General features: G+C 41.4%; 1 protein-coding gene across 5 annotated transcripts; it reads left to right on the top strand.

Annotated features, from left to right (window-relative positions):
• Window positions 1-29,876: 29,876 nt before the first annotated feature.
• ABHD5 (abhydrolase domain containing 5, lysophosphatidic acid acyltransferase) lies at window positions 29,877-96,491 on the top strand. Of its 5 annotated transcripts, none has more exons than XM_064274705.1 (8): window positions 29,880-29,989; window positions 39,193-39,278; window positions 42,116-42,488; window positions 66,258-66,412; window positions 68,857-68,968; window positions 79,254-79,444; window positions 80,212-80,317; window positions 92,990-96,491. In XM_064274705.1, exons 1-7 carry the CDS (start codon window positions 29,937-29,939, stop codon window positions 80,286-80,288), a joined length of 1,047 nt encoding a protein of 348 aa, XP_064130775.1. In that variant the 5' UTR covers window positions 29,880-29,936; the 3' UTR covers window positions 80,289-80,317; window positions 92,990-96,491. The 5 variants fall into 5 exon arrangements, with proteins under 5 accessions (XP_064130777.1, XP_064130775.1, XP_064130773.1 ...); XM_064274703.1 differs by having other exon boundaries at window positions 79,254-79,440; window positions 92,990-96,476; XM_064274707.1 differs by lacking the exon at window positions 92,990-96,491 and having other exon boundaries at window positions 29,877-29,989; window positions 79,254-79,440; window positions 80,212-83,594.
• The last annotated feature ends 47,688 nt before the right edge of the window (window positions 96,492-144,179 follow it).

Here is a 144,179-nt window from a genome sequence, read left to right as displayed (position 1 = left end):
CAGTTCATTCCACATCCACTCCCGATCAGCAGGTAACCTTTCCTTCCAGGCCTCTGCTCAGGAGTTTATGCAGAGTGGGTACCTATCCCTGGCACCAAAAAGACTCTGGAAGTCTCACTTCCAATATTCCCATTTACTTACCATGCAACAGAAGGTGAATTCACACACATCCAAAATAAAATAGTGAATGGTTTTCTTGAACTTTCTATTAAACAGAACTCTTTTAAAACATACTTTTCCATTGCTACATTATTCTGATAATTAATGTTCCTAATAATAACCTTGAAGGTCTGTCAGACTCTGAGGAACCTAATGAATAATTACAGGAATGAAATGGTGTTCAATAGGATTTCATGCTTAGTGCATTTTGAATCCTAACACTTTTGACAGATGGCCACAGTTCATTGACCAATTCCCCAGTCATTCAAGTAAACAGATAAGTTACCGTGTTTCAATGGTACCACCATGGGAAGTTACCTAAGAGCATATTAAACCAAAATCTGACCTTTACTATAAACCCCCAGCATACCCTCGCAAAGCCAGGCAGGCTGCACATAAGTTGCAGTCACGGGGAGGTGTGGATAGTTGGAACCTCTCAGAACCCACCCTTTCCCTAATAGATAGAAAAAAAAAAGTCAGAATTAAGGATAATTATAAAGAAAATCATATTCCAGAATGCTGTTCTTATAATTGAGGAACCACTTGCTGCCCTTACCCATTTTTGACATGTTTAAAGGATTTGACACAGGATTGATGCCAAAAACTTGTCTGGGTTGGGGGTGCCTTTCCTACTCCACATGCCCCTCAAGCCTTACTCTTGTCTCTGTCTTGCTGCTCTTTGTCTTGTTGTTGGCAGACACATGCCCTACTTAGAGAACGTTCAAAATCACAGTTAACAGTGGAAGAAAATAAAATCCAACCCCTACATTGGGCAGTTGAAAAACTAAGATCCCAAAAGGCTATCACCTTGCCCAAAGCTACACAGCAAGTTACAGAGCCCAGTGAGAGCCCACGTTTCCCAATTCCCAAGGAAAGACCTTACTGAGTGCACCATCCCTTGCCTCATCAAAAGCAGTAATTGACAGGAAAAGCTCTCCACCTGTCATAGTCAGAGAAACTGAAAAAGCATTGGAAAATGGTATTTCAATAAATGCACTTGACTAATAAGGTTGAAGTACCATGTGTTCTATTTTAAAATATCAGAATTGAAAGGATTTAAGTAGCTTTAAGCAGAAAATTTGCATTGGGCAAATCTGCTACAAAAAAAAAAACCTCTTTAAAGTGTTGAAAAGCAAAGATGTCACTTTGAGGACTGAGGTGCACCTGACCCAAGGCATGGTATTTTCAATTGCCTCATATGCATGAGAACGCTGGACAATGAATAAGGAAGATGAAGAAGAACTGATGCCTTTGAGATATGGCATTAGCAAAGAATACTGAAGATACCATGGACTGTTGAAGAATAAACAAGTCTATCTTGGAAGAAGTACAGCCAGAATGCTCCTTGGAAGCCAGGATGGTAAGACTTCGTCTCATGTACTTTGGACATGTTATCAGGACAGATGAATCCCTGGAGAAGGATATCATGCTTGGTAAGACAGAGGGTGGGCAAAGAAGAGGAAGACCCTCAACGAGATGGACTGACACAGTGGCTGCAACAATGGGCTCAAACACAGCAACGATTGTGAGGATGGTGCAGGATTGGACAGTGTTTTGTTCTGTTGTACGTAGGGTTGCTACGAGTTGGAACTATCTCAACAGCACCTAACGACAACAAGAAGCAGAAAATGGGGAGCCCTGGTGATGCAGTGGTTATAGTACTCAGCTGCTAACCAAAAGGTCAGTGGTCTAAACCCACCAGCCACTCTGTGGGAGATGTGGTAGTATGCTTCTGTTAAGATTACACCCTCGGAAATCCTACAGGGTAGTCCTACTCTGTCTTATAGGGTCACTATGAGTGGGAATTGACTCAACTTCAATGGGTTTGGTTTTGTTTAAGCAGAAAACTAGAGCACACATAGAATTTTCTATCTTTAGCATCTCTGAGCCTCAAGGACATAAAATTTACTAATTTAGATCATCTCATGAGTGTTCCTCTTACATTCAAAGCTTTGGACTTCCTCAGAATGGACGACGAGAATGCTACCACTGATCTACCACCCATCTGATGTTTAGGGCTGTCCGTTTTTAAGAGCTCTTTGTGTACCAGGGGAACTTGCCCTCTTCTGTGAGGTAACTTGCAAGTGTGCTCCCTCAGTTTGTCATCTGTCTTTTGGTTTTGCTTATGGTGTTTTTGTTTGTTTTGTATTGTTGGTAGTAAAGTTTATCAATCTTTTCCCTTCATTATTCATGAATTTTGAAAGGCTTTTCCAACTTTTAGGTTATAAAGTAATTCGCCTATGCAATTCTTCTCTGGTTTCATGTTTTACACTTGGCTCTCCAGTTCATTTGGAGCTTAGTTTGGTGTGAGGTATAGATGCATTAAGAGGTCTGGTGGTACAGTGGTTAAAGCACTTGGCTGCTTATCTAAAGACCTTTCAGTTAGCAGCCAAGCACTTAACCACTTCATCGCCAGGGCTCCTTAGGCAGCACACAGACACTAAACACCCGAGGAGAAATGAGATCAAAGAATAGACATTTGTACTCTACTGTGGAATAGAACCAGTCTCTCACTATTTGGAATACAAAGGAATTATGCACACAGCAGTGTATATGCATTGTCCTCCATTGGCCCCTCCAGATCCATTCTCTGCCCTCTGTGCCAGGAGGCTGATCTCTGTGGACAGCATCACTCAGCAGACTTGCCCCAGCTTCTGGTTGGGTTCCGTCAATGGAGGGCACTTCCAGGAGATCTAAGCACAGGAGAAGAAAAGTTGGGCATCAGTTTAATAGGGGCTGCATTTGGCTCTCCATAGTCACCACTCCATTGGGTGAGCCCTTCCTTCTCAGCTGCAGCTGTTGTTGGGTCCTGGTGGCCCCTTCTTTCCCCTCGCCCTTTCAGGCCTGGGTGGTTACAACCTTCTGTTGGTGCTGACTTGAGTGCTTCCTCAATCCCACCCACGCTGCTGTAAAGAGCCCTCCTAAATCCTTTTAAGTTATGCCCTTTGACCATGCCATCCATGTCCTGCCAGGTTTTGATTTATACAAACAGCATCACAGATACATACAAATCTATCAGTGATAAAGGTTTAGGGTGTGGCTCCCTTCCACCATCCCCATGTTAGAAAATTTACCAAGCAAAGCCAAAAACCAGTCAATGAGATCATACCTCATTTAGAAACCCAGAGTGATAGTATTCATCTTGATTAGCTTCCTTGTTCATTACACAGCACTCTGGTCTGATTTGTGGTTACTTTCAGAAATGAAGCCCATCCTCAAAGATTTGAGGTTGAACCCTATCATTAAAGATAGCTTCCCCAGCCTCTACAGACAATTGCACTCATAGCACTTTGAGCTCATGTTCTCTCCAGGGTGATGGCTTTGAAGTCAGACATGAGCATGTTCAAGCTCTGGTATGTTTGCTTAAAAAAAAAAAAGGCCATTCCCATGACATATAGTCAAGCCCCTAGCTACTCCCCCGTTAACTTTAACTTTCTTTACTCTGGTATCTTTTTAAAAAAGCTTTAGCAAAGTAAATTAAGTGTGCTTGCCTCTTACTAGTTGCATCTCTGTCAGTGGGAAACTTCTGTGGGAAGTTTATTCTTATACTGCTGAGTCACACTCAAATTGGGGAGGAGGTGGCCCTACTGAGGCAGAAGCCATGTGGGTTTGTTTCTTGGGTTCAGCAACTGGTGACATTGTGTAAATAACTGTGAGGCTTAAATTAGTTACCTCGCAGTAAGTAGTCTGTGAGATAAGCAACATTATCCCAATATTACAGAAGAAGAAAAGTCGAACTCAAAGCTATGCTGGAACAAAGGTTTTTGTACACTATTGAAATTAAGTTGGTATTAATACAAACCAGATTGTTTTAAGTTAAGATGCCAGCTGTAATTCCTAGAAAATAACTAAGAAAATAAAATTATAATGAAAGAAACAACAAGGGAGTTAAAATAGTGTACTAGAAAACACCTATTTAACATAAAGGAAGGAAGCAACAAAGGAACAGAGGAACGAAAAAGACATAAGACATACGGAAAATAAATAGCAAAATGGCAGACATAAATTTTATCTTATCAATAATTACATTAAATTTGAATGGACTAAACACTCCAATTAAAAGGCTCAGATTGGCAGTATAGATACAAAAACATCACCCAAGTATATGCAGACTAAAAGAAACCCACTTTAGTTTCAAAGACACAAATAGGTTGAAAGCAAAATGATAGAAAAATATATACCATGCCTCTCCACTGGGTCAACCCTTCCCAACACCAAAAAGAGAGCTAGAGTGGCTATACTAATATCAGACAAAATAGATTTTAAGCTAAGAATTGTTGCTAATGAAAAAGAAGGGCATTTTATAATGATGTTCCTGTTGTTAGGTACCACTGAGTTGGTTACAACTCAGACCCTGTGTACAACAGAAAGAAACACTGCCTGGTCCTGTGCCACCCTCACAATCCTTGCTATACCTGAGCCCATTGTTGCGGTCACTGCGCCATTCCATCTCGTAAAGTGTCTTTCTCTTTTTCCTCGACCATCTACTATGACCTTGACTATATCCCACCAGAATTTAGAGACCATCTGAAGAATAGATTTGACACATTGAATGCTAGTAACCGAAGATCAGATGAGTTGTGGAATGACATCAAGGACATCATCCATGAAGAAAGCCAGAAGTCATTGAAAAGACAGGAAAGAAAGAAAAGACCAAGATGGATGTCAGAGGAGACTCTGAAACTTGCTCTCAAACGTCAAGTAGCTAAAGCAAAAGGAAGAATTGATGAAGTGAAAGAACTGAAGATTTCAAAGGGTGGCTCGAGAAGATGAAGTGAAGTTTTATACTGACATGTGCAAAGAGCTGGAAAAGGAAAACCAAAAGGGAAGAACACACTCAGCACTTCTCAAGCTGAAAGAACTAAAGAAAAAATTCAAGCCTCGAGTTGCAATAGTGAAGGATTCCATGGGGAAAATATTAAATGACACAGGACGCAGCAAAAGAAGATGGAAGGAATACAAAGAGTCATTGTACCAAAAAGAATTCGTCTATGTTCAACAATTTCAAGAGGTGGCATACCCCAAGAAGATAAAATACTTAGGAATAAATCTTACCAAAGATGTAAAAGACCTATACAAAGAAAACTACAAAATACTAGTGCAAGAGACTAAAAACGACCTACTTAAGTGGAAAAACATACCTTGCTCATGGATAGGAAGACTTAACGTAGTAAAAACGTCTATTCTACCAAAAGCCATCTATACATACAATGCACTTCCGATCCAAATTCCAATGACATTTTTTAATGTGATGGAGAACCAAATCACCAAGTTCATATGGAAGGGAAAGAAGCCCCAGATAAGTAAACATTACTGAAAAAGAAGAAGAAAGTGGGAGGCCTCACTCTACCTGATTTTAGAACCTATTATACAGCCACAGTAGTCAAAACAGCCTGGTACTGGTACAACAACAGGCACAGAGACCAATGGAACAGAACTGAGAACCCAGATATAAATCCATCCACATATGAGCAGCTGATATTTGACAAAGGCCCAGTGTCAGTTAATTGGGGAAAAGATAGTCTTTTTTAACAAATGGTGCTGGCATAACTGGATATCCATTTGCAAAAAAATGAAACAAGACCCATACCTCACACCATACACAAAAACTAACTCCATGTGGATCAAAGACCTAAACATAAAGACCAAAACGATAAAGATCATGGAAGAAAAAATAGGGACAACGTTAGGAGCCCCAATACAAGGCATAAACAGAATACAAAATATTACCAAAAATGAGGAAGAGAAACCAGATAACTGGGAGCTCCTAAAAATCAAACACCAATGCTCATATAAAGACTTCACCAAAAGAGTAAAAAGACCACCTACAGACTGGGAAGGAATTTTCAGCTATGACATCTCCGACCAGCGCCTGATCTCTAAAATCTATATGATTCTGTTAAAACTCAACCACAAAAAGACATACAACCCAATCAAGAAGTGGGCAAAGGATATGAACACGCACTTCACTAAAGAAGATATTCAGGCAGCTAACAGATACATGAGAAAATGCTCTCCATCATTAGCCATTAGAGAAATGCAAATTAAAACTAAGATGAGATTCCATCTCACTCCAGCAAGGCTGGCATTAATCCAAAAAACACAAAATAATAAATGTTGGAGAGGCTGCAGAGAGATTGGAACTCTTATACACTGCTGCTAGGAATGTAAAATGGTACAACCACTTTGGAAATCTATCTGGCGTTTTCTTAAAAAGTTAGAAATAGAACTACCATACAACCCAGAAATCCCACTCCTCGGAATATACCCTAGAGAAGTAAGAGCCTTCACACGAACAGATATATGCACACCCGTGTTTATTGCAGCACTGTTTACAATAGCAAAAAGCTGGAAGCAACCAAGGTGTCCATCAACGGATGAATGGTTAAATAAATTGTGGTATATTCACACAGTGGAATACTACGCATCGATAAAGAACAGTGACGAATCTGTGAAACATTTCATAACATGGAGGAAACTGGAAGGCATTATGCTGAGTGAAATTAGTCAGAGGCAAAAGGACCACTATTGTATAAGACCACTGTTATAAGATCTTGAGAAATAGTATAAACTGAGAAGAACACATTCTTTTGTGGTTACAAGAGAGGGGAGGGAGGGAGGGAGGGTGGGAGAGGGTTATTTACTGATTAGTCAGTAGATAAGAACTACTTTAGGTGAAGGGAAGGACAATACTCAATACAGGGAAGGTCAGCTCAACTGGGCTGGACCAAAAGCAAAGAAGTTTCCAGGATAAACTGAACGCTTCGAAGGTCAGCAAAGCAAGGGCAGGGGTTTGGGGACTATGGCTTAAGGGGACTTCTAAGTCAATTGGCAAAATAATTCTATTATGAAAACATTCTGCATCCCACTTTGAAGTGTGGTATCTGGGGTCTTAAATGCTAACGAGCGGCCATCTAAGATGCATCAATTGGTCTCAACCCACCTAGATCAAAGGAGAATGAAGAACACCAAGGTCACACGATAACTATGAGCCCAAGAGACAGAAAGGGCCACATGAACTAGAGACTTACGTCAGCCTGAGACCAGAAGAACTATATGGTGCCTGGCCACAACAGATGACTGCCCTGACAGGGAACACAACAGAGAACCCCTGAGGGAGCAGGAGAACAGTGGGATGCAGACCCCAAATTCTCATAAAAAGACCAGACTTAATGGTCTGACTGAGACTAGAGGAATCCCAGCGGTCATGGTCCCCAAACCTTCTGTTGGCCCAGGACAGGAACCATTCCCAAAGACAACTCATCAGACATGGAAGGGACTGGACAATGGGTTGGAGAGAGATGCTGATGAAGAGTGAGCTACTTGTGTCAGGTGGATACTTGAGACTGTGTTGGCATCTCCTGTCTGGAGGGGAGATGGGTGGGTAGAGAGGGTTAGAAACTGGCGAAACGATCACGAAAGGAGAGACTGGAAGAAGGGAGCAGGCTGACTCATTAGGGGGAGAGTAAATGGGAGTATGTAGTAAGGTGTATATAAGCTTATATGTGAGAGACTGACTTGATTTGTAAACTTTCACTTCAAGCACAATAAATATTACTAAAAAGAAAAAAAAAAGGGTGCAGCAGTATATCGACAGGGAACTGCCAGAAATTCAGGCCAGTTTCAGGAGAGGACATGGAACCAGGGACATCACTGCTGATGTCAGATGGATTCTGGCTGAAAGCAGAGAATACCAGAAGGATGTTTACTTGTGTTTTATTGACTATGCAAAGGCATTCGACTGTGTGGATCATAACAAATTATGGATAACATTGCGAAGAATGAGAATTCCAGAACACTTAATTGTGCTCATGAGGAACTTTTACATAGATCAAGAGGCAGTTGTTCAGACAGAACAAGGGGATGCTGATTGGTTTAAAGTCAGAAAAGGTGTGCGTCAGGGCTGTATCCTTTCACCATACCTGTTTAATCTGTATGCCGAGCAAATAATCCGAGAAGCTGGACTATATGAGGAAGAACAGGGCATCAGGATTGGAGGAAGACTCGTTAACAACCTGCGTTATGCATATGACACAACCTTGCTTGCTGAAAGTGAAGAGGATTTGAAGCACTTACTAATGAATGTCAAAAACCACAGCCTTCAGTATGGATTACACCTTAACATAAAGAAAACAAGAATCCTCACAACTGGACTAATGAGCAACATCATGATAAACGGAGAAAAGATTGAAGTTGTTAAGGATTTCATTTTACTTGGATCCACGATCAACAGCCATGGAAGCAGCAGTCAAGAAATCAAAAGACGCGTTGCATTGGGTAAATCTGCTGCAAAGGACCTCTTTAAAGTGTTGAAGAGCAAAGATGTCACCTTGAAGACTAAGGTGCGGTTGACCCAAGCCATGGTATTTTCAATTGCATCATATGCATGTGAAAGCTGGACAATGAATAAGGAAGACCCAAGAAGAATCGACGCCTTTGAATTGTGGTGTCGGAGAAAAATATTGAATATACCATGGACTGCCAAAAGAACAAACGGATCTGTCTTGGAAGAAGTACAACCAGAATGCTCCTTAGAAGCAAGGATGGCAAGACTGCATCTTACATACTTTGGATACGTTGTCAGGAGGGATGAGTCCCTGAAGAAGGACATCATGCTTGGCAGAGTACACGGTCAGTGGAAAAGAGGAAGACCCTCCATGAGGTGGATTGACACAGTGGCTGCAACAATGAGCTCAAGCATAACAACAGTTATAAGGATGGCTCAGGACCAGGCAATGTTTCATTCTGTTGTGCACAGGGTCACTATGAGTAAGACTCAACTCAACGGCACCTAGCAACAACAACACCTACTACTTTACCAATCATAATGTCCTTCTCCAAGGATTGGTTCCTTCTAATAATTACTGGTAATTGGAATGTAAAAGTTGGAATTCTGTTGTGCATAGGGTCACTATGAGTCAGACTCAACTCGACGGCACCTAACAACAACAACACCTACTACTTTACCAATCATAATGTCCTTCTCCAAGGATTGGTTCCTCCTAATAATTACTGGTAATTGGAATGTAAAAGTTGGAAACAAAGAGGAAGGATAAGTAGGTGGAAAATACAGCCTTGGTGACAGAAACAATGCTGGAGATCACATGATAGACTTTTTTTAAGATCAACAACTTATTCATCAGAAATACCTTTTTTCGACAACATAAATGACAATTATACACATGGGCCTCGCTGGATGGAATATAAACTGACTACATCTGTGCAAAGAGACAATGGAGAAGCTCAATATCATTAGTTAGAACAAGGCTGGGGCACACTGTGGAACAGACCATCAACTGCTCACACGCAAGTTCAAGCTGATGCTAAAGAAAAAAATTATATAACCTAGATAAAATGGATAACTTCCTAGAAAGGCAAGAACTATCAAAATTAACTCAAGGAGAAACAGAAAATCTGATCAGACCTATAACAAGAAATTGAATTTGTGGTCAAAAAACTTCCCACAAAGAAAAGCCCAAGATCAGAGTGCTTCCCTGCTAATTCTACTGAACATTCAAAGAAGAATTAATACCAATTCTTCACAAACTCTTTCAAAAATAGAAAAGAAACACCTTCCAACTCAGTATATGAGGCCAGAATTACTGGGATAAAAAAATGAGACAAAGACACCACAAGAAAAGAAACTAGACCCATGTCCCTTATGAATATAGATGTAAAAGCTTCCAACAAAATACTAGCAAACTGAACGCAGCAACATAAAAAGGACTACATATCATGGCCAAATGGGATTTATTCCGGAAATACAAAGTTGGTTTAACATAAGAAAGTAAAATCAATGTAATACACCATATTAATAGACCAAGGACAAAACAGAAAAAGCATTTGACAAAAGTCAACGCACTTTCCTAATAAAAACACTCAACAATCTAGGAATACAAAAGACCTTCCTCAATCTGATAAAGGGCACCTATGAAAAACGCACAGCTTAAGGGTAAAAGATTGGATGCGTTCCCCTGTTAGATCAGGAACAAGACAAGGAAGTCCATTCTTGTCACTTCTGTTCAACGTTGACTGCAAATTCTATCCGGGGCAATTAGACAAGAAAAAGAATAACAGTCATCTAGATTGGGAAGGAAGAAGTAAAACTATGTCTCTTCAGAGATGGTATGAACTTGTATAAAGAAAATTCTAAAGAATCCAAAATAAAAACTAGTAGATATAATAAATTAGTTCATCAAGGCTGCAGGATATAAGAACAATATATAAAAGCCAATTGTATATTTTTAGCAGTAAACAAATAAAAAATGAAATTAAGAAAAACAATTCTATATGCAATTGTATATTCCAGAATGCTCCTTAGAAGCAAGGATGGCAAGACTACGTCTCACATACTTTGGACATATTATCAGGAGGGATCAGTCCCTGGAGAAGGACATCAGGCTTGGTAAAGTAGAGGGTCAGTGAAAAAGAGGAAGACTGTCTATGAGATGAACTGACACAGTGGCTGCAACAATGGACTGAAGCATAACAATGATTGTGAGGATGGTGCAGGACCAGGCAGTGTTTTGTTCATAGGGTTGCTGTGAGCTGGATCCAACTTGACAGCACCTAATAACAGCAACAACAATTCTATATACAAAATCATTTTTAAAAAATTAGCAGTGAATTTAATAAAAGAAGTTCAAAACTTGTATATTGAAAACTACAAAATGTCACTGAAATTAAAGAAGACCTAAATAAATGGAAAGACAGCTTATGTTTGCAAATTGAAAGACATAACATTGGTATACACATTTAAATACAATCCCTATCAAAATTCCAGGGGCCTTTTTTTCACGGAAATTGACAAGTCAATCCTAAAATTCACATGGAAATTCAAGGGACTCAGAATAGCCAAAGTTATCTTGAAAAAGAACAAAGTTGAAGGACTCACACTTCCTGATTTCAAAACTTACTACAAAGCTACAGTAATCCAGACTAAGTGGTATTAGCACAAGAATAGACATATAAATCAATGGAATATATTTGAGAGTCATAAATAAACCCTTACATTTATGGTCAATTGATCTTTGATGAGGGTGCCAATAGCGGAAAGAATAGTCTTTTAAACAAACGGTGCTGGGACAACTGGATATTTTCATGCAAAAGGGTATATAGTATATGTATCATACACTTATATAAAATATCTAGAATAGGCATATGCATAGAGATCAAAGTTTATTAGAAGTTGCCAGGGGCAGGTCGGAGGGGAAATGGGAAGTTATTGCTTAAAAGACACCAAGTTTCCGTTAAGGATGACGAAAGCATTTGGAAATGGATAGTGGAGATGGTTGCACAACTGATGAATCTAATTAATGTCACTGAATTGTAAACATAAAAATGGGTGAAACAGCAAATTTTTATACATGTATCCTACCACAATAAAATTTTTTAAATTGTGGTATATCCATAGAATGGAATATTATTTGACTATAAAAAGTAATGAGGTACCGACACATGCAAAAACACGGATAAACCTTGAAAACATTAAGTGAAAGACACCAGACATATAAGGCCACATATTGTATGATTCCATTTACATAGTATGTCCAGAATAGGGGAATCCATAAAGACGGAAAGTGGACTAGTGGTTGCCAGGTGCTGAGGAGATGGGGAAATGCGTAGTGACTGCTATTGGGTTTCTTTTTTTTTTTTTTTAGTTTCGTTTATTTATTCATTTATTTAAATTGTGCCTTAAGTGAAAGTTTACAAATCAAGTCAGTCTCTCATACAAAAACGTATTACACCTATAGGGTCGCTATGAGTTGGAATCGACTCGATAGCAACGGGATTTTTTTCGGGTTATGTACTCCTAGTTGCTCTCCCTCTAATGAGACAGCACACTCCTTCTCTCTACCCTGTATTCCCCATGTCCATTTGGCCAGCTTCTGTCCCCCTCTGTCTTCTCATCTCCCCTCCAGACAGGAGCTGCCCGCATAGTCTCATGTATCTACTTGAGCCAAGAAGCTCACTCCTCACCAATATCACTTTCTATTCCATAGTCCAGTCCAATCCCTGTCTGAAGAGTTGGCTTCAGGAAGGTTCCAGTCTTGGGCTAACAGAAGGTCTGGGTATGACGACCTCTGATGTCCTTCTAGTCTTAGTCAGACCATTAAGTCTGGTCTTTTTAAGAGAATTTGAGGTCTGCATCCCACTGATCACCTGCTCCATTAGGGATTCTCTGTTGTGTTCCCTGTCGGGGCAGTCATCGGTTGTAGCTGGGCACCATCTAGTTCTTCTGGTCTGAGGCTGATTTAGTCTCTGGTTCACGTGGCCCTTTCTGTCTCTTGGGCTCATAATTACCTTGCGTCTCTGGCGTTCTTCATTCTCCTTTGCTCCAGGTGGGTTGAGACCAACTGATGCATCTTAGATGGCCGCTTGCTAGTGTTTAAGGCTAATGGGTTTCTTTTTGGGATGGTGAAAATGTTATGAAATTAGTGGTGACAGATTCAAAAGTCTGTGAATACACTAAAAACCATTGAATTGTATGCTTTTGAAGGGTAAACACTTAAAGTGTTAAATGTGAAACATATATCAATAAATTTGGTAAAAATGCGTAATCCATATCAAAGTATTCAATGTTGATGTCTTCCTAAAAGAACAGTCACTCTGCCCACTCCACTTTGCACATTTTCTGTAAATTTTGTGACCTAGTCATGAACCCTCTATGTGTTGTACACACACATACCCTGAAAGGCCCCCTCACCCACATAGATACATACCATTCTGTGACTGACCCACATACACCCACATGAGGATAGACGCTGTCACAAGGGTAGTGGAGTTGACAAGTAAGAGGACACAGAACTCACCAGGTATGATGGAATTTGGGCAGGAGAAAGAATCTGTTAGGAATGTTTCAGGTAGGTGAAAGAACATTTATGGGTGCAAAGTAAGGAAAATAACAGGTAGTTGAATGAAAACCTAGAAAAACCATAGAGTTACTGAGCAAAATCGGCAAGGATATCAAGTCTGATGTCCTTTATGGGTGGTTAGAAAAAGAAAAAGGAGGGAATCAAACGTCGGGGAAAAAAATGTGTAGTACCTTGATTTTTTTTTTTTTAGTAAATCATAAAGGATCACTGAAAAAAAAGCAATCAGAAATTATTTTGCAGAACTTAAAAAACAACTTCAATAAAAAGCAAGACTCATAAAAGGATTTCTGGGTAGGGATTAGAGCAAGGCTTAGGGAAAAGCACACAATGCAGGAATTGTAGCACTGTCTGTTTTCAGCATTTAGGCTGTTTTCAGCATTTCCCCACAGCCCTAAATTATTATCTTAAGCCAGCTGCTGTGTTCTGACAGTTTGTGTTAATTCAGCTTCCTTTATTTCCCGTCTGGTGAGTCATAGGCTATATTAACATTAATGAAATAAATGGGCAATTTACTATCTCTGACCAAAGTCAACAGCCTCAAACACACTTGTGGAAGTTTTATTTACAATAACAAACACCTGTGTTAATTTCCTTTCATGAGGCACACAATAGCATCCTCCTCAAGGAAGTACCTTTTGATAAAGTGAACAATAAAGTGTTCATCATATCATTTTTTTCCCTTGTCTCTCATGCACCAGCAAGCATACATTTCTTTCAATTAATATTCTTTTACTTGCACAAAAGCCATTTGCCAATAAAGGTTATACTTTTGGAGTGCAGTGAAATAATGGAGGGGACATTTGCATGAAGTTTAGGATAAAAACAATACTCATAACACCCTCAAAAGATTTTATTCAATTCATTTCAATCCAACTCCACAAATAATTAATAAATACCTACTGTGTGTCCTACAGAGGTACCTTGGTGGTGTGAGCAGTTTGTGATTGACTGCTAGCCTAAAGATTGGTGGTTTGAACTCACCCAGCCATGCCATGGAAGAAAGGCCTGGCAATCTGCTTCCATACAGTAAAGAAAATCCTATAGAGCAATTCTACCTGTGACACATGGGGTTGCCATGAGTCAGAATCAACTCGATGGGAACTGGTACTGGTTTACGTGTCCCACAGGTCCCTAGGCAGTACTGTCCTCACTTTCACAGAGCTTATAATCTTGTACGTAAAGCAAGCCTACACAAAATGATTAAAAGAACAAGATAAAAAGATGTATAACCTCGAACCATAAAGACATGCTATAAAACTTTACAAAACTCTTTCTCTAAGAACAGGTGCTATGCTCAATTGTGTAGTGCATGTCTATACCACATTTAAAGGGTTCCATGAAAGTACTGCCTTGAGAAAAGAGGGAGCACCTTTTCAAATTAGCACAGAAATGCCACAGGAGATAGTGGCAGCCTTGGTGATCATTTGGGTGCAGGCAAGATAATGAATTTCATGACAGCAGAGGTTGTCTTCATCAGCTTTGTGCAAACAAGTTTATTGAAGAATCATAACTTGCTGAGTTACAAAGGTAAAAACATTTTTTCCCCAGTCACGCCTTCAACCATTCCATTTTGAATCATTCTTGTCTGGCCCTTAGTAACACTGGGGAAAGATTCTATCTTTTTCCGACTCCTTTTAGTGGTCAATATTTAGTACAATCCAGTTCAAAATTTAGTGTCACATCAGATTAAAATCACCTCTTCTTCCCTTGTCCAGCAGAGCGTAGCATAGAGCTGCTGCTTCAATGCCACCTCCCATCCTCCTTCTGATTCTACTCCTCTGAGGTTGGAAAGGAGCTGGAAGGAATGATAAGGGAGGTGGCATTTCTGACAAAACATGCTCCCTTCTTAAAGAAGATCCAAATTAATGAAAAGATATTCCATGTTCATGGATCAGAGGATTCAATATTGTTAGGAACAACAAGAAGATGGCAGTACTCCCCAAAATGATCTACAGATTCATTGCAATCACTATCAAAATTCCAGCTGTCTTTATCAGTTGGAATTGAAATCTGACTATAAAATTCCTGTGAAATGCAAGGGATCCAAAATAAGCAAAATCATCTTGAAAAAAGAACAAAGTCAGAGGGCTCACACTTCCTGATTTCCAAACTTATGACAAAGGTACAGTAATCAAGACAAGGTGGCACTGGCATAAGGATAGACATACAGATACACAGATCAATGGAATGGGACTGAGGGTCCAGAAACAAACCCTTAAATTTATGCTCAATTGATTTTTGACAAGTGTGCCAAGACAATCCAGTGGGGAGAAAACAGTCTTTTCAAAAATGATGCTTAGACAATTTGATATCTACATGCAAAAGAATGGAGTTGGACACCTACCGCATGCCATATACAAACATTAACTCAAAATGGATCATAGATTTAAATGTCATCTTTTGGACGTGATAAAAATATTCTAAATTTAGGTAGTGGTGATGACTTACAACTCTGTGAATAAACTAAAAAACATTGGATTGTGTACTTTTAATGAGTAAATTTTACAGTGTGTGTGTTATAGCTCAATAAAGCAGTTTAGAAAAAAGGATTTAAGTGAGTTACTAGAAGAAATTCTAGGTAAATATTTATGTAATCTAGAGGCAAAGAAAGCCTTTCTAAGTATGATATGAAGGCAAAAAATAACAAAAAATGATGTCTATATTTCACTACAATTAAAAAAAAATTCTATATAAAAAATACTATTGACAAAATTTCACATATATACCCCAGTCTTAGTAATATCCTTAACATATAAAGAGTCATTAAAATCAGTGAAAAAAATTATCAATACCCTAACAGAAAAATGGGTAAAGAACATGAACAATTCATAAAATAAAAAACAGAATGGCTAATAAACATGTATAAAAATATTCCAATTCATTGATAGTCAAAATAATGCTAATTAAAACACAAACGAAATGCCTCTTTCACCCGTTAGATTGGTAAAGATTCAAAAGAAGTAGAATATCCATGGCTGGTGAGCATGTGGGAAAATAGGGTTCTCATATACTTCTGGTGGGAATGTAATTTTGAATAACTGTGCTGAAGGCAATTAAAAAATATAAATTAAATGGCTAAAAATTTGTAAATACTTGGTCTAAGTAATTCTTTCTGGAATAGGTATTCAAAAGAACATGTGCAAGGCTATATATTCTTATGAATATTCATGAAAAATTAGAAACAACCAAAGTGTCTAACAATAGATTAGAAAAATAAACCTAAACAATAAAACACAATAGCCATTAAACTTACTTGGTGGCATACTGAAGTGGCCATTGCTGGTTGTCTACTTAGCATCTATTCTGTCTTCATTCCTAGAATCCCATAAAGCCTCTGGATTCAGGGAGAGCTGCACCCCCCACCGCCGTCATCCCCAAAGACAAAGGTAACCTGAATGGTTTGTTTCATGGATAAGCATGGAATTCAATACAGGTAAACGAGATACAAAAAAAAACAGTGACAAAGCATTGAGCTGGATATTTTTTTGTGTACTTTTCGGTATACGTATTTAAGGCAGGAACAGTTTAAAAAACGAGAAAAAAAGGCAACATCTTTTTTTGTTTGGTTTGATTTTGAAGATAAAGCTCGGCCTCCTAGCATGGTGATTCTTAAGGCAGCTTATTACAGAGAAGTCAATCAGTTTCTCTTCATTTATCTTTCTATTGCCTCCCTTTTCATTTTCCTTCTCCTTTCTCTGTCAAGGCCTCTCTAAAAACATATTGCTTCTGCTCAAGAATATTATGAGTAACTAGGAAAACCCTCAGGACTTATTGATTGGCTATAGCTCCAATTCAGAATTCAGTCAATTCGCTGAAAAGTGTTTCTATTACTCAAAGCTTTGTTTATGAGTAAAGTTGGGTAATGCTTACATAATATGCAACATGGGGAACCAATGGCTGCTAAAAATGCTTACTTGATTTCCCAAATTGAGGATGTTTGATTATGCAATTGTAAAGAAGTTCTAGCATGTATTTTTGGTGTTACATATTAGTTTTCGGCTTTCAATGTATTTTTCTTCCAATAGCTCCAAAGCAGCAGAAGCACGCACAGATGATAAGAAATTATATTAACGTAATTTACATGTCAAGGAACATTTTAATTTAAATTATTATATTTCGGTCATTGATTCAGGGTTGTTAATTCAACCCCTGATTTTTATACTATTCAAAGTGTAGACATTGGTCTTGGAAGTAAACTTATAAATCAAGTAATAAAGAATAATCCAAAAGGAAGTGTTTAATATCGCTTTGTTTTATTTTTCTCAAGAGAAAAAAGTTTCCCACTTGAATAAAGGCTAAATTACAGTGATAACTCAAACAATTGGAAAACAGAGAAGAGATTAAGAATTGCAGTTATATGAAGAAAGAGACGTCTCATTATGGATTTTACTAGGAATTAAATTGGTAACAACAAAATCTGACAATTTTTCTGTAACTGGTTAAAATAATTAAAGATTCAGATAAAAATAAAAAACCAAACCCGCTGCTGTTGAGTTGATTCTGTTTGAGAACTGTCCCATAGGGTTTTCAAGGCTGTAATCTTTACAGAAGCAGACTGCCACGTCTTTCTCCTGCAGAAAGGCTGGTGGGTTTGAACCGCCTACCTTCCAGTTAGCTATTAACTACTGCACCACCAGGGCTACTAAATATTCAGATAAAAGACCTAAATTCTCTCCTGTTCTGGAATTCAACCAGTATTCTATATATTTTGTGTAGAGTAATAATTGCTTTCTATTTATTTGTTTTTAACCAAATACAGGAAATTACAAATACTCTGACAAGGTACTCAAGAGGGGAAAGAAGAGAGGCTGTATCTATATATTCTATATATGTATTTATACATTTATATATCTATCCATATCTGTTATAATAAGAATATATAGTTGATTTATTTTAATTGAAATCCTATGCCCTGAATCTGGAGGTCATTCCTAATTTCCTAATACTGGGAATACTGGGAAATTTATTCTTAAGGGCCTTAATTTTTTAGTAGACCTTGGTAGTAGTTTTTACACAGTGTTTATATGACTTGGACCAAGTTGATTGCCAAGTTTCAAATTAAGGTAAAAAATAATTCATGTGATCTGATCCTCAGGTTAAGAGCAACAACCAGGCAAAAATAGTGGATTTGGCATTCTTGTACCCAAAAGGCCCCACTGCATAACTGATTTACCAATTTAGTTGATAGCTGAGGTCTCAGTTGCTCTAATTCCGTGTTACGGCATTACCTGGGTGGAAGATGGGCAATGGGAATAGAGCCTAGGGCCCAGTGATAGTTGCATTATGGCTCTAAAGTAGATCTTTGGCTGATAGCTCAGAGGTTATTGTTCCACACTAAGAGAGCTAACAAAACTAGTCTCATTAGGTTTACTCTGTTCCACGTTCATAGGCAGTCACATCATTACCTCTTTTCAGGCACCCTGTCACAGCTGCGCATCCATCACCGCTGCTAGAAACACAACTCCAGGCAAGTGCCTTAGCAGTGGGGGTGTGTGGCACGACTGCATTTTATCAACCTATCACCACCTCCTGGGGCTGCCACCGCCACCATGCTGGGATGTGTGATACACTAAATCAAAGAGACAGAGAAAAGTCCTCTTAGCCCTTGCTACCATCTTTCTGGGTAATTGTTGGTAACTAATAGAACCTCTCTATTATCCCTCTTCTCTCATTTATACAATGGAAAAAACAACATTAACTGTTAAGAACGATATAAAGATAAACTGGCTTAGTAGGGTAGCATTTTGAATTCTTTGCAGGTGTTATTTAAACCTCAGCTGTAATTCAGTTAATAAAAAGGGTTTATTTGGTTGCCATAGTATGTGGATTAGAATACAGTTCTAAGAACTTCTGGAAATTATAAAGAAACTAGAGGACACATTTCTATTTTCAAGGACTTATTATATTTCAGGTGAGATAGGACCAACCCAGTGAAAACTGGCAAGCACACTAATGAAAATATAACCAATTACAGCTGCAAACAAAGACTCAGATGTTCTTTAATGATCCACCCAGCTTCAGACATGGTTAACTGAAAGCTCTGCTGAACACAAAGGGAAAAAACTAGACATAAGGTGGGTTCATTACTGAGGGTTTAATTATTTTCGTACATCATTGTAGCATAATCTCATGCTACTATGCATTTTTTGTATTAAAAGTCTTATTGTACTGAAAAACTAATTTTTTATATTAAAAATGAGATTCGATTTAGTATAACTACATAGGTTAATTATCACTATAATTATGACTTTTGTTTACACTTAACTTTCCCCCAAGGAAAGACTGCAAATATGTATATAAATGGTGGTTTAAATGTCTAGTTTTAAGAAACTGAGGAGTTAATAATACAAAAGTAACACATAGCAATATACATACTGAATATGCTACTGAACCTGAAAAAAAAAGAAAGCTATATAATAACAGCCCACTTTCCCCACCTGCAGCTAAAGAAATGACATTAAATCAGACTCCACTAAGAAGAGCGGAGCGTAGCTAAGCAACGCTGCCAAATTTCAAAGGAAAAGACTTATGAAAAAAAAACCCCAACTATGTCTTAAGGGGACTTCTAAGTCAATTGGCAAAATAAATTCTATTATGAAAATATTCTGCACCCCACTTTGAAGTGTGGCGTCTGGGGTCTTAAATGCTAACAAGCGGCCATCTAAGATGCATCAATTGGTCTCAACCCACCTGGATCAAAGGAGAATGAAGAACACCAAGGTCACATGATAACTATGAGCCCAAGAGACAGAAAGGGCCACATGAACTAGAGACTCACATCAGCCTGAGACCAGAAGAGCTAGATGGTGCCTGGCTACAACCGATGACTGCCCTGACAGGGAACACAACAGAGAACCCCTGAGGGAGCAAGAGATCAGTGGGATGCAGACCCCAAATTCTCATAAAAAGACCAGACTTAATGGTCTGACTGAGACTAGAAGAATCCCAGCGGTCATGGTCCCCAAACCTTCTGTTGGCCCAGGACAGGAACCATTCCCAAAGACAACTCATCAGACATGGAAGGGACTGGACAATGGGTTGGAGAGAGATGCTGATGAAGAGTGAGCTACTTGTGTCAGGTGGACACTTGAGACTGTGTTGGCATCTCCTGTTTGGAGGGGAGATGGGAGAGTAGAGAGGGTTACAAACTGGCAACACCGGCACGAAAGGAGAGACTGGAAGGAGGGAGCGGGCTGACTCATTAGGGGGAGAGTAAATGGGAGTATGTAGTAAGGTGTATATAAGCTTATACGTGACAGACTGACTTGATTTGCAAACTTTCACTTAAAGCACAATAAAAATTATTTAAAAAAAACCAAAACTCAACCTAGCTATTAAACGTGTATTCATCAGTGCAGCTAAAAAAGCCTTCATAAAATGATTTTCAACACTTAATAAAAAAATAAAAATAAATGTCAGAAGCCAGAGCGGGGCATACTGTACAAATGAAATTCTTGAGGCTGAACTATCTCTTCTGGGCTGCAGGTCCTGTCTCTGGTCACATGTCTGCCTGGATTGCCTGCTCCATTACTTTCCCCCTCTCCTTCAAAACTTTCTTAACAACCTGGATGGTGCGTACGTGGGTGTGTTCACTTGGTGATAATCATTAAACTACTCACTTATGATTTGTGCTGGATACTTCAACTAAAAAGAAAACAAGCCATATCTGAGACTGTCGCCATGAGCTGGAATCAGCTTGACGCAACTGGTTTTTTATGAGTCGTTACCACACTTGCTTGTACTAATAACCAAGTCTCAACTCAAGTGCTTCAATATGCTTATCTACATATGTGTACCTTTACTGAAAGCTATTATACCTTCGTCATCCATTTCTTTGTATATTTTTAGCTTACTTGTGTTCATTCGCTTTTTCCCATGAAACCTCAAGCTCTTTGTTTGCCATCTCTTTTGTAACTCTCCCACACTGAGGGTTAAGTAGGTAGGAGTATGTTGGTAAACTGGCTCTCCAAAAAAAGAAAGCCCTGATTTGAAGCCAGTGCTAATTTCTGTAGTGCAAATACTCCAACTATGACAAATTTTCGAAGTTTCAAGGTTTAACAACCCAACCAAAACTAAACCCAATGCTTTTGAGTCAATTCCGACTCATAGTGACCCTATAGGACAGAGTAGAACTGCCCCCTAGGGTTTCCAAGGAGTGGCTAGTGGATTTGAACTGCCAACATTTTGGTTAGCAGCCGAGCTCCTAACCACTGTGCCAGCAGGCTCTGACAAAATTCCTGAATACTTAACAATAGGCTCTCATTAGCCGGCCTGAGCCAGCTCCAGCCACACAGGTAAGCGATAAGTTCATTGCTAGTTTTACTCCAACTTAGAACAGCATTTTCACTAACTGCTCACTTACTCATATCACCACAAAGCTTTTCCGGCTGTGGGCACAGACATCATAACATATTTCATGTAGAATCAATGATGGGTAAAAATTGTTCTCTCTGTGCATCCTTGTGGAGCTAAAGCTAAATAAGCCAATTTGCTGAATTCCTTAGAACCAAGTATGTATTTCATCACAAAGAGATATTTCCCACTTGTCAGGAAATGTAATAGAGCCAAGATACCAATTGCTGTTTGTTTTCTGCCACAAGTGCAGACTAAGCAAAATGGTTATTCAATAAGCCATATTAAACTGAAGGATGCATTTTCAAAATGGCGAGGGGGCAAATAAACAGGGCAGCATTAATGTCTGAGGGAATTATGGATATGAACATTTTCTTTCTCCCACTGTGTAAACCTGCCCCTGCTACAAATGTTCAGTGGCATAAATAATGATCGCATAGACAGGTTTTGCTCTTGGAAGCTCAAATACAGAAAACTCAAAACCAAACCAAACCCAATGCTGTTAAGTCGACTCCAACTCATAAGGACCTTATAGGACAGAGTAGAACTGCCCCATAGGGTTTCCATGGAATGGCTGGTAGATTTGAACTACTGGTCTTTTGAGTAGAAACCTTAGCACTTAACCACTACACCACCAGGGCTCCAGATACAGAAAGGCAACTGACATTTTCAATGTCAACATTTTGGAGGAAAACATTTTTCTTGATTTATGAGGAGGCCTATTATTTCAGCATGGACTGATCAGAAAAGAACAATCACAGGAGAAATAAAAAAAGATCTGAAATATGGTGGAAACACCCTTTAAAAAACCACTGATTCTGCTGAAAATAAGAATCTAGAGCTCTTCTGTTGTGCTAAACGAGATAAAAGGTGGAGGGAAGGAGCACTGTCAAAATTCTCTCCCCACATCATCATCACTTCAAGTTTCCTGGGGCCAGAAGACATGACTGGAATTGAATGCTAGCTCTTTTGGCCTCTCCCTTTCTTCTCTCTCTTCCCTGCCCTATCTCCCACCTCCAGTGGCATCAGAACTTGAAATTGGACAATCATTTCTATGGCTTCCTTCTCAATCTAAGCCAGGTTTCCTAAGGAGTCATGAAAAGTGTCAGAAGGACACAGAGTGGGAGCTGGTACAAGCTTGGGGATTATTTCAAGGGTCATGACTTACCTGATTTTTTAACTACAATTTGATGGGGATTTGGCCCTTCTGTATTTATGGATATTCACCCACATATCTATCTTCCTTGTGTGAAAGCCTCTATAAATCACGGTGACAGAGCTGGGGACAGCACCATGTAACTCTCACTCTACTTCAGTTGTGATTTTTCTCTTTTCCTACATACATGCCTGTAGTAATCCTACCATCCACATTGGCTCTTTGCCTACCTTTCGGTTTAATTTCCCTCTTTTGCAGTGGTGTGTTATAAGAGCAGACCTTCTGTCAGAAGTTTTCCTGAGGTGACTGACTCCTGTACCAATAGTGTACAAACCATCAAGTTATAACTCTGTCATCATTCTCAATACTTAGGCCAAATTTCATGTTATCATTAAATACAATGGAAATAAGGGTTACAGTTGGATTCTCCAGGAAGCAGTCTCTGAAACAGGGTTTAACATTCAGGGAGTGCCCTTGAGATCAATAGCTGTGGAAAGAAGGGGAAAAGTGAGGTTGGGCAAAGGGACAAGTGGAACAGTGATGCAGGCTTAACGGCCTCAGTTACAGGGAGTTGTGGAGCAGAAATGGCTGATCAGAGTTGTCCCACTTTGGGTTGAAATGGCTGGGCCTTTATACCCCTGCACCATGAGTCCTTAGATGTGGGCCTCCTCCAGAAGGGCATGACCTTGGGTGAGGCAACTCTATGCAGCTGAAGCATTCTCCAAGGGACTTAAAGCTGGAAGCTGTTTGCCTGAAAGACTCACAGCAGCTGGAACACGAAGTCCTTCCCTGGAGGGAGATTTAAGTACCACATCTCCATGTCCACCACAACTTTTCTTTCTTCTGAAAACTATCCATTGTCTTCACACATCTTCTATTCTTTTACATTCTTTATAACAGCATAATAGTCTACTTAGCAGTAAGTTAAAAACTATTTATGATTTCAACAAATGGTGATGGAGCAATTGGGCATCCATAAGCCAAAAAACAAGCAAAAAATCTCAACTTAAACCCGACACTTTACACAAAAATGAACTCAAAATGGATCATGGGCTTTAATATAAAATGTAAAACTAAAACTTTTTGAAAAAGACATAATAGAAAAAATTTAAGTTCTAAAACTAGGCAAAGTTCTTAGACTTGACACCAAAAGCACAATCCATAATAGGAAAAATCAATAAATTGGACTTCATTAAATTAAGAACTTTTGCTCTGTAAAAGCCCGTATGAAGAGGATGAAGAGATAAGCTACCGATGGGAGAAAATAGCTGCAAACCACATATCTAAAAAAAGACTAGTATCTAGAATATATAAAGGACTGTTAAAAGTCAAGAATAGAGAACTGACAAATTATTCCATTATATATTTTTACCACAATAAAAAGTCAACAGTAAAGAACAAAATGACACAGTTAGGGGAAAACAAATAAACAAACCGGTATTTCCCTGAAAAGGTTATACGGGTGGCAAATAAGCACATGAAAAGATGTTCAATATCACTAGCCATCAAAGAAATGCAAATTAAACCCACAATGAGACATCACTACATACCTATCAGGATGGCTAAAATAAAAATATTGATAACACCAAATGCTGGAGGACGTAGAGAAACTGGATCAACCATACATTGCTGGTGGGAATGTAAAATGATACAGCCACTCGGGAAAACAGTCTGGCATTTTCTTAGCAAACTAAACACACAGCTACCATATGATCCAGCAGTTGCACTCCTAGACATTTATCCCAGAGAAAACAAAATGTTCACATAAAAACCTATACACAAATGTTTATGGCAACCTTAGTTGTAATACTCTTAAACTGGAAACAACTCAGATGTCCTTCAACGGGTGAATGGTTAAAAAAAAAAAAACATTTGTACATCCAATCATGGAATACCACCAAGCAACAAAAAGGAATGAGTTATTGATATATGCAGCAACCTCAATGAATCTCCAGGGAATTATGTGGAGTGAAAAAAAAAAAAAATCTCAAAAGCTTACATACTGTATGATTCCATTTATATAACTTTCTCGAAATGACAAAACTGTAGAAATGGAGAATAGATTAGTGATTCCCAAGGGTTAAGGGCTAGAAGCAGGTGAGAGGTGGGCAGGAGGAAAGTGGTTGTTGTTCTTAGGTGCCATCAAATCGGTTCCGACACCTAGCGACTCTATGCACAACAGAACGAAACACTGCCTGGTCCTGAGCCCTTACAATTGTTATGCTTGAGTTCACTGTTGCAGCCACTGTGTCAATCCACCTCGTTGAGCATCTTCCTCTTTTCCGCTGACCCTGTACTCTGCCAAGCATGATGTCCTTCTCCAGGGACTGATCCCCCCTGATAATATGTCCAAAGTACGTAAGACGCAGTCTCGTCATCCTTGTCTCTAAGGAGCATTCTGGCTGTACTTCTTCTAAGACAGATTTGTTCGTTCTTCTGGCAGTTCACGGTATATTCAATATTCTTTGCCAACACCACAATTCAAGGTGTCAATTCTTCTTCGGTCTTCCGTATTCTTTGTCCAGCTTTCACATGCATATGATGTGATTGAAAATACCATGACTTGGGTCAGGTGCACCTTAGTCTTCAAGGTGACATCTTTGCTTTTCAACACTTTAAAGAGGTCCTTTGCAGCGGATTTACCCAATGCAATGCGTCTTTTGATTTCTTGACTGCTGCTTCCATGGCTGTTGATTGTGGACCCAAGTGAAATGAAATCCTTGACAACTTCAATCTTTTCTCTGTTTATCATGATGTTGCTCGTTGGCCCAGTTGTGAGGATTCTTGTTTTCTTTATGTTGAGGTGCAATCCATACTGAAGGCTGTGGTCTTTGATCTTGATCAGTAAATGCTTCAAGTGAGTATGGCTAAAAAAGGATAAGATCCCTGTAAAGAAGGAAACATTCTGTATCTTGATTGTACCAATGTGAACATCCTGGCTGTGATACTGGACTACAGTTTTGCAAGATGTTACCACAAGGAGAAGCTGGGTAAAGACCATATGGAATCTCTCTGTATTCTTACAACTGTATCTGACTTTGCAATTGTCTGAAAATAAAGTAAAAAAAAAAAACTACGAAAAATCATGAGCTCAATAAATTAACTATGTAATTTAGTGTATGAAGTGGAAGACATAAATTGGTGGGGAAAAGGATTATCAGTACGTGGTATAAGAGTGATTTGATTAGCTATTCCTAGATAACTACCTCAAAATATAGTGGCTTAAAATGATCACCATTTTATTTTCTCACAATTCTGTGGGTCAGGAATCCAAGCAGACTCATCTGGGCAGATCTTTTAATTGATATGGTATCAGTTGGGGTCATTCATTTGGCTGCATTCAGGTGGTGAGTGGGTGGGCTGGAAGTTCTAAGAAAGCTTCACTCTCAAGTCTGGTACCTCAATGCTCCTCACGTGGCCTCTCCATCCACATGGCTAGCAAAGGCTTCCTCCCAGCACAACGGTCTCAGGGTGGTAGGACTACTGCTATAACGGCTGAGTTTCAAAAGGGAGTGCGTGAGTTGAAAAGGTTGAAGCTGCAGATCTCTTAAGTTCCAGCCTTGGAAATTATGCAGCATCACTTTTACCACATTTTATTAGTCAGAACAAGTCACAGAGCTCAGACTCAAGAGGAGGGAAAATAGACTCCAACTCTTGAAGTGAGGAGTAGCAAAGAATTCATGTTCATCTTTACTCCACCATAAACCAAAAACCAAACCTGTCGCTGTTGAGTAGATTCCAACTCATAGCAGCCCTATAGGACAGGGTAGAACTCCCCCACAAAGTTTTCAAGGCTGTAATGTTTAAGGAAAGAGACTGCCACATCTTTTTCCTGCAGAAAATACGGGGGCGGCGGGGGGGGGGCCTGGTTGGCAAACAAATGTAGAAAGCATGTTATTTGCATAAAAATATGGTATTCACTTTAATTCTCTATAACTGGTTGAGATTTGTTTTATGGCCCAGCATAGAGTTTAGTTTGGGTAAATGTTATATGTTCAATATGATAATAAATTTATCTATTTTTCATCTTAGTTCATTTTGTGATTTATACATTTTGAAGCTGTTATTAAATTCATAAAAATTTAAATTGCATTTTTCTGTTGTCTTGTTCTCTTTATCATTTGTTATCTCTTGGAACACTTGTTCTATTCAAGTCTATTTGTGTGAAGTTAGTATAGCTACATCAGCTTTCTTTTGGTTATGTATGAAACAGAAAAAGATAATATACTTTTCTCACATATTGAGAAGTTCAGAGGTGGGAAGTCCGGGGATTCTAGCTTTTTAGTTGAACATAGTTATATCCTGAATAAAATTGGGATGCTGTTAGTAGGAAAGTGGCAGCTAGTTATGTTTGCTGTATCATTTGTGAGGAAATGTGGAAAAGATTCTATGTTTGGCTGGGAAGTTGGCACAGATTTTAAGATGTTACCCAATACTCTATTTCTATACTGTACCGAGTTTCAGCATAGCCTTACTGATCAACAAGATAAGAGACCATGGCAAATACATTCTCCTTCATGGCCCATCTCATTTGTCAGGGAATTGATCATGCTAGGGGTCAGATCTTCAGTTCTGCATGGGAGTCCCAAATTATAACAATTATAATGATAGTGTATTAATTAGGATTCCTTGGATTGCAAATGACAGAAACCCAAACTAAACTAGCATCTTCCTGAAGTTTGCATGCAAATTAGAGTCTAGAAGCCCTAATCATATGATTTTTTTTCCAAAGTCACAGAGCTGATTGGTGTCTAGGCACTTCCTTTGGCTCTTTCCCCTTCCATCCTGTGCCCTTTCTATTATCTCCCTGCCACGCTTGCTTTCTAAGTGATTACATGACTTCTTTATAACCATTTCTCGGGCAGCCAGCCCATCAAGGCCCTCAGAAAACTTTCTTCTTCATGCCCTCATCCTCATTCTGGTTTGAAAGTGCTTACTTGGCAAACTTGTGATAAAGGCTCAAGCTCCTGTGACGGCTGCAGTGTTGCTCACCATTTTCCCTGGGGAGTCATTGTTGGGGGCTGGAAACTAAAGCCAGTCCTGAAACCAGTGGGGCACCAGTCAATAACCTATATGTTACACTCGGTCTTGGTGGGACAGTGGCAGCATTCAGTTCTTTGGGCTCCATAGCTCTGGGGCAGAGCATATAGAGCAGGCTATGAACTCACCTTGGTGAGGTTCACACCTGACCATCTGATTGGAGAATTGAAAGTAGGCACCAGTGATCTCCCAATGTGAGTACTGCTCAACCAAGGTAAGGGGTGAATAGGTCTCCAAAAGGAAGTAGATTTGGAGATAGGGTACCAGGTTGGCCTAAAACTCTGGGACGCTTGCTTTCAGGAAGCCACCAAAGTGCAGGGAGGCAGTGGCAGAAGAAAAGATCTTGCCAAGTAGTAGTTGAGGTTGGTGTAGGTGAGGCCCCTTGAGGTTCAGGTTATAGGGACCAATGTTGTAACTGGCCTCATTGTCTCCCAGGAGAACACAGGAGGCTCCAGGGCAGTGTAGTAGTCAGGGTAGACCTATAGAGCTGCACCACTGTCGGCGACATCTCGGGGCTGGGCAGATGGTCTATTCCAGCTTGGGCTTCTTGCCATAGTCAAGAACGGCTCTTCCATCCTAGCAAGGTAAACTCTGGGCCAGGGAGAAGACCAGAAGTCCCACAGCCCTATGCACTCTCTGTCAGTTTCTGGATAAACTCAAGCCTTGGGCAATGATCTCTTTTTTTATTGTGCAGTGGCCACAGGCCTAATTATCAGCAGATCTTCCTTGTCAGAGATTAACTATTTGGGGTAGAACAGCTCATCTATGAGAGCAAGACCCAGGTTCACAGAGACCTCCAGGGATGCACGCTTGCCAACCCAACTTTGTGAAGGTGTTATAGCCACGGCCCAGGGTTTTGTCACTGGACTTATTACTACTGGGCTGGATATCGTTCTCCAGGCAGTGGAGTACGCAATAACTGGCCTGGCCAATATGGACAGTGGTGCCCCCAACATAGATGTGCTCTGAGAGGTAGAGATTGTAGAGGTTCCATTTCAGATGCATTACAAGCCACTGGCAACACCGTGAATTCCTAGAAAAGTGTTTCTCTATGTCCTTGTGCTCCTTATGATATTTTATAAGTTGGATCACATACAATAATAATACTTATTAGATACTAGATAACCATTTATTAGATACCCAAGGGATCATGAGTGGCTTAAAAAAACAATCACGCAAGATACCATCCTTATCCTCAAGGAACTTCTGGTGTAGTTGGAAGGATACTCAAGAATGTCCTTTAAAATACCATAAAAATTATGCAACACTGATAATCTGTGTACTAGATGGGTGATAGTGGCAGCCAGAGTTACAGGGGCTCAGAGGACAGAAAGAGGCTGCAGTGAAAGATGAGAGTCGGAAAAGGAGACCAATGGACTATATGACAGAGCAGAGCTACCCTATAGGGCTTCCTAGGTTCTAATCTTTATGAGAGCAGGTCCGCCAGGTCTTTTCGCCCTACGTAGCTCCTGAGTGGGTCTGAATTACTAACCTTTCGGTTCGTAGCCTAGTGCTTAACCACTGCACCACCAGGGCTCCTTAAAACATGAGTTTAGGCTCCATAAAGGCAGGTGCTCTATTTTAATCCAGTTTCTTAGAGCAGAGTGGCACGTAGTATGCACACAGTAAACACGAACTAATGAATGGTAAGGAAGTGTATAATTACCAGGTTGTAGGTTGAATCTGATGGATAAAAAGCTTCAGAACAGGTCAAGAAATATAACATTAGTGATTCCCTCTCAAGAAACCAAAGCGCCACAACACCGACTCTTTTCACTCTTCCCACCTACACGGTGGGGAACGGGCTTTGCTGGTTTTGGTCACTAATGTAACTCCGGCGTCTAGAATAGTGCCCATCAGGTCAGAAAACATTGACTGAAGGGCTCTGTGAGTTGCCCTTTCGCCTTCGCCACCTACCCATAGCAGGAGGCCAAAGAGCACCTGGATTCCAGCACTTCACCGGCCCTGCCAGCATACACCAGCTATGATCATGGCTCTTCCAGGGCGGAGTTGCACCTCAGTCCCCAGGGTACTACCAGGTGCCTGCCCAGCGCCTAGTACCTGACAGTCAATACCAGACGGATGATGCATTAATACACTCATTGAAGTACTACCCGACTCTGCCGGATAAACTGCACCAGGCGCTACAGGCCAATCGCCCAGCTCAGCGCCCAAGTCCGCCGGGACGACGCAAGCGCGCTCCACGGGCGGGGGTGGGGGCGGCCGTGCCGCGGGGCGGCGCGAGGGGCGGACAACGCATGCGCGCGCTGAGGGCCTTAAGAGCGGCGGCGGCGCCGGGAGGCCCAGTCGGCCTGTCAGCCGGCTTCCAAAAACGGCCCGGCGCTTGCGCAGCCATGGCGACCACGGCGGCGGAGGAGCCGTTGGACTCCGCGGACCCGGGCGACAGGTGAGTGCCGCCGCAGGCTGCGGGGGCTCGGCGCGCGCCTTCCGCGCGGCCGGGGTGCGGGCCCGGCGGGCGGCACCGGGGACTCCTAACCCGCTTGACGGCCGCCGGCTGCTCCCTCGTGTGGTCCCGGGGCGAGTTCGCTCGGCGTCCCGAGGAGTCTCGGCCCCGCTCTGCCCCCGGCGGTCACCGGTCGGAGCCGGGCCCGGGAGGTGTCTGTGTCTGACCCGGGCAGCGCCGGGAGGCCGCCTGGACCCCCGCGCGGAGGGGCCGCCCCGTTGTTGTGTAAGTGGCTCCGCGGGGCGGGCGTCGGCGGCACGGTGACCCGGGCGCCCCGGTGACCCGGGCGCCCCGACCAGGGTCGCCTTTGGGGCAGGGGCAGCTTCGGCCCCGGGCCTGCCCAGTGCGGCCGGCGGGTGATGCCTGGCCTGCCCTGCACCTGATTTGGAGTCACGGGAAACGGCCGAGTCACTGTCCACTTTCAAGCGCGGCTTTGGTCTCCAGGTACGGGCTGCGCTTGGGCCATCTTGGGTAAGACCCCAAGTCCCTCCGGAGCCCGGCCTTCCCAAAGACAGGAGGAAGGGGCGGTGCATCTTGGCGGAGTAAGAGATGACCAAAAACCAAACTCACTGCCGTCGAGTCGACTCCAACTCCTGTGACCCTGTGGAAACCCTGGTAGCGTAGTGGTTAGTACTGTGGCTGCTAACCAAGAGGTCTGCAGTTCGAATTCACCAGGCGCTCCTTGGAAACTCTGTGGGGCAGCTCTGCTCTGTCCTGTAGGGTCGCTATGAGTCAGAATCGACTCGGCGGCAGTGGGGTTTTTGGGATGACCCTGTAGGACAGAGTAGAACTGAGTCATAGGGTTCCCAAAGCAATAATCTTTACGGAAGCAGACTGCCACATCTTTCTCCCGCAGAGCTGCTGGTGAATTCCAACCGAACCGCCGACCTTTCGGTTAGCACCTGAGCGCTTAACCACTGCGCCACCAGGGCTTCTCGGAGAAGGACTTGGAGAGCTCAAATTCACCTAAGAAGCTGCCATGGATAAAGGGGTGTGGAAGGGAGGAAAAGCCCACCCTTGAAGGAAGGGGGGATTGAAGGAGTGGGTTTATGGCTTTGAGTTTCAGAAACTTCTGGCTTACATTACAGAAAGAAGGTTAGCATCTGAGATATGGATAACAAGTTCAAAAGCAATAATCTTTCAAATGGTGATGTTCCTTTACTGCAAGCCCCCCTCCCCCCCTTTATCTTGCCTGTGTCCATGATTAGTTGTGACTTTACTGGAGAAGTGTGTGTGTGTGTGTGTGTGTGTGTGTGTATGCGTGCGGGTACCTCTTTAAATAAGAAGACATAAGTAGGAAGCTTTATGGAAGTTGGAAGACAGATGTCTAATATGTATCTTATTTGATATGCAAATATATTACATTTACATTATTTTTTTACATGTAACTAAATTCATGCACTTGTTAGAGTAATAGTAGTGGAAGAATTAAATTGCTGTGAACAATATTGCCTTATTTCTCAAGGGTAATCTTCTAAATTGGAAACTAAATAGACTCTCTGTACTCCTCCCCTTGTTGTTTGTGTTTAATTTTTTGACACTGATTCTACTTCAGACACCATAAATTTGCATATGAAACATAACCTAAATGATAAAAGATAATATGAAATACTATGAATACAGGGGTATTTGGAAAGACACCTGAGATGGAAAATTGTGAAATACAAGAAGCTAGGTTCTTCCTCTGAGATTTGTTTGTATGATGAATAAATCCACTGTTTTGGTTTGTTGGTAACTGCTCCCAGTGACCTCCAGCCGTCACCCAAAGCCACCATCCCTTTCATGTTTGTGCCCTGGACTTCCAAGCCCCACAACTTCGAGACCAAAGAGTACATTTGAAAGCAGGCTCAGAAGCCATTATGTGACAAATCAGATGAGAACAAGCTGCCAGTGTAGGAATAGACTCCCGTTCTATTGAGGTAGGATGCTGAATGTTACATGGGCACAAGTAAGAAACTGTGTGGTAGGTATTATTGTTTTCATTTTTCAGTTGAAATTGGGACTGGGAAGGCTACTAGCACCCCACCAGCAAGTGGCAGGGCTGGATTGGAGTCCGCAGTGATGTCTGAATTTAGTCTGAGGAACTTTCCCCATAGTTCTCCTGCCTCACTGGGATCAGGACTCGATGTGGGATGTGCTTGGCTCTTGTTTCTTTTGTCCATCTACTGGCACTTCATTATTTAATCCTTCACTGACCCAGACCACTCTTCTCTCCCTCCTGCCCCCCACCCCCCAACCCCCTGCATTTCTTTTTTGCTTTGGTTACTCCACAGTAGAAGTATCCCAGGAACCAAGTGGAAAAAAATCTTGAATCAAGTCCCTATCTTTAAAGATATTTCAAGTTTAGATGGGGAGATGGCATTAACAAAGGAAACAGTTATAAGCTTGTCATCTAAAGGTTTTTTTTGGAGCGTGTTGATTCTGTTGTCTTCCTTTATGACTCTCTTAGTGAAGACAGGTATGCTTAGGAACCATTTTTTGTTTTCAACATCCAACCCTTTTCAATTGCAATACAGCTGAGAAAGCTAAATGAAACAAGAGTAGGCCAGAATTCTGTAAATTACTGCAGGATTGTTCCAGAGAATGAATAGGTATCAGTTGAGCTTAGAGGAAAGCTCTAAGATAATAGGAATTGTTCAGTTGCAGGATAGACTATAAAAGATGTCGCTTGCAGTGTGTTGCGCTGGAGTTGGCTTGCACCACCAAGCTATTGCTAAATTTTCAGGAACTTTGCCAACTGTGGGCAGCTTGAAACCAGCCATGGTGGGAGTGTTTACACCATGGAAATAATCAAATGCTACAAATAAGGGATTTTCTCCCCCCACATCCCCATAGAGTTAGCTTATCAGTACCCCACTAGGTTTACATTAGAATTTGAATATAGTTCATAGAGACCCTATAGGACAGAGTAGAACTGCCCCATAGAGTTTCTAAGGAGCGCCTGGTGGATTCCAACTGCTGACCTTTTGGTTAGCAGCTGTAGCACTTAACCACCACACCACCAGGGTTTCATAAAGATAAGAGAGTGGATTTCTCTGTTTTATTGTTGTTAGGTGTCATTCAGTGATTTTTCAACTTATAATGACCCCATGGGACAACAGAACTGGCCCCATAGGATTTTCTTGGCTATAATCTTACAGAAGGAGATCACCAGGTCTTTCTCCCGCTGAGTGGCTGGTGGTTAGAACCACCAACCTTTTGGTTAGCAGCCAAGCGCTTAATTGTTGTGCCACCAGGGCTCCTATTCTAACCTTTTAAAAGACTGCGCTCCTTCCCCCCAGCAGCTAGGCTTCTGGGAAGCTCCGCATATTCCCCCCTGCTGCTGTGACCTCTTCCCAAGCCTTTGCTACCTGCCTTCTTAAAGCTCGCAGAACTCTTCAATGCCACATTCCCATGGCTGTTTATTTTTCTCGGTACTTACCCTTCTTGGGCCCTTGTCAATGTTTGACACTGTAATGATAGCCCCTCCTCTTTGAAATGCTTGCTTATCCAACATTCTAGCTTTGATGGCAGTTCAGTTCTTTGCCTACCTCAGCCCCATAATCACTATTATTGACTCCTCTTCTTCTTCCCGTTTTCTAAATATAGTCATTTTCCAGGATTCTGACTTCATTGTTGTTTTTCTCTCTTGTCTTGTTTCCTCACACTCCTTGCATGTTACCCTGTTTGTGGAGGGGACTGGATTCTCGTCCTCATTCCAGAGCCCTCTCCTCTAGTCAGGTTTCTATTTGTGTGCCAGACGTTTGCAGCCACTTCCTCAAATGTAGCACGTCCAGACCAGGACCTTATATGCCCCTTCCTACCCCCAACCGAAACAATACAGAATAGCTAGTTCTTTGCCCTTGACTTCCCTATTTCTATTAGGGCAGTTATGTTCTGGATCATCTAGATTCAGAACTGTGGCATTATCTTTTGACTCCTCCTACCCATTTCATTGTCCCTGAATACCACATCTGTTACCAGGTCCAAAACCAAAAAAACCAAACCCGGTGCCATTGAGTCAATTCCGACTCAAAGCGACCCTATAGGACAGAGTAGAACCGCCCAATAGAGTTTCCAAGGAGCGCCTGGCGGATTTGAACTGCTGACCCTTTGGTTCGCAGTCGTAGCACTTAACTACTACACCACCAGGGTTACTAGGTCCAGTAGATTCAAACTCTGTATCTCCCTGCCACTCCCACTGCTGCCTGGGAGCCACATGGCTCAGACCTTCCTTATTCCCTTCCCTGGATTACTGTAGGCTTGATAACACCTTCCTGGGCTCCCAGCGTAGCTCATTTCGTTAGTTACTTTGACCTTCTCAAGAGCCACAGTCTTGTTTGTAGCACAGCCACACACAGTGGCTTTATTATGTGTCCTCTGTCTGCCTTCAAAGTCCTCTGCGGGCAGTGTAGTTCAGCCTAGCTTTTGAGTCTTATTTCCTTCCTCTACACTGGGCTCTAGCCAAGCTGTATCTTCCATTGTTTCCTAAACACGTTCCTTGCTCATCCCTCATTTCCCATGTCTTGGTTCATGTTATTTTTTCTGACCCAAAACAGATTGTGATCTCCTTTCTTTAAAGGTCCAGTGTATATGTCTAAACTTTCTTTCTGACATTTTTATTATGTTCAGTAGTGTAGTTATTTGTATATGTTCTTTGTCAGCTCATTGATGACAAGGCTTTACTCAGTATGTGTTATAGAGCACAAGGGGCTTTATAAGTTGAAAGCTTTAATTAGAAATTTTTGTTGAATTAAACACTTCAACTGTTGTAAATTAATGCTGAAACAAACATTAAGATCAAAGGCCTAGTAGCTGATTAAACATTTTGCAGCTATGTGATTTAAATATTTTAATCAGAAGATATTCAGGGAAGTCTAAATTTTAGTACGATAGCAATAAGGATCATGAACTTAAATTATTTTGGTGAGGTTGGGAATAGGATTCTATTCCTTGACCTTGAATATGTATATTCACACCCCTGATTAATTGGATATTTATAATAAAAATAAAAACCTCATAATTTCTTTAAATGAGATAGAACACTGTCCTTAGAGTAGTTTATAAGCCAGCAATAATAAACTTAAATAATTTTTTTTTCTCTTGATACAACCAGTATAGGGATGGAAGCCATTTAAAACAAAATTATAATATAATGAAATACTCTTTACTTATAACCTAATTAGAAATGTTATTTACGTGGCCAAGAGTGTGTGGAAATTGGCCAGACTGCTGTACATTTTCTTCAGAATACTCTGAAACCTCTTTCACTGTTTCCCAATATTTATAGATTGTGCAATTCAGATTTAGTAATACTATAGAGCATCAAATGCCTTACAGAACAAAACGGAGATTACTAGGAACAAATGTTGATAGTGTGTACAATGTTAATGATAGCTTTTTTTAAAGATTAGTTTTAGGTAGGTAGAAATTTAAGGGGAAAAAAGCCAGTGTCTTAAACTGTGGATACTTAAAATTAGATTCTTACGTAAACTCTATTAATAAGTTCAGCGCAACTTATTTGGCTTTTCTTAGCATCCTCCTGAATCGAAACCTCTAGTGTAGTTTTAAGGAGCCCTGGTAGCAGAGTGGTTAAGCACATGGCTGCTAACTGGGAGGTGAGTGGTTCAAACCCACCAGCTGCTCCACGGTAGAAAGATATGGCAATCTGCTTCCGTAAAGATTTACAGTCTTGGGGACCCTATGGGGCAGCTCTCTGTCCAGTAGGGTTGCTATGAGTTGGAAGAAACTCGACAGCAGTGGGTTTCTGTGAGTTCAGTGGGTCACAAGGAGACAAAATGCAGTGATAAGACAATTCTATCTCTTGAAAGTTTGTTTTGTAATGAGTGGTAAATTGGTACAAAAAAAAAAAAAAAACAAACCCAGTGCCATCGAGTCGATTCCGACTCATAGTGACCCTACTGAATTGGTAGGGTAGGCGTAATTCCTAAGGTACAGGCTGGTGACACTAAGTGCCTTATAAATAGTGAGTATTCGGAGTCTGGGTTGTTTTTTGAATGTAATAGTTTTTTTTTTAAAGAATGAAACAAAGATTGCATTTGTGTTTTCTTTGCCCCAATTTGTCTGTGATGTCATTTGGAGCAATAGTAGATTATAGTTCATTTCACTTTAATTTTTTTTGTACTGGCCTCTGGCAAAGAACTCTGCTGTGATTTGAGGAATATTTAAGAAAATGGATGAGACTGAGTTGTAAGTAGCTTTCTGTTGGTACTAGTTTGTAGTTTTAAGGTCTAACGTGGGCCTTGATGACCATACAAAAGAGCTTCAGCTGAATAATAGTTTACTTTTTAAAAAAAAAAAACACTCTGTAAAGAACATGAGATTCTTTTATTTTAATTTCCTATTAACTACTTTTTTCAACAATTGAAAATTTGAATTGAAAAATTCATTGCTGAAGCCTTGAATCATTTTTCCTTGATAGTTTGTATATATGTTTCTAAGCTTACAGACTAAAGCTAACAATGTTTTCTATCAAGTTTATACCTTGATAATAAATTACATACAACATTTGTGGGGGATGCTGAGAAGTCTTATCTTTTTACCCTGTTAATACAGAACTGGCAGCAGAGAGGAGTATAGTAAGAGAGCCTCACCATAATCCAAGTTATTATGTATTTTCAGACATTCTTTTCTTTAAATAATAGCTCCAGAACATAACGATATGCCATGAAAACCTGACTAAATACATCCACTTCTTGATCTGTTCCTTAATCCCGTTTATGTAGGTATGTAGTTTGTTTATGTGTGTTTGTGCGTGTGTATGATTCTATTGAACTTACCAGGAAGTTCTTATGTCTAAAGACGAAAAGAGACAAGAAGAAAGTTACTAGGTAGATAAAAAGGAATAACTTCTTTTTATGGGGGAAAAAAAGGTGTGCAGCTTAGCTTACTGTGCTTCTGATTGCCTTACTATATTGTTTGTTGAGCTGATTATCCTTTTTCCTGGTTTGCCTCTTGGCATCAACATTTGTTAGTTTTTGTTTTGGGGGAGAGGAGATTCAGGTCCTTGCCCTGTCCTGTCTCCTATTAAGAACCTGTGGTGTTGTGAGTACATTTTGCCTATAGGAGTCAACCCCATCTGCCTTCCACTTCTGAACTGAGCTAAGGGCCTTCAATTCACATTTACAAAGAGTTACCAAGCAGTCTTATGGCCACCAGCCAGTTAGTATGTATGGCAATGGGATATGAGGATGATACTAACATGGGTCAAGCAATGCAGTAGAGCAGATAAAAATGTAAACAAATGTATAAACAAATAACCGCTGCAATGGTAACTGTATCTGTAACAAGGGCCAGATGCCGTTGGCATCAGGGTCAATGACAGTATCTCAGAAGAGGTGAAACAAGACACTCTGGGCAGAGGGAAGAGCTGTGCAAAGTCATAAAATCCTGTGAAGTTTTGGAACCTATGAGGTACTAAAAAAGTGCGAGTGCAAGAAACCAGATGGGAAGGGAGTAGACTGTGGATGGATCGTAGATCGCTTTCTGAAGAGGTCTAAGGAATGTGGATTTTATTCTATAGGTAGGTAATGAGAAACTCTTCAAGTATTTTAAGGAACATAGTTACTGAGGAAAAAGGACTTTGGAGTTATTCAGAATGGAATTCAGATCTTTACTTGCTTCATTTATTTACTAGCTGTGTACACTTGGTTCTGGTGCTTAACATTTCTGAACCTCAGTTTTCACATCAATGAAATGAGGATAACTGGGACTGGAAATACAAAGCTAGAAAAAGCTGGGTGCTGGATTGATCCTTTTAAAACTGAGCATATTACTATCACCTATTCTTTTTTTTATTCTTATTTTCCTGTTTTCTCTATCATTAGTGGCACCTAAGGCAGAAACCTGGAAGCCCTTCTCTGTTATGCCATCCTTACATTCAACCAGTTACCCAATCCAGCTTGTTTTACTTCTTAAATATTCTTTGGCCTCATCTTCTCACCTCCACCCCTGTTGCCCTTGGTTCAGGGTCTTGCCATTCATTTGGAATCTGCAGTAGCTGGCCTCACTTCTTCTAATTCCTTCTCTTTCACCAGAAAGTTCTTATTTTTAAATAATGACAACCATGTGTTGAGCCCTTGCTAATGGTCAGATGGCATGTTGAAGCTATCCATTGTCTCATGTTGTTGTAATGCCCCTGTGGTCTGCTGCTACCTGGATATTAAGCTGCCTCTTCTGAATGGCTTCTGGCAAAGTACATCAACTGTAGCCTCCCAAAGCTTTTCTCCCCCTGTTGCCTCAGGCCTGCTTCCTTGTTCTTTCTGTTCAGCTGACTAATGACAGATGCCCTGGTCATTCTTTTCATCTACTGTTTGTTGGAATCCAAAGCTATATTGCTTTTCCGTTAACAGTTAACCAGTTTGACCTAGGTAGGTAATACTCATACCAGCCCCCTGTATTTGTATGGGGGTGTGTTACTGCAGTTTTCTGTGCGATTTGAAGTCTTTTTTCCCTAAAGTTTTTTCTTTCACCCCGCCCTTCCTCCCCACCCAACCCACCCCACCCCCATACACTGCAGGTATCTTTTTACTATTAAATGAACCTATTCCTGTTCTCTAACTTTTTTTTGCACTTCCACTCTGATAAGAGGTTGTCCTCTTGTAGGGTGGGGGTGGGAAAAATGCCTTTTTTTTTTTTTTTAAACTTTTCTTGTTCTGCCTGTTCTTATCTACTATGTGACTATTTAAAAACTCCCATTGCCGTCGAGTCAATTCCGACTCACAACAACCCTGTAGGACAGAGTAGAACTGCTCCACAGAGTTTCCAAGGACTACCTGGTGGATTCAAACTACCGACCTTTCGGTGAGCAGCGGTAGCGCTTAACCGCGACACCACCAGGATTTCCATCTGACTGTTCCTATGGAGCACACATGGGGTTGCCATGAGTTGGAATGACTCAATGGCAACTAACAACCAACATCCCAGAAGATAGGATGCACTTTGACGTGTAGTTTGTAGATTTCAAGTGTCTGAATCCCACTACTTAGCACAATGCTTTACTCCTCTAAAAGTACACTTTGTCACATATGTCTTCACCATTACACAGGCAGTAAGTTCCCTGTTCTGCTTTTCTTCTCCTTAAATAACCATTGGGAGTTGAGAAGAGCATTGACTCACCTATTTGTGTTTTGTTTTTGATGCTCTAGGTCAGGATGGCTTACTGGTTGGCTTCCCACGTGGTGCCCTACGTCTACATCACACCTTAGAGAAGCTGAAGAGAAAATTTTAAAATGTAAGGTTTTCTTCTTGTAAGTTACCTGAGCTATCTACTAAAATAGGTCTGATATATTGTATTACCCTGAAACTGGAGATAAGATTTTGTGGTGTGTTAGTTGTTGGCAGAGTAAATTTTTCCTCTTCCCATGATATCAGCAAGTACAAAAATGTGTGGGGCAGTGGTTCTCAAACATTTTGGTCTTGGGGCCCTTTATACTCTTAAATTAGTGAGGATGCCAAAGAACTTTGTTTATGGGTTATAGCTATCAGTATTTGCCATATTAGACATTAAAACTGAATATATGAAAAATATTCTAATTTATTCGTTTATTTTTAAAATAACGGTAATCCATTATAGGTTAAAATAAATAAACATATTTATAAAAAATAGCTTTTCCAAATAAAAATCTAGTGAGAAGAATGGTGTTATTTCATGTTTGCAAATCTCTCTAATGTCCGGCTTAATGTATGACAGCTGGATTCTCTAATCTGCTTCTGTATTCAGTCTGTTGGGTAATTACATATGTGGTCTCTGGAAAACTCCACTGTACACACATGAGAGAATGAGAGTGAAAAAGGCAAATAAAGTCTTTGTATTCTTATGAAAACAGCTTTGACCTTTTAGACCTCCTGAAGGGTCCCAGGGGCCCCCAAATGGTCCTGAGACTATACCTTGGTAATAGGTGACCCTCAGTGTTCCAGAGCGGGTTGGTCCTTGCCACGGCGTCCGGTGCTGAAAGAGGCTGTGCCTTGTGTAGTGGAACAAACACTGAACTGGAATGAGGCAACCTGGGCCTAGGCCCAGATCTGCAACCAGGTGGCCACAGGATCTTAGCCAAGTTGCTTTTTTTAGCTGCAGTTTCCTTAACCTGTAAAATGAGGGAGTAGGAGGTTCCCTAGTGGCGCAGAGGTTATGCAATCAGCCATTAACCAAAAGGAGAGTAGTTCAAACCCACCTGTGGCTCTGCGGGAGAGAGACCTGATGATCTGCTTCCATAAAGATTACAGCCTAGAAAACAGTATGGGGTGGTTATACTCTGTCACATGGGATCGCCATGAGTCAGAATTGACTCAACAGCACACAACCACTACAACAACAGCATGATCCTTACTTAGAATTCCTTCCGGTACTGACATTCTAGGATTCCTTAAGTCTACATTTAAAGTGCTGTGGAAACCTTTTTTCATTTCTCAGGAACAGTGGTACCTAAGTGTATTTCCAGGTATTCGTGGATATACTTTAAAGCAGTGGTGTTTATTGTGCAATTTTGTCATGCTGAAACAGTTTAGAGGAGTATATTAAGTAGTGCAGTTCACATACATGATCGTGACGCATGTATATGTTGCAGATGTGTGTCCACTTCTGTTTTCTCCAGCTTTACATGAGGTAATTGAGTTGAGAATTAGATCCATTTGAGATTTTATTCTCTTTACCACAAATGAATTTTTTTATTTGTACATTTGTACAAGTCAGGAGTAAGTTACCTGAACTGGCTATATCCAGTGGAAGGAAAAATTAGCCATCTTACAGGGATTTTTAACATGAAAATGAATTTCTTCTTACTCCATATACTTGGGTAATCCTGTTCTTTACAAAGCTCAGAAAGCTGTTATTGTGGTTTACCCAAATTAAAAAAAAAAAAAATCTTGTGAGGAGATAAAAATGGGTGGTAGATACCCAATTCATATTACTAAGCATGTTGATTCACTACTGAGTAAGAGTATTAACCTGCCAAATTCTGTGGATGCCAGTAGAGTGAGAGTTGGCACCTACTTCAGTATCAGACATGAAAGCCAATTAATGCAGTGGGATAAACTCTCTAGTAAACATTACATATGGTTTTTATGGGAATATGAAGTTCTGTGTTCAAAATACTGAAGTGGCTTGGCTTGACACTAATGCTGGATCACTTCCTTTTCTAAACTGGTGGCATTTCCTCCACTTAGGGGCATGAACTTTGTTAATATTCTGAATGAATGCTGGGTTTCCTCTTTGCTGCCATTATCTGGATCCAAAACCTGAGATTACGTCTTTAGTTAAAGGGCGAAAACTGGCTCTCCTGTGTTTTGTCCATTGCAGATGATATGCGCAGATAATTCGTGGGTACATCTAAAGTGTAGCTATTCAGATGTGATAATTTAATGTAAATTAATTTCAAATTAGTTTCATCTTTAGTCAATTTTATTTTATTTTGAGGAGTTTAAAATATTTAGTCCAACAAAATTGAAGACAGGTAAGAGTTTTTGTCTACAAAATTGTAATCATTTGCAATTTCTGGGGAAATTGTGGGATTTGGAACTTGGGTTACCTGGCGCCTCATGCTGAGGAGTTTCTACCATGTCCTGCCGACATTTTACTGCTAAACTTTGAAGTGACTTAAGATTTCAATTACATGTTTAATACATATACCATTAATCCTTTCCTAAATTCATGATTATTTTTTAGGGAAAAATGTTTCCTTCCAGTCTGATTTCAGTCTTCAGTGTGTAGCCTGTCAAGTGTTCTCCAAATTCAAGGTGTCTATTTTTTATCTGCAAAGCCAGGGGGGACCTTACAGTAATGGATGTAGCAACCGCTAAGTTCCTCTCTAGTTCTTGGCATATATTGCCTCCATTTGATAGGTGTGGAAAGAAGTCCAAGGAGGTACCATGACTTGCCAAAAGACCTTGGCCATAGGAGGTACTTCCCACTGAGATGTATAACATGATGATTAAGAATTACTTTTTAAAATGGCCGATATAAATTAATAAAGGCGATGGTTTCTCGATGATTAATTTTTTATTTCTCTGACAATACTCCACTTCTGAGGAGTAGAGAAGCTAAACAGAATTTCTCTTTTATGTTTTCATTAGGTGTTCCCCGCACATACAAAAAAGAACCTGTTTATATATCTAATGGAAATAAAATATGGACACTGAAATTATCCTGTAATATTCCAAATAAAATACCACTTGTCCTCCTTCATGGTTTTGGAGGAGGACTTGGACTCTGGGCGCTAAATTTTGAAGATCTTTCTACCAATAGGCCCGTCTATGCATTTGACCTGTTGGGCTTTGGACGAAGTAGTAGACCCAGGTTTGACAGTGATGCAGAAGAAGCAGAGAATCAGTTTGTGGAATCCATCGAAGAGTGGAGATGTGCCCTAGGATTGGACAAAGTGATTTTGCTTGGACACAACCTGGGTGGGTTCTTGGCTGCTGCTTACTCACTAAAGTACCCATCAAGGTAAGTGTTGGTGACAGAAAAGAGAGGGATTTTAAATATGGCATCACCTACTAGTCTCTAGTTCCATCTTTGGAGGCTATTGGTGTCTGAGCCTTACAAAACAGACACGGTCTCTTAAAGGACGCTGTAGACCAAATGGCCACAACTGATGGCCAACTTAGTGGCTGAAATAATGACGTTGAATTTTTCTATTACACGTGCTTGGGGAGAAGTTGAGAAAGGACTTCCTATTTTTTAAATTGAGAATATAAAATTTAAACCACAGGTAAAAATTGTAGTGGTGCTATTTATTGTTGTTATTATCATTAAGCTCGTGGATCCAGCAGGCTTCTCCTAACTTTTTCTAAGTTCTAGTAAGCTATTTTGGGAAACAGGGTTAGGAATTAGATGAGCCAGGTGCTGGGGCTGTCCTTGTGACTTAGAGCAAGATTACTCAACCTCTAAGCTTTAGTTTCCTCATCTCTCCAGAAGACATGCCCACTTTGTTGTTGTTAGGTACTGATGAGTCAGTGTTGACTCAAGAGAGACCTTATGTACAACAGACAAAACACTGCCTGGTCCTGTGTCGTCCTCACAGTCGTTGCTATGTTCAAGCTCATTGTTCAGCCACTGTGTCAGTCCATCTCATTGAGGGTCGTCCTCTTTTTCAGTGATCCTCTACTTTACCAAGCATGATATCCTTCTCCAGGGACTGGTCCTTCCCGATAACATGTCCAAAGCAGGTGAAATGAAGTCTCGTCATCCTCCCTTCTGTGGACCATTCTGGCTGTGCTTCTTCCAAGACACATTTGTTCATTCTTGTGGCAGCCCGTGGTATATACAATATTCTTCGTTAACATCATAATTCAAAGGCATCAATTCTTCAGTCTTCCTCATTCATTGTCCAGCTTTCATATGCATATGAGGTGATTGAAAATACCATAGCTTGGGTTAGGTGCACTTTAGTCCTCAAAGTGACATCTTTGCTTTTTAACACTTTAGAGAGGTCTTTTGCAGCAGATTTGCCCAATGCAATGCATCTTTTGATTTCTTGAGTCTTGCTTCCATGGGCGTTGACTGTGGATCCAAGTAAGACGAACTTCTTGAAAACTACAGTATTTTCACCATTTATCATGGTGTTGCATATTGGTCTGGTTGTGAGGATTTTTGCTTTCTTTATGTTCAGGTATAATCCATACTGAAGGCTGTAGTCTTTGATGTTCATCAGTAAGTGCTTCAAGTTCTCTTCACTTTCAGCAAGCAAGGTTGTGTCATCCGCATCACAGGTTGTTAATGAATCTTTCTCCAACCCTGATTCCACATTCTTCTTCATGTAGTCCAGCTTCTTGGGTTATTTGCTCAGCATACAGACTGAATTAAGTATGGTGAAAGGATACAACCCTGACGCACACCTTTCCTGATTTTAGACCACGCAGTTGCCCTTGTTCTGTTCCAGCCATTGCTTCCTGGTCTATGTACAGGTTACATATGAGCACAATTAAGTGCTCTGACATTCCCACTCTTTGCAATGTTATCCATAATTTTTTATGATCCACACAGTCAAATGCCTTTGCGTAGTCGCTAAAACACAGGTAAACATCTTTCTGGTATTCTCTGCTTTCAGTCAACACCCATACGACATCAGCAATGATCCGCCCTTGTTCCGCATCCTTTTCTGAATCTGGCTGGAATTTCTGGCAGTTGCCTGTTCATGCACTGCTGTGCTGCAAACGTTTTTTAATTTTCTTCAGCAAATTTTTACTTTTATGTGATATTAATGATATTGATTGATAATTTTCACATTCTTTTGGATCACCTTTCTTTGGAATAGGCATAAATACAGGTCTCTTCCAGTTGGTTGGCCAGGTAGCTGGGCACCTCCAGCATTGCATCCATTAGTTGAAACATCTCAGTTGGTATTTCGTCAGTTCCTGGAACCTTGTTTTTTGCCAGTGCCTTCACTGCAGCTTGGACTTCTTCCTTCAGTACCATCGGTTCTTGATCATATACTACCTCCTGAAATGGTGGAACCTTGACCAGTTCTTTTTGGTACAGTGACTGTGTATTCCTTCCATCTTACTTTGATGTTTCCTGCGTTGCTTAATATTTTCCCCGTTGTATCCTTTGTCGATAATGCAGCTTGAGGCTTGAATATTTTTTTCCAATTCTTTCAGCCTGAGAAATGCCGAGTGTGTTATTCCCTTTTTGTCTTCTAAATCCAGGTCATTGCACATTTCATTATAACACTTTGTCTTTTCGAGCTGCCCTTTGAAATCTTCTGTTTTACTTTTACTTCATCATTTTTTCCATTCATTTTAGCTACTCTATGTTTAAGAGCAAGTTTCAGAGTCTCTTCTGACATCCATTTGGTCTTTTCCTTCTTTCTCGTCTTTTTAATGACATTTTACTTTCTTTGTGTATGACATCCTTGATGTGACCCCACAACTCATCTGGTCTTCAGTCATTAGTGTTCAGTGCCTCAGATCTATCCTTGAGATGGTCTCTAAATTCAGGTGGGATATACTCAGGGTCATACTTCGGCTCTCGCGGACTGTTTTAATTTTCCTCAGCTTCACTTGAACTTGCATATGACCAGTTGTTGGTCTGTTCCGAAGTCAGCCCCTGGCCTTGTTCTGACTGATGATATCAAGCTTCTCCATCTTCTCTTTCTACAAATGTAGTCGATTTGATTCTTGTGTATTTTGTCTGGTGAGGTCCACGTAAATAGTCACTGTATATTGTTGAAAAAAATGTATTTCCAATGAACAGGTCGCTGGTCTTGCAAAATCTATTGTGATCTCCAGCATCATTTTTATCACCAAAGCCATGTTTTCCAACTAGTGATCCTTCTTTGTTTCCAACAGTCACATTCCAATCACCAGTGATTTATCAGTACATCTTGATTGCATACTTGACCAATTTCAGACTGCAGAAGTTGGTAAAAATCTTCAGTTTATTCATCTTTGGCGTTAGTGGTTGGTTTGTAAATTTGAATGATAGTTGTGTTAACTTGTCTTCTTGTCGGCATGTGAATATTATCTTATCACTAACAGTGTAGTACTTCAGAATAGATCTTCAAGTGTTCTTTTTGACAGTGAATATGACACCATTCCTCTTCAATTTGTCATTCCCAGCATAGTAGAACATATGATTGTCTGGTACAAAATGACAATTCCAGTCCAGGAATTGATGGAATACCATTTGAGGTGTTTCAACAAACAAATGCAGTCCTGGAAGCGCTGACTCATGTATGCTAGAAATTTGGAAGAAAGCTACCTGGCCAAGCGACTAAAAGAGATCCATATTTGTACCTATTTCAAAGAAAGGTGATACAAAAGAATGTGAAAGTTATTGATTAGTATTATCACATGCAAGTAAAATTTTGCTGAGGATAATTAAAAAACATTTGCTGCAGTACATGGACAGAGAACTGCCAGAAATTCGAGCTGGATTCAAAAGAGGAAATGCAACAAGGGTTAATCATTTCTGATGGGTGTTGGCTGAAAGCAGAGAATACCAGAAAGATGTTTACCTGTGTTTTAGTTATTTGCCTGGGTGGATCATAACAAATTATGGATAACATTGCAAAGAATGGGAATTCCAGAACACTTGATTGTGCTCATGAGGACCCTGTACATAGATCAAGAGGCAGTGGCTCGAACAGAACAAGGGGAAACTGTGGTTTAAAATCAGGAAAGGTGTGAGTCAGGGTTATGTCCTTTCACCATACTTAATTCAGTCTGTATGCTGAGCAAATAACCCAAGAAGCTGGACTGTATGAAGAAGAATGCAGCATCAGGATTGGAGGAAGACTCATTAACAACCTGTGATATCAGATGACACAGCCTTGCTTGCTGAAAGTGAAGAGAACTTGAAGCACTTACTGATGAACATCAAAGACTGCACCCCTCAGTATGGATTACATCTGAGCGTAAACAAAAATCCTCACAACTGGACCAATAAGCAACACCATGATAAATGGTGAAAATATTGTAATTTTCAAGGATTTCATCTTACTTGGATCCACAGTCAATGCCCATGGAAGCAAGACTCAAGAAATCAAAAGATGCATTGCATTGGGCAAATCTGCTGCAAAAGACCTCTCTAAAGTGTTAAAAAGCAAAGATGTCACTTTGAGGACAAAGGTGCCCGTGACCCAAGCTATGGTATTTTCAGTTGCTTCATATGCATATGAAAGCTGGACAATGAATGAGGAAGACTGAAGAAGAATTGATGCCTTTGAATTATGATGTTGATGAAGAACATTGTATATACCAAGGAATGGCACAAGAATGAACAAATGTGTCTTGGAAGTACAGCCAGAATGGTCCACAGAAGGGAGGACGATGAGACTTCATTTCACGTACTTTGGACGTGTTATCAGGAGGGACCAGTCCCTGGAGAAGGATATCATGCTTGGTAAAGTAGTTGGTTAGTGAAAAAGTCAAAGTCCTTCAATGGGATAGATTAACACAGTGGCTGCAACAATGGGCTTGAATATAGCAATGATTGTGTGGATGGAGGAGAACCAGGCAATGTTTCTTTCTGTTGTGTATGTGGTTGCTATGAGTTGGAGCTGACTCTATGGCACCTAACAAGAACAAGAGTATGTATAACAGAGTTTCGATTATACTATACCTCCTCTTTATAGAGCTGTTTTCAAAGTTACTGAGTTAATGAGTGTTTGTTTCAGCATCTTTCTCGACAGTATTCTCCTTTCTTTACCTTGTTTTCTTGTGCTCCTTCCTGTAATTTATATTAGTACTCTGAAGGGAGGTCACATTGGAGTGTTAATGCAGAAGAAAAGCTCATCTTTGTTTTATTCATCTTTTGGAAACAAAGAAACAAACAAATATCAATGTTTTTGTGTTGTCAACGCATTTTTCCATTGGATTACTTTTTCAGTCAAAAACTGCAACCGTTGAGGCATGTGAATGAGATAGGATGATGAAGGTCATTTTCACAGTTCATGAATGTATCTCTGAGGCTGCCCCTTGCACAGCTCCAGGTGTGCTGCTGGCACAGAATGTTACATGCTAAGTGGTAGCCCCGTGTTATCTGAAGTTTTCTTCCCCTGGAACAGCCAACTTTTTCACTGTGGTGCTTTATCTAAACTTCAGTGTTTACACCTGGTTTTCTGGAGAGTTCATAGTCCTGTGTGTGGTAGACAGAAGCAGCCTTGTCAACTGGTAGACTTGCTCTTCTCAACAGAAACCCAAATTTTCTTCTCCAAGTCAGCTTTTGGATTGCTTTGTTTTATTGTATCCTGCTGCCAGTGAGAAACTCCTAGCTGTGTTTCTGAGGAAAGAAAGAGAAGGAAGCAGACACTTTCCTCGTACAAGACAACAGGGCTGTTTGTGGGAGTTGGGCCTCCTTTATTTCTTGTTGTTGTTAGCTGCCGTCAAGTTAGCTCCTGACTCATAGTGACCCTGCGTACAATGGAACGAAACAGGGCCTGGTCCTGTGCCCTCCCCATGTTCGATTGTGGATTGGATTGTTGTAATCCCCATAGAGTTTTCACTGGCTGGTTTTTGGCCTTTTTTCCTAGTCCATATTAGTCTAGAAGCTCTGCTGAGACCTACTCAGCATCATAGCAGCATGCAGGCCTCCACCGAGAGACAGGTGTTGGTTGCGCCTGAGGTACCTTGGCCAGGAGTCAAACTGGGGCTCCCTGCATGGAAGGTGAGGATTCCTACCACTGAACCACCACTGCCCTCTCCTTTGTTTCTTATCTGATGTTTTTTTGCCCTCCCTGTTTTGATGTTTTATCTCCCAAAGATATGGCATGAGACTCTCTGAGCTAGACCATGAATCCCTGGTCGTGAGACCTGGTAAGTCTTAGAATCCTCATACTTCATGCTTATCTACCAATTAGGTCATTGGTGAGATTCTCATTTGCACTTGTGAAGTGCTCCAAAGAAAGAGGGTTTCAGAGATTCAGAAGGGAATTACTGCCTTAAAACCATCTGCAACTGATCAAGGAGATGGCTCAGGACTGGGCAGAGTTTCATTCTGTTGCGCATGGGGTCGCCTTGAGTCACAAGCTGACTCAGTGATAGCTAACAACAACTACAGAGAATTGCAGCTTATTTTAATTGACATGTGGACAGAACAAGTATCTAAAGCAAAGCCAATGATCCCTGCATTAGACTACATTTTAGAAAATGATTTGTGAATGTTTGTGCCTAATGCTAGAAATAAAACTAGAGCATAGTGTCAGGACCAAGAACCTCTAAGTATTAGCAGTAGATGAATATAAAAATGCTTGAAATAATTAGCATGTTTAAAATGCCATCAGATATTGAGTGGAACTCTACAGAGTGTTGAGTATTCAAGCCAATATTCTATGTACATAAAACTTATGTTATTAAACACAAGTTAATTACAAAATAATAAGATTTTCTGAATTTTCAGATATCTCAAATCAGAACTGAAGTCTGGTTAGCCAGAACACCAACCCTAGCACGTAGTGGGTGAACAGTAAACATTTCTTGAATAGGTTAATCAGAAAAAGATCATTGTAAGCTAAATTCACCCTTGGCTTTTTATGTGTTCTTTTCTGTTTTCTCTTTTCTTGTTTTGCATAAAAGCATCAAGAAATAGGGTCTGGTCATGTTGTACCTTTTTAATTTCTTTTTTTTAAATAATTTTTATTGTGCTTTAAGTGAGAGTTTACAGATCAAGTCAGTCTATCACATATAGGCTTATATACACCTTACTACATACTCCCATTTACTCTCCCCCTAATGAGTCAGCCCGCTCCCTCCTTCCAGTCTCTCCTTTTGTGACCGTTCTGCCAGTTTCAAACCCTCTCTACCCTCCCATCTCCCCTCCAGACAGGAGATGCCAACACAGTCTCAAGTGTCCACCTGATACAAGTAGCTCACTCTTTATCAGCATCTCTCTCCAACCCATTGTCCAGTCCCTTCCATGTCCGATGAGTTGTCTTCAGGAATGGTTCCTGTCCTGGGCCAACAGAAGGTTTGGGGACCATGACCGCCGGGATTCTTCTAGTCTCAGTCAGACCATTAAGTCTGGTCTTTTTATGAGAATTTGGGGTTTGCATCCCACTGTTCTCCTGCTCCCTCAGGGGTACTCTGTTGTGTTCCCTGTCAGGGCAGTCATCTGTTGTGGCCGGGCACCATCTAGTTCTTCTGGTCTCAGGCTGATGTGAGTCTCTAGTTCATGTGGCCCTTTCTGTCTCTTGGGCTCATAGTTATCATGTGACCTTGGTATTCTTCATTCTCCTTTGATCCAGGTGGGTTGAGACCAATTGATGCATCTTAGATGGACGCTTGTTAGCATATAAGACCCCAGACGCCACACTTCAAAGTGGGATGCAGAATGTTTTCATAATAGAATTTATTTTGCCAATTGACTTAGAAGTCCCCTTAAGCCATAGTCCCCAAACCCCTGCCCTTGCTCCGCTGACCTTCGAAGCATTCAGTTTATCCCGGAAACTTCTTTGCTTTTGGTCCAGTCCAATTGAGCTGACCTTCCCTGTATTGAGTATTGTCCTTCCCTTCACCTAAAGTAGTTCTCATCTACTAACTAATCAGTAAATAACCCTCTCCCACCCTCCCTCCCTGCCCTCTCTCGTAACCACAAAAGTACGCGTTCTTGTCAGTTTATACTGTTTCTCAAGATCTTATAATACTGGTCTTACACAATATTTGACCTTTTGCATCTGACTAATTTCACTCAGCATAATGCCTTCCAGGTTCCTCCATGTTATGAAGTGTTTCACAGATTCCTCACTGTTGTTTATCGATGCATAGTATTCCATTGTGTGAATATACCATAAGTTATTTAACCATTCATCCATTGATGGACACTGTGGTTGCTTCCAGCTTTTTGCTATTGTAAACAGTCCTGCAGTAAACATGGGTGTGCATATATCTGTTCATGTAAAGGCTCTTATTTCTCTAGGGTATATTCCAAGGAGTGGGATTTCTGGGTTGTATGGCAGTTCTATTTCTACCTTTTTAAGAAAAGGCCAGATAGGTTTCCAAAGTGGTTGTACCATTTTACATTCCCACCAGCAGTGTATAAGAGTTCCAATCTCTCCACAGCCTCTCCAACATTTATTATTTTGTGTTTTTTGGATTAATGCCAGCCTTGTTGGAGTGAGATGGAATCTCATCTTAGTTTTAATTTGCATTTCTCTAACGGCTAATGATGGAGAGCATTTTCTCATGTATCTGTTAGCTGCCTGAATATCTTCTTTAGTGAAGTGTGTGTTCATATCCTTTGCCCACTTTTTGATTGGGTTGTTTGTCTTTTTGTGGTTGAGTTTTAACAGAATCATATAGATTTTAGAGAGATCAGGCACTGATCGGAGATGTCATAGCTGAAAATTTTTTCCCAATCTGTAGGTGGTCTTTTTACTCTTTTGGTGAAGTCTTTAGATGAGCATAGGTGTTTGATTTTAGGAGCTCCCTGTTATCTGGTTTCTCTTCGTCATTTTTAGTAATGTTTTGTATTCTGTTTATGCCTTGTATTAGGGCTGCTAACGTTGTCCCTATTTTTTCTTCCGTGATCTTTATCATTTTAGTCTTTATGTTTAGGTCTTTGATCCACTTGGAGTTAGTTTTTATGCATGGTGTGAGGTATGGGTCCTGTTTCATTTTTTTGCAAATGGATATCCAGTTGCGTCAGCACCATTTGTTAAAAAGACTATCTTTTCCCCAATTAACTGACACTGGGCCTTTGTCAAATATCAGCTGCTCATATGTGGATGGATTTATATCTGGGTTCTCAATTCTGTTCCATTGGTCTATGTGCCTGTTGTTGTACCAGTACTAGGCTGTTTTGACTACTGTGGCTGTATAATAGGTTCTAAAATCAGGTAGAGGGAGGCCTCCCGCTTTCTTCTTCTTTTTCAGTAATGCTTTGCTTATCCAGGGCTTCTTTCCCTTCCATATGAACTTGATGATTTGTTTCCCCATCACATTAAAAAATGTCATTGGAATTTGGATCGGAAGTGCATTGTATGTATAGATGGCTTTTGGTAGAATAGACATTTTTACTATGTTAAGTCTTCCTATCCATGAGCAAGGTATGTTTTTCCACTTATGTAGGTCACTTTTAGTTTCCTGCACTAGTACTTTGTAGTTTTCTTTGTATAGGTCTTTTACATCTTTGGTAAGATTTATTCCTAAGTATTTTATCTTCTTGGGGGCTACTGTGAATGGTATTGATTTGGTGATTTCCTCTTCAATGTTCTTTTTGTTGATGTAGAGGAATCCCAGTGATTTTTGTATGTTTATCTTATAACCTGAGACTCTGCCGAACTCTTCTATTAGTTTCAGTAGTTTTCTGGAGGATTCCTTAGGGTTTTTTGTGTATAAGATCATGTCATCTGCAAATAGAGATAATTTTTTACTTCTTCCTTGCCAATCCGAATGCCCTTTATTTCTTTATCTAGCCTAATTGCTCTGGCTAAGACCTCTAGCACAGTATTGAATAAGAGCGGTGATAAAGGGCATCCTTGTCTGGTTCCCGTTCTCAAGGGAAATGCTTTCAGGCTCTCTCCATTTAGAGTGATGTTGGCTGTTGGCTTTGTGTAGATGCCCTTTATTATGTTGAGGAATTTTCCTTCAATTCCTATTTTGCTGAGAGTTTTTATCGTGAATGGGTGTTGGACTTTGTCAAATGCCTTTTCTGCATCAATTGATATGATCATGTGGTTTTTGTCTTTTGTTTCATTTATATTGTGGATTACATTAGTATTATTATTAATATTTCTAATACTAAACCAAAACCATGCATACCTGGTATAAATCCCACTTGGTCGTGGTGGATTATTTTTTTGAAATGTTGTTGAATTCTATTGGCTAGAATTTTGTTGAGGATTTTTACGTCTATGTTCATGAAGGATATAGGTCTGTAATTTTCTCTTTTTGTGGTGTCTTTACCTGGTTTTGGTATCAGGGATATGGTGGCTTCACAGAATGAGTTAGGTAGTATTCCATCATTTTCTATGCTTTGAAGTACCTTTAGTAGTAGTGGTGTTAACTCTTCTCTGAACATTTGGTAGAACTCTGCAGTGAAGCCGTCCTGGCCAGGGCTTTTTTTGTTGGGAGTTTTTGGATTACCTTTTCAATCTCTTTTTTGGTTTTGGGTCTATTTAGTTGTTCTACTTCTGATTGTGTTAGTTTAGGTACGTAGTGTTTTTCTGGGAATTCATCCATTTCTTCTAGGTTTGCAAATTTGTTAGGGTACAATTTTTCGTAATAATCTGATACGATTCTTTTAATTTCAGTTGGGTCTGTTGTGATATGGCCCATCTCGTTTCTTATCCGGGTTATTTGTTTCCTTTCCTGTATTTCTTTAGTCAGTCTGGCCAGTGGTTTATCAATTTTGTTAATTTTTTCAAAGAACCAGCTTTTGGCTTTGTTAATTCTTTCAATTGTTTTTCTGTTCTCTAATTCATTTAGTTCAGCTCTAATTTTTATGATTTGTTTTCTTCTGGTGCCTGATGGATTCTTTTGTTGCTCGCTTTCTATTTGTTCAAGTTGTAGGAACAGTTCTCTGATTTTGGCTCTTTATTCTTTATGTATGTGCGCATTTATCGATACAAATTGACCTCTGGGCACTGCGCTTGCTGTGTCCCAGAGGTTTTGATAGGAAGTGTTTTCATTCTTGTTGTATTCTATGAATTTCTTTATTCCCTCCTTAATGTCTTCTATAACCCAGTCTTTTTTGAGCAGGGTATTGCTCAGTTTCCAAGTATTTGATTTCTTTTCCCTGAGTTTTCTCTTATTGATTTCTACTTTTATGGTCTTGTAGTTTGAGAAGATGCTTTGTAATATTTCGATGTTTTGGATTCTGCAAAGGTTTGTTTTATGACCTAATATGTGGTCTATTCTAGAGAATGTTCCATGTGCACTAGAAAAAAAGTATACTTTGCAGCTGTTTGGTGGAATGTTCTGTATAAGTCTATGAGGTCAAGTTGGTTGATTGTAGCAATTAGGTCTTCCGTGTCTCTATTGAGCTTCTTACTGGAAGTCCTATCCTTCTCCGAAAGTGGCGTGTTGAAGTCCCCTACTATAATTGTGGAGGTGTCTATCTCACTTTTCAGTTCTGTTAAAGTTTGTTTTATGTATCTTGCAGCCCTGTCATTGGTTGCATAAATATTTAGTATGGTTATATCTTCCTGGCCAATTGTCCCTTTAATCATTATGTAGTGTCCTTCTTTATCCTTTGTGGTGGATTTAACTTTAAAGTCTGTTTTGTCAGAAATTAATATTGCTACTCCTGCTCTTTTTTGATTGTTGTTTGCTTGATATATTTTTTTCCATCCTTTGAGTTTTAGTTTGTTTGTGTCTCTAAGTCTAAGGTGTGTCTCTTGTAGGCAGCATATAGACGGATCGTGTTTCTTGTGAGACTCTCTGTCTCTTTATTGGTGCATTTAGTCCATTTACATTCAGCGTTATTATAGATGTGTTTAGTGCTGTCATTTTGATGCCTTTTCATGTGTGTTGTTGACAATTTCATTTTTCCACTTACTTTATTGTGCTGAGACGTTTTTCTTTGTAAATTGTGTATTCCTTATTTTTATAGTAGTTGAATTTATGTTTGCTGAGTTGTTAGGTTTTTTTTTTTTTTTGAGGTATGGAATTGTTATACCTCTTTGTGGTTACCTTAATATTTACCCCTATTTTTCTAAGTAAAAACCTAACTTGTATCGTCCTATATCGCCTTGTTTTCCTCTCCATATGCCTGTTCTAGGCCTCCTGTATTTAGTCCCTCTTTTTTTTTTTTTGATTATTGTGATCTTTTACCTAATGACTTCAATGATTCCCTGTTTTAAGCATTTTTTTCTTTTTAAAATTAATCTTAATTTGTTTTTGTGATTTCCCTATTTGAGTTGATATCAGAATGTTCTGTTCTGTGACCTTCTGTTGTGTTGATATCTGATGTTATTGATTTTCTGACCAATTTCCTTTAGTATTTCTTGTAGCTTTGGTTTTTGCAGATTCTCTAAGATTGTGTTTATCTGTAAATGTTTTAATTTCACCTTCATATTTGAGAGAGAGTTTTGCTGGATATATGATCCTTGGCTGGCAGTTTTTCTCCTTCAGTGCTCTATATATGTCATCCCATTGCCTTCTTGACTGCATGGTTTCTGCTGAGTAGTCTGAACTTATTCTTATTGATTCTCCTTTGTAGGAGACCTTTCTTTTATCCCTGGCTGCTTTTAAAATTTTCTCTTTCTCTTTGGTTTTGGTGAGTTTGATGATAATATGTCTTGGTGATTTTCTTTTTGGATCAATCTTATATGGGGTTCGATGAGCATCTTGGATAGATATCCTTTTGTCTTTCATGATGTCAGGGAAGTTTTCTGCCAACAGATCTTCAACTATTCTCTCTGTATTTTCTGTTATCCCTCCTTGTTCTGGAACTCCAATCACATGCAGGTTATTCTTCTTGATAGAGTCCCACATGATTCTTAGGGTTTCTTCATTTTTTTTTAATTCTTTTATCTGATTTTTCTTCAACTATATTGGTGTCAATTGCTTTATCCTCCAGCTCCCCCTCTCTGCATTCCAGTTGCTCGATTCTGCTCCTCTGACTTCCTATTGAGTTGTCTAATTCTGTAATTTTACTGTTAATCTTTTGGATTTCTGAATGGTGTCTCTCTATGGATTCTTGAAGCTTATTAATTTTTCCACTATGTTCTTGAATAATCTTTTTGATTTCTTCAACTGCTTTATCAGTGTGTTCCTTAGCTTTTTCTGTAGATTGCCTTATTTCGTTTTTGAGGTCATCCCTGATGTCTTGAAGCATTCTGTAAATTATTTTTTTATATTCTTCATCTGGCAATTCCAGGATTGTATCTTCATTTGGGAAAGATTTTGATTCTTTAATTTGGGGAGTTGTAGAAGCAATCACGGTCTGCTTCTTTATGTGGTTCAATATCGACTGCTATCTCCGAGCCATCTATAAGGTATTGTAATGATTTATTTTATATTTGCTCACTGAGTCTTATCTTGTTTTGTTTTCTTTCAATATATGTAGATGGGCTACTAGATTGTGCTGTCTTGATTGTTGTTGCCTTTGAATCACTTATATCCTATTACCACCTGGTTTGGGCTATTACCAGAAATATAAGCCTAAGAGTCCATTCACTATTCCTGAGTAGAATCTGATTTTGGGTGACCAAGTGTGTGGTATAGACTGTCACCTATTCACTTAGAGGAGTAGTGGTGATAGTTGTGTGCACCAGATTCTAGTAGCAGCAGGGGGTCACACTCCGGGGGCGGGGGGAGCAGGATGCTGACAGGCTTCCCCCAAGTGCCAGTGAGGTAGGTGTGTCTCTATTCCTAAAGCACTTTGGTGGGTGGGCTTTGCAGGTGTACCTTAGGCACCCAATGCATGTACCTCTACAGATTGGTAGGTGTCACTATCCTCAGACCCCTATGGCAGGAGGCTAGGTGGTTTGGGTGGAGCTTCAGCCCTCAGTTCCCCGTTGTGGGTCAGTGAGGGCTCTGTTTAATAGGTAGAGATATCAGACCTGGGAAACTTGTCTTTCCAGTAAACAATTACAGTGCATTACAGTCAGATCACTATCAGAATTGCCTTTGCATTATAATAGCCACCTTGTTGCCTGTAGGGATGAAAGCCCAAGACTGTGGATCTCATATGCTTGGCTGGAGCTGGTTCTGTATTTTCAGTCCAATTTCGGGAAGTCAGGGAAGGATGTTTGGTCCCTGGGTTTTTTGTAGCTGCTTCTCTCAGGCCAGGAGAATGGGTTAGGAAAAGACAGAAACAAAAACAACCCGCAGAGGACTTCACTTTCTGGCCCAGGAAATTCCAGTGTTAATGTCGCCACCTGGGAAGTGGGGGGAGGGTTCAGATAGTTAGGAGAGAGTAGCACCCAGGAATATAGACAAAGTTACTTATCTTGCTTGGTGATGACTGTTTTATCTGAGATGCCTGAGGAGGGTCGTGTAGCCCGTGTGCGCTGACTGGGTCGAGATTGACCCCGAGGGTCAGGCCCACGTCCTGTGCTTGTGCTGTCTCAGAAGCTGTGGTCGGTTTCTCCGCTCCCGGTCCAAAGCCCAGCGCCAAGGTTCCCTGGCTGGGACGCTGCACTCCAGGCTCCAAAACCAGTCGCTGCCTCCCGGTGACTTCTCCTCCTGTCAGCTGCATTGCTGCGCTGCCTGCGTGCACTGGGTGGGCTTCCCCCGAGGTCACTTCAGGGGGCTAGGTCTGCGTCCCATGTTTGTACCACCTCAGGATGCTGTGCTCAGCTCCCCCGCACCCAGTCCAAAGCCTGGCACTGAGGTTTTCTGACTGGGACGCTGGCTCCAGGCTCTGAGAACAGTTGCTGCTTCCACGTTGTTGCTTTTTACTCTCGTTAGCGGTATCATCGTGCAGTCTGCTTGCGCTGGCTAAGTCTCTGTCAGTCAGGTCAACTCTTTAGATCTGTGTTTGATGGTCAGGGTTGTAGATTGTCATGTATGCGATCGATTCACTTGTTTTTCTGAGTCTTTGTTGCAAGAGGGATCCGAGGTAGCGTCTACCTAGTCAGCCATCTTGGTCCCGTCCCCCTGTACCTTTTTGATTTCTTTAAGGGAGAAAATAAGTTTCAGTTGTGCAAATATAAACAGGGAAAGATTTCTATCTTATACCTTTTGGACAATTAATTTACATCTTAAGTTAGTGTATCTCATGAAAGCAAGGTACAGTGGAAATGAAGTTGGGTTCATTTTGTATGTGTGTGTGTGTATGTGCATACATGTAATTAAAATATATTACTGAGACTTTCTGCTCACCAAAAAATATATAATTTATTTATATTAATTATGATATAAAATAATGAAATAAAATTAACCTGCTATTTAAACCAGCAACTTCAGAAGTATGTTAAATCTGCAAAATAAGATTTTAACGTTTATTCTTTCCTCTTCTTCCCAGTGCGGCACATGTTATAGGAAGACAGGAGTTAACAATCTCTTGGGCCTCCCCTTCCTTCCAGCTCTTCTTTTGCTTTTCAGAATGATTTCTCTTTTCACAGAGAGGAAAGGGATAAGTGAATAAGACTGGGTTTGTTTTTGTGTCAGGAGTATCGTCCTTTTCCTTTAGTGCACGTCTGCCACACCGCCCACGTTTATTGAGATTAGTATTACTGTTCTCATTTTTGTTGCTTTCTTACCTTAAATCTTTTCTCTGTGACCCTGACTGGACAGATTCCTACAGGCTTGCATAGGTGACCTGATGTTATGATTAATAGAACTGTTCAGTAGACTCACAAATCTAAACAAGTTACTAGATTACTGGAAGTGTATTTACAATTGTAAAAAAAACACAAAAAACCAGCTTCTGTCAAGTCAGCTCTGACTCTTGGCGACCCAGTGTGTGTCAGAGTAGAACTGTACTCCAGAACGTTTTCAGTGGCTGATTTTTCAGAAGTAGACCACCAGGCCTTTCCTCCAAGGCACCTCTGGGCGGCCTCGAACTTCCAACCTTTCAGTTAGCACCCAAGTGTGCTAACCGTTGTACCACCCAGGGATTCTCTTATAATTATAGCAAACCTCATGTTAAGTAAGGTTTAGTGTTTGGTGTTTCTTCAAGTTGGCGCTCTCACCAAGCTGATACGATGATTGTCAGGGCCTCTGTCTGTGTAATCTGGAACATTTTACCTGGTCTAGAGAAGCCTCTTGGTGCCACGCACAAAGTTTCTCGTGTGCAATAAGAGAATAGTCGATTTAATATTAACTAAACAATTACAGAACCGCCACCTCTCAATATCTCCAAGTACCATTTTTGTTATGCTATCAAGAGATTAAAATGAATCTTTGAGTTTCAGAAATTTTTTTTTTTTCAGTGGGGGAGAGTGGGGTGGTCTCATGGAGACCAAGTAAAATTTGGCTAAATTCCTGCATGCCCTTATGCATTTTTTTGTGTGTCTTTTTTTTCCTAATGGACTTTGAGGGTGCAACTTTTTTCTTTGCCTCCTCAGGTATGACAGATACTATCACCTTTTTTTTCCTCTTAAGTAAAACAGCTTATCTAGAGCTCGTCTTGTTTCTGTGTAGGGAGGAGAAAAGAACAAAACAATACTGTCTTATTTGTTGGGACTTACAGTCCCAGTCCATACCTTTCTGTCCTTGTATTTTATGGGCGGCTTCATTCTTTCGTTCTTTATTTATTTTTACAGGACAGTTTGAGGAGAAGAAAGAAAATGCCTAGTCTAATGTGCCTGTTTAGGAAGGATTCTTATGATAGAGAACAAATAAAAACTGATCAATTTTTGCCAAATTTTGGAACGTTAGGCCAGCATAAGTGGCTCATCTCTGTGGTCAGGAGACTGCCTCTGTCCATAAAAGCCATTATGGAGGCTAACTTATGGCAGTGATCCCATCTTCTCCCCAGATTCTTGGTACTGATTTTGAACTGAGGATTGAGCATTCGTAATATTTATGTCAAAGTGCCTGGATTAGTCTACCATTGAAATATTAGTGATGGTTGAAATGCTTTAACATTATATTTCAGCAGCTTGGTTGTATTTAAATAATGTCAAGTGACTTAAGGGGCCCTGGTGATGCAATAGTTAAGCGCTCAGCTACTAACTGAAAGGTTGGCAGTTCGAACCCACCCGGCAGCTCTGGGAGAAAGACCTGGTGACCTGCGTCTGTAGAAGATCACAGCCAGGAAAACCCTATGGGGCAGCTCTGCTCTGTACAATGGGGTCTCTATGAGTCGGAATTGACAGCACCCAACGACAGCAGTAAGAAGCGACTTTGTGTCTTAAGCCATTTCGTTTTCATTCTTCCTCTTTAAAAATAAAATGTCTGAAGAGGTACCTGGGCTCCAGTCACACAATAAACCTCAGCAGTTGTTTTAAGTCTTATCTATCTTTTTAAATTAGATGGTGTTAATCATACCTTACCCTTATGCTTCTGCGTGTCCCTCATTCGTTCGTTCATCCTTCAGATATGTGCTGGGTATGATGCTATGGGCTGGACTTGGTGGAGAGCAATGGGGAACAGCTTACAATGCTTATGGTCCGTGGGAAAAGAGATAGGAATTCAGTAGCCACCCAAGTAACATGAGCACTGTGATGAGTGCTGTGATGAGGTGGGTGGTGCTGTGAGAGCTCTTGATTAGAACCTGACCAAGTCTGAGGATCCAGTAATGGAACTCTGAAGAAGTGCCTCTGGACTGAGGTCTGAACGGGGAGCAGCAGATGGCAGAAAAGCATTCTAAGCAGTGGGAACCAAAATTGCAAAGGCCCTGCACTATGAGGACACCTGGGCCATTCTGGAAAAGCCAGTGGGGCAGGTGGGCAGAGAGGTTATGTGTGGTTAGTAGATGACTCCAAATGGGGACACAGTGCCTCAGTGTTCCTTCTCCCCGCCCCCCCCCCAAAAAAAGAAAAAATTGCCTTAGTTCATCTCTACTGTCTTACCATGATGTGCAATAATCAGCAATGGCATTTGTAATTTCATTTGTAGATTAATGTGCTGGGTCACAAACCAAAGGGCTACTACTGTGTTTTGGGGCTGCCATTCTGTAAAGCCTCCTTCTTCATCGAGCAATGTCTGATCACCTGTAGGTGAGATGAAAGGGGGAGAGTAGAGTAAGCTGGTGATGATAGCCAAAGATGCCATCTCCTTTCTTTTCATCTGTGTGCCCAGTTCTTCCTTTTAATTTTCCTTTCCTTCTAGACCCAGGCACTCAGGACCCCACACAAAGGCTATCTGTGTTTTATAGGGGTTTTTTTTTTCTTTTTTTTTTAATAAACTAAGCACAAAGAGACTATAGGCATTTTTATTAACTTTAGAAAGTGTTTAACAAAAAGAGCCATTCCAAATTACAATAGAGTAGGTTACAACTGGCCTTTATTTCTCTAGTAAGGTTTTCAGATCCTCTTATCTTTTCCCTTTTGACCCCACCTGGTCTGTCTTCTGACTCTGCAGACCTAGGCCGAGCAATCTTTTTTTTTCTTTTTTTCTTGTGCTTTAGATGAAGGTTCACAGAACAGACTAGCTTCTCATCAAACAGTACACACGTTGTTCCATGACACCGGTTAACAACCAACCCCACGACATGTCAGCACTCTCCCTTCTCAACCCTGGGTTCGCTATTACCAGCTTTCCTGTTCCCTCTTGCCTTCCAGTCCCTGCCCCAGGGCTGGTGCGCCCCTTTAGTCTTGTTTTGTTCCATGGCTCTGTTCAATCTTTGGCTGAGGGATGGACCTCAGGAATGACCTCATTACTGAGCTGAAAGGGTGTCCAGGGGCCATACTCTCAGATTTTCTCCAGTCTCTGTCAGGCCAACAAGTCTAGGCTTTCTTTTCGAGTTATAATTTTGTTCTACATTTTTCTCTAGCTCTGTCCGGGACCATCTCTTCTGACCTCTGTCAGAGCAGTCAGTCGTGGTAGCCAGGTAGCATCTAGTTGTACTGGATTCATTCTGGTGGAGGCCGTGGTAGATGTGGTCTATTAGTCCTCTGGACTAATCTTTCCCTTTTATCTTTAGTTTTCTTCATTCTTCGGTGATCCCGAGGGGGTGAGACCAGTAGAGTATCCTAGATGGCTGCTCACAGGCTTTTAAGACCCCAGACGCTGCTCACCAAAGTAGAATGTAGAACATTTTCTTTATAAACTATGTTATGCTAATTAAGCTAGATGTTTCCCGAGACCATGGTCCCCACAGCCTAGGCAGAGCAATTCTTGTTGGCCCCTTTTGAAAGGAAGGCTTTTCTACTTGACCTGAAGTTGGAGGTATTTAATTTGATGTTCTCTGGGCTGCCTTATTCTCCCTCCAGTGGCTTGAACCCAATGGGAAATACCTGGGGCCAACTTTATCTTGCCAATGGCTCCTTCATGTGCCAATTAGAGCCTTTCTGGTGTCTGATATCAGGAAAAAATGTTGTTTTCCTTTCCTTGTTCCATAGATAAGACCTGTAGACTCCCTTCTGGGTTCTAGGTCTGATTGTTCTTGTTGCATAATTTCTGGCAGGTGGCTGACTTTAAATCTCATAAAGGTCAGGTTTATATACCCTAGTTAGCATTTAGACTCAGCCGTCCCAGTGTGTTGGAGCACGTGGTGTTTGCTGCTTTGCCCTTTAGACTCTAATCTGCTCACCATCTTTAACCTCAAGACCTACGCCGATGACTAAGAGAAGAATGCCCTTTCTGTATTAACACTGGTGGGTTCTTCTCTTGTTCGTGCTCTGCTGGTTCTTGTTTTTCCTGTTGATTGGATCAGTCTCTGACCCTTGACAAAGATGTCTCATGGATGACTCACATATGCTGTCTGGCTAGACTTAAACCTATCCTTTACTCTAGATGTGAACTAACAATCCCCTCAGGCTATCCTCTGTGAAATATTAGAGGGTAGGGGCCTGGATTATTATAATACTTTAGATATGCATTAAAACCATGTAACTTCTATCAAGTGAGGAGATGATCTTTTCACCTAGGAGATGAAAAGTTTGACAGGGAACTTGGTCCAGTTCAAGGTTATAATAATCTGTGAGACAAAATCTGTAATCAGGCTTCCTGAAGGATAAAAGTTAAATTACTTGCTGGTCACATGGTTCCAGTCACTCTCTTCCCATGCTTTGTGGAGTAAATTCTGCTCTAGTAGTCTTCCCGGAAACCCTGGTGGTGTAGTGGTTAAGAGCTATGGCCGCTAACCAAAAGGCCAGCAGTTCAAATCCACTAGGCACTCCTTGGAAACTCTATGGGGCAGTTTTGCTCTGTCCTGTAGGGTCTCTATGAGTTGGGATCAACTGGACAGCAACAGGTTTGATCGGTTTTCTTTTTTGTTAGTAGTTCTCGTATTTTTGCTACGATAGCTAGCTAACATTTACTGGGTATTTATGTGGTAACCACCAATCTAAGTGCCTTTCATGGTGTATTTCATTTAAGATCCTCAAAACCAAAAACAAACAATAATTATTTTCTGAGGTCTTTTACATGTAGGCTGAGCAGATGATACACAACTAAAGTTCGGTTTGTTCTAGAGCTTTAAAAGTTATCTTCAAAAATTGTTTTACTATTAACCCTCAGTAGGAATTATATATATAAGCCTGTGGGTATCAGAAACAAAAGTTTTGTGGAATGATACTTGGGTTTCTTATGTGGCATGCTTTTCTGTTCCAAACCATACTATTTTATTAAAACAAAGTAGTACTGATTCCCTCAATGGGTTTCACTACCCACAACCCACCAACAGGGTTAATATAAGAAACAGAAATATATTCTTATGTCATCTGGGGGGCCAGAAATACCCAGACTGGACTAAGTCCTGTGCTTACTCTTTGATTATGCTTTATAAAATTTGCATATCTGTATAGATAAGGAATAATAGACATATTAACTCATTTTCCTTGTAGGCATATGGATATTATCCTATCACTGACAGCATTGCATTTCAACATAGATCTTGAAATGTTCTATGTGATGATGAACGCAATGACATTCCTCTTCAATTTGCAATTTCCAGCACAGTAGACCATGTGATTGCCTGATTCAGAACTGCCAATACCAGTCCGTTTCAGCTCACTAATGCCTAGGATATCGATCTTTATGCATTCCATTTCATTTTTGATGACTTCCAATTTTCCTGGATTCATACTTCATGCATTCCACATTCCTATTATTAATGGGTGTTTGCAGCTGTTTCTTCTCATTTTGAGTCTTGCCACATCAGCAAATGAAGGTATCAAAAGCTTGACTCCATCCACATCATTAAGGTCGACTCTACTTTGAGGAGGCAGCTCTTCTCCAGTCATATTTTGAGTGCCTTCCAACCTGAGGGGTGCATCTTCCAGAACTATGTCATACAATGTTCCACTGCTATTCATAAGGTCAGTTTTTTCAGAAGTAGACTACCAGGTCCTGCTTCCTAGTCTGTCTTCATCTGGAAGCTCTGCTGAAACCTGTCCACCAAGGGTGACCCTTCTGGTATTTGAAATACCGGTGGCAAAGCTTCCAGTACCACAGCAACACACAAGCCACCATAAGGACTAAAGGGAAACATGGGAAAGGATAATACTCCAGATGTTTATGGAGCATCTGCCGTGTGCTAGCCTCCATGCTGTGTGCTGAAGACACAGGACTGAACAACGGTGGGTGCGTTTTCCCCCTTTCAGAAAAAGGGGACATTTGCTCTGGTGTATATACTTTGCATGATTGTTTAAACTGGCATTTTTAACCTAGGAACGATATTTGAAGATACATTTTAAACAAGTCAGGGCAAATGGAGGCAAAAACAAAATAATCGCTTAACTAGGGATAGGTTTGACTCTTCCCTCCTCCGGTTTTCCTTTGTCCATCCTTTTCTTGGGCTAGCAGCTCAGTAAGATCCTGAAACAGACTGGGCAAGATCCCTTTACACATTTCTAACAAAAATTTAACACTCTTTTGGGGTAGGATATGTTTTAATAAAGAGTTCATTTTTCTCTTTAGGAGGTAGGTCAGTAGTGAGTTGTACTGGCTGTTCCCTAACATGAATCTGCTGCTACTAGGTGGCTGTCTCATTAATTCTGCTCACACTCCTGGTGCACATCCTCTGTCCTAAATCTCACTGTGGCTGTAGTAAAGGGAATTTAGAAAGGAATCAGAGCATAAGAGATTGTCTCTGCCATGTAGATACATATACAGGTAGTCCCCAACTTACGATGGGTTTCTCTTCTGACAGTTCCATCCTAAGTCGGTTCTGATGTAAGTCGAATGAATACCTCCTTTGTTTTTTAGTTTTTGTTATTACTGCCTTCTATTATCAATATCTTTATAAACCTGATCTTTGACAGTCTGTGAGTGAACATCTGAGAATGATAGCATCAGCCAATCACGTCCTGCAACATTGTATGTAGTACATATGAAAGATGGTCATAAGTGTGGTGTGTCTGAAACTTGAACATGTTGTAAGTTGGGGACTACCTGTGTGTGTGTGTGTGTGTATGTATTTCTCTCTTTCCATATCTTATTAGCAAATAGTCTTATATAAAGCTTTTAGGCATTAAAACAGCAGTAAGTATATGAAACTCTCACGTTATCACTTGTCTCTACACAGATTCATGGTTATATTCTGTACTTTGGTTAAGTTTTGAGTATGAGATTTGAGAAAGCCTTTAAACAAGTCTTCTCATTGCTGTGAATTTTAGGATATCGTGTTAGATCTAGCCTAGGAGTGATAGAAGTTAAGCTCCACCTTTATTAATATGTTTATCTTATGTTGCTTAGCCTATTCTTAGGAGAGTCCTCTGCCCAGTGGCTTGTTGACGTCTCTTAGAATACTTCAGTCAGGAAATAGGGGCTTTAGCTCTCATTCTTCTTTAACAAGCTGTGTGTCATAGAGCAGGCCGTATAGTGCATCTTGGCCTCCTTCTCATCTGTGATGAAAAATCGAACTGAGTATTCTCCAAGGACCCTGAGAGCTCTGTGCTCTGAAGGTTTGTGTTTCAGAAATACAGTCAGAGGACTTTTTGCTAACTCGTCTTTATCTGTGTCGATGAAAATAATAAGACAGATTTTATATAAGGGATAATAGCTATCTGTGCCCGTGTTCTTCTTTCTTTACTCTTCCATTTCAGTTATGACTTAGGGACTTTGAAGTCATTGCCATTTCATCCTTGGGCGATTTTTGCTGATCTTTGTGCCTGTTTTGGTTGCAGTTGAATATTATATTGTGTCAGAGGACCTTTATGCTTTGTTTAGAATCTTTACTGTGTATGAAACCATGATGCACTTATATGGCAGCAGTGTTGATAGTTCTGGTTCTCCCTTATCATGAAGAAGTTTTACTCCATGGAAAAGTAAGTCCATTAGTGGTGTGAAGCAGTTTTTATATAAGTTGGACTGAGATTTTTTTATCTCTTTGGCCAGGAAAGAAGAAAATTGGGAAAGGATTAGGAACAGAAGCTAATGCCAGTACATCATGATTTGTTAGTTAGGGGAGATGTGTTTCTGTTCACCAAATTTCAGAATCCCCAAACTAGGGGTTATTTTTAGTCTTATTACATTTACGTCATGTTTGTGAAAAGTTCCTTTTGAGCCCACCTAAACCCCTGACTTCCTTAAATTTTAAGAATGATTGATTCATAGGTTGTTGTTGTTAGGTGCTGTCGAATCAATTCCGACTCATAGTGACCCTGTGCACAACAGAACGAAACACTGCCCGTTCCTGAGCCATCCTCACAATTGTTGTTATGCTTGAGCTCACTGTTGCAGCCACTGTGTCAGTCCACCTCGTTGAGGGTCTTCTTCTTTTCCACTGACCCTGTGCTCTGCCAAGCATGATGTCCTTCATATGAGATAATAGTTATTGTTGGGTATCTGAGGCTACTTTATAAGAGTATGATCTGAACCTTTAGTAATTGCTACAGTGTCAAACTCAAAATACATGGAACCTTTGGATTTTTCTGAGGGGTCAAAGTACTGTATCATCTATCAGAGTGTAGCTTAAACACAACAAACACCCTCTTGTCCTGTCTCTCAAGATGAGTCACTCAGTTATCACGTGCCCTTTTGAACATCTCTTTATTATCCAGATTCAGATATATTGAATAGACTCAACAGCAACAGGTTTGGTTTTTTGGTTACCTATATTAAAAATAAATCCTCTTTCTACCATACCTCTCTCAGATCCCACCAAATTGCAGAGGTTTTGCATAGTAAGAACATGATACAACCTGTCCAACCATTACTCTTCTCTTTAATATGAGAGTTTTTAAAGCTGTTCCATTCTACTTTATAAATGTTGTCAGTCCTTATAGTCTTAGGGTGAATTTATCAAATGAACTTAAATTTGTTCTCTCCCCAACAGGGTTACTCATCTCATTTTAGTGGAGCCTTGGGGTTTCCCTGAGAGACCTGATCTTGCTGATCAAGACAGACCAATTCCTGTTTGGATCAGAGCCTTGGGAGCTGCATTGACTCCCTTTAACCCCCTAGCTGGCCTCAGAATCGCAGGACCCTTTGGTGAGTGCTGATGTCTTGGAGAAGCAAAATGTTTGTAGATTACCAGTAGAGAAGTATTCACTAATATCACCTTTGTTCGTCAAAGTCTGAAAAACCAACCAACTAACAAACAAAAAACCAAGCCCTTACTTTCTATTCCTCCTCCAATGATAAGTACCAGGCCATACACAAAAATGAACAAAACAGGCTTTTTCTTCTCAGAGTCTTTATATAGCAAATAAAGCAAGTAATTAGAAAGCAGATAAGGAGGGGAATGGTGAGGATGGGATTAGTCATCTTTGAAGATTCTGAAAAAGCCAAGTGAGCAAAGTCTCAGGAAGTATCTGCTTGCCCAGTGCATGGGGAAAAGAAGTGGAGTTTGTTGACCTGATGGTGAGCATTAAAGAGCAGTTGGCCAGTCTAGCTGATGGGTCACAAAGCCTCGACTGTGGGGGTAACAGGAATCACCACATTCATCAGTCTGTTCTTTGCCCCATAATCTCAAAATGTTAAGAAGATAAAGCCATTCTTTTCCACAAAAAATTTGGGGACTGCTGATTTATATTTCCATTCATGTGTTGAGGTACTTGTGTTTAGTCACTGATTTAAGTTCATCTGTCTCTCAGCCCTTGTGCCTTGGCCCTATAACTATGGGGATTTTTGTACCTTGTTGTCACAGATGCTGATGATCTGGACCTCTACCTTTCCCCCTTATGATTTGTATCAGTTAGGAATGCTTTCAGCTGCAAGTAACTGAATACCTGACTAAGTGGCTTAAACCGTAAAGTCTTTTACTCTTTCCTTAACAAGCAGTCTGGAGGTAGGTGGTTTCAGGGTTGATAGCTAGCTCATCACTGTCAGGGCTCGTCAGGGCTCGTGTCTGTGTCTGTGACTTCCTTGGCCTTTTTCCTCACGGCTGTAAGATGACTGGCATGAAGCATTATCTCACAAAACAGCACCTTAAGCAAGAAGAAAGGAAAGCATGGAAAGCAGTCTCTCTCCATAATGCTCTCCGTTGTCAGTGAGGAAAACCTTCCCTGGAAGGCTCCAGCAGACATCCATCCCTTTATTTCTGCCAACCCTTAGTCCTTCCATCAGCAAAGAAGAATAAATTTCTCTAACTGACCAATCATGATTTATTCCTAGGGGCTGAGGGAGGAGCCTGCTTTCCTGGGCGCATTGCTGCCTAACTGATATTGTATAAAAGTAGGATTCTGTTAGCAAGAAAAGAAGAGAGGCATGGGGCAAGGGGATGGGAGTGTGGGAATAGCTGTAGATTCTGCATAGACAACTGTAGATTCTGCTCCCCTCTGCCCAGCCCCGGCCCCTCCTTGCCTTCCTTGTTTTGGTGCCATCCCTGCAAAGAGACTTTAGCAATTGGGAGAAGCACAGGGTTGAACTGGTGACCATACTCCCTCAGTGCTCTTATAAATGATATCCTTTCCCTGTCCCCAACCTTCTTCCCCCTCCCTAGTAGAGCCACTGCTTCTTAGGTGCTTGGTCCTGTTCCCTTGATGAAATGTTGAAGAGATTCATTTAGTCCATATGGTGCTGAAATAGAAATGGATTTTATCGGATCACAAAGAGCAACTATGGGAAATACGAAGTTTGAAAAGAAATTAGGGGATGGTGATAGGGGAGAAAGGATACCTACGGGAAGACTTTTAAAGCCACATCCTCTGTCTCCCAGGATTGCTTGCACTTGGCTGGGGTAGGGATGATGCAGAATATCAGCTGTATCATAAAAATTCCTGTTGGAGCTCTGTAATTCCTTCAGAGATAGAAAGGTAGGACCAGGAAAGATGTAAAACCTTACTAAAGTAATGGGTCAGTAGCGGTAGCAGAAAGGAAAACTGACCAATCCCTGGGGCCCCCAGAAGAGGAAAGTGACCAGAAGGTGGCTGCGGCTCCTCCTTCTCTTTCCCTTTAGGGTCCTTGCCCCTGTCTGTCCCCTCAGGGCTGGGGCCTGGGAGCCACCATGGATGGCCTTAGCAGGGAGTGCTGCTGGTGTCCCAAGCAGAACCGCTGAGTTTATTTTCCTACAGCAACAATTACATATCCCAGTTCACTTCATTTAGATGCTGATGGGCTGTAGTTATGGAGGAAATACAAAGTAAAAAGTTAATTTTATTTGTGAGCTACTCTACTCATCTGCCATGTTTAAAAGAATTTATTTTCCCACAGAAACAAGTCTTAGAAAACCAACTTACATGGTTGTAAGCTCTTGAAGCACATCTGTGAGTCAGTGTCCACCACTCGTTAATTCTGACCTTACTCTTTCCTTTGGGGAACTTGAGGAGAGCAGCTTTCAGGGCCTATGCTTTTTTCCATCTAAAATGTGTTTGAATACGTGTGTACATGCATACACACGACATTTCATTGCACAGGCAAGCACTAAAACTTTCTTACATCGTCTACTAGTTAATTAGAACTTGAAATATATGTTTTTATTTCATATGAAATAGGTTTAAGTTTAGTGCAACGTTTAAGACCTGATTTCAAGCGGAAGTACTCTTCGATGTTTGAAGATGATACCGTGACAGAATACATCTACCACTGTAATGTACAGACGCCCAGGTAACGTTTACGATTCTAATTTGACGTGTTTGCCTTTTAGACTTTTTGAAACATGTGAGTGGTCCAGAAGACGTTATCATTAAATGATTAAATATAAAAGGACAAATGTCTAGTACTTCTTAATACCCTCACCTATTCAGGGGAGACCTACTGTAACATCGTGCTGGGTTCTGATGGGGCTTACAAAAGTAAGACATGCTTTCTTCTCCCGATGTGCTTATGGATAGGCTGAGGGAACAATGGCCTTGGTTATCTCTAGGAGATGATCTGAGCTGAGGGATAAGCAATAATTTCACATTACGGCCACATTTCCCAAACTGGGTATGAACGTTCAACAGAAAGAGGTTCTGGATTAAACAGAAGTAAATGGTTTTCTGTACTGTGCATCATCTTAGAACCTTTATTTTACCAAAGTGCATTAAATCTCTCAGGTGCGTGGGAGATAGTGTACAGCATTTTCTAAGTTCATTCAGCGATTACAAGTTGCTCTTCCACTGAGCAACTCTTAGTATCTGTAGAAGATGGATATAGAAGGTGAAAAGTGAGCAGGATTGGTGGAGGGAGATAGAAGGAATTCTGCATGTATTTTGACAGTGATTAGGAGAGAAAGAAAAGTAGCCAGATGGAGCAAGAGAGCCAATCAAAACTGTTTATTTTGAGATTATGGGGCAAAGAACAGACTGATGAATGTGGTGATTCCTGTTATCCCCACAGTCAAGGCTTTGTGACCCATCAGTGGAGAATACAGAGCCTGAAGATAGTGGGGAGCTAGGAGGAGGCTGAAAGACCATGGCCATGGAGTTCCTAAGGAGAACATCAGGAACAGAGTGCAAAGATGAGAGCTCCACTTCTCATGGTTTGTTGTGCAGTGAGATATTGGGGAACTTGTGAAAAATGCAGTTCCTGAGTCCTCAGTCTTAGATTCCGACTCGCAGTTCTCGGCTGCATCTTTAACCAGGGCTTCAGATGGCCCCAGTACAGATGGGGCATGGACCACACTTTAAAAACAAGTGATACCTCATCCTTTCCAGGATTAAGACTTGGGTGAAAGGCTGAGAGGCTAGAAGCAGGGACAGCCTCCCTCAGTTGTTGTTTTTTTCCCCCCTCCCTTTTGGCAGACAATATGTTCACCTATGTTATTAAAAGATCGAGGCCAGAGAAGCTACTGAGGTGGAGCTGTAGCTTTTTTGTTTGTTTGTTTTTAAAGTAATTTTTATTGTGATTTAAGTGTAAGTTTACAAATCAAGTCAGTCACACATAAGCCTATATGCACCTTACTACGTACTCCCATTTACTCTCCCCCTAATGAGTCAGCCCGCTCCCTCCCTCCAGTCTCTCCTTTTGAGACCCTTTTGCCAGCTTCTAACCCTCTCTACCCCCGCCCCATCTCCCCTCCAGACAGGAGTTGCCAACACAGTCTCAAGTGTTCACCTGATACAAGTAGCTCACTCTTCATCAGCATCTCTCTCCAACCCATTGTCCAGTCCCTTCCATGTCTGATGAGTTGTCTTCAGGAATGGTTCCTGTCCTGGGCCAACAGGAGGTTTGGGGACCATGACCGCCGGGATTCTTCTAGTATCAGTCAAACCATTAAGTCTGGTCTTTTATGAGAATTTGGGGTCTGCATCCCACTGTTCCCCTGCTCCCTCAGGGATTCTCTGTTGTGCTCCCTGTCAGGGCAGTCATCTGTTGTGGCCAGGCACCATCTAGTTCTTCTGGTCTCAGGATGATGTAAGTCTCTAGTTCATGTGGCCCTTTCTGTCTCGGGGTCATAGTTATCCTGTGACCATGGCGTTCTTCATTCTCCTTTGATCCAGGTGGGTTGAGACCAACTAATGCATCTTAGATGGCCGCTCGTTAGCATTTAAGACCCCAGATGCCACACTTCAGAGTGGGATGCAGAATGTTTTCATAATAGAATTTATTTTGCCCATTGACTTAGAAGTCCCCTTAAGCCATAGTCCCCAAACCCCCGCCCTTGCTTTGCTGACTTTCAAAGCATTCGGTTTATCCCAGAACCTTCTTTGCTTTTGGTCCAGTCCAGTTGAGCTGCCCTTCCCTGTATTGAGTATTGTCCTTCCCTTCACCTAAAGTACTTCTTATCTACTAACTAATCAGTAAATAACCCCCTCCCACCCTTCCTCCCTCCCCCCTCTCATAACCACAAAAGAATGTGTTCTTCTCAGTTTATACTATTTCTCAAGATCTTATAATAGTGGCCTTATACAATATTTGTCCTTTTGCATCTTGACTAATTTCACTGAGCATAACGCCTTCCAGTTTCCTCCATGTTATGAAATGTTTCACAGGTTCCTCACTGTTCTTTATCGATAGGTAGTATTCCATTGTGTGAATATACTATAATTTTTTAACCATTCATCTGTCGATGGGCACCTTGGTTGCTTCCAGCTTTTTGCTGTTGTAAACAGTGCTGCAATAAACATGGGCGTGCATATATCTGTTCGTGTAAAGGCTCTTATTTCTCTAGGGTATATTCCGAGGAGTGGGATTTCTGGGTTGTATGGTAGTTCTATTTCTAACTTTTTAAGAAAATGCCAGATAGGTTTCCAAAGTGGTTGTACCATTTTACATTCCCACCAGCAGTGTATGAGAGTTCCAGTCTCTCCACAGCCTCTCCAACATTTATTATTTTGTGTTTTTGGATTAATGCCAGCCTTGTTGGAGTGAGATGGAATCTCATCTTAGTTTTAATTTGCATTTCTCTAACGGCTAATGATGGAGAGCATTTTCTCATGTATCTGTTGGCTGCCTGAATATCTTCTTTAGTGAAGTGTGTGTTCATATCCTTTGCCCACTTTTTTGCTTGGGTTGTTTGTCTTTTTGTGGTTGAGTTTTAACAGTATCGTATAGATTTTAGAGATCAGACGCTGGTCAGAGATGTCATAGCTGAAAATTTTTTCCCAATCTGTAGGTGGTCTTTTTACTCTTTTGGTGAAGTCTTTAGATGAGCATAGGTGTTTGATTTTTAGGAGCTCTGGTTTCTCTTTGTCATTTTTAGTAATGTTTTGTATTCTGTTTATGCCTTGTATTAGGGCTGCTAACGTTGTCCCTATTTTTTCTTCCATGATCTTTATCGTTTTAGTCTTTATGTTTAGGTATTCGGTCCACTTGGAGTTAGTTTTTGTGCATGGTGTGAGGTATGGGCCCTGTTTAATTTTTTTGCAAATGGATATCCAGTTATGCCAGCACCATTTGTTAAAAAGACTATCTTTTCCCCAATTAACTGACACTGGGCCTTTGTCAAATATCAGCTGCTCATATGTGGATGGATTTATATCTGGGTTCTCAATTCTGTTCCATTGGTCTATGTGCCTATTGTTGTACCGGTACTAGGCTGTTTTGACTACTGTGGCTGTATAATAGGTTCTAAGATCAGGTAGAGTGAGGCCTCCCACTTTCTTCTTCTTTTTCAGCAATGCTTTACTTATCCGGGGCTTCTTTTCCTTCCATATGGAGTTAGTGATTTGTTTCTCCATCACATTAAAAAATGTCATTGGAATTTGGATCGAAGTGCATTCTTTGTATAGATGGCTTTTGGTAGAGTAGACATTTTTACTATGTTAAGTCTTCCTATCCATGAGCAAGGTACGTTTTTCAACTTATGTAGGTCCCTTTTAGTTTCCTGCACTAGTACTTTGTAGTTTTCTTTGTATAGGTCTTTTACATCTTTGGTAAGATTTATTCCTAAGTATTTTATCTTCTTGGGAGCTACTGTGAATGGTATTGATTTGGTGATTTCCTCTTCGATGTTCTTTTTGTTGATGTAGAGGAATCCCAGTGATTTTTCTATGTTTATCTTATAACCTGAGACTCTGCCGAACTCTTCTATTAGTTTCAGTAGTTTTCTGGAGGATTCCTTAGGGTTTTTTGTGTATAAGATCATGTCATCTGCAAATAGAGGTAATTTTACTTCTTCCTTGCCAATCCGGATGCCCTTTATTTCTTTATCTAGCCTAATTGCTCTGGCGAAGACCTCTAGCACAGTGTTGAATAAGAGCGGTGATAAAGGGCATCCTTGTCTGGTTCTCAAGGGAAATGCTTTCAGGCTCTCTCCATTTAGAGTGATGTTGGCTGTTGGCTTTGTGTGGATGCCCTTTATTATGTTGAGGAATTTTCCTTCAATTCCTATTTTGCTGAGAGTTTTTATCGTGAATGGGTGTTGGACTTTGTCAAATGCCTTTTCTGCATCAATTGATATGATCATGTGGTTTTTGTCTTTTGTTTTATTTATATGGTGGATTACATTAATATTATTATTAATATTTCTAATATTAAACCAACCTTGCATGCCTGGTATAAATCCCACTTGGTCGTGGTGGATAATTTTTTTGAAATGTTGTTGAATTCTTTTGGCTAGAATTTTGTTGAGGATTTTTGCGTCTATGTTCATGAGGGATATAGGTCTGTAATATTCTTTTTTTGTGGTGTCTTTACCTGGTTTTGGTATCAGGGATATGGTGGCTTCATAGAATGAGTTAGGTAGTATTCCATCATTTTCTATGCTTTGAAATACCTTTAGTAGTAGTGGTGTTAACTCTTCTCTGAAAGTTTGGTAGAACTCTGCAGTGAAGCCGTCCAGGCCAGGGCTTTTTTTTGTTGGGAGTTTTTGGATTACCTTTTCAATCTCTTTTTTTGTTATGGGTCTATTTAGTTGTTCTACTTCTGATTGTGTTAGTTTAGGTAGGTAGTGTTTTTCTAGGAATTCATCCATTTCTTCTAGGTTTGCAAATTTGTTAGAGTATAATTTTTCGTAATAATCTGATATGATTCTTTTAATTTCAGTTGGGTCTGTTGTGATATGGCCCATCTCGTTTCTTATTCGGGTTATTTGTTTCCTTTCCTGTATTTCTTTAGTCAGTCTAGCCAATGGTTTATCAATTTTGTTAATTTTTTCAAAGAACCAGCTTTTGGCTTTGTTAATTCTTTCAATTGTTTTTCTGTTCTCTAATTCATTTAGTTCAGCTCTAATTTTTATGATTTGTTTTCTTCTGGTGCCTGATGGATTCTTTTGTTGCTCGCTTTCTATTTGTTCAAGTTATAGAGACAGTTCTCTGATTTTGGCTCTTTCTTCTTTATGTATGTGTGCATTTATCGATATAAATTGACCTCTGAGCACTGCTTTTGCTGTGTCCCAGAGGTTTTGATAGGAAGTGTTTTCATTCTTGTTGTATTCTATGAATTTCTTTATTCCCTCCTTAATGTCTTCTATAACCCAGTCTTTTTTGAGCAGGGTATTGCTCAGTTTCCAAGTATTTGATTTCTTTTCCCTGAGTTTTCTCTTATTGATTTCTACTTTTATGGCCTTGTGGTCTGAGAAGATGCTTTGTAATATTTCGATGTTTTGGATTCTGCAAAGGTTTGTTTTATGACCTAATATGTGATCTATTCTAGGGAATGTTCCATGTTCGCTAGAAAAAAAACTATACTTTGCAGCTGTTGGGTGGAGTGTTCTGTATAAGTCTATGAGGTCAAGTTGGTTGATTGTAGCAATTAGGTCTTCCGTGTCCCTATTGAGCTTCTTACTGGAAGTCCTATCCTTCTCTGAAAGTGGCGTGTTGAAGTCTCCTAGTATAATTGTGGAGGTGTCTATCTCACTTTTCAGTTCTGTTAAAGTTTGTTTTATGTATCTTGCAGCCCTGTCATTGGGTGCATAAATATTTAATAGGGTTATATCTTCCTGGCCAATTGTCCCTTTAATCATTATGTAGTGTCCTTCTTTATCCTTTGTGGTGGATTTAACTTTAAAGTCTGTTTTGTCAGAAATTAATATTACTACTCCTGCTCTTTTTTGATTGTTTGCTTGATATATTTTTTTCCATCCTTTGAGTTTTAGTTTGTTTGTGTCTCTAAGTCTAAGGTGTGTCTCTTGTAGGCAGCATAGAGACGGATCGTGTTTCTTTATCCACTGTGAGACTCTCTGTCTCTTTATTGGTGCATTTAGTCCATTTACATTCAGCGTAATTATAGATAAGTATGTGTTTAGCGCTGTCATTTTGATGTCTTTGTGTGTGTGTTGTTGACAATTTCATTTTTCCACTTAGTTTTTTGTGCTGAGACTTTTTTTTGTAAATTGTGGGGTTTTCATGTTCATAGTAGTTGAATTTATGTTTGCTGAGTCATTATGTTTTTCTTGGTTTTTATTTTGAGTTATGTAATTGTTAGACCTCTTTGTGGTTACCTTAATATTTACCCCAGTTTTTCTAAGTAAAAACCTAACTTGTATCGTCCAATATCGCCTTGTTTTCCTCTCCATATGGCTGTTCTAGGCCTCCTGTATTTAGTCCTTCTTTTTGATTATTGTGATCTTTTACCTAATGACTTCAATGATTCCCTGTTTTAAGCATTTTTTTTTCTTTTTAAAATTAATCTTAATTTGTTTTTGCGATTTCCCTAATTGAGTTGATATCAAGATGTTCTGTTCTGTGACCTTGTGTTGTGTTGCTATCTGATATTATTGATTTTCTGACCAAACCATTTCCTTTATTATTTCTTGTAGCTTTGGTTTGGTTTTTGCAAATTCTCTAAGCTTGTGCTTATCTGTAAATGTTCTCATTTCACCTTCGTATTTGAGAGAGAGTTTTGCTGGATATATGATCCTTGGCTGGCAGTTTTTCTCCTTCAGTGCTCTATATATGTCATCCCATTGCCTTCTTGACTGCATGGTTTCTGCTGAGTAGTCTGAACTTACTCTTATTGATTCTCCTTTGTAGGAGACCTTTCTTTTATCCCTGGCTGCTTTTAAAACTTTCTCTTTCTCTTTGGTTTTGGCAAGTTTGATGATAATATGTCTTGGTGATTTTCTTTTTGGATCAATCTTATATGGGGTTCGATGAGCATCCTGGATAGATATCCTTTTGTCTTTCATGATGTCAGGGAAGTTTTCTGCCAACAGATCTTCAACTATTCTCTCTGTATTTTCTGTTATCCCTCCTTGTTCTGGAACTCCAATCACACGCAAGTTATTATTCTTGATAGAGTCCCACATGATTCTTAGGGTTTCTTCATTTTTTTTTAATTCTTTTATCTGATTTTTCTTCAACTATATTGGTGTCAATTGCTTTATCCTCCAACTCCCCCACTCTGCATTCCAGTTGCTCGATTCTGCTCCTCTGACTTCCTATTGAGTTGTCTAATTCTGTAATTTTACTGTTAATCTTTTGGATTTCTGAATGGTGTCTCTCTATGGATTCTTGAAGCTTATTAATTTTTCCACTATGTTCTTGAATAATCTTTTTGATTTCTTCAACTGCTTTATCAGTGTGTTCCTTAGCTTTTTCTGTAGATTGCCTTATTTCATTTTTGAGGTCATCCCTGATGTCTTGAAGCATTCTGTAAATTATTTTTTTATATTCTTCATCTGGCAATTCCAGGATTGTATCTTCATTTGGGAAAGATTTTGATTCTTTGATTTGGGGAGTTGTAGAAGCAATCACGGTCTGCTTCTTTATGTGGTTCAATATCGACTGCTGTCTCCGAGCCATCTATAAGATATTGTAATGATTTATTTTATATTTGCTCACTGAGTCTTATCTTGTTTTGTTTTCTTTCAATATATGTAGATGGGCTACTAGATTGTGCTGTCTTGATTGTTGTTGCCTTTGAATCACTTATATCCTATTACCACCTGGTTTGGGCTATTACCAGAAATATAAGCCTAAGAGTCCATTCACTATTCCTGAGTAGAATCTGATTTTGGGTGACCAAGTGTGTGGTATAGACTGTCACCTATTCACTTAGAGGAGTGGTGGTGATAGTTGTGTGCGCCAGATTCTAGTAGCAGTAGGGAGTCACACTCCAGGGGGGGGCAGGATGTTGATAGGCTTCCCCCAAGTGCCAGTGAGGTAGGTGTGTCTCTATTCCTAAAGCACTTTGGTGGGTGGGTTCTGCAGGTGTACCTTAGGCACCTAATGCATGTACCTCTACAGATTGGTAGGTGTCACTATCCTCAGACCCCTATGGCAGGAGGCTAGGTGGTTTGGGTGGAGCTTCAGCCCTCAGTTCCCTGTTATGGGTCAGTGAGGGCTCTGTTTAATAGGTAGAGATATCAGACCTGGGAAACTTGTCTTTCCAGTAAACAATTACAGTGCATTACAGTCAGATCACTATCAGAATTGCCTTTGCATTATAATAGCCACCTTGTTGCCTGTAGGGATGAAAGCCCAAGACTGTGGATCTCATATGCTTGGCTGGAGCTGGTTCTGTATTTTCAGTCCAATTTCGGGAAGTCAGGGAAGGATGTTTGGTCCCTGGGTTTTTTGTAGCTGCTTCTCTCAGGCCAGGAGAATGGGTTAGGAAAGGCCAAAAAAAAAGAAAAAAGCTGCAGAGGACTTCACTCTCTGGCCCAGGAAATTCCAATGTTAATGAAGCTACCTGGGAAGGGGAGGGGAGGGATCAGATAGATAGGAGAGAGTAGCACCCAGGTATATAGACAAAGTTACTTATCTTGCTTGGTGATGACTGGTTTATCTGAGATTCCCAAGGGATGTGTAGCCTGTGTGCGCTGACTGGGTCGAGATTGTCCCTGAGGGTCAGGCCAGTTTCCTGTGCTTGTGCTGTCTCAGAAGCCGTGGTCGGTTCCTCTGCTCCCAGCCCAAAGCCCAGTGCCAAGGTTCCCTGGCTGGGACGCGCACTCCAGGCTCCAAAACTAGTCGCTGCTTCCCGGTGACTTCTCCTCCTGTCAGCCGCATTGCTGCGCTGCCTGCGTGCACTGGGTGGGCTTTCCCCGAGGTCACTTCTGGGGGCTAGGGCTGCGTCCCATGTTTGCGCCATCTCAGGATGCCATGCTCAGCTCCCCTGCATCCAGTCCAAAGCCCCACGCCGAGGTTTTCTGACTGGGATGCTGGCTCCAGGCTCTGAAAACAGTCGCTGCTTCCCCGTGGTTGCTTGTTCTCTCATTAGCTGCATCAGTGTGCAGCCTGCTTGTGCTGCCTGAGTCTCTACGGAGGTTACCCCAGAGGCTAGGGGTTAGGGCTGTGTCCCATGCCTGCCCTACCTCAGCAAGGCACAATCAGCCCCGCCACTTGGCACCAGGGAACCGTGGGGCTCAAGGCTGTGGCACGGGTCGCCGGTTCCAGAAGCGCTTGCTGCTTCAGAACGCAGCTTTTTGCTCCCCTGTCACTCAGGTCAAGTCTTTAGATCTGTGTTTGATGGTCAGGGTTTGTAGATTGTCATGTATGTGATCGATTTGCTTGTTTTTCCGAGTCTTTGTTGCAAGAGGGATCTGAGGTAGCTTCTACCTAGTCAGCCATCTTGACCCGCCTCCGAGCTGTAGCTTTTTAATAAAATAGGTTAGAGTCTCTCTGCCAAGAGTGAGGAAAGCTGGAGGGCCGGGGCCTTGAGCGATTGATATTTTGTGACTCTCTAGGCACTTGCGTCTGGTCTGTACATTTATTAGCTTGGTCCAACGGTTTTCAGTGGTCTGTTCCGGGAACATCATTCTTTTCCTGCATCATCTTGGTGTTTTATTCTTTACCTGCACACTTTCATGGTGACATGTGCCATGTAGTCCTAGTTTGTTGCCTTTCTTATGGTGGAACTTGAATTCTTCATATAAGGCAATTTATAATTCTGCCTACTACTGCAAGAATAGCAGAAATGACAGCAAAAAGACCTATCCCAGCAATTTGCAAAAATAACTTAGTGCAAGTTTCTTCTTGGTAATGGCTTTGCCATTGCAGTAAGAAGCTGGTACCATGAACCATTGGAAAAGTTACCGTCTGTATCAGTTTGAAATACCTAACTCAGAGTGAAAAAACATATTTTAACTATCTCCACAAGAAGTAATTTAATATTTTCATGATAGAGAGTTGTTGTTGTTAGTTGCCATCAAGCTGATTCTGACTCATGGTGACCCATGTGGAAAGTAGAACTGCTCCTTAGGGTTCTCAAGGCGGTGACCTTTCAGAAGCAAATTGCCAAGCCTGTCTTCTCAGGTTCTTCTGGGCGGGTTCCGGTCATAAACCTTCCAGCCAGCAGTGAAGTGCACCACCCGGAGACTCCATGATAGAGAATTAGCATTCCATGTTTTGGCTTAGCAGAAGAAAACTTTTTAAAATTCCTATAATTCAAAGCAGCCTTGTTTATCTAACAGTGTAATATCTTATGTGGGGTTTGTTCCCTTAACTTTGTAGGAAGTTATTTTCTATTTAAGCTGACATTCTTGGATGAGAGAGAAGCTAAATGTGAGTGTGTTTTAATAGAGATGGGAGTACTGATACATACCTTCCCAAAAGCTGTACATGTGACTTCCTCCTTTCCCTTTAAGTGGCGAGTCAGCTTTCAAAAATATGACTATTCCTTATGGATGGGCAAAAAGGCCAATGCTCCAGCGGATTGGTAAAATGCACACTGACATTCCAGTTTCGGTGATCTACGGCGCCCGATCCTGCATAGACGGCAATTCTGGCACCACCATCCAGTCATTACGCCCACATTCATACGTGAAGACGATAGTAAGTGCGTGGCATGGTTTTGGTGTTCAGTTGTAAATGAAGTCTGTCTTGTTTTCTTTGCCTTAATGAGGCTGCAGAAACCCTGGTGGCGTAGTGGTTAAGTGCTACAGCTGCTAACCAAGAGGTTGGCAGTTCAAATCCTCCAGGTGCTCCTTGGAAACTCTATGGGTCCTGTAGGGACTCTGTCTTATAGGGTCGCTATGAGTCGGAATCGACTTGACGACAAATGGGTTTGGTTTTTTGGTTTAATGAGGCTGCAGGTTGTCCCTGTGATTTCTGAGCTGTACCTACAGCCTCAGTCAGAGACTTGATACCTCATGTGATGGGGGCAAGGTCTGACCTACACTTCCAAACACGAATCTCCTTTCCTAAGGGCTTTTTCTGTCCCTAGAGCCTCCACATCTTAGGGCCGGGAGAGAGGAAGAGGGACTGGTTCGACAGGCCCTCGACCCGCCATGAAGGCAACCAGCTCCCACCTCACTCTGTTCAGTTTCTGTGTTGGTGCTGTCATTAGTGTTCAGTTTAGACAAGAGTGCTGTTTATTTTTGCATATTAACATTTTTTATTAAGCTTCAGTAGATTTTTCTATTTATTCTCAGATCTTTTAATTAATAGAAATAGAGTAGTTCTACAGATCAGTGTTGCTTATTCCTTTATATTATGCTTTATTGAAATGCACTGCTGTCACTGTTATGCCAAGTGTCTGCTTATATCACTGTGTTTTATTGAACGCGTGTGCTCACAGGCTGGCTGACTGTCTTTTCTCACCAGGCCATCCTTGGAGCAGGGCATTATGTGTACGCAGACCAACCGGAAGAGTTCAACCAGAAAGTAAAGGAGATCTGTGACACCGTGGACTGAGCATATGCAAGGCGTGGTAGGAAACCTGGTGACTGATACAATTCCTCAGCAATAATTTATAGTCTGCAATGAAGAGTAAGGCATACAAAGGAAGAACCAGGCAGTCTTCTTGACTGTACTTTGCACATGTTTTCTTAATGAAGTAACTTGCACATTTAAACCAGTTAGTGCCTTCTAGAAAAATGGCTTTCTCTTCTCCCACACAAAATTAAAATTTACGTAAAATACTCAACGGAATCTCCAAGACTAATAGCTTTAAATAAAAGGTTGTTTGTTCCTCCGATGTATTGAAAAATTGTAATTTTTCAACTGGAATGTTTTTTCATTTCTGTGTCACTTCGCTGTGTTGGGTACAGTGGGTACATTTCATATTGCAGTCTCTCTTGCCCATTTAAAGAAATGATTCCTGGGTCTCTTATATTGTATACTGTAAAGATGTACTTTATCTTCTTTGCATGTGTTCATCATGTCTAATAACTGGTGGTTAATCTAAATTCAGTGTGTTTTAATGTGAAAATTTGTCAGTACCTTAGAATGCTTCACTTCATTTTGCAAACTTAGTGACAAGACAGGTTTTCAGTAAAAAGCAGGAGTGTAATCTCTAGCATTACTTTCTCTGGTTTTCCTCATTCTGTATTACATTTTAAAAGTGATCTACCCTGACGTAATCTATGGCAACATAATTCCTTGGAACCATCTATGTGTGATATGATTCTGCTCTATGGAAACCTGACATTAATACTGCACTGATTCAAGTACTGAAGAACCTTGACTAAAAGTCTGTGCTTTTTCTCCCCTTAGTATTATTCTTTTACACGAGCCAAGATGCAACAAACAACAGATTTCCTCACTGAAGAGGTATTAAGACTGTTACTTTCCAGTAAGCCAAGTCATATGATACTTTCATTAACATCTCACTCTTGTAGATGGGTGCTAAAACTGGATTACATTTTTACCACTAAAATATAAAAATAGGTGGCACTAATACGTCTCAATAAAGCAGAGATGAAAGGTCACCTAGTTTTATTTTTAAAGAGTTTGATGTTGACTAAATCATTTACATACTTGAAGTTTTGTTACAAAATTCCATAAGGTATCACACTTGATCAAACTCTTTGCAGTAACTACTATCAAAAATACCACTTTCTTGCTGTTTTAAAACGAGGAAAACTTCCTGGAAACTGTGACAATAAGCTCCACATGGCAACTGGCTGCTGAGAAGGCCCTCCACAAAAGAAAATTGAATAGTACTCCACCAACGAGGCATCTTTGCCTTCTATTTTGCCTAACACTGCTTGTCTAGGAGAAAGCTGATTATGTAAATAAAAACGGTGAACCTAGAACAAATCATACTTTAATAGTTTTGGCTCTTTGGTCAGTTGGGAAATTTGTAGTTGTAGGGAAATGTAGTTCTAAGGAAATGTAAGGTCGTATCACTGTGATTAACTACCAGAAAGACTTACTTTGACGTTATCTCTCCTACGAAAGAATAGGTAGACTATACCAATACACAACGAACAGCTTCCCAATGAACAGTTTTTCTCACTTGTCAGGTTAAATAGGTTAGTGCAAGAAACTGACATGAGAGCCAAGAAGTGTTGTCAGAATTTCTCTACCTTGCAAGCAAAAATAGCCTTCATTTTTTAGTTAGTATCTTGGCTGACCAGATTCAGGCCTATCAGCAGTAGAAATAATTTGGGTGATATGTTTGTATTTTTGTTTGACACAGTCTCTGGTCTTTTTAATTACCCTTGGCTGGCGAATGACGGTTTTCATTTGTGCAGGAAGATTTCTGCACAGGAAACGTGACCCCAGCTCTTGGAGGGGTGTTACTTGGTTCACTTCATAAATGGGGTTTCTGACCACAGATGTGTCAAGTGATCAGGAAAGAAATGTACCCAGATATCCAGTGGAACTTATTTTCCTACCAACCGAATTGTATTTGAAAAAAACGTCGTAACTCTCTTTAAAAGTCACATTTTACTTTCGGCAACAGTGTAATTTTGTGAAGATTGAACCAGCAGAGAAGGTCACAATCTTCCAATTCCTGAAAATATGGCGGGTGCTAAATGTTTTCTATTACAGCATTTCATCTTTGCTAAGTGATGCACAATGTACTTTATTATACAGAATAAACTTTACTGTGATGGTGGTAACAAGATAGCTGTATAGTCTCTTGAGTCCTTAGTATGAGCCAGTCTGTTTATAGTTGTGGTTACAGCACCATGGGACCAGCAAGTGTTCAGTAAACCTCTGTTGGGTTTCTTTGGGAGTGTTGTCACATCCAGACTTGCCTTTAACCTGTGTCCATGCAGCCCCTAAACATCACCCACTTAGTATGATGTCTGATTTATTCCTTGTTCTTCCAGAACTAATTTTCAACAAAAGCTTGCCTGGAGTTGATTTCAGAATGTTATTTAGAAAACGCTTTTGAAACGTCTCCGTTGATATATATTTTTTATATTTAAAAGGTCATACTAATTCCCAATAGAACAAGCAGCTTTTTTTTCTGTATCAAGGTCATTGGAAAGAATAAACAAGAATAGCTCGAAGAACTCTAAAACAGAACAGTGGGGAAGGAGAGCCAACCCTGCTAGATATTTCAACATATTATCAACAGAAGTGACACAGTGGCTGCAACAGTGGGCTCAAACACATCAATAATTGTGAGGATGGCACAGGACCAGGCAACGTTTTGTTGTTATACACAAGGTCTCTGTGAGTTGGAGTGACTTGATGGCAACTAACAATTACAACAGAATAGAGAAATTCAAAGAATTTTGTATATTTAGCATCTCATTACCAAACCCAAATCCACTGCCATCAAGTCAATTCTGACTCATAGTGACCCTATCTATATGGACGAAATAGAACTGCCCCATAGGGTTTCCAAGGAGCAGTTGGTGGATTTGAACTGCTGACTTTTTGGTTAGCAGCCAAATGCTTAACCACTGCGCCACCAGAGCTCCAACATCTCATTGGTGGAGAAAAAAAGACTTCTAAAAAATGATGTCGGGACAAATGCAGTTAACCATGTGGAAAGTAAAATTGAATCCACTTCTCACACTGTACACAAAGATGAAATCCAAATGGATCAGAGACCCAGTTGCAAAGATGAAACCCTCTAGGTACTAGAAGAAAACATACACAAACTCCTTCATAATCTGGGAGAGGGAGAAGGAAGATTTCCTGTGACTAAAAATCCAGAAGCAATAAAAGGAAAAGTTCCTATCTTTGACTAAGTGGAAATAAGAGTTTTGAAAGGCAAGGAAAAAAAAAAAGGCAAAATTAAAGTATAAATAACAAACTGGCAAAAATATTTGAAACTTTTATCACAAAGGGCTAATATAGCCCAAATATATAAAGAATTTCTAAAATTTGAGAAGAACTTGAAAGAAAAACGAGCAAAAGGGTATGGGCAGTTCACGGAAAATAAAATACAAATGATCCTTCAACATATGAGGGGCATGCATAATAAGAGAACTGCAAATGAAAGCTACTCAGATACCATTTCTTACCTGTGAGACTGGGAAGAATCCATGTTTGACAATGTAGTCTGTTACAGGAGAAGCGGGCATTCTGCGAAGTACAGACACTGGTGGATGGAATGTATTACTAACTAGCAAAATTAAATACCCATTAATTCTTCAACCTCACTGTCATTTTTCCTTTTTTTAAATATTTTATTGTGTTTTTGGTGAAAGTTTACACAGCAACTAGGTTCCCATTTGACAATTTCCACACAAATTGTTCTGTGACATTAGTTTCATTTTTCACAATGTGTCAACATTCTCTTTAATTGTGTTCTGGTTGTTGCATTTCCAGTGCTCTAGTTTCCCTGGCCCCTTCTCATCTTTGCTTTAGACTAAATGTTGACCTTTTGGTCTCATACGGGTGGTTTTTTTAGTAGAGCACTGATTTTTCGGATGATATCCTTTATTTTCTGTGCCACTCTGCTATTTTGCTAAAAGGTGATCTCGGGATAGTTTCAGTTCAGCGTTTAAAGAGTTTCTCAGGGCAATAGGCTTAGGGAGTCGTCTGGTCTCAACTGGTCCAGTTAGTCTGGCCTTTTTAAGAATCTGAGTTTTGTTAACACATTTTTCTCCCATTCTATCCTGGACCATCTATTGTGACCCCAGTCAGAACAGCCAGTCTAGCCGGGTAGCATCTAGTTCTTCTGGTCTCAGGATAGATGAGGCCATGGCTCAGGTAGGCTGTCAGCCATGTAGACTTGTTTCTTCTCTGAGATTTTGGTTATCTTCTTAATCTTTTGCCCCGGCGAGGTAGAGACCAATAGCTGAATCTTAGCTGGCCGCTTCCAAGCTTTCAAGATCCCAGATGCTACTCACTTCTCTAGGATGCAAGAGAAGAACTTTGTGAACTATACTATGCCAGTTGACTGAATTGTCCCATGAGACTATGGTTCTATGCTTTCAAACCTAGAAAACCAATCTGAGAAGGCGTTGGGTTGTATCTGAGGCCCATCTGTAGTCTCACAATCCCACTTCTAATGATTTATCTGAGATGCACTGGGGCGAATAATGAAGGCTGTATGTCCAAAGATCTTCATTACAGCTCTATAACAGCTGAGAACTAGAGACCACCCAAATATACACTGATAGGGGATTTATGGAAGAAGCTATGCTGCATCTATACAGTGGAATCCTGCACAGCTGGATAAAGGAATGGGGACTATTTCTGTACACTGCTCTGGAGTGATCTCCAGGATATAGGAAGTGAAAATGTAAAGTGCAGAACAGGATGTATGGTGTACTAACAAATGTGCAAAAGAGACAAATGGAAAAAAATATGCATTTGTTAGTTTTTTTTTTTTTTTTAAGGATATACCAATAACTAGTAACAGTTCCCTGCCAGGGGTGGGGAGGAAATGGAGGAGCTGGGTAGGGATAGCAGCTAGATATGTATCTTGCTTTGTATGTTTTACTTTGGGACCTGTCAGTGTTTTCTGTAACTTTTTTAAAGCATGTCTTAAACTTAGTTATCAAATTGGTGACACAACTACACGTAAAGAATTATTTCAAGTAATTTTAAAGCCCAGCATTTTGTCTGCACTTTACTACTGGAATAATGTCCTACAGACCAAAGAATCAGGAAATCTTCAACTGCTTTCAATCGTTTTATTTTTAACAGTGAATGGTATTGGTGGTGTCAGTTTGAAATGTGTATGTGTGGCAAGGAAAATATTTACTTATGTCAGTGGAATTAAAAACCATGACTTTGAACATAAAAGAGACACAAAGCTAAAATCAAGCAAAAACCCTGTATTTTTATATTTGATTTGGAAATGCAAGTAAAGTCCTGTGATTTATTTTTCCTCTTTCTGAAAAGTGTGTATTACCTTATTTTGTCCACTGAAGAAGGGTAGAAGCAATCAACCCAGTAGTAAGGCCTCCTCCCCTCCATGATCCAGACTGTCCCACTAAAAGGATCCAGGGCTCCTTGGAGAAATGGTTGATTCCAGAACAGGCAAAGGACAAGATGAACCTAGAACACCTTGTGTCAGAAAGCAAGGAAGCAAAGTCAAGTCATGAAGGGGTTCTCATTGGCCACAGATGGGACAATTAGAGCATTAGAAAGAATAATGGATTGAAACGTGAAATGTTTAAAAATTCATGAGGTCATATGATTAAAAAAAATGGTCACCTTTGAAGATTACTAGGCCACCAACCCATTAATTTGAAAACTGCTAAAGGGAAGAATCAGACATTTATCCTGACTTCTTTGTGTATCAGGGTAACCTGATAAGGGGATTTTTTTCACGTAAGAATCATAGCTAAATACCAGAGAAACGATAAAATTAGGAAGTCACGATTTTGCCATTGCAATAAGAGGAGTCCCTGGATGGTGCAAACGGGTAAGGTTATCAGCTGCTAAACGAAAGGTTGGAGGTTTGAGTCCACCAAGAGGTGCTTTGGAAGAAAGACTTGGTGATCTACTTCCAAAAAATCAGCTGTTGAAAAACCTGTGGAACATGTTCTAATCTGACACGCGTGGGGTGGCCATGAGTCAGGGTTGATGCCACAGCCACTGGAATGAAATACTGGATCTAGCTTGCTAAAAGCATTATGTCCATGGGAAATATTTTACTGGATGGCTCAGGCTGATGCATCTGAACCCAGTGATCAATCTTAGCATTACTGAAAAAGGGATAAGCAGATACTACATACCTGTGATGTGTCACAGTACCAAGAACCCAACACCAGCCATGACAAATTATTGCTCCAAAGTAAATAAACAAAAATTAAACCTCAGTTTACTCAAGCCTGGTTTGAAAAAACACAGGGGATTGAAGAACATGTTAAAACAACGTGCTACGTGCAGAATGCGAGAAGTTCCTTAGGAATTCTTCAGACTGAAGGTATAAAATAAAGGTGGTGATGGTGACAGGACTCAAAGATTGGAGAGACTTAAAGGACCTTGAGTAAAATCAACTTAAAAAGACATTATTGAGACAGAGAAAAAACTAAATTAGACTGAGTGTCATGATATTAAGGAATTATTAATTTTGTTGGGTGAAATAATGGTATAGTGACTACGTTTGTTTGTTTTTAAAGCCCTTATCATAGTAAATACATAGTAAAATATTGAAGGTTAAAATTATGACTGGTATTTACCTGAAAATACCCCAGAAGAAAAAAAAAAGGCAGGGGACAGAAATAGGTGAAATAAGAACAGGAGAATTTTGTTCGTTGAAGCTGGGCGATGGATACATGGGGGTGTAATGTAGGAATTTATTGTTCTATTTCCTCTGTTTTTATGCAAGTTTGCAAATTGCCATAATTGGAACTTAAAGGATAAAAGAGAATGTGAAAAGAAAGACAAGTGACTACTGGTAGAGGCAACTTTTCCCAGGAGTTTCCCTGAAAAGAAGGGCAGACAAATCGGGTACTATCTGGAGGAGGAAGCAAGGTCAAGAGCAGCTTTGTTTGCTTGTCTTTTAAGATGGAAGAAATAATCTTACATTTGTAAGCCAGTGAATAACCCAGCAGAGAAAGGGGGAAAATGATGATGCAAGAGAAAATGGTGGAGTGATGTATCACCAAGGTTAAGGGCAAATAGTGGCTGCAACAAAGGGCTCAAAGATAACAACAACTGTGAGGATGGCGAAGGACTGAGCAGTGTTGCGTTCTGTTATACATGGGGTCGCTGTGAGTTAGCACTGACTCAACAGGGAAGACTCCGAGACCTTCCCTTTTTAATCTGCTGGGTGGCTTAGAATTCCACGTAACAGTAAGGGTTATCTGGTTTCTAATGTGTTTTCAGGGAGAGAGGCCGAGCAGCCAAAAGACAGACAGAGATTAAGGGAGAGATTATATCCAGACTGTTCCCTCCTTTCCAGGATTCCCCCTCACTTTGCAGCAGCTAAGGTCCCTATGACTCTTCTGGCCAGCAAGACTGCTGGTTTTCTGCCAGAGTCCTAGACTGTTTCCCACATCACAGCCTTGGGTTGTGGCCTTCCCTCAGGCTAAAAACTGTAAAAGTGCTGTCTTCTATTCCAAGGATCAATACCCTCTCCTGATCTACTTTCTTTTGTTCATTCTCCGGCACTCCAGGTTTGTCGTTCCTTCTATATTGTCCAGTTTATAGTTACCGATGGCGGGTTGAAGAGCCCTGGCGGTGCAGCGTTCAAAGCACTTGGCTGTCAACCGAAAGTTCGGCGGTTCAAACCCACCAGTCTGCTTCTGTAAAGATTTACAGCCTTGGAAACCCTATGGGGCAGTTCTCCCTGTCCTTTAGGGTCATTATGAGTCGGAATCAACTAGACAGCAATGGATTTGATTTTTTTTTTTTTTTTTTAAACAGTGAGTTGACCCCCAGCAGGATCTTACACAGCTGCACCGGAAGCAGATCAAACTTTAGGAATCACTATTTTCTAGTGCTCCTTTTGTAGAAGCCTGAGACTTAGCTAAGAAGAGGCTTGCCTTGCTGAAAGCATGCTTGTGTCTTATTTCTATATTTACTTTGCTTCCCATCAGCCTACAGTGACCACAGATAGCAATCTATAGATGTTCCACTGTATTTCATAACTGTGAGAATTCGCCAATACAGGAAAAGTGGTGTGGTATCTGTACTGCTTTTAGATAATGAGGCCCCAAACTTAGCTGAGATGAAAACCAAATATAGCTTGCAGTCGATAGCTCATCTGGAAACTGCCATTTCTGTCTCATCTATCTAAAGCAGCTTCCTTTTTAATTTCTTCTGTCTTTAGCTTTTGCTGGCCTCACAGGTATTGCTTCCCCTGCACACCATTTTGTTGCAACATTTTGTTGGTTCACTGTCCCTGAGGCCTCTGCTGTCTCTGGGATTGTGTTACTACTAACCCTTCTGGGTAGAGTCATGCTGGTTCATTATCATCTCACTGCCCTAATGCTGTAAATTTTTATTGAGCCAACAAAAGCAAAATAATTAAATTCCTGAAACGTGCCAAATTCTCTTTAACAAGCCAAGAAAATAAGATTCTAACAACTTCAGACAGTGTCCCTGGGTGGTGCAAACGTTAATGCACTTAGCTGCTAACCAAAGGGTCAGGTTTGCGTCCACCCAGAGGCACCTCAGAAGATAGACCTGGCAATCCACTCACAACAAACTAGCCATTGAAAACCCTGTGGAGCACAGTTCTCTGACACACATGTACTCACCATGAGTGGGAGTGGACTTGAAAGGCAACTGGTTTTTTTTAAAAACAACCTCAGAGAGTAAGGTAAAAAAAAAAAAAAAAAGAACTTGAATATTCTACATTACTCAGAACCCCAGGGCACTGACTATAGGATAAGATTGGTGAACAGGTCTGGAAGTCAGCAGAAGTCTTGAGGGATGAATGTTTTAAAACTTCTGCATTGCTAATGTGAACTACTCATGGTTCCCTAAAAGTAGCCCAGAAATAACCCTACAGGGAGATGCTCTGGGTCGCTTCCTCAGCTTCAATTTCCAATGCTGCTAAAGAAGGAATTTGAAAATAATGAAGTGACACTAATAAGGGGTTTACTTACTGGGTAGTAAGTAAACTGAGGAAGTAGACTCTGGAATTCCAAGAATCCCAGTCCTGTGAATGGCTGCTCTGACATCTGCCACATTGCTCATTAATCTTTGGCCTGTGGGGGCAGAAGCCAACCATTAAGTAAGTCAGGTGTCACACACATAACTACTGAGCAGCCTCCACTATCAGAGACACAGATGAGAATAAGGGAAAAGGAAGAAGGCCTGAGTGTCCAAAACAGATGTCAGCAAGTCTTGCACAAAAAGCCAGTGCACGTCCTAGTTGTAGAGAAGACTCCGAGACCTTCCCTTTTTAATCTGCTGGGTGGCTTAGAATTCCACATAACAGTAAGGGTTATCTGGTTTCTAATGTGTTTTCTGGGAGAGAGGCCGAGCAGCCAAGATCAGCAAAGAATAAGCTGGTTCATTTTAAAACAGCCACGAACTTTTTAACTTTTCAGGGCAACTCTAACTGTAATGGCCTGGGACAGAGCTTCCAAGAGATCCAATCTTGTGAGAAATCAGTAGGCCCCCTCCCTGATGATGACTGGGGTTAAAGGGATACACAACAGCAGTGACCTCATGATGAGTTTGGAAGAGAATATACAATTGGCAGCTTTGTGTGTTGGTGGAGTGAAATGAAGGTCATCTCAAATGACTGGAGGAAAATGGTGTCCTGTAGATGAAGATGGGGTAGCTGATCAGAGTGTGAGAGCTTGCACTTTTACAAAAGATGTCACAAATACCTTACTTCATCCTTACTGCATGTTCTGTGTACCCATCTTAGTCATCAAGTGCTGCTGTAACAGAAATGCCACAAGTGAATGCCTTTAACAAGGAGAAATTTACTCTCTCACAGTCTAGTAGGTTCTAAGTCCAAATTCAGGCTGTCAGCTCCAACAGAAGGCTTTCTGTCTCTCTTGCCTCTGGAAGAAGGTCCTTGTCATCAATCTTCCCCTGGTCAAGGAGCTTCTCCACCCAGGGACCCTGGGTCCAAAGGATGTGCTCTGTTCCTGGCGCTGCTTTCTTGGTGATACGGGGTCCGTATGTCTCTCTGCTTGCTTCTCTCTTTTATATCTCAAAAGAGATTGGCTGAAGACACTATCTAATCTTGTAGATCTCATCAATATAACTGCTGCTAATCCATCTCATTAACATCATAGTGACAGGATTTACAACACATAGGGAAATCACATCAGATGACAAAGTGGTAGACAATCATACAGTACTAGGAATTATAACCTAGTCGAGTTGACATATATATTAGAGAGACACAATTGAATCCATGGTAGTACCTCATATGATTTTGGATTTCATCCTAAGGGCCACATATGGATGTGAAAGTGTAAAGGGGAGAGTAGTGATGGAACCAGATACGCTTGAAAGGAAGCTGCAAAAACAATCTCCGTTTTACAAAGGAGGAAAACGAAGCCCAGAGAGGTTAAGTGACTTTCCCAAGATCATGCATGCAGCTTAGTGGTCAGCCAGGACATTGGAACTAAAATAGTTTTAATCCCTTTCGAGTTCTTTTATTTGGGCTTCCTTCTGCATGGTGTTGCCAAATATTATAAATAATAGTGTTGGGTTTGCTTGCCATATGTTAGTGTGGGCAGGATCTTTGCAGAAGATCACAGACAAGACAAAGATAGCTAACTTGGTTGTCTAGCCAAGTTTTGACTGAGATCTCACAGAGTTACCAGCTCCTTAAACCAACCAGTTGCAGTTGAGTCAATTCCAACTCATGGCAACCCCATGTGTATCAGAGTAGATGTGTGTTACATAGGGTTTTCAGTGGCTGATTTTTCTGAAGTAGATCACTAGGCCTTCCTGCTGAGGAACCTCTGGCTAGACTCGAACCTCCAACCTTTTGGTTAGCAGCTGAGAACGTAACTATTTGTACCACTCGGAACCTACACAAGACAGAATTAGTTATGATCAGAATGATGACAAGTTACTATGACAGAAGGTGCTCACACAAATGTTGAAAGAATGCAGACCAGCACTGTATTCAATGCTACAGAGAATCCAGTGAAGAAAATGAAAAAGGTATGGACACTTTTACTGGGCCATAAGCTATTTGGAAGCCAATTTCTGTCTGTTGTTCATTGTGTACTTTTGTTAACTACGCCTACTCCTTATTTATGGACTATCTTGTTATCCGACATTTTGTATTTCTGACAATAGTAAAAGATCTACTATCCAACCATTTTGCACATTAATGACATACGCATGACAATAATGAATACTGAGGTGCGAGATGAGAATAATGCTGGCTGTGATGGTTGAGGTCATGTGTCAGCTTGGTTGGGCCATGATTCTCAGTGGTTTGGCAGTTATTAATGATGTAGTCATCCTCTGTTTTGTGATCTGATGGGGTCATCCTCCATTTTTGCATAACACCAATTTTCAGATACCGACCTGGTCTTTGGAACCTAACCATGTCAACAAGTGACAAGTGAGTAAAAAAAAAAAAAAATAGAGTAAGGAAAACATATTATATTGTTGCACAGGGAGAGAGATTGCATCTGGCTTGCATCCAGCCTACCTCTGGCCTGCATCTGACTGTGGGGAGTCAGAAAAGCTGAAACAGGAGGTAGCATTTGTACTGAGATGCTAGGACGCTGGTGCTTAAATTCTGTTCATCTTCCATAAGAACTAACATTGATGGAACATTTACTATGTGCTCTGAGCTTTGCAGCATTCTTTTATTTAATCCTCATAACAACCCTGTCGGGGAAGATACTGTTATTTTACTAGGAGGAAACTGAGGCTCAGAGAGTTAACTTATTGGAGCAGACACTGTTCATCACTGCCCAGATGACCTTTGCGGGTGCAATGTGGTAGCAATAGCGTCAGACCTCAACTAACTTCAGGGAGAATAAGAATTCAGCATCAGTATCAGCATCAGCCCAAATCTGATTCCTTTGAAGTGGAGGTCAGACATACTTCCACTCTCCAGCCTTTTTACCAATTCTGGCACCAGCCGTCCTCCCCATGTCCCATCCCCTCAGGATAGGCCTCCTCTTGGACCTTAAGACAGGCCTCTACTCAACCCCCCTCAGGAAAGGCCTCCTCTCAGCCCCTGCCCTGCTTGGGCAAGTGTTACAACTCTTTTAGCTCTGGTGACAAGCACCCGAGGAACCTCACTTCACCAGCAGGCCCCTTGCCCAAAGGCATTCAGCTCTATTGCTCCATGGGCTGGCAAGACCACAGCAGCCACCTTGCTCTGTGAACCAGGAAGCCCACCGCACCATCTAATGCTGGTCTCCTGGTTCTGCTGCCTCTGATCCAATGTGACAGTTCTCTCTGTCTCCCAGATCTAGTATGTTCTCAGCACAGGGACCCTGGGTCCACAGATGTGCTCCACTCCAGCTCTTCTTCTTGATGGTAGCAAGGTCCCTCCTCAACCTCTGTGGGAAAGCTGTTCATATATGCAAGTGATTTAATCCTATTGGGTGGATCTTACGTACCTATTTGCATAATAACTGACCAATCCCCTCGCTGGACTAAACCGGCCAATCCCCTTGCAAGTGGCTCCATCTATTTGCATAATAACTGACATTTTCTGCTGGCAGGGACTGGCTTCTTTGCTGGGCAAAATTAACAAGCTTCTCCAAAGGACCATGGCAACTGTAACAAGGGGACCTGTAACAACTCCTCAAAGCTGTTTTCTTTTCTCCCTTTTTCACAGAACCAAAGCAAAAGCCCACATGAAGGAATTCATTTCACCATATGAGTCAGCTCCTGCAGGCATTGGCTGCCAACTGGTTCGCACCTACCTTTCTGCAGAGGCCTGCTCTTGGCTGAAGGGAGCCCCCCTACCTGGAGATGTAATACAGAAGACAGTCAAGGAAGCCTCCAGCTAACAAAGAGAGAATATGCAACTAGCTGATAAGAGACATGAATATTGAATTTCCTGGATCTACCTTCTACCTAACAGACATTCCAGAAAGGGAGACTATTTTTATTCTAATGGAGAATAGAAACAAATACCTTTTTTTTTTTTTTAAGGAAATAGATGCTGAGCAGTGATAGTGGGAAGAAGTCACACATACACATCTCTTAGTAGTCTGTCTTTTTAACTGAGGGTATACCTTCTGTGGGAGAGTGAACAATGCCCTCCCCCACAAAGACATTCGCATCCTAATCCCTGGAAATTGTGAATATGTTGCTTTACATGGAAAAGGGGAATTAAGTTTCCTAATCAGCTGACCTAACGGGGAGATTATCCTAGATTATCTGGATGGACCAATGTAATCACAGGGTCCTTAAATATGGAGGAGTGAGGCAGAAGAGTCAATGATGTGATGTGATGTGATGTGATGTGGTGATGTGATGTGATGTGATGTGACGTGACATGGTGATGTGATGTGACGTGATGTGACGTGATGTGATGTGAGAAAGACTTGACCTGACATTGCTGACTGTGAAAATGGAGGAAGGAGGGCCGCAAACCAAGGAATGCAGGCAGCTTCTAGAAGCTGGAGAAGGCATGGAATGAATTCCTGAGAACTTCCAGAATGGAATGGAGCTATGCCAACATCTTGATTTTGGCCCAGTGAGACCCATTGTAGTCCTCTGACCTCCAGAACTGTAAGATAATAGATTTGTATAGTTTTAAGCCACTAAACTTGTGGTAATTCATTACAACAGCAGTTACAACTATTACACCCTTAGTTAAAAAGACAGTCTCTCAAATAATGTGAAATCAAAGCCACAATAAACAAAAACCCTAAAATAAAGAAGTTTAAATTCAGCTATATACAATTTATAAAAGAAAAAAATGAAACAAATTGTGAAGGGTTATTTATTCTTTCAAAAGTGTGTGTTTTGCATTCACTGTGTGCTGGGCATCGAGCTAACAAAAAGTGAGCAGAACTGACACACCTTGTCCTCATGGCGTTTAAAGTTGGGACGGGGGAGGGGGAGCAGTTGAAAACATTTAAATTGGAAATAAGTTAGATAATTGTAATTCTCAATAAATGCTATGAAGGGTGCTGAGATTGATATTATGTGCCAGGTGGCTGGGGAACCCATGGGAAGTGAGATTGAAGCAGATAATGAACAGCTGAGGGAAAAAAGGCCACCCTATTCAGAAAAGGGCCATGGAGGGTGTTAAGAATTGAATTGTGTCCCCTAGAAAGGTATGTAGAAGTCCTAACCCCAGTACTTATGAATGTGACCTTGTTTGGAAATAAGTTCTTTGCAGATGGTATCAGTTCAGCTAACAGGAAGTCCTCCTGGAGTAGGGTGGATCCTAATCTAATCTTGAGTGGTATCCTTCTGTCTTAGTTATATAGGGCTGCTATAACAGAAATACCACAAATGGATGGCTTTAACAAAGAGAAATTTATTCTCTTACAGTTTAGGAGGTTAGAAGTCCGAATTCAGAGTGCCAGCTTCAGAGAAAGGCTTTCTTTGTAGGTTCTGAGGGAAGGCCTTCGTCATCAATCTTCCCCTAGTCTAGGAGCATCTCAGCACAGGGACCCCAGGTCCAAAGGATGCACACTGTTCCCAGCTCTGCTTTCTTGGTTGTAGGAGGTCCCCCTGTCTTTCTGTTCACTTCTTTCTTTTATATCTCCAAAGAGATTGACTCAAGACACAACCTAATCTTACAGATTGAGCCCTACCTCATTAACATAACTGCCGCTAATCCCACCTCATTGACGTTATAGAGGTAGGATTTACAACACATAGGAAAATCACGCGTGGTGATAAAACAGTGGACAATCACACAATACTGGGAATCATGGCCTAGCCAAGTTGACATACATTTTTGGGGGACACAATTCAATCCCTAACACCTTATAAAGGAGGAGAAGAGACACAGAGAAGGCAGCCAGTGAAGACAGAGGCCGACTGGAAGGATCTACAAGCTAAAGGACACTAAGGATAGCCAGCTGTTACAGGAAGCTAAGAGAGAGGCATGAAACAGATTCTCCCTCAGAGCCCTCAGAAGGGATCAACATGGCCAGTGCCCTACTTTCAGACTCCCAGCCCTGTGAGACAATAAATTCTGCCTTTATAAGCCACCCGGTTTGTGGTACTTTGTTATGACAGCCCTACCACACACCAGTACAGAGGGAACTGTTACGGGGAAATATTGACCGACAGCCCCAGCAGCTGTCCCCTTAGATCTACTTTTGCATTCCTGCTGAGGGCATGCTTACCCCAGACTGCTCCCAGCCAGTAACTGAGCATGGTGGACATACTAGAATCAGGCCATTCCTGCCAAATTCAGGACTCCTCTAATGGGCGACTTTGGCTTGGGGACTCCCCAGCAGCCTGGCAGGAGCTTTCCTGGAACTGCACTGCTGTCTGAGACCTTTCTTGTTCAGACCTCTTTCCTTCCCTCTCTCCTTTTACGTGTCATCTCACCCTTCTTACTTGTGCTCCCTCCCTTCTAGCCTTCACAGGTGTTTTCCCCAACAAATCTCTTGCACATTTATTGTGTGTCACAAATTTCGCAGTTTAAAACCACACACATTTATTATCTCACAGTTTCTGTGGGTCAAGGATCCAGGCATGACTTAGCTGGGTTCTCTGCTCAGGGTCTTTTATGAGGCTGCAACCAAGGTGGTGGCCAGGGTGGAGTCTCATCTGAAAACCTGACTGGGGAGGATCTGCTTTCCAAGCTCACGTGGTTGTTGGTGGGATTCAGTTCCTTGGGCATGTTGGACTGAGCACCTTGGTTCCTAGTTCTTTGCCATGTGGGCATCCACAGCATGGTTACTTGCGTCGTTAATGTGTGTAAGCTGAGAAGGCAGTGGAGAGAATTGGCAAGCATGACAGAAGTAATAATCTTATATAAGGTAACCACAAAAGTGATATTCCATCACATTTATGTATTCTGTTGGTTAGAAGGAAGCCATGAATCCCACTCCACAGTCAAGGGGAGAGGATTACATAAAGGTGTGGAATACCAGGAGGTAGAAATCATGGGGGGCAACTTAGTGCCTACTCCCCACACATGCACTCGTGATGGGGTCTGTCAGGTATGGGAGACTTAGTGATACACTCAGTTTATATAAATCCTCACCCATTCTTCCTATAGCAGAGTAAATGTTATCCTTTGCTAATTCCTGCTTGCCAATAATACCAGTGACTGATTTCAATATTACAATCCTATAATCAATATTTGCTGAATGAATGTATCGATTTCCTGCAAATAAAAGCAGTTTTGAAAAACAGTTTGGTGCCATTAAGAGGTTACTTTTCATCTGCATTATAAAACTGATTTGGCAGCTTTGCATATTAAAAGGACAAAGTTTCGAGCCACATGCAACATTTAGAAAAAAAGAGCTTAAACGTTCCAGAGCAAAATTTTCCCCAGGATACCCTTGTGTTTGCCTTTCACATCTGGACCGCTGTCATAGTCCTGCCATCTGCAGCCATTTACATTTAAATCACGTTTCTCTTTTGAAGAAACTCAAGCAAATACAGTACTTCCTTTTAAATGTCCTTTACCCACGGGGGAAACCATGTATAGATGCTTTTCCACAACCATACTGGCACACATTTGAAAATACTCTGCGTACATGAGCAACGGCTGCATGATATTAAGCCCCTCCATTAATGTCTTTAAGATGATATTCTTGAGAATTGGTTTATTAATGCTGTTACAATTATTTCTTGGTACAAAAGTCAGGCCAATGCTCATCCTGCAAAGTCATATCAGAGAGGAAGTCTGGGTTCTTGGTTCTGCTTTGCCACAAATGAGCTGAGTGGCCTTGGTAGTCACACTCACTCTCTGCACCACAGTTTTCTCGTTTTCGGAATGATGGGTTTGGATGAATTTCTCTAATTTACTTAGGGATTTACCGCATTGGGCAAATCTGCTGCAAAAGACCTCTTTAAAGTGCCTGACTCAGATTCATATAGCATAGATGGATCAAAAGGGGTCAGGGTGAGACAAGAAGAAATGGTAGGGACTAGGGTTAGGAAGGCATTGCCTCGTTCACCCACCTGTGTAAATGGCACACCCTGGAGTTGTGCAGTGCACAGACTGCACAACCACACATGGAAGTCCTGAGGGTAAGATAAAAAGAACACAAACCTTGTGATCTAGACTTCCTGTCAGGCTGAGGCCCTGGACAAGACCTGATCCTTGGTGGGGTAGGAGTGACAGATTATGAAAAGGCCTGAGAGAGAAAAGTCGGAAGATCGCATACCTGCCCAAAGGTAATGCACTCCCAGGAAAATCAGGTTCTCAGTGTGTGTCAGAAGGGCACAGGGTCAAGTGAAGTCTATTTGCCAGAGGTTGAGGAAGGCAGACCCCACCCGGACCTGGACCATGGAATTTGGCCACCTTACTTCATGCCCCTTGTACAGCTCTGATCCAGTGTGGAAGCAGGGTGCGGCTGTGTCTAGCATTATGGAATGAAAGCCCTCGTGAGACAGCAGCAGACATCTAAAAATGGACTGCACAGGCCACAGGTCTCTCTTCCTTGAAACTCCTTTCCTGGGTTCCCAGAGCAGCCGGGCATGCAGTTCTGTGATAAAGCCGAGTTAACCTTCGGTCATTCCCAGCACCAGCTGCTCCAACAGATCAAGGGCAGAACAAAGTACAGGAGAGAGATTGAAGCAGGTGCTGCTTTCAGCAAATTTGAACAGGACTGGAGAAGTAAGATGGAAAAACCCATTCTAACAAGCTCTTGATTGTTGACAAAGACCATCTCAAGAGTCTGCTCTGGACAGGGGAGCTTGCCCAAAAAATGTTGGGACAGGCTGTCATACTCAGGAGTTGGGGCTAAATGAGACAAGGCTGCAGAAACGGAGTTGGAGCCAGAAAGGGAGAGATCAGTGAGAGCCCTGGGAGGTGCTGGTGGGAGACGTAAAAGGTCACTGCTTTGGGAGGGCCTGGCCTGCTTGGCAAGGCCATGAGCATTACCTATTGAAGTAGATACCCAGTCCCTGTTCCGGGCAAAACAGCCCTATCTCCATCCGTGATCTTGACTGTGGAGTTGGAGACACATTATTTGACGATAGCATTCACACTACTCACTCAGGAGTTACATTCAAGTAACCTTCTCATCTCTTGCTTTGACTCCAGGCCCAGTAGGTAGATCAGGAGCTGGACTGTCCCCTCCTGAGTTGAATGAGTTGGTCAGGAAAAGTTTATGACTTGAACATCACCAGGAAAAGGTAACCTCAATTATATATATTTTAAAAGATATCCTGAAAATGAAGCTCCCTGTATGCAAAGAAATGCACTGGATTGAAGGTTTCCGAAACAGATAATGTAGTAGAATGACCTTGGGGGTCTTGTTAAAAATTCTGAGGCCCGGCCTACTGAGTCAGAACCTCTTGGAGTGGAGTCCCCAAACCAAACCTGTTGCCATCAAGTTGATTCCAACTTAGAGTGACCCTATAGGACAGAGCAGAACTGCCCCATAGGGTTTCCAAGACTGTAATCTTTAGGGAAGCAGACCGCCACATCTTTCTCCTGTGAAATGGCTGGTTGGTTTGAACCACTGACCTTTCAGTTCACATCTGAGCCCTTAACCACTGTGCCACCAAGTCTGTTAGGAGTGGAGTCCAGGAATCTGTATTTGACGAGTTTCCCAAATGATTTGGACATGCAGCTTGATTTGGGAACTCTGGCCTATGGGACCTTCAGTGATTTCTGCTGGCCCTTGGGCAGAACTGAAGTGACTGCCCCAAACTGTACCCAGGCTGCCCCACTACTCCTGACCTTTTTGCCTGGCTGTGCTACAGCCCAGAATAGGGAGGAAAGGAGCTCGGAATTAGGACATGTTTCTTGCCTCCAAGAGGCCCCACTGCGGTTTTTATAGCATGGCTCCAGCTACAATGCCCCTCCATAGTCACATATAGAATGTTAAGGGAACTAACCCTTGGATGGTGTAAACATGGCCAAGCAGGAAAGTGACTAACAGTTGCCCTACTATTTTTTTTTTTTTTAAATAATGCTGGTGAAAATCCAAAGAGATCACACCATACCACTGTCAAGTGCAATCAGTACAAGGGATCATTCGTTTCTATCTGCACATTTCAAACTCTATCAGCAAAGCCATAAAGTATATAGTGATAGAGAAAGGAAAGCAAATTGCAGCTTCAAATGGAAGATAAGAAAATGTGCTGAAACAGGAAACGAATATGATGATTGATCAACAAGTGTGCAAGACTGGAATAATTGCAACCCATATTCTAGGGGGTCAATGCAGAAGACAAAAGAAACACATAACTAGAAATACGTTTTAGGTAAAAATGAAATTTCCTGGTAATGGACGGGGAGGATTATATCCAGAAAATCATGCAGGCTGAGCATTAAAAAAAAAATCAAAGCTATAGTGCTATTCAATGTTTGGTAGAATTCTCCAGTGAAGCTATCTGGGCATGGAGATTTCTCTTTTGGGGGCTTTGAATTACAAACTCAACTTCTTTAAAGGCTGAATAGTCCTATAACCATTAAATAAATTGAATTCAGAATTTAAAAGCTCCTGAAAAATAAATCACTTTTGGTTTCAGCTCTGACATGTGAGGAATTTGGAAAGCTGTCACTCCCGCCCTCAAAGGAGAAAAAAGCTGAACAATCAAAAAAATCAAAGACTTTTCTCAGACACATAATAAACTGAGGTGACAAGACAAACTGCCACGTTGAAATCTGGAGAGACAGGCAGATCCAAAGAGTCACAGCCAAGATCTGCTTACATGAGCAGAAGCCACTGGAGCCATAAACTGGTAGGGACACTTAAACGGCAATTTTGATGAATTGCTGGAGGCTGAGTATGGACAAGCATGAGATGGGGGAAACTCCTGGGGATTACAGTCTTAGAGGGACCCTGAAACTTCTGGCAGTTTTACCTCTAGGAACTCCACCAAGTTCTTGTGGTGAAGAACCAAGAAAGATCCCCTCCTGGCTCTGGTGGAGGTGGTGGTGGTGGACCTGGGCTAAAAGCCACTTGCAAAGGTTATAACCCAGGGACCTACCCCACTGAAAGACTGAGATTAATCATAAGATTATAAACTGTTTTCCCTCCCCACACCTTACCACAACACCAACCAAAAAAAAAACCAAAAACAGTTGTTGTTCAGTCCACTCAACTCTGACTCTATGTGTGACAGAGTAGAACTGTGCTCCATAAGATTTTCAATGGCTGATTTTCAGACATAGATTGCCAGGCCTTTCTTCTGAGGCATGTCAGGGTGGACTTTAATCTCCAGGCTTTTGCTTAGTAGCTGAGCTCATTAACTGCTTGCACCAGTCAGGGACTCCACAACACACCAACAGGGTTAGAGCATTAATAACAGTGGATTATAGCTGAAATAGCGGAGCCTCCACTATCTCAGGAGTAGTTCTTAGGGAAGCGAAAAGAAAAAAAAAAAAAAACCAGGAGCGACAAAAACAAAGACACTTGAAGAAAACTGAAGCTTTTGGCACCTACAACAAACATTAAACACATCCCAACTCTTAGCCATATTAACATAAAACTTCACTCAAAGGCATATTTGTCTCAGTTCTTATTACCCAATACACCATATCTAGCTTTCAACAAAAAATTACAAGGCAACTAAACAGTAATTTATCTCAATAAATAAAAAATGTCTATCTTGAGCATTGTGCCCTATTGAAGAATTACCTATATGAGATTAAAATGACAACAGTAACTCTAAAGAACAGATGAGCACTTTAAGGGGCAAACAGTATAAGTTAACAGTGGTGAAACAATAGGGACAGAGATAGTGAAAATGGTGACACAATGTGAAGAATGTAACCATTGTCAATGAACTGTACATATAAAAATTGTTGAACAGGTGTTTATTGTGTATATTTTCACCAAAAAAAAAAAAAATTACGAAGCCCATCAAAAGGCAAGAAACACAGTCTGAAGAGACAAAGCCAGCTTTAGACCCAGACTCAGATATGATGCAGATTTTGGAATTATTAAACAGGGAATTTAAAATAACTATGAGTACTATGGAATCCTGGTGGTGTAGTTGTTAAGAGCTCAGGTTGCCAGCCAAAATGTTGGTGGTTCAAATCCACCAGTAGCTCTTTGGAAACCCTATGGGGCAATTCTACTCTGTCCTATAGTGTCGCTATGAGTTGGAGTCGACTCAAAGATACACAGCAACAACAACAATGAATACTATGTCAAGAGTTCTAATGGAAATAATAGACAACATGCAAGCAAAGATAAATACAAACAAGAAAGATGACAACTTTAAGAAAAAATCAAGAGGAAATGCTAGAAATAAATCACAGTAACAGGAATCAACTCGATGGCAATGGGTTTTAGTTTTCAACAGGAATGAAGAATGATTCTGATGGGCTCATTAGTAGACTAGACACAACTGAAAAAAAATTAGTGAGTTTGAAGAGAAGTCAATAGAGCCTTCCCAAACTGAAGTGCAAAGAGAAAAAAGAATGGAAACAACAGAGCATTCAAGAACTGTGTGACAATTTCAAAAGGTGCACTATAAGTATAATTGGATTACCAGAAGGTGAAGAAAGCAGACCAAACCCACTCCAGTGCCGTCAAGTCGATTCCGACTCAGAAAGCAGAAGCAGAAGAAATATTTGAAGTAGCAATGGTAGAGATCACCACTGGTCTGTTAGTTTGTCATACTTTGGTGGCTTGTGTGTTGCTATAATGCTGGAAACTATGGCACCAGTACTTCAAACGCCAGCAGAATCACTCATGGTGGACAGATTTCAGTGAGGCATCCAGATTAAGACAGACTAGGAAGAAAGGGCTGGGCATCTACTTCTGAAAACGAGCCAGTGAAAACTCTCTGGATCACAACAGAATGTTGTCCAATATACTGCTAGAAAATGAGTCTGCTACATTCTAAGTCACTCAGAATACACAGTGGCTGCAACAAGGACTTGAGCACACCAACTATCATGAAGATGGCACAGGATGAGGCAGCACTTCATTCTGTTATGCATGGGGTCGCCCTGAGTTGGGGCCAACTCAACAGTAACTAACAACAATGGTAGAGAATTTTCCAAAATTAACAACAGACACGAAATCACAGATCCAGGAAGCTCAGAGAATACCAAGCAGGCTACGTACCAAAAAATTGACACCTAGGCATATCATATTCAAATTTCAGAAAGACATAGAGAAAATCTTGAAAGGCGCCCACGGTGGATGGGATGGGGGAAGACTTAGGTAAGGAGCAAGGATGGGAATTACAGTGGGGAGCGTTTGTATTTACATGGCCAACTGAGGAAATGGCGAAGTGATGGAGACTGAAAAGTGTCCTTCAGACAGGTAGCAGAAGATTCAGGAGAGAACAAAATTTAAGAAACCACAGAAAGAGAGAAAGTCAAGAAGGGAGGGATGCTCACCAGAGTCAAATGCTAACACTTGTACACACAAAAATATAATCCATGCTAAAGTCCACACAATGAAGGCATTGATGATTCAGTGGTAGAATTCTCACCTTCGATGTGGGAGACCTGGCTTCGACTCCCATTGGGTGTATTTCACGTACAACCACCACCCATCCGTCAGTGGAGGCTTGTGTGTTGCTATGATACTGAACAGGTCCCAGACTAAGATGAGCCAGGAAGGACAGCCTGGAGATCTACTTTTGAAAATCATCTAATGAATGCTCTATGCATCACAAATGGTCTAGTTGGTAACTGATCATGGAGACTGTGCAGGACAGGACAGTATTTTGTTCTTTTGTGCATGGGGTCACCTTACCTTGAGTCAGGGGCCAACTCAACAGCAGCTAACAACAACAACAACAAAGATAGCACTAAAAATCAATGTGGAAATTTTAAAAATTGTCCAAAAGGTGGTGCTAGGATGTTGATCAGCTATTTAAAGAAAGAAAAAAAAAAATTAGAGCCCCCACTTAATGCTGTATACCAAAATAAATTTCAAATGAATCGGAGAACTAAATGGTCCCTTGTTTTCTCCTAGCTATTTGACGTTATGTTTTATATTTTTAAATTAATGTTTTGTTTGATATTTTTAAATTGACCATTGTGTTTAGCTCATTTCAGCTCAAAAGAAAAGATCAATAAACAGAGCTGCATAAACTACTGTCTACAAGTCAAAAAACATCACATGCAAAATTAAGAGGTAAATATTAAGCTGGGGCAAAAGGGTTTTCAAAGTTACAATAGAAAAAGGGATGTTGTCCTTACAGATGGAGGGCTTATCCTGTGGGTAGAACTAACACTAAGATTCCAGAGACAAAACAGAGGAACATAAATAGGCAAAAGTAGACATACAAATGTTTAGAATAGTTGGGGGAAAAAGCTTTCAAGCTCCCTGGTGACTCAAGAAAAGCAAATTAAACCAATGATGAGGGCTTCTTAAAGTCTTGCCAACCTGACTGGCAGGTAGACACTCTCTGGTGGCTGAGTTACACTCTTACATCCTTTCTAGAAGGCAATTTAGTAGCTCATATAGGACCTTAAATACTTGTATGTCCTTTCACCCAGTAACTCCAATTCTAGGAAACCATCCTGAGAAAACAAACAGAAATGGGGACAAAGATTAACACACCAAGATGTTTGTCTTAGCAGTACTGTAATAGTGAAACTACAGAAACACCCTAAATATCGGTGAGGAGGTGGAGTCTAAACAATTCATGTTTAAGTAGAACGTTAAGGATCCAGCAAAATTATGTTTTAAAAGAGTTTTTATTGCTATGATAAAATGCTTATGATGCAACGTTAAGTGAAAAAAAAAGAATACAAATTTGTACAAATAACATTTTCACCTGTGCTTAAAAAAAAAAAGCGATCAAACAGAAATACACAGGATATTAAAAGAGTTCGTGTCTGGAAGGTGGCTGGTAGGGTGATTGGAAAATACAGATAAATATTTTTAAAACTAGAATTTTAATAACAAAGATGCACTTTTATATTGTTGGCTTCTAAAAATCATTTTTGTTAAGCTTAAAACCCTTTTTGATTATAAAAATACATCAATTCAACAGAAGTTAATTAACTTGAACAATGTGTTGAATAATTAAATTGATAAGAAAACCCACTGAATTAAAAAAAAAAAAACCCACTGAGACTACTGTGATTATATAAATTCTATATGCAGAGAAAATTATTTCAGTGAAGGAAGGAAAAGGAGAAAGGGATAAGGAATTAGCCTATGTAGAAACCAGGGTGTGCGTGTGTGTTAGAAGAGAGAATCACTGTGATTCATTTATGAACACATATCTGAGAGTAGCGCTTTCTCAATTGTTTTGTTCTTTTAAAAATATTTCAAACACAGAAAAATTGAGAGAATAATATAACGCACTCTTAGATTCCATAGATGTTAGCGTTTTGCCGTATTAACGTCAGAGTCTTTTTTTGTTTTTAATAATATTTTATTGTGTTTTTGGTGAAAGTTTACACAGCCAATTAGGTTCCCATTTAACGTTTATTCTGTGTTTCTATAATGATCTCAAATCCCACAATGGCGTAAGTCACTATTATGCTTTCAAAATACATATGTATAAAAACCAAAAAACCCACTGCCGTTGAGTCCATTCTGACTCATATAGCCCCTATAGGGCAGAGTAGAACTGCCCCACAGGATTTCCAACGAGCGCCTGGTGGATTCAAACTGCCAACCTTTTGGTTAACAGCCACAGCTCTTAACCACTACACCACCAGGGTTTCCACATATGTATAAGCGCTCATAATATGAACTTTGAAATAGAAATATGTCTACCTTTGTGAGGCTCTCTAGCATTAACTATAAGTCATAAGAAAATTATTTGGAAAATCTCTGAATTTCGACACAGAAACAGAAGCATGTGAAGTACATAAATAACGTAAACAACGTTTAAGTTCACTTTAACCTTGGAGAGAAAATGTGTCATTCGGCTACTCTCTAACCCTGGAGAAAAGACGTAACAATACCACTCTTTGACTTCACACTGGCCTTTGTTGTGTGGCACCAAGGTGACAAATTTGAAAATAAACCCTAAATTTCTGCTCACTTACTGACAGAAGGCAGAGATAGAGCTGAGATTCTGTCCACCATCGCTACAAGGGACCTCCGCCAAGTTTGAGCCACGGTTAAGCCTTCCTCATGTGAACTCTCATTAAACGTAAAAGCTGAAGTATAAAGATTTGGACTCTAACCATTGAACAACATTGTAATTGTAATTGTTAATTCTGATTCTCTGGTTCTAAGTGAGTGCTGTGACGTCTTACTTGGCATGCCTTATCATGGCTACTTGAAACAAACTAAATGAGTTTATGCATGGCAAATCTGAGTCTCTCTCTTTTAATTGTCTAAGATAAAATCCTATACAACTATTTCTACATAAATTCTTCAGTGACATTGGTTACCTTTTTTATAACATGTCAACATTCTCATTATTTCTGTTCTGGTTGTTCCATTTCTAGTAATCTAGCTTCCCTGCCCCCTTAACTTCTCATCTTTGCTTTAGAGTAACTGTTGACTGTGTGGCCTCATCTAGATGATTTCTTAAAGGAGTGCAGTACTCAAGGTTGATATTCTTTATTTTATGAGCCAGTCTGTCATTTAGCTAGAAGGTGACCTCAGGGGTAGTTTTGCTTCAAAGCTTAAAGAGTTATCTCAGGGTGATAGCTTCAAGGGGTCCTGTAGCCTCAACGGGTCAGTAAATCTGGACTTTTTAAGAATTTGAGTTCTGTTCTACATTTTTCTCCCATTCTACCAGGAGGTTCTTTTGTGTTGAAGGAAATAGCATTGCAGATACACCTGAGTTCCCTTCTTCACTCCCCACCAAATCATTCTCTCCTCCCACCCCCCTTACCACACTCACACCTCCTTTGTTGGCTCTCTGCTTATATGAGAGAAAGGCTGTCACAAAGAGGGGAAAAATGTTTTTTAAAAAATTCTTGTCATTTATTTCATTCATCTGTGGATTCATAAGAGGTACCCATGGACTCAGGGGTGCTCTGCACAGGAGCCTGTCCCTGTGGACTCGGCCTAGCCCAGTCCCTTGCCTGTTAAGGGGAGCTGCACCCTGTGACTAGAAGGCCTCAAAGGGCACCTCCACCTGGCCAGAGGCCTGGAAGCTCTCCCTGCTCCACACCCCATGGGCTGTGTGACCTGCAGAAGTCTTCACCCCATCACCCACACCAACAGTCTCTTTCTTGGTATCAGAGGGATTTAGGGTGTGAGTTGGGGTCTGTCTTAGGCTGGGTTCTCTAGAGAAGCAAAATCAGTAAAGTGTATAAATACATATAGAGAGAGATTTGTATCAAGGAAACGGCTCACGCGATTGTAGAGGCTGGAACGTCCCAAGTTTGTAGATCAGAATAGGGCCTTTTCCCAATTCATGTAGCTGCAGGGGCTGGCGAACCCAAGATTGGAAAGTTGGAGAGCAGGGCTCTTGTTCACAGGCTGTGAAGACCTAGGATCCCATGGCTGGCAGGCAAACTGATAGCTCAAGTCCCAAGAGCCAGAGGTCAGACAAGCAGGAGGTGGCTGCAGGGTCCAAAGTGAGCAAAAAGCCAGAACATCTGCTTAGATTCAGATGCAGACCACATCCCCAAAGAAACTCCTTTTCAACTGATTGGCTACTCACAGTAGATTCCATCATGGGAGTGATCACATATAAACACTGAGAATCATGGCCCAGTCAAGTTGACACACAATCTTAACCACCACCGGGTCCTTTCAGCTTCAAGAGTAGTAGGGTAAGGACCCCTGTGATTACATTAGGCCCACTTGGATAATCCAGGATAATCTTCTCATCTCAAGATCTTTAACTTAATCATCTCTGCAAAATCATTTTCTCATATAAGGTAACCAACCATCCACAGGTTCTGGGGATTTGGATAAGGACATCTTTGGGGGCTGTTATTCTGCCTCCCATACCGTCCCTGTGGTAGTTTTCACTTGTGTGATTAGTTGTTAAATTGTTGTTGTTGAGTGCTATCAAGTCAATTCCAACTCACAGTGATCCCATGCGACAGAGTAAAACTGCTCCATAGGGTTTTCTTGGCCATAATCTTTATGGAAGCAGATTGTCAGGTCTTTATCCTGAGGAGCTGCTGGGTGGGTTTGAATCACCAACCTTTGCTTAGCAGCAGAGCGCTTAATCGTTGTGCCACCAGGGCTCCATAGTTGTTAACTAAGCCATGCAAATGCAAAGGAGGAGAGGTGGAGGCCTCATCAGTGAAGTTGGGGAGCTTCTTCTGACCAAGTGACACTTGGGTCACGACCTGGAGGCTGAGGAAGATTGGACAGATGGAGAAGGAAGGGAATAGCCCTCACAAGGCAGCGTGGCAGGATGGAACCAGGTGAGACTGAGGGACGGTTGAAGCTTGTGGGTTTAGATGGGAGAAAGCAATACAGCCCTGCCAACACCTGGATTTTAAACTTCTGACCTCCAGAACTGTAAGATAATAAATTCAAGTTGTTTGAAGCCACTAACTTTGTGATAAATTGTTATAGCAGCGATAGAAAACGAATACAACCTGGAAATTCCAGTAAGCCACTACTGAGAATTTAAATTGGGGAGGGGGGGAACGGAGAGAGGTGGGGGGCTTGCCCAATTCTGCTCTTTTAAAGATCTCCGCCCTGGGATTTGGAGCTGGACAGATGGTCTGAGACGAGGGGCCTTAGCTAAATAGCCCTGGCAGAGCCCAAGACCCTGAGGAGGTGAGAATGAGGGTAAAGGAATGTGTGTTTGTGGAGAATTAAGGAGAGGAGGTCTTGGCTACCTCCCGGACGGTGGGTTCGAGAGGTACCAAGAGGGAGGAGAAAGGTGTGCACATCGGCCCAGGGTCCAAGTCCTGAACTGGTGGAGCCTTCACACTTCATTTCACAAATGTAACCAGGAGACTTAAAGTCAGAAATGAAGTGACTTACTCAGGCCATGAAGCTAGAAAACAGTGAAACAAGGATTCAAGCCCTTGTCAGTTTGGAGAGGCAAATACCTGCAAAGAATGTCAATCCCTGATGGAGTCAGAGGATCAAACATTTGTGTGGCAGAGGCGAGACGGGCTGTCCAGCTTCCCCTTCGAGGAGGGACTTCATACCCAGCGGCAGGGCAGGCGGTCAGCAGCCTCAGCTGTCAGCTCCTCCAGGTCCGCCTCGTCCCACGTTGCACCCTTCCCAGGGCTGCCCGCATCTAGTGCCTGAGTGAACCAGAGGGAGAGAAGCTTGGCCTTTGGAGCTAAATGTGAGACACTGTGACAGACAATCCTTGCTGCAGGCCCCCAGGAGGCTGGCCCGGGCAGTGTCGGACCTGCATCACAGGTCAGCTCCTTCCTCTGCCCAGCCCTGCCAATCCCTTCCCTTCACAGGGGCTGATCCCTGATAAACTCAGCCCTTGCTTCTAGAGGAGTCCCTGGGTGGTGTAATTGGTTAACCGTGCTCCACAGGGCTTTCAATGGCTGGTCTTTTAAAAACAGATCGCCAGGCTTTCTTGCGAGGCACCTCTGGAGGTTCGAGTCCACCCAGACATGCCTCGAAAGAAAGGTCTGGAGATCTACTTCTGAAAGATCAGACTTTGAAAACTCTGCGGAGCACCATTCTACTCTGACACACATGGAGTTACCCACAGGTCTTTTCGTTTTTCTGCTTCCAGAGAACTCAACCTGCGACAGAACAAGTCTTTAATCAAGCAGTCTTTGGAGAGGAGGCAGGGGCTGGGGGCAGAGGAGACTCAGCTTTGCATCCTAGGTCCTGTTTTCTCCATGCCATTTTTGTTTTTAGTACAGAAAAATGAGACAGGGTCCTCCCTGTCTTTTTTTTCTCTCTCTCTTTTGAAGGTGAGGTATGGGTGCTGGCATACATGTGTATCTTGATAAGCGAGAAGCGGTCTGAGGCCAGATGACCATGAACTCCTGGAGAACTTAACAGCATCCTCCCCTGGCTGGGTCTTGTTCAGACTCTCGTTCAGGCCGCAATGCCTGCAGGCCACGTAATGAATCCAGCGCCTGACAGAAGGCACTGCATTCCGTCATCACTGCCCGATTCGTGGGGAGAGGGAAGCTGACATTATCCATCCAAAGCACAGGAAGCCATTGTGTAGAGGAAGTCATTTGTCCCCACCCAGTCCGCCTTCCTCCCAGCTCCAACTTCCGGGGAAGAGATGCTCCATCCACAAGGCAGTTTGTGGTAAGAATGGGAGGAGAGGGAGGGGCCTTGCCAGCAGTGGGTGGAGCCTCAGAAAACCACGAGGACCATGTGACAATAAGGATATCGGTATCAGCTCAAATCATTTTTCTACTTTTCTCCCAACACTTTATCAGAAATTCTAGCTCTAAAAATACAGTCAGGAGACTTTCTTCTCTTGTCTTTTTATTCTGAGAGGTCAGAATGCAGAAAGGAAGCGCAGGGGAGAGAGGCAGAGTAAGGAGTATATTCCTTCTCTAACCCAACCCAGTAGTCAGGTCCCCTAATTATCCTGGTAATATCAGCGTTACACGCACATACAGTGGTGTGCTAGTAAATGTTCCAAGAACAACTGGTTCTTGGAAGCGGGGGTGGGGAGGTGTGCTGATTTGTAGCCTTTGCTGGTTTCTGTGTTGTTAGGCTCCTGCCATGGCTGATTTCAAGCTACCAACATGATGATACTGAGCATGGAGTTTGACAGAGGTGTGCGGTTATTGTTACCCGCCATCGAGTTGGTTCCTGGCTCATGGCGACTCACTGCATTGCACAAAGAAACAAAACACTGCCCAGCTCTGTGCCATCCTCATGATTGGTTGTGAACTGGACTGTTGTGATCCATAGGGTTTTCATCCTATGAAATCAGGGCTGATTTTTGGAAGAAGATCTCCAGGCCTTTTTTGCTAGTCTGTCTCAGTCTTGGAGCTCTATTGGAACACTCAAGCCTCCACTGACAGACGGGTCGTGGCTGTGCATGAGGTGCCGGGAATCAAACTCAGGTATCCTGCATGGAAGGCGAGAATTCTACCACTGGGCTATCACACTAATCTATAGTATTTCCACCATCCATATACAATAGGCATAAATAACCTCAAGAACACATAATAGTAACATGTAGTGAAGTAATTAGGAAGTGATGACCCTGAGTATTTATTTCCCTTGCTGTTAATATAACTTATTTAATCGTGAGTTTATGAAATTTAATTTTATAATGGCTCTGTTTAACTACAAATTTGCAACATTCCCGGACATTTAATAATCAGGTTTCCCAGTAAGGAGCTGGCCCCGGCACAGCACATAGGGCCATTTAGCAACTCCAATTCCCCTTGTGTCTATATCCTAAATGCTACCAGGGCTGAGTCTGTTGGCTCAGATACAGTAATGAATGATCCACGGTGGCTACCCTCTGCCCTGTCCTTTCTCTTGCAGGGTTTCTGGAGGTAACATCACTTCACTTCACTTCTTGGAGGGAGTGAGTATAATGCGGTGGAATGGGCACCGTCTTTGGAGTCAGAAACTGTGAGGTTTTCAGCTCTGCTTTCGCTTGTAGAATGTGTCATGGATTGAATTGCGTCCCCCCAGAAATATGTGTCCACTTGGTTAGGCCGTGATTCCCAGTGTTCTGTGGTTGTCCTCCATTTTGTGGTAGATGTAGTTTCCTATGTGTTATAAATCCTAATTTCTGCCTGTGGTTAATGAGGCAAGATTAGGTCATGTTAAACAGCAGTAGGGTGGGATGTAATGCCCTTACCCAGGTCACATCCTTGATCCAATATAAAGGGAGTTTCCCTGGGGTGTGGCCTGCACCACCTTTTATCTTACAAGAGATAAAAGGAAAGGGAAGTGAGTAGAGAGTTGGGGACCTCCTACCACCAAGAAAGCAGCGCTGGGAGCAGAGCATGCCTTTGGACCTGGAGCCCCCGAGCCTGAGAAGCTCCCAGACCAAGGGAAGATTGATGATAAAGACCTTCCTCCAGAGCCGACACAGAGAGAAAGCCTTGCCCTGGAGCTGGCGCCCTGAATTCAGACTTCTACCCTACTGGAACTTCTCTTTGTTAAAACTATCCACTTGTGGTATTTCTTTTATAGATAACTAAGACAGAATTGACCTTGGCAGTTTACTTAACCACTCTGAGGCTCAGTCTCGTCATCTCTAAAATGGGCATAAACCACAACCCATTGGCATCCAGTCGATTATGACTCATAGCAACCCTATAGAACAGAGTAGAACTGCCCCATAGGGTTTCCAAGGAGTGGCTGATGAATTTGAACTGTTGACCCTTTGGTTAGCACCGAAGCTCTTAACCACTGTGCCACCAGGGCTCCAAAATTGGCATAATCGTAGTTAATTCACAACCTTCCTATGGATTTTGGCAGGGATTACTAACTACATCACAATATCCATTCTCCCCTTTATCACAGGGTAGAAAATTTTTTAGCTGAGCACACACCAGTCTGGCATAGAGGCTACATTTCCCAGCCTTTATTGCAGTTAGTGGCGCAGTGTTTCATTCTGTTGTGCATAGGGTCACTATGAGTCGGAACCAACTCGATGGCACCTAACAATGACAACATAGGGCTGCTATGAATTGGAATTGACTTGATGGCAGTGGATTTGGTTTTGTTTTTGGTTTATTGCAGCTAGAAAAATTGTTAGTTGCTGTTGAGTCACTCTGACTGGAGACGAGCCCGTGTACAACAGAATGAAAAGCTGCCTGGCCCCATGCCACCTTCATGATCATTGGTGTGCCCAAGTCCGTTCTGTGGCCACTGTATTCTAGTGCTTTCCAACCTAGGGGACTCATCTTCCAGCACTATGTCAGACAATATTCTGTTGTGATCCATAGATTTTCATTGGCTTAGTTTTCGGAAGTAAATTGCCAGGCCTTTCATCTTAGTCTGTCTTACTCTGGAAGTTCCTCTGAAACCTGTCTGCCCTGGATGACTCTGAGGGTGTTTGAAATACTGGTGACACAGTTTTGTTTTTTTTTTTTTTTCAGGTAGAAGAAATCAGAGCATGTTTGTGTGCAGGTGAGAAGGTTGCAGTAGAAAGAGGTGAATTGCTGGAGCCCTTGAGTAGTGAGAGGGTTTGGGGTCTACAGCACAGGGGTTGCCGTCAGCTCGGAGCCCAGAGGTCCATCTCCAGGAACTGGGGGAAGCCTCTTCAGAGCTGCTATGCTGCTTTTGCTGACCACATCCTTTCTGTTCCTTGAACACTCCTGGCCTTTTTTCCTGCTGTGCTCTCTGTTCTTCTCCCTCTGCCCTAGTTCTTTGCCTGGCTGATTCCTTATCATCTCTTAGGTCTGGTCTCAGTACCCCATGGGCCCTACCTGGAGCACCTTTGCAGGTGCGGTTCTCTCTGCCTGAAAGGATCTTCCCTCACTCTGCACGGCGACTTCCCCTTTGCCTTTTCAGGTATCCCCTGGGCGAAGCTTTCCTGGTCACCCCCAGCACGCTTTCTCCTCTTCCCTCCTCAGTCTTTCTCCGCCACACGTACCCCATTTGACGCCTTTTGAATTTCACTTCTTTATTTCATCTGACTCCCTCATCAGAATGGACGCCTCACAAGGTGGAGCACTCAGGTCTTTTATTCACGCCTGCATTCCCAGGGCCAACGGCCTGGCATGTAGTAGGTGCTCAATGAATGCCTGTTTCATCAAGGAGTGGTGGAAGGAAGTGTCACTTTGAAGAGGTGCCTTTTAAGGTCAGAGGTGCTCTCCCTGCCCCCATAGCTCCTCCTGGCCCCCCACCCTCGTTTACTTCCTTCACAGCCCTAATCACACTCTGAAGTCATTTGTTTCTTTTTCTCTTCACACAGGGAGTAGAGGATCCATGAGAGCAGTTTTTCTTTGGTCTTGTTCACTGCAGTTTCCCCCAAAGTCTAGAAAAGTGTCCAACACAGAGTAAGAGATTAATAAATATGCAATGAATGAATGAATGAATGGGTACAGAAGCCACAGAGGCCACCTTGGGCATTAGCTTTAACACGCAGGTCGCAGGGTGAAGCTTTTTACTTCTCCTGGCCCTTGTCCTTGTTGTGAGAAGTCACAATGTATGAAAAAATGCAGGTAAATATTTAAAAACTCAACAAATGTTAGTCACCATGTTTATTATTAATACATATATTTTTCTTACATAGGTGGGGGTATCATAAAGACAGTCTGTAAATGATGGCTGCATCGAAAAACCTTACAGAGGCCGTCACTGTGCCGAGGCTTCAGGAAACCTTGGGAATCTATTATCCAAGTCATGGAGCTTCTTAGGGTTTACTAACTTCCGATTAGCTACTTTAAGATATAGTAGCTGGTTTGAATCTCCTACCACAGTCTTCATCAAGGACTATAAACTAACCAGCTTTTCACAGGGGTGGAGCCTGGGTGAACAGGGCTACATCTGTAGTTCTGGTGTTTGTGGAGAAATCAAAGCTGGTGACTGTCCCACCCGCGGGATTCAGAGAAATGAGCCTCGCTCTGCTGGTTCCGATGAATTTTTTGTTCCTCCTGCTCCCCAACTCCACTTCCACCTGCAGGAGTCTGGGATGGGTGGAAAGGCCTGGGGTCCTGAAGTCAGAGGCAGCCTCAGAGAGGCCCGTTCAGCAATTGTGATAGTTCCTGTCGCCTTTGGAACCTCTGCTTGTTATTGAGTCCAGTCAAGTCGTGTGGATTTTTTGTTTTTTGCAAACACCACTATTTATTTCCAAAAAATTTTCATCACACCTAACAAACTCTGTACACATAAGGTTATAACCCCCCCTCTTTTCCCCTCCCCCCAGCCCCTGGTAACCTCTAATCTACTTTCTGTTTCTATGAATTTGCCTATTCTAGATATTTCATGTAAGTGGGATCGTACAATATTTGCCCTTTTGTGTCTGATTTATTTCACTCAGCATAATGTTTTCAAGATTCACCCATGTCGTTGGGTATATCAAGACTTTATTTCTCTTTATGGCTGAATAATATTCCACTGAAATGATCAAATAATATACTAGCATAAATTTTGCTGATGATAATTAAAAAACGACTGTAGCCGTACACTGATAGGGAACTGCCAGAAACTCAAGCCAGATTCAGAAGAGGGCTTGGAATGAGGGATATTGTTGCTGATATCAGATGGATCTTGGCCAAATGCAGAGAATACCAGAAAGATGTTTACCTGTGTTTTATCGACTACACGAAGGCATTTGACCTTGTGGATTATAACAAATTATGGATAACATTACAAAGAAGGAAATTTCAAAACACTTAATTATGCTCATACAGAACCTGTATATGAATCAATAGGTAGTTGTTTGAATAGAACAAGGGGATACTGCCTGGTCCAGGATTGGAAAAGATGTGTGGCAGGATTATATCCTTTACTTATTCAATCTGTATGCTGAACAAATAATCTGAGAAGCTGAACTATATGAAGAAGGATGCTGAATCAGGATTGGAGGAAGAATCATTAAAAACCTGTGATATACAGATAAAATGAAGATGACTTGAGGCTCTTACTGATGCAGCTCAAAGAATACAGCCTTCAGTATGGATTACACCTCAACAAAAAGAAAACAAAAATCCTTAAAAATGAGCCAATTAACATCACGGTAAATGAAGAAGAAATTGGAGTTGTCAATAATTTCATTCTTCTTGGATCAACAATCAATGTCCATGGCAGCAGCAGTCAAGAAATCAAACAACAAATTGCATTGGGCTAATCTGCTGCAAAAGTTTTTTTTTTTCTAAGTTTTAAAAATACAAAGGTGTCATTTTGATAACTAAAGTGTGTCTGATCCAAGTAATGGTCTTTTCAGTTACCTCAAATGCGTGCAAAAGTTGCATAATGAAAAAGGAAGACAGAAGATGAATTGATGCACTCAGTGTGGAGTTGGTGACGAATATTGAATATACCATGGACTGTCAGAAGAACAAACAAATCAGTCATGGAAGAAATACAACCAGAATATTCCTTAGAAGCCAGGATAGTGAGACTTAAACTTACTTTGGACATGTCATCGGGAAAGACCAATCGCCAGAAAAGACAACATGGTTGGTAAAGTGGAAGGGCAGTGAAAACAAGGGAAACCCTCGATGAGATGGATTGACACAATTGCTGCCAGAATGGGCTCGAGTATACCAACGATCATGAAGATGACACAGGACTGGGCAGCATTTCATCCTGTTATATATAAGGTCGCCGTGAGTGAGAGCCAATTCGATGGCAACTAAGGAAAACATTTATTGACAGTACAGTGCTTTCCTAGCTCCTGAATCTATGCAGGGGCCCTGTTCCATCCCTCTGTCATGCTTGAGGACAGCAGCCTTCACTTCTATCCCCAAACAGGCATGAAGACCCCAGCCCCCAAGGCACTCATCTAGTCTAGGTCTCCTGGGTTCTATGTGACTTCATTCTGCTCAGATGAACAGGGGTTGATTTTTGTACCTGGCACTGGGAGATTTTCTTTAGCTTTCAAGTTAAGCTATGTATTTTCAAAACCTAAGAATATTCTCTCCAGGATTTCTGTATGTTGAAGGATTTTTCTCCACGTTTGCCTCTGCTGCATCTGCTATCTTGATTATGGGTGATTTAGATTTTCATTATTTTGCTTATCTGCAATAAACCTGTATAACCCGTACTACCAAAGAATGAAAGTGGATGAAGTTGCCAGTTGAAACGGAAAAAGAAAGCATTGTGTTTAAACTTGCAAGGCTCTAATTCCATCCTCCCTACTCAATTTTGACCCTAGATGTCCCAGCCACTTTACTTCATTCAGGCCTTCTTGTTTTCATCATTCTAATCCATTATGATTTGGAGGGAGTAGAGAGAGGAGAAAGATTGTTACTGGGGGAAAAAAAAAATAAAACAAAAACCCTGGATTTTGAAGAGTGTCCAGTTCCTGAAGATTAATATAAACTGCTTCTAACAAATTAGAGCCCCTTGAACTTTTTTTGGAGCCAAAGCAGCAGGGATGTGTGAAGTCTCTGCAGCAATGATGATGACACCAACCGCTACCCACGTGGGTAGGAGAAAAGCTAAGCCCAAGGGCCTGAGTTCAAATTCCAGCTCTGCCATTAACTAGCTTGAGTTAGGCCTGGTTACTTCGATGCTCTGTGCCTTAGTTTCCCCATCTGTAAAATGGGAACGCCTTATCTCAGAGAGTTGTTGCAAGGATCAGATGGAATCATTTGTGCACGATACTCAGTACAAGAAACTGCTCAATGAGTGGTTGCTGTTACTGTTGTTGTTTTGAGTCAGAGGCTCTTGCTGTCCAATCTCGGCTCCGCCCTTAGCAGCCCTGCCCTTACTAGACAAGTGAATGGATGTCACTGATACTCATTTTTGTCCATTCTATAATGGTAGTTATAGTATTTACCTCAAAGGATGTTGAAAAGAGATAACGAGCTCAGTTGTTCTTTAACGCTGCACAGCCTGTGTGGAGAGCAGAGGCTTAACAATCTTAATTCCCTCTGCTCCTCGCCCTTTGCCCCTTATCTCAGTGGACTCCAGGCGGATTAAAACCAGGATGTCTGTTCTGAAAGATGCTTGCTCCTGAGTTAGCATGGACAAAGAGAAACCTAGAACCTGACTTTAGCTCTGCAAAGTGGAAATTTTCCCAGACAAAACAAGGAATGCTTCCCCTGGCCCTCCTTTCCCTTTGCCTCTTATCCCCAGTGGATTCCCCCGGAATGTGGGTAAGAAAGCGATGGAGCTAGGGCTGGGAGACAGGTGAAGCTAGGGAAGCTTCCAGTGAAGGTCGAGTTCCTGAGAGTCATGGACTTCCGCATTTCCAGGGAGACAGGGTAGGCAGAGTTCCAGGTACTTCCTGGCAATCATGGGACAAATTCCTTCCTTTCTAAGAAAAACTTGTTGCCCTCATGTCAACTCCAATTCCTGGCAACCCCATGTGTGTCAGAGTAAAACTGTGCTCCACAGAGTTTTCAATGGCTGATTTTTTGGAAGTAGATCTCAAGGCCTTTCTTTGGCGATGCCTCTGGGTGGACTCAAATCCCCAAATGAGACAGAGCCCCCACAGTGCTGTATTCCTTACCTGGCTTCCTCCCCTACAGTCTTGTATTGAAAAATAGTTTCCTTTGCTGGCCCTCTCTCCCTCACCCCCAGCTTTGCATTTGAATCCTGCTTTACTTGAAGGTTACATGTAAACCCCACTGTGCCTACATAGTATGGTTAGGAAGGTTCCTGACGTAACTTGTATGAACTCCCTACTTGTGAACCCCTTTAAAAGTCACATTGCCTGCCCGCCCACCCTTGATGAGCAGTTTTGGCAACAGCAGCTCTGACTGACTCCATTTCCTCATTCAACAAAATATAAGTGCCTTTCCTCTTCTCCCACTCGGTCTCTCATTTATTGGCCAATACGAGTCATGCCGAGCAAGAACCCGGGGTTTCCACCCAGTAACATTTCTGGCAAGCCAGCCAGGGGTCATCTGCCCAGTTCTTGACATGGATTGGAAAACAGACTGGCCCGGATGTCTGGCATCACTAGGAGGTTTCTCCTGGAGACCTTGGAGCAGTTCTGAAAGCAGATCCCCCCTGGGACCCAAACGATGGCTCTGTGAGAGACACAAAATGCCCCTGGTTGTTTGTTAAGTGCCTAGATAGGACCTTAGAAGAGTCCCAAGAAGTGGGGGAAATTACCCTTTGAGGGCTTTAGGAATCTGAGATTATTTGGTAAATAGGGTAATCCATAGGTAAAGCCTTGGAAGACTCCCAAGAAGTGGCAGGAATTAACTACTGAGGACATAAAAGGCTCAGACACATGTTAAGTTGGTGCACTGGATTGGGTTGTGTGAGAGTGTAAGTGTGCGTATTCAGAGGATGGGGAACGTTCAAAGGATCCCAGAATGTGGCCCGCTAAGATGCATCCTTAAGAACTGGGAACAGAGACTTGGACAGACATGGCTCTGGCAACATACTTGTCCCTTTCTACTTTTGTCTCTTTAAATATATGCTGAATAAAACCTTCCTTTTTGCTTTATTAAACTTCGTGGTGTTCTCACCCTACAAGAGTTAATGATATAATTGTTGCCCAAGCCTGCCAAGGCTATTGCCATAGAGTCGATTCCAACCCATAGCAAACCTATAGGACAGTGCAGAACTGCCTCATAGGGTTTCCAAAAAGCAGCTGGTGGATTCCACCTGCCAGCCTTTTGGTTAGCAGCTGTATCACTTAACCACTGTGACACCAGGGCAGGGATTCTAAAACCAGGAATCCAGTTGACCTTGAGGAGACCTGAACTGTGGATCAGAAGCCAACAAAAAGAGAGGTCCTAGCTTCTAGATCCAAGCATTCACACTCCACGTCTCTTTGACAGGGCGGGGTGCGTGCTCTTGGAAAATGAGTCTTTGCCTATTCTTTTTGTTCTTTTTCTCATGTTTCCTTAAGTTTGGTTTGACATATTTGTTTGAAAAACCAGTTGTTTGAATAAGGAGAATCTTTCTTAGATTATTGCTTGATCATTTGTTTAAGAGTGATATCTAGTAACTCTTGGTGAACTGTAGTTCAGGTTTGAATTCAGGCGTTTGAAACACTAAAGAGATAATTCTATTTTCAAAGAGCTCTAAGCCACTATATAAAAAAAAAAAAAAAAGCCACTATAAGCTGCAAAAATTTGGGCACGGGTCAACCAGTAAAAGCCATTAGGGTGGTCACCGGAGCTCATTACAAGTGTTAAAGACTCCCTTGACAGGATAAGGTGGTTGCGAGACAGGCTAGAGTGCTAGGATGCCTGCCACATGCAAGTAAACACTCTCGTAACGAAGGTACATGTTGGCCCAAGTGAAACACTGTCCAAGGCCTGTGGTGTTCCTCGTTAGTTTTCTTTTTGTGGCTCAGAGAAAACCTGGAAAATGGTGCTCTGTTTTGCCAAATTCTCGGGGAGAAGGGGTAGCTCCATACCTGCTTTGTGATATAGCTTCTCAATAAAGAACCACAATGATATTCCTCCATTGGATGCTCTGGCAAGTTAATAAGTTTTATCTAAAACCTGTTATTTCCACTGAACTGAGTCAATCTTATCAAAAATTTCTATATACACTTTAAGAAACTGGAATTCCCATATCCTTGTTTTGTGTGGTATTGTTCAGTGAGTTTACGTGGTCTTTCTGTCTATAAGAGATATGCAACAAAGACAACATTTAAGAGGTTTATTAAAAAGAAATTTATTTGATATGGTCAAAAGTTTTATCTGTCTGGCTAAAGTTTAATGGTTTAATTTATGAGATTTTTAGGAGCTTTAACATCAAGTAAAATGTAAAACAAAGAATTGGGTTTCTTGCTGGTAAAATAACAAAATTTTCTTTGATTTTCTGAGTTGAAGGTTAATTTATTCTTTGTGTAATCTGCCTCGAAGACAAAGGTTTGGTCCCTTATTAGAATAAGATTCCTGAGTTGAAAACCAAGCCATATGGCTTTAGGGAAAAAAAACTAAGGTTTTTACCTTTAAGATTTTTGATTAAATAACAATAATAATACTTAAGTATTATTTCTCAGTGATTTATGATACACTCCTAACAACTTTGAAACTTCATGGAAAGCCACAAAAAATTTTTATAAAAGAAAAGTGCTAAAAGTTTTATTTAATAAATTACATGGAATGTGTTGTCAAAATCAAGAGAAACGCTTGAATCCCTTTGGGTTAAAATGTATAAGTTAGTATTTTCTCTTGTGTTTTTGCCTAATATTAGACAGCAAACACGTATTATGTCATAATTTAGTATTATTTCTTAATTGTTAACTTGGTTGCAACTTTATCAAAGACAATGGTTTGGTTGGGGAATTTACATCATTTACCTATGAAAGTTTTTTTTTTTTTTTTTACTATTCAGGTATTTAGAGATTTGATATTCTTGGTATATCCTGACTATCGTATTATGTCTCAAGATTATTATGTATTATATCTGAAGCTCTTTAAAAATATGGTTAATGGTTATATTTAGAAATATTTTTATCTAAAGTTTTTTTAACTGATTTTATTTGGCCTTTACATTATGCTTGCAATTAATTTCTATCAGATCTTTCACTATGAGTATTATTTTTATAAATTAATCATGGCCATATTAAGTTTTGTCATCTGCAGATAAGTTTTTACTTTGCTAATTTGCTGAAAACTTTTGACCAGAATATCTCAATAAAAAGATGGATTATATCAGACTTGCAAAAAGACTATGCTAATCAATGAAATTTCCAGAACCCCTATGCAGAAGCTGATGGGTTTGAAGATTATGGCTAATCCAGAATCACATGGAACAGAAATTAACTCCATAAGACTGAGTAAACAAAAGGAAACGATGGGTTTTAGATGGGAATATTGCTGGTATTTTAAGGTCCTACTTTCTGGATATAAGGAACCATTTTCCCTTCTTCTAAATTCTCTAACTAATGGGCTTAGGTATTGTAACTCTTGAATTAGAAGTCCTTGTTGGTAAACTTAGCAAAGTTGTAACTATCATAACCAGAGAATTATCTGAAGTTCAAGCTATAATTTTACAAAATAGAACAGCAATAGATTTTTCTATTAGTTCTCTTGAGGAACAGTTTGTGCCTTAACAAATGTTGCTGTGTTTATAGTAACACCCAGTCCGAGGTTTTCCAGAATGTAGTTGTTGCTGAGGCACATGAAAAGCCATTACTGATGCTGCTTACGAATAGACAAACACCTCATGAGATTTCTTTCCTTGGTCCAAAGACCTTAGGATCATGGTTTCACTGGTTACTTCAGACAATTGGCCTAATATTATTGTTAGTGTTTCTATCCTATTCCTAGTTCACTGTATGGGGCCTGGGATCTTAAAAACCAGATGCTGCCCAATTACCATTTACTGAGCATTTTTGATCAAAGATTCTATAACAAGATTATGATCCAAAGGTAGGAGTGATGAACGAGTTGTAATTCTCCTGGAATCCAGATTTCTGGCTTTCATGTAGGTTAGGGCAACCCACACAAGCCGTCACGTCTGGTTGTCCTTTTGCACTTCAAACTTTGAAAACAAAAATCCTTAAGAGGAGGTGGAGCCAAGGTGGCTGACTAGGTAGACGCTACCTCAGATCCCTCTTGCAAAAAAGACTCGGAAAAATAAGTGACTCGATCACATATATGACAATCTACGAACCCTGACCATCGAACACAGATCTAAAGAGTTGACCTGAGTGACAGGTGAGCGAAAAGCTGCGCCCTGAACCAGCGGCCGCTTCTGGAACCCGTGACCCGCTCCAGAGCCTTGAGCCCCCGCGGTTCCCTGGTGCCGAGTGGCAGGGCTAATTGCAGCTTGCTGAGGCGGGACAGGCACGGGACACAGCCCTAGCCCCTAGCCCCCTGGGGTAACCTCCATAGAGACTCAGCCAGTGCAAGCAGGCTGCACACTGATGGGGCTAACGAGAGAACAAACAACCACGGGGAAGCAGCGACTGCTTTTGGAGCCTGGAGCCAGCGTCCCAGTCAGAAAACCCTGGCGCCGGGCTTTGGACTGGGCGCAGGGGAGCTGAGCACGGCATCCTGAGACAGCACAAACACGGGACACAGACCTAGCTCCCTGAAGTGACCTCGGGGGAAGCCCAGGCAGTGCACGCAGGCAGTGCAGTGACACAGCTGACAGGAGGAAAAGTTACCGGGAGGCAGTGACCGGTTTTGGAGCCTGGAGTGCGGGGTCTAAGCCAGGGAACCTTGGCACTGGGCATTGGACTGGGAGCGGAGGAACCAACCATGGCTTCTGAGACAGCACAAGCACAGGAAGCAGGCCTGACTCTCAGGGGCAATCTCCACCCAGCCAGCACACACAGGCTACAAGCCCCTCCTCGGGAATCTCAGATAAAACAGTCATCACCAAGCAAGATAAGTAACTTTGTCTATATTCCTGGGTGCTACTCTCTCCTATCTATCTGATCCCTCCCCGCCTTCCCAGGCAGCGATGTTAACAATGGAATTTCCTGGGCCAGGGAGTAAAGTGCTCTGTAGTATTTTTTTGTTTTTGTTTTTGTCTTTTCCTAACCCATTCTCCTGACCTGAGAGAAGCAGCTACAAAAAACCCCGGGACCAAAAATCCTTCCCTGACTTCCCGAAATTGGACTGAAAATACAGAACCAGCTCCAGCCAGACATATGAGATCCACAGTCTTGGGCTTTCATCCCTACAGGCAACAAGGTGGCTATTATAATGCAAAGGCAATTCTGATAGTGATCTGACTGTAATCGTTTTAGCAGACTACTGGAAAGACAAGTTTCCCAGGTCTGATATCTCTACCTATTAAACAGAGCCCTCACTGACCCACAACGGGGAACTGAGGGCTGAAGCTCGACCTAAGCCACCTAGCCTCCTGTCATAGGGGTCTGAGGATAGTGACACCTACCAATCTGTAGAAGTACATGCATTGGGTGCCTAAGGTACATCTGCAGAGCCCACCCACCAAAGTGCTTTAGGAATAGAGACACACCTACCTCACTGGCACTTGGGGGAAGCCTGTCAGCATCCTGCCCCCCCCCCCGGAGTGTGACCTCCTGCTGCTACTAGAATCTGGTGCACACAACTATCACCACTACTTCTCGAAGTGGATAGATGTTAGGGTGCAGCACACACTTGATGACCCAAAATCAGATTCTACTCAAGAATAGTGAATAGACTCAGGCATATATATCTGGCAACAGCCCAAACCAGCTGGTAATAGGTCATGAGTAAGTCAAGGGCTACAACAAACAAGACAGCACAATCTAGTAGCCCATCCACATATATTGAAAGAAAATAAAACAAGATAAGACTCAGTGAGCAATTACAGAATAAACGACTACTGTATCTTTTTTTTATATGTAGTGATGGCTCAGAGACAGCAGTCGATATCAAACCACATAAAGAAGCAGACCATGACAGCTTCTACAACCCCCCAAACAAAAGAATCAAAATCTTTCCCAAATGAAGATACAATCTTGGAATTATCAGATACAGAATATAAAAAACTAATTTACAGAGTGCTTCAAGACATCACAAACGAAATAAGGCAAATTGCAGAAAAAGCCAAGGAACACACTGATAAAACAGTTGAAGAGCTCAAAAAGATTATTCAAGAACATAGTGGAAAAATTAATAAGTTGCAAGAATCCATAGAGAGACAGCATGTAGAAATCCAAAAGATTAACAATAAAATTACAGAATTAGACAACACAATAGGAAGTCAGAGGAGCAGACTCGAGCAATTAGAATGCAGACTGGGACATCTGGAGGACCAGGGAATTAACACCAACATAGCTGAAAAAAAATCAGATAAAAGAATTAAAAAAAATGAAGAAACCCTAAGAATCATGCGGGACTCTATCAAGAAGGATGACTTGCGTGTGATTGGACTTCCGGAACAGGGAGGGAGCACAGAAAACACAGAGAAAATAGTTGAAGATCTGCTGACAGAAAACTTCCCTGACATCATGAAAGACAAAAGAGTATCTATCCAAGATGCTCATCGAACCCCATTTAAGATTGATCCAAAAAGAAAAACACCAAGACATATTATCATCAAACTTGCCAAAACCAAAGATAAACAGAAAATTTTAAAAGCAGCCAGGGAGAAAAGAAAGGTCTCCTTCAAGGGAGAATCAATAAGAATAAGTTCAGACTACTCAGCAGAAACCATGCAGTCAAGAAGGCAATGGGATGACATATACAGAGCACAGAAGGAGAAAAACTGCCAGCCAAGGATCATATATCCAGCAAAACTCTCTCTGAAATATGAAGGCGAAATTAAGTTACTTACAGATAAACACAAGCTTAGAGAATTTGCAAAAACCAAACCAAAGCTACAAGAAATACTAAAGGATATTGTTTGGTCAGAAAACCAATAATACCAGATACCAGCACAACACAAGGTCACAAAACAGAACATCCTGATATCAACTCAAATAGGGAAATCACAAAAACAAATTAAGATTAATTAAAAAAAAAAATGCTCATAACAGGGAATCATTGAAGTCAATATGTAAAAGATCACAATAATCAAAAAGAGGGACTAAATAAAGGTGGCATAGAACTGCCATATGGAGAGTGATACAAGGCGATATAGAACAATACAAGTTAGGTTTTTACTTAGAAAAATAGGGGTAAATATTAAGGTAACCACAAAGAGGTATAACAACTCCATAACTCAAGATAAAAGCCAAGAAAAACGTAACGACTCAACAAACATAAAGTCAAACACTACGAAAATGAGGATCTCACAATTTACTAAGAAAAATGTCTCAGCACAAAAAAGTAAGTGGAAAAATGAAATTGTCAACAACACACATAAAAAGGCATCAAAATGACAACACTAAACACTTATTTATCTATAATTACGCTGAATGTAAATGGACTAAATGCACCAATAAAGAGACAGAGAGTCTCGGACTGGATAAAGAAACACGATCCGTCTATATGCTGCCTACAAGAGACACACCTTAGACTCAGAGACACAAACAAACTAAAACTCAAAGGATGGAAAAAAATATATCAAGCAAACAATAAGCAAAAAAGAAGAGGAGTAGCAATATTAATTTCTGACAAAATAGACTTTAGACTTAAATCCACCACAAAGGATAAAGAAGGACACTACATAATGATAAAAGGGACAATTGATCAGGAAGACATAACCATATTAAATATTTATGCACCCAACGACAGGGCTGCAAGATACATAAATCAAATTTTAACAGAACTGAAAAGTGAGATAGACACCTCCACAATTATAGTAGGAGACTTCAACACACCACTTTCAGAGAAGGACAGGACATCCAGTAAGAAGCTCAATAGAGACACGGAAGACCTACTTACAACAATCAACCAACTTGACCTCATTGACTTATACAGAACTCTCCACCCAACTGCTGCAAAGTATACTTTTTTTTCTAGCGCACATGGAACATTCTCTAGAATAGACCACATATTAGGTCATAAAACAAACCTTTGCAGAGTCCAAAACATCGAAATATTACAAAGCATCTTCTCAGACCACAAGGCAATAAAACTAGAAATCAGTAACAGAAAAACTAGGGAAAAGAAATCAAATACTTGGAAACTGAGCAATACCCTGCTCAAAACGACTGGGTTTTAGAAGACATCAAGGAGGGAATAAGGAAATTCATAGAATGCAACGAGAATGAAAATATTTCCTATCAAAACCTCTGGGACACAGCAAAAGCAGTGCTCAGAGGTCAATTTATATCGATAAATGCACACATACAAAAAGAAGAAAGAGCCAAAATCAGAGAACTGTCCCTACAACTTGAACAAATAGAAAGTGAGCCACAAAAGAATCCATCAGGCACCAGAAGAAAACAAATCATAAAAATTAGAGCTGAACTAAATGAATTAGGGAACAGAAAAATAATTGAAAGAATTAACAAAGCCAAAAGCTGGTTCTTTGAAAAAATTAACAAAATTGATAAACCATTGGCTAGACTGACTAAAGAAATACAGGAAAGGAAACAACCCGAATAAGAAACGAGAAGGGCCACATCACAATAGACCCAACTGAAATTAAAAGAATCATATTGGATTATTACGAAAAATTGTACTCTAACAAATTTGCAAACCTAGTAGAAATGGATGAATTCCTGGAAAAACACTACCTACCTAAGCTAACACAATCAGAAGTAGAACAACTAAATAGACCCATAACAAAAAAAGAGATTGAAACGGTAATCCAAACAGGTGAATGGGTAAATAAATTGTGGTATATTCACACAATGGAATATTACGCATCGATAAAGAACAGTGACGAATCTGTGAAACATTTCATAACATGGAGGAACCTGGAAGGCATTATGCTGAGCGAAATTAATCAGAGGCAAAAGGACAAATATTGTATAAGACCACTATTATAAGATCTTGAGAAATAATATAAACTGAGAAGAACACATACTTTTGTGGTTACGAGGGGGGGAGGGAGGGAGGGTGGGAGAGGGTTTTTTACTGATTAATTAGTAGATAAGAACTACTTTAGGTGAAGGGAAGGACAATACTCAATACATGGAAGGTCAGCTCAATTGGACTGGACCAAAAGCAAAGAAGTTTCCGGGATAAAATGAATGCTTCAATGGTCAGCGGAGCGAGGGCAGGGATTTGGGGACCACGGTTTGCGAGGACTTCTAAGTCAATTGGCAAAATAATTCCATTATGAAAACATTCTGCATCCCACTTTGAAATGTGGCGTCTGAGGTCTTAAATGCTAAGAAGCGGCCATCTAAGATGCACCAATTGGTCTCAACCCACCTGGAGCAAAGGAGAATGAAGAACCTCAAGGTCACACGACAGCTAAGAGCCCAAGAGACAGAAAGGGCCACATGAACCAGAGACCTACATCATCCTGAGACCAGAAGAACTAGTTGGTGCCCGGCCACAATGGATGACTGCCCTGACAGGGAGCACAACAGAGAACCCCTGAGGGAGCAGCAGATCAGTGGGATGCAGACCCCAAATTCTCATAAAAAGACCAGACTTAATGGTCTGACTGAGACTAGAGGAATCCCAGCGGTCATGGTCCCCAAACCTTCTGTTGGCCCAGGACAGGAACCATCCCCGAAGACAACTTATCAGACATGAAAGGGACTGGACAGTGGGTAGGAGAGAGATACTGATGAAGAATGAGCTACTTGTGTCAGGTGGACACTTGAGACTGTGTTGGCATCTCCTGTCTGGAGGGGGGATGGGAGGATAGAGAGAGTTGCAAGCTGGCAAAATTGTCACGAAAGGAGAGACTGGAAGGGCTGACTCATTAGGGGGAGAACAAGTGGGAGTACGGACTAAGATGTATATAAACTTATATGTGACAGTCTGACTTGATTTGTAAACGTCCACTTGAAGCTCAGTAAAAGTTAATTTAAAAAAAATAGGGGTAAATATTAAGGTAACCACAAAGAGGTCTAACAATTCCATAACTCAAAATAAAAACCAAGAAAAACATAATGACTCAGCAAACATAAATTCAACTACTATAAAAATGAGGAATACACAGTTCATAAAGAAAAACATCTCAGCACAAAAAAGTAGGTGGAAAAATGAAATTGTCAAAACACACACGAAAAGGCATCAAAATGACAGCACTAAACACATCTATAATAACGCTGAATGTAAATGGACTAAATGCACCAATAAAGAGACAGAGAGTCTCACACTGGATAAAGAAAAAAAATCCGTCTATATGCTGCCTACAAGAGACACACCTTAGACTTAGAGACACAAACTAAAACTCAAAGGATGGAAAAAAATATATCAAGCAAACAACAATCAAAAAAGAGCAGGAGTAGTAATATTAATTTCTGACGAAACAGACTTTAAAGTTAAATCCACCACAAAGGATAAAGAAGGACACTACATAAAGATTAAAGGGACAATTGGCCAGGAAGATATAACCCTATTAAATATTTATGCACCCAATGACAGGGCTGCAAGATACATAAAACAAACTTTAACAGAACTGAAAAGTGAGATAGACACCTCCACAATTATAGTAGGAGACTTCAACACACCACTTTCAGAGAAGGATAGGACTTCCAGTAAGAAGCTCAACAGAGACACGGAAGACCTAATTGCTACAATCAACCAACTTGACCTCATAGACTTATACAGAACACTCCACCCAACAGCTCCAAAGTGTACTTTTTTTTGTAGCGCACATGGAACATTCCCTAGAATAGACCACATATTAGGTCATAAAACAAACCTTTGAAGAATCCAAAACATCGAAATATTACAAAGCATCTTCTCGGACCACAAGGCCAAAAAAGTGGAAATCAATAAGAGAATACTCAGGGAAAAGAAATCAAATACTTGGAAACTGAGCAATACCCTGCTCAAAACGACTGGGTTTTAGAAGACATTAAGGAGGGAATAAAGAAATTCATAGAATACAACAAGAATGAAAACACTTCCTACCAAAACCTCTGGGACACAGCAAAAGCAGTGCCCAGAGGTCAACTTATATTCATAAATGCACACATACATAAAAAAGAAAGAGCCAAAATCAGAGAACTGTCCCTACAACTTGAACAAATAGAAAGTGAGCAACAAAAGAATCCATCAGGCACCAGAAGAAAACAAATCATAAAAATTAGAGCTGAACTAAATGAATTAGGGAACAGAAAAACAATCGAAAGAATTAACAAAGCCAAAAGCTGGTTCTTTGAAAAAATTAACAAAATTGATAAACCATTGGCCAGACTGACTAAAGAAATACAGGAAAGGAAACAAATAACCCGAAGAAGAAACGAGATGAGCCATATCACAACAGACCCAACTGAAATTAAAAGAATCATATCGGATTATTACGAAAAATTGTACTCTAACAATTTTGCAAACCTAGAAGAAACGGATGAATTCCTAGAAAAACACTACGTACCTAAACTAACACAATCAGAAGTAGAACAACTAAATAGACCCATAACAAAAAAAGAGATTGAAAAGGTAATCCAAAAACTCCCAACAAAAAAACCTGGGCGGGACAGCTTCACTGCAGACTTCTACCAATCTTTCACAGAACAGTTAACACCACTACTACTAAAGGTATTTCAAAGCATAGAAAATGACGGAATACTACCTAACTCATTCTATGAAGCCACCATATCCCTGATACCAAAACCAGGTAAAGATACCACAAAAAAAGAATATTACAGACCTATATCCCTCATGAACATAGATGTAAAAATCCTCCACAAAATTCTAGCCAATAGAATTCAACAAAATATCAAAAAAATAATCCACCACGATCAAGTGGGATTTATACGAGTTTTTTTTTTTTAATGCAAGGTTGGTTGAATATTAGAAAAACCATTAATGTAATCCACCATATAAATAAAACAAGAGACAAAAAACACATGATCTTATCAATTGATGCAGAAAAGGCATTGGACAAAGTTCAACACTCATTCATGATAAAAACTCTCAGCAAAATAGGAACTGATGGAAAATTCCTCAACATAATAAAGGGCATCTATACAAAGCCAACAGCCAACATCATTCTAAATGGAGAGAGCCTGAAAGCATTTCTCTTGAGAACGGGAACCAGACAAGGATGCCCTTTATCACCGCTCTTATTCAACATTGTGCTAGAGGTCCTAGCTGGAGCAATTAGGCTACACAAGGAAATAAAGGGCATCTGGATTGGCAAGGAGGAAGTAAAATTATCTCTATTTGCAGATGACATGATGTTATACACAGAAAACCCTAAGGAATCCTCCAGAAAACTACTGAAACTAATAGAAGAGTTCGGCAGAGTCTCAGATTACGAGATAAACATACAAAAATCACTGGGATTCCTCTACATCAACAGAAAGAACATCGAAGAGGAAATCACCAAATCAATACCATTCACGGTAGCCCCCAAGAAAATAAAATACTTAGGAATAAATCTTACCAAAGATGTGAAAGACCTATACAAAGAAAACTACAAAGTACTAGTGCAAGAAACTAAAAGAGACTTACATAAGTGGAAAAACATACCTTGCTCATGGATAGGAAGACTTAACATAGTAAAAATGCCTATTCTACCAAAAGCCATCTATACATACAATGCACTTCTGATCCAAATTCCAATGACATTTTTTAATGTGATGGGGAAACAAATCACCAACTCCATATGGAAGGGAAAGAAGCCCCAGATAAGTAAACGTTACTGAAAAAGAAGAAGAAAGTGGGAGGCCTCACTTTACCTGATTTTAGAACCTATTATACAGCCACAGTAGTCAAAACAGCCTGGTACTGGTACAACAGGCTCAGAGACCAATGGAAGAGAATTGAGAATCCAGATATAAATCCATCCACATATGAGCAGGTGATATTTGGCAAAGGCCCAGTGTCAGTTAATTGGGGAAAAGATAGTCTTTTTAAGAAATGGTGCTGGCATAACTGGATATCCATTTGCAAAAAAATGAAACAGGACCCATACCTCACACCATACACAAAAACTAACTCCATGTGGCTCAAAGACATAAACATAAAGACTAAAACGATAAAGATCATGGAAGAAAAAATAGGGACAATGTTAGGAGCCCTAATACAAGGCATAAACAGAATACAAAACATTACTAAAAATGACGAAGAGAAACCAGATAACAGGGAGCTCCTAAAAATCAAACACCTATGCTCATCTAAGGACTTCACCAAAAGAGTAAAAAGACCACCTACAGATTAGGAAAAATTTTTCAGCTATGACATCTCTGACCAGCGCCTGATCTCTAAAATCTACATGATTCTGTTAAAACTCAACCATAAAAAGACAAACAACCCAAGCAAAAAGTGGGCAAAGGATATGAACACACACTTCACTAAAGAAGATATTCAGGCAGCTAACAGATACATGAGAAAATGCTCTCCATCATTAGCCGTTAGAGAAATGCAAATTAAAACTAAGATGAGATTCCATCTCACTCCAACAAGGCTGGCATTAATCCAAAAAACACAAAATAATAAATGTTGGAGAGGCTGTGGAGAGATTGGAACTCTTATACACTGCTGGTGGGAATGTAAAATGGTACAACCACTTTGGAAACCTATCTGGCGTTTTCTTAAAAAGTTAGAAATAGAACTGCTATACAACCCAGAAATCCCACTCCTCGGAATATACCCTAGAGAAATAAGAGCCTTTACACAAACAGATATATGCACACCCATGTGTATTGCAGCACTGTTTACAATAGCAAAAAGCTGGAAACAACCACGGTGTCCATCAACGGATGAATGGTTAAATAAATTGTGGTATATTCACACAATGGAATACTATGCATCGATAAAGTACAGTGATGAATCTGTGAAACATTTCATAACATGGAGGAACCTGGAAGGCATTATGCTGAGTGAAATTAGTCAGAGGCAAAAGGACAAATATTGTATAAGACCACTATTATAAGATCTTGAGAAATAATATAAACTGAGAAGAACACATTCTTTTGTGGTTATGAGAGGGTGGAGGGAGGGAGGGTGGGAGAGGATTATTTGCTGATTAGTTAGTAGATAAGAACTACTTTAGGTGAAGGGAAGGACAATACTCAATACAGGAAAGGGCAGCTCAACTGGACTGGACCAAAAGCAAAGAAGTTTCTGGGATAAACTGAATGCTTCGAAGGTCAGCGAAGCAAGGGCCGGGGTTTGGGGACTATGGCTTAAGGGGACTTCTAAGTCAATTGGCAAAATAAATTCTATTATGAAAACATTCTGCATCCCACTCTGAAGTGTGGCATCTGGGGTCTTAAATGCTAAGAAGCGGCCATCTAAGATGCATCAGTTGGTCTCAACCCACCTGGATCAAAGGAGAATGAAGAACGCCAAGGTCACAGGATAAGTATGACCCCAAGACAGAAAGGGCCACATGAACTAGAGACTTACATAATCCTGAGACCAGAAGAACTAGATGGTGCCCGGCCACAACAGATGACTGCCCTGACAGGGAGCACAACAGAGAACACCTGGGGGAGCAGGAGAACAGTGGGGTGCAGAGCCCAAATTCTCATAAAAAGACCAGACTTAATGGTCTGACTGAGACTAGAGGAATCCCAGCGGTCATGGTCCCCAAACCTTCTGTTGGCCCAGGACAGGAACCATTCCCAAAGACAACTCATCGGACATGGAAGGGACTGGACAATGGGTTGGAGAGAGATGCTGATGAAGAGTGAGCTACTTGTGTCAGGTGGACACTTGACACTGTGTTGGCATCTCCTGTCTGGAGGGGAGATGGGAGGGTAGAGAGGGTTAGAAACTGGCAAAACAGTCAGAAAAGGAGAGACTGGAAGGAGGGAGCGGGCTGACTCATTAGGGGGAGAGTAAATGGGAGTATGGAGTAAGGTGTATATAAGGTTATATCTAAGAGACTGACTTGATTTGTAAACTTTCACTTAAAGCACAATAAAAATTAAAAAGAAATCCTTAAGAACTTTATCAATCTTTATGGGACGAGTAACAGATGAAGTTGGTAATGAGATAAAAACACAACAGTAATCTTATTAGAGAAGGTGACATAACAAAATAGCCTTAGATTTTTTATTAGCCTAAGAAAGTGTGCAGTCTGTGCTGTAGCAGACACCTCTTTTTGCATTTGGACAGATAACAGGAGAAGAAGAACAGGATGCACACAGAATTAGACAGCAAGTTACTTGGTTACACACTGTAACACCCTTACAAGCATCAGATTTCTTTGGTTGGTTGCCATCAGGAATAGGTCACTGCTGCAAGGGATAGTTATATTCTTAGTCTGCATCCTGGTAGTATTAGGCATAATAAAATTTATCTTTGATTGTCTTACACACTTAAAAAAGACTCAGGCTAAAATGTCAATGTACATTGAGTCTGCTCACTTTGGCAATGGATTGATGGGGATGTTGCTCTTACTTAAGGTCCTGGTGAAGAACCAGACAGTATCTGGTGGAAAACCAGCACCGTGAGTTTAAGGAGCCTGCCACAGCCACCATCTAAGGGATCGACTAAGTCCAGGTATTAATATCTCCAATCTCCAATCAAAAGAAAAATGATTTCGGAGATAACATTGGAGCCATCATTCCCTGTCCTCCAGCATAAAGAATGTGACCCAGCTGGAGCTGGACTCACAAAGGCTCACAGAGACACATCAGCTGGGCCCTGAGGTATAAAGACAATAGCTAAGACAATCTAGAGAGAAAAAAAAAAAAGGAATCTTTTAGGGAGATAGTCACATAAACAGGGCATAAAAGTGACTCTTTTTCTTTTAATATTTAGTAAATAGTTATAAACCAACAAGAGGTCAGTAGCCAATGAAAGGCCTTGGACCAATATTTGCCCCTCCCCGAAAATATGCTAAACAATTCTGAGCCGGGCTGTAGTTCAAAATGGACACTGGTCTGGAATGACCAATGTCCAAAAAGAAATGAGAGGAGTGAGACAGAGCCCCCTCACTGCTGTATTCTTTACCTGGCTTTCTCCCCTACCGTACTGTATTAAAAAATCATTTCCTTTGCTGGGCTTTCCCCCCTCCCCCTAGCTTTGCATTTGAATCCTCCTTTTGCTTGGAGGTTACAAGTAAACCCCACTGCGCCTGCCTAGTATGATTAAGAATGTTGCTGACGTCACATGTATGAACTCCCTACTTGTAAACCCCTTTAGAAGAAACTTGCCTGCCCACGCTTGGAGAGCAGTCTTGGCAGCAGCAGCTCCGACTGACTTCTTTTCCTTTTACAATGAAATAAAGGTGCCTCTCCTGTTCTCCCACTTCTGTCTCTTGTTTATGGGTCAATTCAAGTCCTGCTGAGCAAAAGCCTGGGTCTCCACCCAATAACACAACCTTTTGGTTAGCAGTCAAGCGTGTTAATCTTTGGCACCACCCAGGACTTCCCTTTCTGTCTACCTGTAGCTGTATTAACAGGGGAGCTATTTCATTTTCCTGATTCTAGAAAAATTTCCCCAAATGTAGAGGAGGAGGGAGGAAGCCCTCCTCCCCCTCCAGCTTTCACCTCCCACCCTCCTCCATCCCTCAGGCTTTTTGTGTCAGCCCTACTTTGGTGTGTGAATGTGAGAACTGCAAGTGACATGCCGGTGTCTTTTTTCTTCTCTCAGTGAGTGGGAGGAGCTGGGGAAGATGTTAATTCAGAGCACCAAAGATGCACATTTTCATTTGGCTGTGGAGGAGAAGGCCAGGAATGCACCAAGCTTTAGACGGATCAATTAATTCACAGCCTTCTGCAGAGAGACTTGAAAGAAGGAAAAAAAAAAAATTAACAGGCTAAAGAAAGCTTTCCTAGCTTCCAAAACTCTAGTGACATGTCCCACACTTAACAATGCGGGGCACTTGTCAGAGGAGGACTCAGGGCAGTCTGCAGGACTCCAGGGCCGGGAATCTTAAAGCTCCGATGGAGGCTTTCACAGCCTGACCTCGCTTGGTACTGGGGTCAGGAGCATTGGCGATAATCCTGTTTAAGGTTGTCTTTCTATTTGCATGTTTTTTTTTTTTTTTTAAGCAACTTACACAGTGAATAATTGAACCTGAATTTGAATTCAGTTTCTGACACTTAGAGCCAATGTATGTCCCAGGTCTTGTTCCCAGAAGCAGACATCCTAGACACCTTTGCATGGAAATATTTCACTGGGAAAGGCTCCCAGGAAAAACCTAGGGACTGGGAAGGGAAGGAGGCCAGGCAGGGTGCAGAAGTACAGCGTTGATCAAGGAGGGAAGCTCCCATTTGGCTTAATCCCACCCAGAGCTGTGGGGTCAATGTAGGTCATGCCCCACAGCATCCCTATCTGAGGCACTCAATAGTCCCTGGGTGGTACAAACAGTTAACACACTCATCTGTTAACGGAAAGGTTGGTGATTCAGGTCTGCCCAGAGGTGCCCCAGAAGAAAGGCCTGTCAATCTACTTCTGAACAAAATCAGCCATTGAAAATCCTATGGAGGACAGCTCTACTCTGACACACATGGGGTCGCCATGGGTTGGAATTGATTCCACAGCAACTGGTTTGTACATACAACACTCTCAGGTTAAGGATTTCCCTAAACCAAAACCAAACCAAACCCGTTGCCATCAAGTCGATTTCGACTCATAGCAACCACGAACTGCCCCATAGGGTTTCCAAAGAGCAGTTGGTGAATTGGAACTGCCGACCTTTAGGTTAGCAGCCGATCTCTTAACCATTGTGCCACCAGAGCTCCTAAATCTTAGGCATTCCTGACTGTCTTGTAGGCAAAGTGGATTCTGACACTGGGAGACAGCTGTCCCACAAAGTGACACAGGGGCTGGCTGTCAGGACTGAAGGCACACAGGAGCCGAGGTTCACTACAGTCGCCGGGCCCTGACTGCATCCGCTACAGTGGCCTCAAGCAGTTGACTTAAGGTCTGTGAGACCCACTTGGAAAATGCAGGTAGTCTTGTACCTTCTTCACAGGATTGGCGTAAGATTAAGTGAGATGATACTTAAGTGTAAAGCCCCGAGGCTATTGCCTGGACATGGTGACCACTCAGTAAATAATGTTACGATTACGCTGAGCAATGGAACAAACGTACATTCTGGGTTGGCCATGTCAGCAGACGGGCCTCAAATGCAGATGGCAGGCGTGAGCTCCCTCCCTTCTCCTGCCCCTATGACAGACATGGCTAATTGATCATGGCACCCTTCCCACTGAGCCAGCAGGCAGCCTCAGCATCCTCGTCAGGACTGAAGTCCCAGCAGCCATCATCAATCACCCTGAGCTGGATGGGAGATGGAACCATTTGCTGTCTCTGAGGGAGAAGGAAAACCTGCTCCCCAGGCCTGCCAGTGTGGCTGCTCCACCTGCCCACGTGGCTCCTTCAAAGTGTTGTTTTCTGGGAGGCCGGCTGCTCATTCTGAGGATGTAGACGCTACTGAAAATATTTTGGGAACTTTTCTTCTACTCTGGCCTTCGGAGCCTGTCTGTTGTATGCCATGGAGTTGATTCCGACTCTTAACAACCCTACAGGACAGAGCAGAACTGCCCCCACAGGTTTCCAAGGCTGTAATCTTTACAGAAGCAGACTGCTACATCTTCCTCCTGAGGGGCAGCTGATGGGCTCTAACCACTAACCTTTCAGTTAGCAACCACTGCGCCACCAGGGCTCCTTCCAGAGCCTGTCTAGTTCATGAAATTCTAACAGCAACAACAATCACTGTTTATTGAGCATGTGCTATATAACCCAAAACCAAAACCATTGCCGTCGAGTCAATTCTGACTCATAGAACTGCCCCACAGAGTTTCCAAGGAGCGCCTGGTGGATTTGAACTGTTGACCTTTTGATTAGCAGCTGTAGCACTTAACCACTACACCACCAGGATTTCCAAATATGTACCACATATTCTGCTAAATACCTCATAGAAGATGGTGCAGCACTGGGCCATGTTTTTCTCTGTTATACATAAAGTCATCACAAATCAGAGTTGACTCCGAGACAGATAACAGCAACAGCAGTTAGTTACTTAATCCTCACTATGCTCTGTGTGGTAGTGTATTACTGTCCAGAGAAACAGAACCAACAGGAGAGAGATATCTATCTATCATATCCAGTCATCCATCCACCCACCATACAACTATCATCCATCCATCCATCCAACCATCTATCTACTATCTATCCATTTATCAAGAGAGATTTATGTTAAAAAATTGGCCCAAGTGATTGTGTGGGGGGAATGGCAAGTCCAAATTCTGTAGGACAGGCAGCAGACTGGAAATTCCAGCAGTATTTCTATGTTACAGTCTTGAAGCAGAATCCTTCTCTTAGAGACCTCAGTTTTTGCTCTTAAAGCTTCAGCTGATTGGATGAGGCCCCCCCACATTTGCAAACATCAACCACGTCTACAGAATACCTTCACAGTAACATCTAGACTAGTGTTTCACCAAACAACTGGGCTACACAGCCTGGCCACATTGACACATAAAATTAGCCATCACAGGTAGGTACCATTATCCCATTTAAAAATGATTAAACCGAAGTTGGAGAGTTTAAGCAGCTCCCTTAAAGGCACACAGTTAGGAAGTGGTGTCCATCTACCTCCTTAGCCCACACTCTGAATCACAGGCACAAGCCCGTTCAGTCCTTGAAGGAAGCCTGTGTGTTCCCATTCATGCATATCAAATTTTATAATGATTATTTGCTGACCTGTCTGCACGCTCTCATAGTGGCTGAATCCTGTATGAACTGTTGTTTCTTCTGGTTTCCCTTTATTTATTTTTTTTTGGCAATTATCAGAGCTGCTTCCTTTTCTCTGCCTCTTTCACTACTAGCCCACTGCCCTGCTGACTAATGTTTATCTCTTGGGACTCGGATTACAGTTCTCTGTATTTGGAGGTCACAATCTGCAATCCTGTAGATCCCAGACCTTGTATCTTCTTTGCAATTGCTCTCATTGCATACGTCTTACATGAGGGTCATAATCCCAGATCGTAAGGTTTTTGGACTCCCTCGAGAGTTGATGCCTTTGAATTATGCCGTTGGGAAAGAATATTGAATATACCATGGACTGCCAGAAGAACGAACAAGTCTGTCCTTAGAAGCAAGGATAGCAAGATTTCATCTCATGTTCCTTGGACATGTTATCAGGTGGAACTGGTCCCTGGAGAAGGATATTATGCTAGGTAAAGTGGAGGGTCAATGAAAGAGAAGAAGGTCCTCAGTGAGATGGTTGACACAGTGGCTGCATTGATGGGCGCAAGCATACTAATGATTGTGAAGAAGGCGCAGGACTGGGCAGCGTTTCGTTCTGTTGTACATGGGGTCGCTATGAGTTGGAGCTGACTCCTCGGTACCTAATAACAAGAACCTCCCTTAGAGCTAGTCTGTGAATGATTCTTGATTTGTGTTCAGTCAAGGGTGCCCCTCTGGAAGGAGAAAGGTGCAGGGAGAAGAACAAAGACTCCTTGTTTGTGCCTTGATTGTTCCTTTGAGAATGCAAAAAAGCTTGAGATGGGCACTAGCTCTGCAACCCACACCAGCCTCCTCCCTTGCCAATTAATTGGTCCAGGCATCCGTCCACCATCTTTTCTGCCTTAACCAACAACAACAAACTCACACCTCCGCCTTTCTCTTTTCCTAGTCTCTCCAACCCCGAGCACCAAGCACAGAGATTCTGTACTTTCCAAAGATATTTTTCCAATGTATGGGAGACTGTTGTGGGCAGGAACCGTGTCTTAGTAAACACTATCGGGAATATAAAGATGGCTAAGACACGGTTCCTGCCCACTTGGGAGCCAGGTTTTCTGACCAAAGATCTCACCCCTCTGTCACAGAGGGTGAGTCAACAAGTGACACTCATGGAATTTACCGGTTTAACATCATATTCTTGGGGAGTCCCTGGGTGGCGCAAATGGTTAAGTGTCCAACTACTAGCAGAAAGTTTGGTGGATGGAACTCACCCAAAGGTGCCTAGAGAGACAGGCCTGGTGATCTGCTTCTGAAAGGTCACAGCCTTGAAAACTCTATTCTGCACACATGGGGTCACCATGAGTATAAATTGACTTGACAGCAGCTAACAACAACAAAAACACCATATTCCTGGAGTTCCTAGTTGGTGAAAATGGTAACATACTCTGCTGCTAACCGAAAGGTTGGAAGTTCGGTCCACCCACAGGCCCCTCAGAAGAAAGGCTTGGCAATCTACTTCTGAAAAATCGGCCATTGAAAACCCCATGGAGCACAGTTCTACCTGGACACACAAGAGGTCAACATGAATTGGAGCCAACTTTATTGCAACTGGTTTTATCATATTTCTGGTTATTCACAAGAATCCTCCCTTTTAGCAGCAGCTGGGAGAGAAGGGCCCTTACTGCTGTGTGACATTGTATGAATTAGGAAATCTGCTCTGGGCTAAGGGCCAATGTCGGTGATCTCCTGGAGATTTATTCATCCCACCCCTTTCCATATGAGAAGTGTTCTTGAATTTTCCCTGTTTATACTTTGCTACTGTATGTAGAATTTATTATTGAGAGTTAAATTCACTGCTACGGTCCTTAGGTTGTGTAATTGTGAAGAAGTACACCAGGCCTGATTGTTACAGAACCGAGAGAGAAATAGATATCACTGGAGATTGTGGACTCTGAGAAAAATGTCTCCATGAAATCATCTCTGGGCATAGTCACTTGGCCATGACTTTGGGTGTCTCTCGTTGGCAGAAGGTGAGCACATAGGTGGTTGTACATTTGTATTTTTGGATCTTGGTAAGTGGATGCTCCTTTAGAACTGCTGTGTGGGAAGAAGGACTTGTGTGTCTAGCAGGCAAAGAGGTGGATGTAGCCTGGCCTAGCGTGCCTTGTCCACTTCTAATGATACCACCCTGCCCACTGAACAAAGATGCACCAATCAGCCTTTACTGCTCAAGAATTTGAACCAAGAGACACAGACCTTGTCATTGATATTAGGAGTGAAGTCAGGCAGGTATGGGCCTGTTACAGGGGTCTGGGCAAGGCAACCCCCCAGAAGCAGGAGGGCGAGGGAAGGAAGAGGAGCTGGGGTGAGTTCCTTGAGCACCATTTCCTCTGTGGCCCCACTGGGCCACCTCTACTGTTCCTGTCGTTGTTTTTCCTGGGCAGCTCCTCCCCCTTCCCTACAATGACTGGAGGGAGCCATTGGTGATTCAGTGGGAGAAATCTCGCTCTCCGGGCTGGAGACCCAGGCTTGATTCTCAGCCAACGCACCTCCTGTGCAACCTTCACCCATCTGTCCATGAAAGCTTACATATTGCTACGATTCTGAACTGGTTTCAGCAGAGCTTCCAGACTAAGATGGACTAGGAAGAAAGGCCTGACTCTCTACTTCTAAAAATCAGCCAGTGAAAACCCTAAGGATCACAACTGTCTGACCTGCAACCAATCTTGGGGATGGCATGGGACTGGGCAGCATTTAGTTTCCTTGTACATGGAGTGCCCATGAGTTGGCAGCTAACAACAACCCTGACTGGCAAGAAGGCTTCTGATTCTTATAACACTGACTAGAGTCTAGGGCCCCTGGCCCCTGGGAAAACATGGGGCAAGCTGACCTTTCAGGCTTTCTCCACCGCCTTTGCCAAAGGCTTTCTGACAAATGCTTCCAGCTCCTGAGGGCAGGATGTGGCGCTCCCAGCCTCATCTTCTCTGTCATGGACACACAAAGTCCTGCTCTTAGCAGTTGCTGCAATGGCTGATGAACAAACCATGTGACTCTCAAGCCACGTGATTCTGTCAACCAGCTGCCACCTAACCCAGGCCCAGAATAGTAAACGCCCACATCACCCCGTGCAATCCTGTGGTTAAAACAGTGAACCACAGAGGTATGAGAGGAATTTCATCCACTGCTTGGTGTGTTGACCTCTGGCCTCTCTGTGGCAATGACACATGTCATCTTTCAAAGCTTGTAGAGCTCCCCATTGCCACAAGGACAAACACAAAGCATTATGATGATTGGACATAACAAAATGAGCCTGTGAGCCCACAAGGGTGTGCAGTGCCTGGTTTAGTGGCCACTAGAACCAGAAGTCCACAGCGAGGTATGAGGACCAGTAGCCTCTGAATTCCGTTTGCTTGCTAGAAATGCACATTCTCAGGTGTCTCCCCAAACCTACAGGATCAGAAGATGCCCTTTAACAAGATCTCTGTGCCCGTTGTTTAGTTACAAGTTGAAGTCTGAGAAGCGTTGATTCAGAAACACATTCAGCTTCGTCAACACAAGATTTCTGTGGTTTCAGACACTTCTCACATCAAGAAGGGAAGGGCGGGTAAGGAGTTGGACTTGGCAAGCTTACACTTTACACCGGAAGAGGGGCGCCACTCAGTGGTTCTGAGCTTGGGCCTGGCTTCAGATCCCACTGACTGAACTGGATGGGCACCTAGCCTCTCCAAGACTCAACTTCCTTATCTACAAAATGGGAATAATAACAGCACCTACTTGAGAAAGACAACCCTGGTGGCGTAGTGGTTAAGTGCTATGGCTGCTAATCAAAAGGTCAGCAGTTCAAATCTACCAGGTGCTCCTTGGTAACTCTAGGGGGCAGTTCTGCTCTGTCCTATAGGGTTGCTAGGAGTTGGAATCCACTAGATGGTAATGTTTTTGTTTTTTTTTTTCTAACTCGAGATAACTCCTGTGGGAATGAAATGAGAACGTGCATATAACAAGCTTGCCACCAGCTCCTTACTACAGCTGAGCTATTCTTATCTTGCATCATCAAAGTAGCTACCATTTATTGGGTGTTCCCTGTGTGTTAAATAGTGTGCTAAGTACTTCAAAGCACATTAGGAGATATCACCCTACTGAAGAGGAGAAAGAGGGTCAGAGTGGGTCAGTATCTTTGGCTGGGATCTTGACGTCTCAAGGTTAGCAGTGCTCTTATCTACTAAGCCATGTTATCTTTTATATGGTGTTTATTGTACAAAAGGTTTAAATTCCAATATTGCCAGATTTATCAGTCTTTTCCTGTAAGGTTTGTGCTTTGCATGTTTTAGTTAAGAAATCTTTCCTTACTCCATGGTCATAAAGATGCTCTCCTATGTTATTATTATCTATCTTTGTTATTGGAAACCCTGGCGGCACAGTGGTTAAGTGCTACGGCTGCTAACCAAAGGGTCGGCAGTTCAAATCCACCAGGCACTCCTTGGAAACTCTACGGGGCAGTTCTACTCTGTCCTATAGGGTTGCTATGAGTCGGAATCGACGCAACGGCACTGGGTTTGGTTGGTTTTATCTTAGTTATCTAGTCCTGCTGTAACAGAAATAACACACGTGGGTGGCTTTAACAAACAGAAATTTATTATCTCACAGGATAGGAGTCTAGATGTCCAAATTCGGGGTGCTGGCTCTAGGGGACGGCTTCTCTCTCTGTCGGTTCTGGGGGAAGGTCCTTGTCTCTTTTCTGCTTCTGTTCCTTGGTTCCTTGGCAAGCTTCACCTGGCAGGAATCTTCCCCAGTTCGTCCTTGCTTCTGTGCCTAAAATAAAAAACCCATTGCCATCGAGTCGACTCCGACTCATAGTGACTGAGTAGGACAGAGTAGAACTGCCCCATAGAGTTTCCAAGGAGCAGCTGGTGGATTTGAACAGCCAACCTTTTGATTAGCAGCCAAGCTCTTACCAATTGGCCACAAGGTCTCCTTCCGTGCCTAAGCTGCCCCTTTATATTTCAAAAGTGATTGATTTAAGACACGCCCTACACTGACACAGCCTCATTAATGTAACAAAGAAAACTCTGTTTCCAAATAGGATTATATTCACCTGTAGGTTTTTGTTGTTGGGGGCCTAGAGTAGATTCCAGCGCATAGTGATCCCGTGTGACTGAGTAGACCTGCTCCATAGGATCTTCTTGGGTGTAATATTTATGGAAGCAGATCACCAGGTCTTTCTGCCACAGACCCACAGGGTGGGTTCGAACCGCTACCCTTTAAGTTAACAGCTGAGCTCTTAACCATTGTGCCACCAGGGCTCTTCATTCACAGGTATAGGGGATAGGCTTTACAGCAAACAATATTTGGGGGACACAATTCAATCCATAACACCATCTAATGTTTTAAATGTGTTTTGTTCCTTTGTCTTTTTTTTTTTTATAACTTCTTGATATGAACCCTCATTCCCCCATAGCCACCTTTTCTAATGCATTTGATTATGTCTTTAAATACACTTATAGCCTCGTAAAATATGTCTTGTGTCTGTTTTTAACTTTAACTTACGTAAGTGGAATTTTGCTATAAATCACACTCTGGCTCCTATTTCGTTCACTCTGCATGTTGCTCTGTAGATTTCTTGTTTGCTTCCTAGTGTTGTGTATTATTCTAAGTATTCATTGTCACAGTTTACTTACCCATTTCCCTTGTGAAAGACGCCCAGGCTGCCTCCAACTCCCCACCACACAAAAACACTTCAAGAAACCACCTGCTACTTGCTGAGCCTTTCCATGGGAAGCATGTTCCTTGGGGTTGGGTGGCTGTGTGATGCAGTCAATGGATGCTTAATCTTCCTAGGCTGTCAGAAAGCTCTCCAGAGAGGTGATTCCAGCTTACACACCTCCCGGGGGTGCATGAGGGTTCCCGCCTCCCCTCATTTCTAACTTTTGCCCTTCTGGTGAGTGTAAATGGGCATCCTGTTTGTATTTGCATTCCTGTGATCACTGCTGAGCTGGGAGCTGCTGTTTGTCATTTGGTGGCCCTTCCTGCACATTGCCTGATTGTCATTTTCTATTTCTTTCCTGTTGATTTTTCTCTGTTGAGTTGTAATAGACTTTGTAATAGTTAACCACAATGGACAGTTTGTAGTTATCCTTGGATTCTTGACATTGCAAATACCTTCTCGTAGTTTGTCACGAGGCTAGTAATTTTCTCTTGTGTCCTTCATTAAACAGACATGCAAAGTTTTTATCTAGTCAAAACCACTAACTGAGCACAAACTATGTGGCAGACATTGTGCTCGGTGCCTGTCTTAGTTCGGTTACCCCAGAAGCAGACTCTGAGACAAGGATATTGGCATAGGTAGCTTATTTGGTAAAGAGCCCCAGTGATGCGATGGTTAAACTCTCAGCTGCTAATCAAAAGATCGGTGTTTAGAACTCACCAGCAGCTCCATGGAAGAAAGATGTGGCAGCCTGCTTCTATAAAGATCACAGCCTAGGAAACGGTACGGGGCAGTTCTACTCTATCACGTGGGGTTGCTGTGAGTCGGCACCCAACAACAACAGCAAGTTTATTTGGGCAGTAAAGGCGACATCTGTAGTGGGGTGGGGAAGTGGCCCAGGGAAGGGGAGGCTACCAATGAATGGTGTGTTGTAAGTACAGCAAATTTCCACTCTAGGTGACTGGAACTTAATTTGGCTTGAGAACCCTTGGAACCAGCATAGAACACGCTCCTCGGAGTCATCCCACCCATCCTTCAATGGGTGAATGGTTAAACAACTGTGGTACATTCATACCATGGAATACTACTTAGCAATAAAAAAAAGCAAACTATGGATACACATAACAGCCTGGATGAATCTCCAAGGAATTATGCTGGTGAAAAATGACAATCCCAGAAGGTCACATTTGATTCCATTATATAACATTCTTGAAATGAAGAAGTTATAGAAATGGGGGGAGGTAGACCTGGTTATAAAGAGGCCACAGGAGTGGTCTGTGTGATGATGGAATTATTCAGTATTTTGACTGTGATGGTGGATATACAAAGCTACACATGTGATTAAAATGTACTGACCTCAACACACACACATACACACACAAGAGAGTACAAGTAAAACTGGGGAAATCAGAACAAGATAGGTGGATTGTATCAATGACAATGTCTTGGTTGTGCTATTGTACTATAATTTTGTAAGATGTTACCACTGAAGGAGCCTGGGTAAAGATTACATGGGATCACTCTGTATTGTCGCTTATAACAGCATGTGAATCAGCAATCATATCAAAAGAAAACAATTTTAAGAAAATAAGAAGGCTTGAGCAAAGATGTTCATAGCATTGGTAGGTAGCCAGTCCTTTTCTTCTTCAGTGAATTGCCTATTCATAGCCTTTGCCAATTTTACTGGTGTGTTTTCTGCCCATTTCCTGTATATTCTAGATCAGATATTGGCATACTTTTTCTGTAAAAATCTTAACCAAACAAACAAATAGATAAACCCATTGCCAT

The sequence above is a fragment of the Loxodonta africana genome, chromosome 22 (genome assembly GCF_030014295.1).
Source record: "Loxodonta africana isolate mLoxAfr1 chromosome 22, mLoxAfr1.hap2, whole genome shotgun sequence".
In the NCBI taxonomy this organism is placed as follows: Eukaryota; Metazoa; Chordata; class Mammalia; order Proboscidea; family Elephantidae; genus Loxodonta; species Loxodonta africana.
This window is presented reverse-complemented; position numbering and strand designations above follow the sequence as displayed.

Bases quoted from the DNA above. Each gene is read 5' to 3' on its own strand.
- ABHD5 (XM_064274703.1), top strand. From the start codon at position 29,937: ATGGCGACCACGGCGGCGGAGGAGCCGTTGGACTCCGCGGACCCGGGC. The intron at 29,990-39,192 runs GTGAGTGCCGCC...TTGATGCTCTAG, and splicing joins TCCGCGGACCCGGGCGACAG to GTCAGGATGGCTTACTGGTT. The intron at 42,489-66,257 runs GTAAGTGTTGGT...TCTCCCCAACAG, and splicing joins TCACTAAAGTACCCATCAAG to GGTTACTCATCTCATTTTAG.